A 118649-nucleotide genomic window follows, 5' to 3' on the forward strand; every position below is an offset into this window, starting at 1 on the left:
AGCGTCTGTTCAACCCAGGGCATTGCCCTGTAGCTGCACTCATTTAGTCACAAAACCTTGGAATAATTGACAAGGGAGGGATTAAAGAGGTGTGCCGAGTATGGTCTCGACCACGATCTTGAGACCTCGGTGTGGAGATCGGGGAAATACTGCAAAGCCCTGCGTGGAGGGAGCGACTTTGATCATAAAAAGCGCTCATCTAACTTGCTTTTAGTTGGTTCAGCCTGCTTCTTGGCGGGCCACTCAAGATTTAATTTGGCCCCAGCGCGAGTTATCACTTCCACAAGCTCCTCATACTGGGCAGACTGAGGGGGTTCATCGGTGCTCTCGCCATCGCCCTCCTCGAAGGACGACAGTCTGAGCATCGAGCCCTCTCCCAGGGGGGAAGAAACCGCTCCCTCGGAGCATGCTTCTGAACCCTGGGAGGTGGCGCTGGATCTGGTGCTAGAGGAATAAGAAAAGGACTCGCCCATCTCCATTCCCTCCACCAGATCCATCTGCGATCCCCACAACCACCGCCGCTCTGCCTCAGCAGCAGCGGGGCCTCAGTCGCAAGGAATGCTGGCGAGGGCTCCCTGCTCAAAAAGAGCCCTCTGGGAGCGAAACGTCCACAGCAAGAGGCGCTCGCAATGCGGACAGTCAGCTCCCTCCCTTGCTCCCCCAAGCAAACAACGAAAAGGCTGTGTGTGTCCTCACCCATGATGTAATGAGGGCAGCAAGGTTATTTTCGTAAATGAAAACTAAAACTAAGACGAAAATGATTGATGAAAAAACTATTTCGTAAACTGAAATAGAAGAAAACTGTCAAAATATTTGAAAAACTAAAACAAAATGAAACTAACAACAGTTATTGAAAAACTAACTGAAATAAAATAATAATTAACAAAAATAAATAATCGTTTTCGTAATCATTACGTTCTCACCCCTTGGCGGAAAAATTTATGAGCTGTGCAACAGTTTAGGGAAATACCTGTAAATGGCACATCACGCACATGGGGTTATCTGACGGAGAGATGTAAAGGAGTTTAAAACAGAGTCCTGCACGGTCCTGTCCTGTTTGGTAAACGTGCACCAGCAGTTCTTAACAGAACACCTGACCCATTATCTGACAGCAGCACTAATTTATTTCAGTACCTGACCAGAACTGTTTGACACAAAGACGGCGAGTCGTGACCCGAACTAAACCCACACTACTCTACAACATCAGGTAGGCAAAATTATTTATTTTCTCATGTAACACAAGCAATCAAACCAACATTAGGCAAGTTGGTGCTATGAAGAAAAACAGACACGCAGAACAACATGATAATTAACAGAAAAAAAGATGAGAACACACCTTTCTGTAAATACAAAACTTGGCCTAGCATCTTGTGATCACTCTACCAGGCTTGATCACTCAAATATGAGCCTTTAAATATGTAAAATATTATTGCCATTATTATTGAATTTCATTAGTACCAGATATGATTTAAGCACGGCTGTTCACAGAAAAGTGAGCAAGACATGACAGTTACAATATCATGATTATGGGTAAATAAGAAGAAAGACATATAACCATATTAGTCTACATTTATTTTCATATTAAAAATCTCAACACACCATTATATATGACATTAAGCGCAACTTGTGTTTGTTTAGTAAAAAGGCTTGACTGCTTCTTTTGGTGTATATTTGTATAGCCTACTTTTACCATCTAATCAATCTCAGCATGCGTTAATTTTGTGTCGCTAACCGTTTGCCTCACTAAAGTTAAATTATGGCCATGTCTTTCTTTGGCCTTTGCTTTAGAAGTGATCTGTTGATTCTGCTAAACTTTAATTAAAACTGAAACTAAAATTGAATCTAAACTATATAAAAACAAAAAAAAATGTGTTTACAAAATAAAAACTAACAAAAATATTAATGAAACTAAAAACTAAACTGAATTTTATAGCAAATTTGAAAACTATATTAAAATAAAACAAATATAAAAATTCACAACTATAAATACCTTGGAGGGCAGGGAGGAACACACAGCCTAAACTGATGTTTGCTTTTATCATTGCCCTTATTTAATTTTTGCTTGGACTTAGGCATGCTTAACTCATTGGAGATAGTGGCAGACAATGGTAAATAAGACATACACACACAGAGCGCTTCGCTGAATGACAGAAGCTGCCGCTGTTTCCACCGCACGTGCTTTTATAGCTTCCTGATCACTACGTCACCCTCTCCGTGACATCGTGCCCTTCCTTTGGACTGATTACACACATGATTCAGAGTGTGGATACGCTGAAGGTGTTCCCAAAGTGTTACGATGCAGCTCAATTTCCTGAAGGGAAATTTCCTGGTCGTGCCAGTTGAGGCTCGCGCAGCCTGTCTGTGTTTGAGAGCGAGACCGGTGGAGAAATCAAAACAAATAAACACAACTGCACCCAAAAGAAACATACTGCAGTAGAAAGGTAGTTTTTGTTGTTGTTGTAACTTATGATATAGCCTAGTTAAGCAACATGAGACAACCAAGAGAGTGCAGTTTTCCCAGTACGACTGTAAATTTGACATTGATTTCATGCAAAATTTCAAACGCGTAATTAATATTAAGTGATTTACATTTAAGATTAGTGCTGTCAAACGATCACTGTGTATTTTTATCATGAATATACAATGTATATATTTAAGAAAAATATGTCACGTTTATATATTAAATATATTTATATATGATATAAATTATATGAATATAAACAGAGCTGGGTAGTAACTGATTACATGTAATCTGGATTACGTAATCAGATTCCAAAAATTAAATACTTGTAATTAGAGTAAATTACATATTAAAATACTGGTAATCAGACTACAGTTACGTTTTTATTGATTACATATTATTCACACAGTAGCAATAAATTATTCATCATTTTTTGATTCTCTCCAACTCCTCTTTTTTATCTTTTAAATTTACCTTTGTAAAATAGTCTACCGCTTATATATACTTAGAAAGTCCAGTTTTGTAAACATTCACACATAGACTAATGATTAGTCAAGTGGCGACACAACATTTGACCAATGGATTTACAAAAATGATTTCAGGTTTAAGAAGTGTTTCAACATTGCATCAACTACTAATGAACACATTAATTTTTATTTTAATTATCACTCAGTAGGTGATTTAAACACGTATTATGTATTATTGAAAGGCTTTAATTATTGTTTTAAAGTTCACTGTATTATTGAAACTCATTAAAATGCACAAATTCGTGTAATTGCTTATTTGCAGACATTCTCAAACTTGTCATCTGAACCTCTTTCACCTGATATATTTCTATATACTTTAAAGGGGTGGTCAATCAGCAATTCTGTAAAAGACAATATCTCCCTTTGCATTAAACTTTGAGCATCATAACTTTGTACATTACACACTAACTAAAGTTAAAAAAGTGAAATCATAATCAATTACCCCTTTAAGTACCCCTGAAATTTTTAAATAAATATTTTAATAATTAAGTACCACATTTGCATGTTCACGGTTCTCTGACGTTAATGGTCATATGGTGTCATATGGTCATACAGCTACAACCACCAAATTCGTCCCAGACCTTCAGACTGGTCTGACTCGGGTTGCTATATCTTTTCCAACTGATCCGGCTTACGGTTTTCGTAAACCAGACTATCAAAACCACCTAAAATCCCACAGACTTTGATTGAGGGGGTCAAAACTTTTGTACGATGAATCGTATGGTATATTTAAGCTGTCTATTGCTACTGTATAGCAAAGCTTATAACAACTCCCTACTGAAAAACAAACAAACAAAAAAACCCCAGCTAAAACCAGCCTAAACTGATTGGCTGCTTTGGCTGGTCTCCCAAGCTGATTTTAAAGTGGTTTTGGCCTTTTTTTGTTGTTGTTTTTTCAGCTGTTTTTTTAGCAGTTTTTTACTGAATCAACTGGTTTTAGCTGGATTAGCATAGATACATGCTAACAACATGCTAGCAACATGCTAATCATGCTAGAAACATATTAGTAACTTGCTAATTATGTTAACAACATATGCTAGTAACATGCTAATCATGCTACCAACATGCTAGTAACTTGCTAATCATGCTAACAAAATGCTAACAACATACTAGTAACATGCTAATCATGCTAGAAACATGCTAACCATGCGAGCATCATGATACTAACTTGCTAATCATGTTAACAACATGCTAGCAACTTGCTAATAATGCTAACAACATGCTACTAACTTGCTAATCATGTTAACAACATGCTAGCAACTTGCTAATAATGCTAACAACATGCTAGTAACTTGCTAATCATGCTATAAAAATGCTAACAACATGCTAGCAACATGATAATAATATTAGAAACATGCTAGTAACTTGCTAATCATGTTAACAAAATGTTAACACCATGATAGTAACATGCTAATAGTGTTAAAACATGCTAGCAACATGCTAATCATGCTACAATCATGCTAGAAACATTAGTAGCTTGCTAATTTTGTTAACAACATATGCTAGTAACATGCTAATCATGCTACCAACATGCTAGTAACATGCTAATCATGCTAGAGACATGTTAACAACTAGTTAATCATGCTAACAACATGCTAGTAACACCCTAGCAACCACCCTGAGTACCCTAGCAAGCACATAGCAACAACCCAGCAACCACTCTGGGTACCCTGGCAACTGCGTAACAACACCTTAGCAACCAACCCAGGTACCCTAGCAACCGCATAGAAACATCCTAGCAACCACCCCAAGTATTCTAGCAACCACCTACAAACACCTTAGTCACTCCCCCCCCACCCCCACCGGGTACCATAGCAACCGCATAACAACACCCTAGCAACCACCCAGGAAGCCTAGCAACCACTCTGGGTGCCCTAGCAACCGCATAGCAACACTCTAGCAATGGCCTTGGGTACCAGCCCTGCAGCCATATCACCCTGTAGCCCAAGGCCTACTGAAGCTAAGCAGGGTTGAGCCTGGTCAGTACCTGGATGGGAGACCTCCTGGGAAAACTAGGTTGCTGCTGGAAGAGGTGTTAGGGAGGCCAGCAGGTGGTGCTCACCCTGTGGTCTGTGTGGGCCCTAACACCCCAGTATAGTGATGGGGACACTATACTGTAAAAAGTACTGTCCTTCGGATGAGACGTTAAACCGAGGTCCTGACTCTCTGTGGTCATGAAAAATCCCAGGATGTCCTTCGAAAAAGAGTAGAGGTGTTATCCCGGCATCCTAGCCATATTTGCCCATTGGCCTCTGCCTATCATGGCCTCCTAATCATCCCCATACACTGATTGGCTTCATCACTCTGTATCCTCTCCACCAATAACCTGGTGTGTGGTGGGTGTTCTGGTGCAATATGGCTGCCGTAGCATCATCCAGGTGGATGCTGCACACTGGTGGTGGTTGAGGAGATCCCCCTCACAATGAAAAGCACTTTGAGTACCCAGAAAAGCGCTATATAAATGTAACTAATTAATTAATTACCTTAGCAACTGCATAGCAACACCTTAGGAACAACCCCAGGTACCATAGCAACTGCATAGTACCACCCTAGCAACCACCCCAGGTAGCCTAGCAACTGCATAGTAAGACCCTAATAACCGCCCCAGGTAGCCTAGCAACCACTTTGGGTACCCTAGTAACCGCATAGCAACACATTAGCAACCAACCCAGGTAGCCTAACAACCACCTAGCATCACCTTAGCAACCACCCCAGCTACCCTAGCAACCACATAGCAACACCCTAGAAACCACCAAGAATACCCTAGAAACTGCATAGCAACAACCTAACAACCACAATGAACATCCTAGCAACCACATAGCAGCACCCTAGCAACCCTAACCCGGGTACCTTAGCAACTGCAGAAACCACATAGCAATACCTTAGCAACTACCCCAGGTAACTTAGAAACTTCCTAGCAACCACCCTAGAAGCCACCCCAGGTACCCTAGCGATATGTTTTTCTATGTATGTTCTTCTGATAGACTGTATTGCCTTCAAAACATTCAAACTTTAATCTTTAAAACTATTTTAAGTATTTTAAACCACTTCACACTGAAAACCTTCAAACTTCAAGCTTTTAAAACTTTTAAAAACTTTCTGGCTAGGCTTTTTCAAGCCAACTTAATGTTTGTCTATGAACTGTACTATCTAGTTATATCTATAATTACACTGTCAACCCTACACCTTCCCCTCAGGTCAGTGGTTTTCAATCCTGAACCTGGGAACAGCTCTGTATGCCTCTCATGTCTGACACACTGATTTGAGTTCATGGATCTCTCTGCTAACCAACTGATGATCAGAATCAGGTTTGTTAAATAAGTTAGACATACAAAATGTGCAGAGTCCCCATGACCAGGACTGAATAGCACGGCCTTAACCCACACATACAACGAGACCTGTCCCCAACCTCTCCCATATCTTACCTGCTGGTAAATCAATGGACCAAAGCTTATTTTTATCCATTTCATCCTAAAAGTTTGCTTAGTCATGCTTAGTTAGTATACAGTTGCAAACTTTGATGTTTCCTCATCTTGTAGTACCTACTACAAGACTGATAAACTTCCCTTACATGCATGAAGAACAGAATCCTTCTCAATCTTCTCATGAAGAAGTAAAATACATGATTTACATTTACTCATGTTATTGTAATTGAGTAGCTTTTTTTGTGTACCTCTACTTTTTAAAGTAATTTTTAAAATCTGTAATTTTACTTTTACGTAAGTATATTTTGTTTGAAGTATTCTCTACATTTTAAAACACATTAATTACGGAGTAAAAAAAAAAAATCGCTCCCTGGAAACTACTGCAGTAAATAATTGGCAGGAGAACAAACTGACGCTAAAATCACAAGAAAGATGCAGATGGACAAGACAGGTGTTAATGATGCAGACCCAGCTGAAAACCAAACCCCGTCGTATTAAGCTGAACTTGAACTTGAAAGAAATGAAGTGAACCCCTGGCCATGTTTATGCTCTATTATGCAGTGTAAGCTGTTTTTGCCTAGGGAGACCAAACTAGCTGCTAATAAAATCTCGACATCAACCCTTCACAAGCATGTAGAGGTAAAGTAAATACTTGCATCGTTGCATTGGTGGTTAAAATGAAGTTTTGACAGTTTAGCAAAAGGTTTTGCACAAATTAGACATAAAGACAGTGATGCAGGGTATGCGATATATATTGCCTGCGGTAATATCGTAATTGTTGTTTTAACAATGTGCGATTAGACATTATCAGTATTTTGCCAAAAACCAAACAAAGCACTCCTACAGAGTGCCGTGAAGTCTAGTAGATTATACTAGTGCACGCGTGCATTTAGAGTGTGTTCTGTTAAAATGCATTTAGAATGATCACAAAATTGAAGATATAAGGGCAGGAAATGTATATATTTATATAATTTCATATAGTAAATCAATATCACACGAAGAGTGCCGTTTTTTTCTCCAAAAATCAGCATGATTACATATAGATTATTATTTTTTTTTTTACAACAGTTAAATAAACAAGAAGTTAATTAAGATAATTGCGTTTTAGACACCATATTGCCTGTTTTTGCTCTATTTAGACAACAAAAATAATACCAAACACAGCCAAAGCTCTGTTTTGCGTCTCTGAGCAACATGACAGTGATTCGTTCCTAATCAACCGTTTAAATGATTTGGTTCAGTCACAATGACTCACTTATTAATAGTGACTTGCTGACACCTACTGGCAGTTTTAATTTCATATTTAAAGTATCTTTTTATTTTTTATTTTAAATTAGTATTCAACATTTTACGTCTTACATATCAAAAAAAAAATTGCATTTTTAACTGCAGGTTAAATGCATTCATTTCCTGCATTAAACAGTGTGTAAATACATCTAAATGCCACTTCAGATGAAGCTTCTGTGTTTCCTCTGCATTGCAAAGATGAATTTTGTTGATACTGATTTTATTTGCCTGGTAACAGCCCAAATGTCTTATTATTCTAAATAACTGATTACTTAAAAACAACTAGTTTGAGATTTATAGGCCTATCCCAGGGGTGTCAAATTCAGTTCCTGGAGGGCCACAGCCATGCAGAGTTTAGTTCCAGCCCTGCTCCAACACACATACCATGTAGTTTTCAAATAATCCTAAATGATTAGATTAGCTGGATCAGATGCGTTTAATTAGGGTTATATCTAAACTTTGCAAGGCTGTGGCCCTCCAGGAACTGAGTTTGACAACCTTGGCCTATCCCAGTTTTGCCTCCCTCCCACTGTTAAAATGTAACCAAGTAAGTTTTTTGTAACCGAGTAAATTTTAAATGAGCTACTTTTTACTTTTACTTGAGTAGATTATTAAACTGGTACTTTTAATTGTACTTAAAAGTAAAATTTCATTAATGTAATGGTATTTTTACTTGAGTAGAATATTGTCGTACTCTTTCCACCTCTGATGATTTGTATCACTTGTTTAACTACAAGTGTACAAGTGCCATGGTTAAACTAGGTTAGTGTGGTTAAATGGTTTAAATACACTCACCTAAAGGATTATTAGGAACACCATACTAATACTGTGTTTGACCCCCTTTCGCCTTCAGAACTGCCTTAATTCTACGTGGCATTGATTCAACAAGGTGCTGAAAGCATTCTTTAGAAATGTTAGCCCATATTGATAGGATAGCATCTTGCAGTTGATGGAGATTTGTGGGATGCACATCCAGGGCACGAAGCCCCCAATCCACCACATCCCAAAGATGCTCTATTGGGTTGCGATCTGGTGACTGTGGGGGCCATTTTAGTACAGTGAACTCATTGACATGTTCAAGAAACCAATTTGAAATGATTCGAGCTTTGTGACATGGTGCATTATCTTGCTGGAAGTAGCCATCAGAGGATGGGTACATGGTGGTCATAAAGGGATGGACATGGTCAGAAACAATGCTCAGGTAGGCCGTGGCATTTAAACGATGCCCAATTGGCACTAAGGGGCCTAAAGTGTGCCAAGAAAACATCCCCCACACCATTACACCATCACCAGCAGCCTGCACAGTGGTAACAAGGCATGATGGATCCATGTTCTCATTCTGTTTACGCCAAATTCTGACTCTACCATCTGAATGTCTCAACAGAAATCGAGACTCATCAGACCAGGCAACATTTTTCCAGTCTTCAACCGTCCAATTTTGGTGAGCTCGTGCAAATTGTAGCTTCTTTTTCCTATTTGTAGTGGAGATGAGTGGTACCCGGTGGGGTCTTCTGCTGTTCCTAATAATCCTTTAGGTGAGTGTATATTAACCATTTTTATTTGTCTATATTGTCACGGGACGTGGTTGTAGTAAATATTGCACGAAGAAGGAGCAGACGAAAGGAGTCTTTAATAAATATCAACACACAAATTTCCATTAGATAACATTAATCCAAGACAAAGACTAGACAGAAACTGAAGGCTTATAAAGACAGGGAACAAAGCAGCAAACAAGAAGCTTAATTAACACAGGTGATCAGAATGAACGATGATTAACTAATGAGAACAGGAACTAAACCAAATAAGGACAAACAGGAACTCAAACACGTAACATATATACAGGTCCTTTTCAAAAAATTAGCATATTGTGATAAAGTTCATTATTTTCTGTAATGTACTGATAAACATTAGACTTTCATATATTTTAGATTCATTACAACACAACTGAAGTAGTTCAAGCCTTTTATTGTTTTAATATTGATGATTTTGGCATACAGCTCATGAAAACCCAAAATTCCTATCTCAAAAAATTAGCATATCATGAAAAGGTTCTCTAAACGAGCTATTAACCTAATCATCTGAATCAACTAATTAACTCTAAACACCTGCAAAAGATTCCTGAGGCTTTTAAAAACTCCCAGCCTGGTTCATTACTCAAAACCGCAATCATGGGTAAGACTGCCGACCTGACTGCTGTCCAGAAGGCCATCATTGACACCCTCAAGCAAGAGGGTAAGACACAGAAAGAAATTTCTGAACGAATAGGCTGTTCCCAGAGTGCTGTATCAAGGCACCTCAGTGGGAAGTCTGTGGGAAGGAAAAAGTGTGGCAGAAAACGCAGCACAACGAGAAGAGGTGACCGGACCCTGAGGAAGATTGTGGAGAAGGACCGATTCCAGACCTTGGGGGACCTGCGGAAGCAGTGGACTGAGTCTGGAGTAGAAACATCCAGAGCCACCGTGTACAGGCGTGTGCAGGAAATGGGCTACAGGTGCCGCATTCCCCAGGTCAAGCCACTTTTGAACCAGAAACAGCGGCAGAAGCGCCTGACCTGGGCTACAGAGAAGCAGCACTGGACTGTTGCTCAGTGGTCCAAAGTACTTTTTTCGGATGAAAGCAAATTTTGCATGTCATTCGGAAATCAAGGTGCCAGAGTCTGGAGGAAGACTGGGGAGAGGGAAATGCCAAAATGCCTGAAGTCCAGTGTCAAGTACCCACAGTCAGTGATGCTGGTGTTGGTCCACTGTGTTTTATCAAGGGCAGGGTCAATGCAGCTAGCTATCAGGAGATTTTGGAGCACTTCATGCTTCCATCTGCTGAAAAGCTTTATGGAGATGAAGATTTCATTTTTCAGCACGACCTGGCACCTGCTCACAGTGCCAAAACCACTGGTAAATGGTTTACTGACCATGGTATTACTGTGCTCAATTGGCCTGCCAACTCTCCTGACCTGAACCCCATAGAGAATCTGTGGGATATTCTGAAGAGAAAGTTGAGAGACGCAAGACCCAACACTCTGGATGAGCTTAAGGCCGCTATCGAAGCATCCTGGGCCTCCATAACACCTCAGCAGTGCCACAGGCTGATTGCCTCCATGCCACGCCGCATTGAAGCAGTCATTTCTGCAAAAGGATTCCCGACCAAGTATTGAGTGCATAAATGAACATAATTATTTGAAGGTTGACTTTTTTTGTATTAAAAACACTTTTCTTTTATTGGTCGGATGAAATATGCTAATTTTTTTAGATAGGAATTTTGGGTTTTCATGAGCTGTATGCCAAAATCATCAATATTAAAACAATAAAAGGCTTGAACTACTTCAGTTGTGTTGTAATGAATCTAAAATATATGAAAGTCTAATGTTTATCAGTACATTACAGAAAATAATGAACTTTATCACAATATGCTAATTTTTTGAAAAGGACCTGTATATATATATATATATATATATATATATATATATATATATATATATATATATATATATATACAGTGGTGTGAAAAAGTGTTGGCCCCCTTCCTGATTTTTTATTTTTTTGCATGTTTGTCACACTTTAATGTTTCAGATCATCAAACAAATTTAAATATTAATCAAAGATAACACAAGTAAACACAACATGCAGTTTTTGAATGAAGTTGTTTTTATTATGAAGGGAAAACAAAATCCAAACCCACATGGCCCTGTGTGAAAAAGTGCTTGCCCTCTAAACCTAATAACTGGTTGGGCCACCCTTAGCAGCAACAACTGCAATCAAGCGTTTGCAATAACTTGCAATGAGTCTGTTACAGCGCTGTGGAGGAATTTTGTCCCACTCATCTTGGAATTGTTGTAATTCAGCCACATTGGAGGGTTTTCGAGCATGAACCGCCTTTCATACCACATACCACAGCATCTCAATAGGATTCAGGTCAGGACTTTGACTAGGCCACTCCAAAGTCTTCATTTTGTTTTTCTTCAGCCATTCAGAGGTGGGTTTGCTGGTGTTTTTTGGATCATTGTCCTGCTGCAGAACCCAAGTTCGCCTCAGCTTGAGGGCACGAACAGATGGCCGGACATTGTCCTTCAGGATTTTTTGGTAGACAGCTGAATTCATGGTTCCATTTATCACAGCAAGTCTTCCAGGTCCTGAAGCAGCAAAACAGCCCCAGACCATCACACTACCACCACCATATTTTACTGTTGGTATGATGTTATTTTTCTGAAATGCTGTGTTACTTTTACGCCAGATGTAATGGGACACACACCTTCCAAAAAGTTCAACTTTTGTCTCGTCAGTCCACAGAGTATTTTCCCAAAAGTCTTGGGGATCATCAAGATGTTTTCTGGCAAAACTGAGATGAGCCTATATGTTCTTTTTGCTCAGCAGTGGTTTTCGTCTTGGAACTCTGCCATGCAGGCCATTTTTGCCCAGTCTCTTTCTTATGGTGGAGTCATGAACACTGACCTTAACTGAGGCAAGTGAGGCCTGCAGTTCTTTAGATGTTGTTGTGGGGTCTTTTGTGAGGATGAGTTGTCGCTGCGCTCTTGGGGTAATTTTGGTCGGCCGGCCACTCCTGGGAAGGTTCACCACTGTTCCATGTTTTCGCCATTTGTGGATAATGGCTCTCACTGTGGTTCTCTGGAGTCCCAAAGCTTTAGAAATGGCTTTATAACCTTTTAAAGACTAATGGATCTCAATTACTTTCTTTCTCATTTGTTCCTGAATTTTTTTGGATCTCAACATGATGTGCATCTTTTGAAGTTCTTTTGGTCTACTTCACTTTGTCAGGCAGGTCCTACTTAAGTGATTTCTTGATTGCGAACATGTGTGGCAGTAATCAGGCCTGGGTGTGGCTAGAGAAACTGAACTCAGGTGTGTTAAACTGTAACAGGTCCCAGTAAAGCGTGGGACCTAAACATATGAAACAAGGGGAGAACGAACGAGTGTATCAAGGAAAAATCACAATATAAGTCCAATATCCAAAACCAGTGTATTATGCATATAATATAACAGTAAATACTTCCAAATAAAACTACAAAAATCTCTCAGTGAGTGTGTGCTTGTGTAATGTCTCTCAAAGTCCCAGCCGGATTTCATATACAAAAACGGAGAAAAAGAGTTCGGATCGGTCTCACCAGTAATGTCTATATTCCAGGAGCGCAAATCCACCCAGCGCTAGCGTTTCAAATGTCCTTCGAGGCAAGTATTCCATAAACGGCTCCAAAGAAGAGGAAAAAATTAAAACATCGCCAATGCGTTGGATAAAACTCTTAATCCATCCTTGGGAAACGTGAAAGAGAGTAGTGAGCGACGCCCCTCTCCACTTCCTATGAAGAACATCCCACACCTTCCTCACTTCCCGCTAGGATGACGACACATCACGTGCCGACCAAGCGCAAGCTGAATCTCGTGATAATGGTTTGGAGTCAAACACAGCAATACCAAGGGAAAATGATACACAGGAAGATAGATATAATAAACAGCCCCGTCCTTATTGGAACCTGCAACTACAAATAAACTTCCCTTTATGTGGCCGCGCTACAAAACCACAGTTATGTTTTAACAGGGGGGGAGGGGGCAAACACTTTTTCACACAGGGGCATGTGGGTTTGGATTTTGAAAAAACCCTTCATTTAAAAACTGCATGTTGTGTTTACTTGTGTTTTATTTGATTAATATTTAAATTAGTTTGATGATCTGAAACATTAAAGTGTGACAAACATGCAACAAAAAGAAAATCAGGAAGGGGGCCAACACTTTTTCACATCACTGTGTATATATATATATATATATATATATATATATATATATATATATATATATATATGTATATATATTGTATGTGTGTGTGTGTGTGTATATATGTATATATATTGCTCAACAAATGAGCAATGAAACGCAAGTGCTATAACAAGTCTCAGTTTAACATAGTACACGTTGCAGGGTTTTTTTTTAAATTATATAATAAATAAAAATAAAACAGATAGAATAGATAAAGAATAGAGCAAGCTAATAATATATATATACACTGAACAAAATTATAACTGCAACACTTTTGTTTTTGCCCCCATTTTTATTGAGCTAAACTCAAAGATCTAAGACTTTTTCTATGTACACAAAAGGCCTATTTCTCTCAAATATTGTTCACAAATCTCTCTAAATCTGTGTTAGTGAGCACTTCTCCTTTGCCGAGATAATCCATCCACCTCACAGATGTGGCATATCAAGATGCTGATTAGACAGCATGATTATTGCACAGGTGTGCCTTAGGCTGGCCACAATAAAAGGCCACTCTAAAAGTTTTATCACACAGCACAATGCCACAGATGTCGCAAGTTTTGAGGGAGCGTGCAATTGGCATGCTGACTGCAGGAATGTCCACCAGAGCTGTTGCCTGTGAACTGAATTTTCATTTCTCTACCATAAGCCATCTCCAAAGGCATTTCAGAGAATTTGGCAGTACATCCAACCGGCCACACAACCGAAGACCACATGTAACCACACCAGCCCAGGACCTCCACATCCAGCATCTTCACCTCCAAGATCGTCTGAGACCAGCCACCCAGACAGTTGCTGCAACAATCGGTTTGCATAACCAAAGAATTTCTGCACAAACTCTCAGAAACCATCTCAGGGAAGCTCATCTGCATGCTCGTCGTCCTCCTCAGGGTCTCGACCTGACTGCAGTTCGTCGTCGTAACCGACTTGAGTGGGCAAATGCTCACATTTGATGGCATCTGGCACTTTGGAGAGGTGTTCTCTTCACGGATGAGTCCTGCTTTTCACTGTACAGGGCAGATGGCAGACAGTGTGTATGGTGTTGTGTGGGTGAGCGGTTTGCCGATGTCAGCGTTGCGGATCGAGTGGCCCATGGTGGCGGTGGGGTTATGGTATGGGCAGGCGTATGTTATGGACAACGAACACAGGTACATTTTATTGATGGAATTTTGAATGCACAGAGATACCGTGACGAGATCCTGAGGCCCACTGCTGTGCCATTCATCCGCGACCATCACCACATGTTGTAGCATGATAATGCACGGCCCCATGTTGCAAGGATCTGTACACAATTAGTGGAAGCTGAAAACATCCCAGTTCTTGCATGGCCAGCATACTCACCAGACATGTCATCCATTGAGCAGGTTTGGGATGCTCTGGATCGGCGTATGCAACAGTGTGTTCCAGTTCCTGCCAATATCCAGCAACTTCACACAGCCATTGAAGAGGAGTGGACAACCTGATCAACTTGAAAGAGATGTGTTGCACTGCGTGAGGAAAATAGTGGTCACACCAGATACTGACTGGTTTTCGCCCCCCCCCCCAATACAGTAAAACTGTAAATTTTAGAGTGGCTTTTTATTGTGGCCAGCCTAAGGCACACCTGTGCAATAATCATGCTGTCTAATCAGCATGTTGATATGCCACACCTGTGAGGCGGATGGGTTATCTCGGCAAAGGAGAAGTGCTCACTAACACAGATTTAGACAGATTTGTGAACAATATTTGAGAGAAATAGGCCTTTTGTGTACATAGAAAAAGTCTTAGATCTTTGAGTTCAGCTCATGAAAAATGGGGGCAAAAACAAAAGTGTTGCGTTTATTTTTTTGTTCAGTGTATATATTTATATTCAGTATTCAGCTCTCTTGGCAGGTCTTCCAGCCAATTCCATCAAACCTCTATAATTAATCCAAAATGCCGCTTCAAGATTAATCTTTAATGAGAAGAAAAGAACGCACGTCTCGCCTCTGTTCGTCAATTTGCACTGGCTAACAATAGCTGCTTGCATTAAATTCAAGGCATTAATGTTTGCCTACAGAACCACCACTGTCTCTGCACCCCTTTACCTAGGATTTGATTGCTTCTAATGTACATATTTGTAAGTCGCTTTGGATAAAAGCGTCTGCTAAATGACTAAATAAATAAATTATATATATATATATATATATATATTCATTATTCAACTGACACCCGCAGGTAAAGTTACAGCGGAGGCTTGCCTCCCTTCGCTCCATAGACTTAAATCAGAGACCCTAAAGCGTGCCGTGACTTTTCTCGAGGCTCATTGAGATGAATGGGGGAAAGTCATGTGAGAGGAGGCAATAATTGTATATGATTGGTTATGATTGGATGTGATTGGATCCTGCGATCCCGCCTCTTGTTTTCATGTGAGCTCTTGGCCTAAATGAAGAAAATGATGGCGTTATTGACTAATTATAAAGTAAGTAAAGAACTCTCCTACTTAGACACCACTGCTTTGTGTCACGTCAAAATAAAACTTGAAATGGTCTGAAAACGTGATGACTGTGTCAGTTTTGAGTGAGCATTCAGTGTGATGAAATGAAAGATATACGTATCTTTGTGTCTGTGGCAGTGTTTACATTGCTTATATGACGATGACCTGAAAATAAGTTTACTATTAAAAAGAACAGCTGAACATCAGTTCACAAATAAAAACCCTCCACCCTCCACTCTCTCCAGCCCCCTCTTCCAACACATCCTCCAATTTATGGCCCTGAGCTCCCTCCATCAGCAGGGTACCGATGTCAGGAGGTTTGCCCTGGAGTTCAGTGGTGCTGCAGATGGGTTGGGGTTTAATGATCCGGCCCTCAAGGATCTCTTTAATAGTGCCTTGAATGAGCCCCTCAACTGGTGGAGGATGAGGGGGCTGGACCACCTGACATTTGGGGGATTTGTGGAGTTCCTGGCACTTTCCCCGGCTAAGGAGGCTGGTGTGCCTCAGGTGGCAGCTGACGAAGCATCGACCGACGGAGCTGCAGTGCCCCCAGCATCGACCGACGGAGCTGCAGCGCCCCCAGCGGCGGCTGACGAAGCTGCAGTGCCCCCAGCATCGACATACGGAGCTGCAGCGCCCCCAGTGGTGGCTGACGATGCTGCAGTGCCCCACTCTCGGAGGCGGAGGAGGAACAGGAGGAAGGCTTCTTCCACCCTTCAAGGCCTGGAGGCCGTTCCAGAGCCCTCTGCTGGCCAGGAGGCCGTCTCTGAGCCACCCAAGCTCCTTGCCCTGCAGGCTCCAACCAAGCTTCTCGCCCTGCCGGCTCCACCCAAGCTCCTTGCCCTGCCGGCTCCACCCAAGCTCCTGGCACTGCCGGCTCCACCCAAGCTCCTCGCCCTGCCGGCTCCACCCAAGCTCCTTGCCCTGCCGGCTCCACCCAAGCTCCTGGCCCTGCAGGCTCCGCCCAAGCTCCTTGCCCTGCCAGCTCCGCCCAAGCTCAAGCTCCTTGCCCTGCTAGTGCCGCCCAAGCTCCTTGCTCTGATGGCTCCACCTTTGCTTCCTGTCCTGCTGGGGCCACCTTTGTTGCCTGCCAAGCTGCTGGTCCCGCTCTGGCCTCCTGCCGGGGTTCCAGAGGCGTAAGAGCCCGCCTGGTCCATCCCTCCAGCTCCATCCTGGCCCTCAGCCAGGACACCTGAACTGCTGGAGCCCCAGAGGTCCATCCCTCCAGCTCCACCCTGGTCCTCAGCCAGGACTCCAGAACTGGCTCAACCCTCCCGTCCCTCCCTGGACCCTTCTAAGTCTTCTTGGGCTTATTTACTGGCACTGGCTTGGCTTGCCTCCCTCCCGCCCACCCTTCCTTGTCTCTGTGTTTGACCCCTGTCTGTCTTGTGTTCTCAGGTCTTGTTTTTGGTGTCCTCATTAGGGACACCAAGTGGCGTCCCTTTGGGGAGGGGGTAGTGTCAGGGTTCTGTCACTTTGGTCTAGATTATTCATAGTTTTGTGACGGGGCCCTGCCACTCCCTTCTTGTCTTGTTTTCTGGTGAGCAGCGCGCTCTCTTGTCTGCGTGCTCTGTTTCATGTTGGGGCGTGGTGTTCGGATCCCGGCACTCCTGTCTTGTTCAGGATCGGTTCTGGTTTCGTGTCGGGTTTCGGACACTCACGCTAAAGGTTTTTTCTCGCTGTGGGAGCGTGCGACTTCGAGTTTGCTCTAGTCGTGCGCTCCTGTGTGTGTGTGTTTTGTTCGGCACGTTGTTCGGTTTCTTTTTCTCCTGTATTGTCTTGGCTGTGTGCTTACGATGATTGTCATGCTGGAAGGTGAACTTTCAGCCCAGTCGGAAGTTCTGAGCGCTCTGAACCAGGTTTTCACTAAGGATACAGTATCTCTATATTTAGCTGCATTTAGCTTTTCGTCTTCTCTGATCACTTCCCCAGTCCCTGTCGCTGAAAAAACACCCCCACTGCATTATGCAGGTGATAAGCGGTGCTTGGTTTCCCTCAGACAAGAATAAGGGATTGAGGTTCATCAGACCAGAGAATCTTTTTTTTCATAGTCTGAGAGTTATTTGGGTAAATTCCAATAGGGGTTTCATGTATCTTTACTGAGGAGAAGCTTGAGTTTGGTAACTTTGCCATCAAGCCCAGATTGATGGAGTGTCACAGTGATGTTTGTCCTTCTGTAAGTTTCTCATATCTCCATATAAGATCATGGAGCTCAATCAGAGTGACCATCAAATGTCTTTATCACCTCTCTAATCAAGACCCTTTTGCTTCGATTGCTTAGTTTGACCAGGAGGCTAGATCTAAGAAGAGTCCTGATTGTTTCAAACTTCATCCATTAAGGATTATGGAGGCCAAATGCTCCTGTGAACTTTCAACAGAGAATAATTTTTTTTGAAGTCTTCCCCAGATCTGTCTCAAAACAATCCTGTCTCTCAGCTCTGCAGGCCATTCCTTTGACCACATGGCTTAGTCTTTATATAGACAGGTGTGTGTGCCTTTCCAAATCACATCCAATCAACTGAATTTGCCACAGGTTAACTCCAGGTTTTTTTTAAGTTGTAAAAGTATCCAGCTGTAACAGAAGTCCACTGAAAGTGAGAGTAGTGAGAACCCAAGTGCAGCTTTTATTACATCCAAAAAAGTGACCAAACAATAAACAAAGACTTGACTTGAAAAAGACTTGACTTGACTCGACTTGGCATGAACAAAAACAAGAACTCACCAACAGAGGTTACAGGTACAATACTCGACAAGAGACAAAGGCAACATGAGGGCTATAACAGCCATATCACCCTGTAGCCCAAGACTGGTTGCCCACTGAAGCTAAGCAGGGTTGAGCCTGGTCAGTACCTGGATGGGAGACCTCCTGGGAAAACTAGGTTGCTGTTGGAAGAGGTGTTAGTGAGGCCAGCAGGGGGTGCTCACCCTGCAGTCTGTGTGGGTCCTAACGCCCCAGTATAGTGACGGGGACACTATACTGTAAAAAAGCACCGTCTTTCGGATGAGATGTTAAACCGAGGTCCTGACTCTCTGTGGTCATTAAAAAAAATCCCAGGATGTCTTTCGAAAAGAGTAGAGGGGTGACCTCGGCATCCTGGCCAAATTTCCCCATTGGTCTCTGACCATCATGGCCTCCTAATCATCCCCTTACACTGATTGGCTTCAAAATAAAACATGAAAACATGAACGTAATCAAAACCCAAAACAGGCATGACACCAGCTTACATTTTAAAGTTACAGTAATTGTTTAGTATTTCGTCAGCTTATTTGGGCTAATAATATCCCAAAAAAACAACAAAAAAAGCTAAGGAATTATATGATCAGGATGTTAAAACAAAACAAAAATCTTACCTATCAGAGTAAACATATCCCAGCCAGATTTGTCACTTTTTGCAGTTCCCTTAAACATTTCCGATGTAGTCTGTGTATATTTGCAGCTCGTTCATATTTGTTTGTGTTGTGAGTATTTGCAGTGCATTTATGTTTTGGATATGTCGTGAGTATCTGCAGCACATGTACTGTCAAACAGATGCAGAAGTTTTCTTAATTTGCAGGTGTTTTTGTTTTTTCTATTTGCATGTGCTTTTTAATTTGCAGTGCGTTGAGCTCTCTCGGCCAGCGTAGATTTGTGTTTTAAGTCTGAACCAGAACATTTAGAGGGATTCTGTCCATGATATTCATTTTGTAACTGCCAAGAAATGACAGAGTGTCTGATTTCCCTATTATATCCTAACAATAGCACAGACTGCTTGTGTACAAGTTTTTTTTGCAAAATCTTTAAAGGTCTCTGCCAGGGTTGCAGTGTGTGACAGTCCTCTCTGGAATGTTGTGACCAACAAAAGCCTCTTTTACTGCTGTCACTGCGACTCCTCAATTCGAGAAATATCTGCACTGCGTGGGTAGGTTTTATTTTACCTCTCTCATGCCTACTACTGGCTTTGGAAGTCAGCAAAACAACTTTATTAACTGAGGCACTTTGGGTTACTGAGATGTGTCCTATCTTGGGATTACAAGTCTGGCCACCAAACTAAATGCTGAGGACTGTTGCGTCATTTATAACGGCTTGGTGGCCTTCATGAATGCTGCAAAGGATTACTTTCTGTAAATGGCTTCACTAGTCTGTATTCTTTTATTCTTCTAATGCTCATCTTACAAATGAGTTTCCCTTACTGATAGTACACAGTGCCTGAAGTAATGAGTCTCAAGCAGACCAGAGTAGGACCCTGGCCTGTCACAGTGTGTTGACTGTTGCATTACTGATGTTTAGTATCATACTGTGCAATTCTCTGGTTTGAAAAGGCTTTGTATTTTAAAATAGGGATCTAGTAGTCCCACTAATTGAAGCCATGCTGAAGAACTGTAACCGAACCTTTCTGAGTTAGTGTTGAGGTCAAAAGTTGCATGCTGTCATTTATGAGCACAGTGTTGCATTGAGCTGGTGGTAGTAGTAGTAGTATGGCCTCTTTATGTCTGGGCTGGATACAACAATTTTTATTACTACCTGTTTTTATCTACATTGAACAATGACTGACTTCTTTCGCTGGCAGAAAAGTGAACACCTACACACCCTGAGAGTACTGTGTATGAAATTACATGGCTTCTCCATAACACAGACTTTTTGAAATCCATAAATACAAGTTTGAGAACCAACACATCCCATGAATTTGGTGCCACATTTTCTCGATTATGTTATCTCTTGATTATAGTGTACTCATAATTGTTCAGAGGATAGAATATGGTGTTCATCATTGTCATTTGGCAGTGAAATTGTTAGCATTGTCTTCATACTTAGCTTGGAATGTGGGCTGCTGTTGGCTTATTTCCTTGCTCGAAGCCTGTTATGCAGTGGGATACGGTTGCCTTGTGTGAGAGGATTGTTTGTAGAACCTTAGAAAAACAGGGTGTGGGGAATAATAACAAGACTATATCCTCCTGTTTGAGAATGTGAACCTTTATTTCTATGACAGAATGAAAATAGTGAACACTTCTTTGCTGCTAGACAAGGCATGTGAAATTCTGGCCAATTAAAATTCAAGAAGCAAAAGGTAACCCAGGGCTCGCAAAATCTGTAGCCCGACGTCCCAAGGCTATTGCGTCTTCCAGTCGGGCTATCAAAATGTATCACTGCCTGGCCCGACGGGCTACTTTAAATACAGGGCTCCCACGCAGTGTACCCTCTAAGCTGAGCGCGCGCACGACCACGCAGAAGAAATAATGTGCCGTGCGCACACAAAAATTAGTTGGGAAGCCATTTGATTGAATGCTGCCAGTAAAAGGGAAAGAATAGCAATGCTCGGGCAAACCGCTATAGAGCTGATGTCACGACAGAGTTAGAACCGGTTTCATAGAAAGAGAACGATATGCACCAAATGAGTCACTGTAGAAACTGAATACTTCTATGGTTGTGGTGCGCTCAACACGAGAGACAACACAAACACAATGACATGTGAAATAAAACATCCTCATGTATTAAAGAAGAGTGGCTTGATTAAGTGCTGGAAATACCGGAGGATGGGCAAAGAACGGTAACAAAGACATCTACAGTCACACACAAGAGTATTGTACAAACTGTACTTCATAACCATGTTTAGACAGCTATAGAAGAATTCATATGTTCACGTTTTTTTATATTTAACTTACAGATCTCAGCTTAGGTTTTGCTTCAGTTTCTATTCTATTCTATTCTATTCTATTCTATTCTATTCTATCAGTTTAAATAGTTTGTTTTGATAATATATTATGTTAGGACTATATTATAGACGCAAAAACAAGGTCAACTATTCATCAAGGCTGTATTCATTTCAAAAATACAGAAAAACAGTGATATAGTGAAATATTATTGTAATTTCTAATATTGGTTTCCTATTTTAGAATCAGAATCAGAATCAGAATGAGCTTTATTGGCCAAGTATGTTTACACATACAAGGAATTTGTTGTAGTGACAGAAGCTCCACAGTGCAACAGAAGGACAGTAACAGGACAGGACACAGGTAATGAAACAAAATAACAGGAAATAGCCAATGACCAATGTACAAGCAGCAAAAAAAAATAAGAAATACACAATATATAATATATAATATAGGCGACTATGTATGTACAGGTCAAGTATGTGCAAATTAGAAATGAGAAAATAAAATAAGTGAGTGTGGTGAATGGATAATGTATTAGTTGTGTGTTTTACGTTTATTTATTGAGTGTTCATGAGATGTATTGACTGAGGGAAGAAACTGTTCCTGTGTCTGGTCGTTCTGGTGCTCAGAGCTCTACCTATACCTTAATACCTATACTTTAAAATAGTATTTATTTCTTTGATCAAAGCTGTATTTTCAGCATCATTACTCCAGTCTTCAGTGTCCCATGATCCTTCAGAAATCATTATAATATACTGATTTATTATCAGTGTTGAAACTGTTGTGCTGCTTAATATTTATCTGGAACCTGTGTTTCTTTTTTCTTTGATTCTTTGATTATATATATATATATATATAAGCAGTACAAGTGTTTCCAACATTGATTAAAAATCAGCGTATTAGAATGACTTCTAAAGGATCATGTGACTCTGAAAATACTGCTTTGCTTCACTTCTAAAGGATCATGTGACTCTGAAAATACTGCTTTGCTTCACAGGAATTAATTACATTTTAAAGTATATTAAAATAGAAAACATTTATTTTAAATTGCAATAATATTTCACAATATTATTTTGTGAAATAATATTCTGTATTTTTTATCAAATAGACACAGCCTTGATGAGAATAAGAAACTTCTTTAAAAAACTTTATTGATCCAATCTTTTGAACTGCAGTGTATTGTTCAGTAAAAATATATTCTCAGGTAACATAAACTGTACATCATTTAGTGACATCAAGGGTCAAATCAAATATAAATAGCACATTAAAGTTAAAAGTTACACACTTTTTTGTGTGCGTGCTGTACAGGTCTGGTATAAAGAATGCTTTTGCTCAGGTGACCGAAATGTCTGACCGATAGAGAAAAGTTTTGCTCAGCAAGAAAAACAATGAGAGGGAACATTGCTTCCACGGGTCCTTAAATTTGATACAACTAAACTGAAGAGTTTTTAAGGTCTTAGACAGTTTTAAATATGTTAAATGGTATAAGAAATTATTTTTCAAATTGCCTTAAATAGATGTTTAAGAATTCTGCAGATATCTTGTAAATAGTAAAATAAAACTCTTTCCTTGATATTCATTTGATATTTGTGTATTGAAAATGTTTTTGATTGACATTTATGGTCTTTATTTTATTTGGGCTAGTTAAATTTTCGGGCTACCAAAATCTGAAGAGTACCTGCCCGAAGGGATAGCAGGGATTTTGAAAGTTTGCGAGTCCTTTCATCTATACCTTAAATAAGTGCATTTTGTTGACATTGTTTTCCCTTTGGAAATGGAAGAGAGATGTGGGCGTGTAAATGTGAGAAAAAGAGTGAGAGAGAGCTAGACAGGCATGTAGGAAGCATTAACAGGTTACTCTATCAACATGACGGGACACGACCAGCCACACAAGGGCTGAATTGCATTGAAAGCCTGCACCTGAGTGTCCATGTACTCCAGTGGGACAAGATTCACTAGGAGAGACTTACAGAGAAATACAGCCCCATTGATATTGAGCTACATCAAGAAAAAACAAAAACAAAAAAAACATTACTCTGGTACAGACAACTCTGTTAACATTTTGAGTAATAGACATGAATACTTTGCTAAGTTGATATGTCCTGTGGTGTGACGTATTAAATGAGGTAATATTCATCAATCTTTTATCTTCAACAACTTAAACCTGCTTCTTTTATTGTTACTCTGTGTGCAGTTTTATGACCTTTTACTAATTCATTCGTCATTTTGTCATACACCAAGACCCTTAAAATGAACTAGTAAGGAAGTGAAAAACTGGCAACAGCTACAGGATCTATAAGACATACACTGTCCACTATACATGACCTGCTCATCATATACATTTGTACAAAGAGTGATGGCTTTATCACAAAAGGGGTAGGGATGAGTCCTAAAACACAAACAAAAAAACACTTAAATAGTAATATAGTAGCAACCATGAATGTAATAACCATGTCTGTCTGTTTGTTTGTTTGTTAGAGAAAACATGGTTTTGAAACCATAGTAATGTCATCACTATAGTAATACTGTAGTATCTGTGATTGCAGTGGTTTTAATACAAATAACATTTACTGCAGTAAAGCCATAGTTGTAAGTTATGTATATGGGATAGGGGTTCCATGTAGAATTTTCTTAAGAACACGCACGCAATAAATGTGTCACAGTGATGGCTGTGTACAGTATGTTAGTAATTCAATTGGGTGCAATATAATAGTGGGTTGCTGCAAATAGTTCTGCCACTATTTGCACCAGCATATACTATTAGAAATACTCCCATACAGGGGCGGACTGGCCATCTGGCAGACCGTACATTTTCCCGCTGGGCCGACGTACTTTTTGGGCTGGGCCTATACATCTTCTCATACCATATTTGTCTGATCGGCCCATAAAACTCATTTTTTGGTAAGATACCTGTACTTTTACTTGAGTATGGCTTTCAGGTACTTTATACGCCACTGCGCGCGCACACACACACACACACACACACACACAGGATGCCTTCTTATGCTTTTATAGGTTCATCCAAGGAGTTAACAAATTTGACTAAGTAAGTTTACAGTTTATTTAATGCTATACTATGGGAAACAGTGATCATCTGATCAACAATTTATCATGTCTCTTCCCTTTCTCCCTCAAACAAACAGGCACATACACAGGATGTCATAACTATATAGGCCTATAGTTTTAGGATTCATCAGTGTGGATTATAGATTATAGTTAAGGGGGGAAGTCGTGGCCTAATGGTTAGAGAGTCGGACTCGTAATCGAAAGGTTGCGAGTTCGAGCCCCCGGCCGGCAGGGATTGTAGGTGGGGGGAGGGAATGTCCAGCGCTCTCTCCACCCTCAATACCACGACTGAGGTGCCCTTGAGCAAGGCACCGAACCCCCAATTGCTCCCCGGGCGCTGCAGCATGGCTGCCCACTGCTCCGGGTGTGTGTTCACGGTGTGTGTGTGTGTGTGTGTGTGCATTTGTTCACTACTCACTGCTGTGTGTGTGCACTTGGATGGGTTAAATGCAGAGCACCAATTTCGAGTATGGGTCACCATACTTGACAATACGTCACGACTTGACTATTATTATATGGCTTTAGTGCTTTTATGGAATAGGAGCAGGTATACATATTCAAGAGCGTGCAAAGATGGGTAGTATTTTGATCGTATGTAGTGGGCCGGTCTGAGCCAAAATGCCAGGGCCGTTTTTTTGTCCCAGCCCTACTCCCATACATAGTGCAGGATGCTAATATATTTAATATTAATATATTAAAGAGGAAACCTCACAATATTTATTTTATGTTATTATTATTAAATGTGCAAAGATTATTTCAAGTTTTTTTTTTTTTTTTTTTTGGTACACTGTGTGAACTGAATAAAAAGAAAAAAGGCAAGAATCTTTTAAGACTAAAATAGCTCTTATCACAAATGTTTTATGATACATTTACTTAAAATGCCAAGCTTTATACAAACAATATTATTACTAATGCATACAAATAGTGCATTATGGAATATTTACAACCCTGTCGATGTACCATTTGTAGCACCACCTCTGCATTGCATTACTTATGCATTTGTATGCAGATGATGAGAAGAAAATCCATCCCTGAGCACCTATGAATGGGGTTTCAGTGACCAGATCACAATGCCACAACTGTACAATATGTAAGTAAAGTGTCTCTGGTGACATATGCTGATCTGTTCAACCAATTTGTCTGCTTAAACCTCACATTCAGATCTGCCTTCATGCAGACATCAACAGATGTTCAGATCCAAGTCCCTCAGATGTACATCTGAATACTGCAGAAAATATATTTTTGCTTATGTCTGATATTTCTGTTTCATTGTGACTTTAACTATGTGGTTCACATATTTTCACCACAAACTGTAATACATAACATTAACATATTGCCATATACGGCAATTGATATTATATATGCTAATGCAGAATGTTATATTTTGCTTGTTAAATAAGCTTTTATTTAGTTTTATTGTTTAAACCATATTTAGTGGTGCTTCATTTGGAAACCCCATATGACCCCTGAACTATATATTAATTTGTCTAAATACAGATATTAGGTACTGTCAACGCATTAATTAGAGACCATACAGTGAGTCACTTTTTTTTTTTTTTTTTTTACATTGTACATGGTAGTTAATTTGCATCTTTACAGTCACAGCAGTAATCAGCTTCACTAAGGCTGAATTTAGTTGAAGCTGTTATTTACCAGAGCCAAACTCTGACTGTGTTATTTGCAAACCTCACTGTAAATCCTGCAGTCATCAATTTAGCTGGCAAAGCATGAACACTAACCAAAACCCAAAAGAGGTATCTTTCAAATCTACACCAAATATCAAAACATCTGAGAGTTGATGTTGAGTCTTTGATTTGAAGTTGGTGAAGTGGTAAAGCAAGATAACTAATTGTTGATGGCTTATGATGGGCTAATTGTAGATGTTAGTTGGCAAACATGGAAACCAGATGTCCAAACATTAAACCTGACCCAGATTTCTATGTGATACATAATAGCTCTATAAATGAACATTCATGCCACAGATTTTGTTCTTGCTCAGCATCCTCCAATGAGAATTGAAGGTAATATATAATGGCCAGGCAGTCCTATACGTTTGACCATGTCTTCAACACAGCTTGTATACTCCAGGTTTTTATAGTCGTCTACACAGCACAATATTGCGGACTAGCCTCCATATGCTGCGGTGTCCATGTGGTCCGCCTGTGGTTTTCATATACCCACCATGGACATTTTTACTCGGCCCTCGGCCAGAACAGAGAGCCTGTTCAACTCCCTTATTTCTTTTAGCATGAGCTCCATATTTTGTAAAGGACTGACATCTGCTTTCAGTGTTTCAGACACTTCAGGGTGTGTGTACGTGTGTATGTAGATGAAAGATTTATTGTGCATTACATCAATGATTGAGCATTAGCTGACAAAGAAACATTCTCCTAATCATAAAATATATTATGCTACCAACTCTTGCCCAGATGTGGGCCAAATGCATGGCCACTGATTCAACACAGTTGGCTTTGTGTGATAAGACACACTTGGAGTCTATGGCGCTTCATCACGGCTGCCGTAAAGCTCTGTCACGATGACCCAACAGCTGTGTGACAGAACAGACGTCCCCTGTGCAATTTCCTGAACTTTGTCCACTGCTTGAAGTCTTAATTTTCTACAGCATATTGAGACATGTCGTATTACTACTGTACACATCATTATCATTACAGCAATGAAGCAGCAACTTCAGTTTGATGGGGTTTCTTGAGGACATGCATGTAGATACAGTATAGACAACTTCACTATGATTTATACGCCATGGAAACCCCTTCCTAATGTCTGTACACCTTTAAACAGGGGTGAAATATAAAAAATTATAATAGTGTCCGTTTGAGTTGGTCAGATTTGGATTTGTAATTTTTTTTCTGAGAGGAAAACATAAACATGAAAATTATATCATGACTGACCATTAAATGAACAAATGCATAAACAAACAAACAAAAATAATAAATACACATATTTGTGCATAAATAGTTCTATATATATATAAAAAATATTTGCAAGGGCAAATACAACTAATTAAATAAATACACCCATACATGCAATCATAGAAAACATTAATAAATGCCTGGAGAATGGTTTTGTAGTTCCAGATGAATTGTTAAAAAACAAAACAAAACAAAAAAACTACCTGCTTCTGTGTACTACTTCTTACTCTGGATACACACACACACTGTAGACCCACTTAGTGAGTCTACTGTATATACAGTAGAACTGAGCTGGACCACTGGTATTACAATGAATATGAGAAACGGAAGCACCTAACATGGCAGCTTTAGGAAAGTAAGTTAAAGTAAAAAAAAAAAAAAAGGCAAAATCATCGCCTGGTCTTTGGATCAGTTCTTGCTGTGTGATGACTGCTGCAGCTGCTGTTGTTAGCTCCAGATACCACAAGTTCTTGACATCATGAAATTTCTTACACAGTCTTTGTTCTAAACTGTATATTCGGCATTACTCTCCCTGAGGGTTAGCATGGTAAGCATGCTTCCTGATGCAAGTTGGGGAAAGATGGGATGTTACTGTAAACAACCTTATTTCCAGACAAAAACACAGAAGTGTCCTTTCTCCAGGATGTTGTATAAAGCCAGCCAATCACATTACAGGTTATGAGATGGACAAAACACTTTCCAGGTGAAAGAAACTGTAGGTTTGGAACGGGTGAAAATCAACTGCAGGTAATGCTGAACTCACAGCCAATTTGGAAGTTATTACAATTACCACTCTTTTAAGCCTGTTCTGACTCTTTAAGCATCTGATAAATCAAGATGTTTGTGCATAATTGAGTTCAGTAGTTGCCCTGCCTTAACTCATTTGCCATTAAGAATTAATTGTGAAGTGAGCTATATTTGGAGTTCACAATGAAATAAAAGCTGTTTTTGCCTTAGAAAATTTGCAACAGGTAAGATTCTGATTGTGTTACTCCTCTGTTTTTGTTGATAATTTGTATGATAGCCTATTCACAAACTTTGACTGTCATAAAACTGACAGTGTTCCAATAATTCAAAATCAGCTTTTATAATAAATAGATGTAAATCTATTCTCACTCTCTCTCTCTCTCTCTCTCTCTCTCTCTCTCTCTCTCTAAAGTTCTAAATGATCTGCAAATTGGATAGTGAGTGAAAAATATGTCATAATATGTGAGACATGTCGATGTTCTTCTGTCCAGCAAGACTGATATATAGATGGAGAGATTTGGTCGTGACCTTGATGACTGTCCACAGCTGTGCGTGTGTTTAGGGTGGGACTGAAGGAGGCAGTAACTTCCCCCCCCTCCAGCATCACACACACACACACACACACACACACACACATACACTGACAGGTCGAGCGAAAGGCGCGCGTGATTGGAGTTTCAAAGCGTCTCTGCGCGTCAGCCGAGCAGCTAGAGGTAAGATTTTCTCTCATTTCACTTACTTTTATGTGATTTCGCTTTCGCGGAGAGAGAAAAAGCTAAACTTTCAGATTGTTTTGAATTACCTGAGGCTTTGTGGTTCCGTTTTTTCTCCCCCTATTAAAACTTTTCCCTAAGTAATTAAAGAGACAGTGTCGCGTCACAGACAGATGTGCGCTTTCGGGAAAGCGCGGAGAGCCGGTGATCTGAGTTCACTCGCATCGAGACCAGCTTCACACCGCTGGGAAGAGGAATTCTGCGCCCAGCTCTCTGCTCTAGTTATTCTGTCACACTGGCGCATGTGTCTGCTGTTTATAGCAGCAGTATGTGAGGAATCGCTGTGAGCTTGATCAGGCTTGTATTGAGTGAATGATGCGTGTCTGTGTGTGGAGATGTGAAGGGAAGCTCTGTAGAGACATGTCTGAGGGAGTCTGCTGTGTTTCTCCTGCTGTTCTTTGTTCTTCGTCTCAGAAGCTGTCCTAGCCGCCTCTGGGCTATGTGTCAATATTCATTATTCCCGCATATGTACAGCGCTATACATTTAAACAGTGTCGGATATGGAAGCAGAATAATGACAATAGTTTTTTAAACATAAAGCATGCTGAATTCCACAAATCGAAAAAAAGTTGCATTGCAGTTAACAGTGCTTGCATTTTAATGCATTGTATTACCAGGGCTTGCATTTTTAGGTCCTGAAATTTAACATAGTTGTTTATTTAAGCTGTGAATATTTAAATTCAAAATATTTAACACACATTTTCATAATTAAAAATTCAATAATTCATATTAACCTTACAGAATTCACTTCCAAAATATTCAATCTGTTTAAAAATACGATGTATAATATTCGACAGGCAAATTTCTGTCATTTTATTTCACTTTCCAAATTCGCTGCCACAAATTCAGCGGTGCATATCTGGGACCCGAAGGAATAGCAGTAGAGCACCGATGCATGATCTCCAGCTGATGTCAGCTGCTCACCAGTAGGTGGCGCAAGCGGCTGTTGATGAAGGCCATATGTGGATCAAGTCATTCATTTACAAAAACTGATTTGCAGAAATGGAGCAAGCCCTAAGTAGAAGTTTTGATTATTTTGTATTCTCTATTTCGGTTGCTTAGTTTCTGTAACTTTGTATCATGGCTTGTGTGACGCTGTGCTGTAATACTGGGGTTCCCCGTCACACTCCAGGATTCCCCAACGACGCGCCTCAGTGATATAACTACTACAGTGATATAAGACCTCAGATCCCAGAACACACTTTACTGATGATTATACAACGATATCGACACTGAAGCAGATGTGGAATATGAACTAACGAGCAAGGTTTCACGCTGTTTCCCTCAGAAATCGGTTAAAGAAAACACATTACGCGGCTCAGTAGCAATGACAGCTTTTATTAGGCTTGTTTGAGATGCGCCTCGCCTGATGAAATAAGCCAAGCGCAGTCAAGACGGACAGTTCTGACCTCTAGAAGTAGAACAGATAGCTACGAGATCAAAGGCGGATATCACGTTATTCTCGCTCATGTGCTGTGCTGCTATAACGTGATATAATTTCAGTTCTGTTGCTTTTATATGTATATAAATATGATGAACAAGACACTCAAAGTGCTTGCTATTTAATCCCATATGAAAGAAAGGCGTATTTATCATCCATTTCTACTTTAATACAAATTTTTATAGAAATATGACAACAATAACATATCTCACACAGAGATCGCACTAGTCGTCATAGTGTTTGGGAATATTCAAGAATAATTTAAATACACAATCACATGAAATCAGATAAAAAAAATAAATAAAACATTTTAGCAGGAACGCAGCATCACAACCAATGAGCTGTCGTCAGTCAATCATTTCCCATCATGCTTTTGATCAGCACAGCAAGGTAATTATAGTTTTGAATGAATTAATTCGTTTTATTTTAATATAGTTTTCAAATTTGCTCAGAAATTCAGTTTAGTTTTTATTAGTTTCATTGAAAAAAAATTTTGTTTTAGTTTATTTTTTATTTTGTGAACACATTTTTATTTAGCTTTTATATAGTTTAGTTTCTGTTTTAGTTTCAGTTTTAATTAAAGTTTAGCAGAATCAACAGATTACTTTAACCTTAGTGAGGCAAACGTTTAGCGACAAAATTGATAGAGATTGATAGACGGTAAAAGTATACAAATATACACCAAAGGAAGTAAGCCTTTTTACTACATAAATCTACACAAGTTGCGCTTAATGTCATATCTAATGGTGTGTTGAGAGATTTAATATGAAAATAAACGTAGCCTAATTTGGTTATATGTCTTTTTTTTCTTATTTAACCATAATCATGATATTGTAACTGTCTTGTCTTGCTCACTTTTCCGTGAACATCCGCGCATAAATCATAACTGGGACTAATGAAATTCAATAATAACGGCAATCGTAGGCCTATTTAAAGGCTCACATTTGAATGTGTTATTTTCTTTATTTATGAAGAATTATAAGCGTGTATGATGTGATTAGCCTATGCATATTTATTTGTTCTAAAGTTTGGCAGTGATTACAAGATGCTAGGGCAAGTTTTGTATTGTTTACTGAAAGGTGCATTCTCATCTTTTTTTTTCTGTTAATTGTGTTGCGTGTCTGTTTTTCTTCAAAGCACCAACTTGCCTAATGTTGGTTTGACTGCTTGTGTTAGATGAGAAAATGAATAACTTTGCCTTCCTGATGTTGTACATTAATGCGGGTCCGGTTCGGGTCGCGACTCTCGGTCTTTTTGTCAAACAGTTCTGGTCTGGTAGGCTACAGAAATAAATGAGTGCTGCTGTCGGATAACGGGTCGGGTGTTCTGTTAAGTACTGCTGGTGCAGGTTTACCAAACAGGACCCGTGCTTTAAACCGCTTTGCGTCTCTCTGTCAGAGATGTGCCATTTACAGGTATTTCCCTAAACCGCCACACAGCTCATATATTTTTCCGCCAAGGAGTGAGAACGTAATGATTATTTATTTTGTTAATTATTATTTTATTTCAGTTAGTTTTTCAATAACTGTTGTTAGTTTCGTTTCGTTTTAGTTTTTCAAATATTTAGACATTTTTATTTTATTTCAGTTTACAAAATAGCTTTTTTCATCAATCGTTTTCGTCTTAGTTTTAGTTTTCGTTTACGAAAATAACCTTGGAGCACAGTCGGTGGAGAGCAATCCGGCACAGCCGCCTCGCCGTCGCGAGAGTTTTTTGGCACAGGTCAGCATGACATCAGAACAACGCGGACGTAACTCGGACACTTTTTATTTATTTATTTTAAAATATGTTTATGGTGACTATTATTTATTTGTTTTTCTCTTTATATTTCTTTTTTGTTATTACTATTATTTAGGTATTTACTGTTTTGTATTCTGGCTGTGTATGTATTTTATTGCTTTGACAATTTACCCTGTGAATGTTATATGTTTAATAATAAAAAATTTAAATAAAAAACTCGGACACTTTTCTAACCGGCATGCATCTCGCGGTGATCAACGGTGATGCAGATTTTGCTCATCTCAAACAAGCCTATTAAAAGACCAAACTCAGATCTTACTGATCATGCAAACAGATGGGGATATGAACGCAAGTTGCGCAAAACAGCACGTTAATTTCCCATAAAGAAAACACTTAACGTGGTTTGTTGCCTCAGTGATAATAAATTATGAAATTCAGCATCTAATTAATCAAATTTGTTACTGTATATTATGTACATTTAAAGGGAAAAGGAAGTGGTGTGTGGCCAAGTATGGTGACCCATACTCTGAATTAGTGCTCTGCATTTAACCCATCCAAGTGTTAACACAGTAGTGAACATACACCCGGAGCAGTGGGCAGCCAATGCTGCGGCACCTGGGGAGCAGTTGGGGGTTCGGTGCCTTGCTCAAGGGTCTCACCTCAGTCGTGGTATTGAGGGTGGAGAGAGTGCTGATTTATTTACTCACCCACCTACAATCCCTGCCGGACCTGAGACTCAAACCCACGACCTTCAGGTTACAAGTCCAACTCTCTATTCATTAGGCCACGACTGCCCTATTTAAGCACAACCAACAAGTTTCACCAAACCATTTTTTCTCCCATAGAAAACCAAGCGCGGTAGTTTTAGGTTTGATAGTCGCTGCATATTTGCCTAGGCTGCTTTAGGGACCGTCTGCACATTTATCTCACAGTACAAAACGGAGTAATAATTTATTTCATTATTTAAATTTAATTATTACATTTCAATAAATTATTCAAATTAATGTTTAGGGTAAATTAATAATTTACCCAAACTGACTAAATAAATATTGCAAATATCTCGACTTAGACAATACTTTCCCTAAGTATGTACACTACACAAATATTTTTAAGGAAAAAATTACAGTAATTCACCAAAATGGAATTTTCCTGCTCCAAATGTTGTATGTTACTAGTGACCAGACTGACTTACTACAGTTGAAGTTTTGCCAACATCTTCCTCACTGTACATGCAGTATATAATTATTATTAAGAAATTACTGGAATTCACAAAGGTTTTTTTTTCTTTTTTTTTTTTTTGCTCCAAAGTTTGTAGTACATTCCTAGTGACGAGACTGACTACTATAGGTGACATTTTGCTAATACCTCCCTTAATGTACATAAAGTACATCAATACATTATACTACAACCTTTGGAACATGAACAATTCCTTTTTGGGGTCTTACAGATTTTTTTTGTTTTTGTTTTGAATAATTGTAAATTGTACATACAATAAGGGAGATACTGGCAAAATGTCAATGTACTACAACCTGTGGAACATGAAAAACCCTTATGTAGTTTTTTCAAAAAATATATTTCTGTATTGTACATATCATAAGGGAGATATTGGCAAAATATAACCTGTAGTAAGTCAGTTTTGTACCTAGCAACATACTACAACCATTGGGACATGAGAAAAAAGGGATTTTTTTATATGTAAATAATTGTGTTCTGTACATATATAAAATGGCGGTATTGGCACAATCTCATCTGTAGTAAATCACTATGAGCGATACAAACTTTACAATTTGAAACTGTGTTATTTTAAATGTTAAAAGTCATTTTAATTTAAACACATTGGACGTTTTAACCCAGTCGGTGGAATTGTCAGACGGCCCCTTGGGTGCGATAGCGCGTCATTGCTTTCTCCGGTTTACATTTGTAGCAACAATACACCTAGGTGGTTTTGAACTCCTTTTTTATGTCGTTATAAAGTGGTTGCTTACTGTTAAAACTAATCGTGGTATTGATATATTTGTAGGACTGACTCTATAGATCAGTGGTAAGGGAAAGCAACGAAAATGCAGCGTGTTGCGTTCTTCTGACCTCATTTGCTTGCCTGTATATAGTTGGTATAATCATCAGTAAAGTGTGTTCTGAGATCTGAGGTCTTATATCACTGTAGTAGCTATATCACTGAGGCGCGTTATGCGTCGTTGGGGAATCCTGGAGTGTGACGGGGAACCCCAGTATTACAGCACAGCATCACACAAGCCACGATACACAGTTACAGAAACTAAGCAACTGAAATAAAGAATACAAAATAATCAAAACTTCTACGTAGGGCTTGCTCCAGTTCTGCAAATCAGTTTTTGTGAATGAATGACTTGATTCACATATGGCCTTCATTAACAGCCGCTTGCGCCACCTACTGGTGAGCAGCTGACATCAGCTGGAGATCATGCATCGGTGCTCTACTGCTATTCCTTCGGGTCCCAGATGTGCACCGCAGAATTGGTGGCAGCGAATTTGGAAAGTGAAATAAAATTACGGAAATTTGCCTGTTGCATATTATACATCGTATTTTTAAACAGATTGAATATTTTGGAAGTGAATTCTGTAAGGTTAATATGAATTATTGAATTTTTAATTATGAAAATATTTTTAATTGAAATATTCACAGTTTAAATAAACAACTATGTTAAGTTTCAGGACCTAAAAATGCAAGACCTGGAAATACGAGGCATTAAAATGCAAGCACTGTTAACTGCAATGCATCTTTTTTTCGATTTGTGGAATTCAGCATGCTTTATCTGTCACAGTGCACACAGCAGGGAGGATCAAGGACACGCAGACGAGGACGTAAACTCAAACAATAGACTTTACTGAAGACATCAGGACATGGCAGGACAAGGCAAGGCAGACAAAGACAGGAACACCGGGGAGTAACGAGTAGACCAGACCAAATCTAACAGAACAGACAGGACTAATATACTCAGGTAAATCAGACAATTAAACAAACATGGCTAGACAAGAATTAACCAATAATCACACTAGACGAGGACAGGAAACAAACCAAATAAGGACACAAGAGGCAGGAACACATGACACACACAACAGAGGACTGACATTATGTTTCAAAAACTATTGTCATTATTCTGCTTCCATAGTTGGAGCTGTGGCTTAAGAGCTGTGGTGCTAAGGTAGACAGGTATTGCAGGTTTAAATCCAGCCATTATTTCCTGCCCATTTATGTGGCAATTAAATAAATTAATTAATTAAAACTACAACCTTGTAACATTACATTCCTTCAATTTTTTATTATTTTTTTTTTTTTCAATTTGTTAGAGAATAAAATGTGTTTAGTTTAACATTAACTTTACATTGGAGCTTTTAAAACATAGACTATCAATGAAGAGGTCATACATTATATGGTAGTTAACTACTAAAAAGTTGATGTAATGTTTTTTTTTTTTTTTTTTTTGCTGATCTGTGGTCTTCCTCATCTTGGGGACAGATTGTTTGGAAATAAATTGTATATGACAACTTGCACCCAGGTACTAATTTTTGCCCAATCAAATGCTGTCAATAAGAATGGCCCTCCCCCGTTTTGACTTGATATCCTTAAGCAGTAGTAATGACTAAACAAGTATGTGCATCATCCTGCAGCGTTTGTGCGCCAGACATGAATGATTTTTCAGATCAGGTGTGTTGTTGAGGAGAGCATGCTGTTTACTAATTGACTTTAATAAGTGACCATGTGTACCATTTCCACCAGCTATAGGCAAGAAAATAATAATAATAATGAAACAGACACACACAGAGAAAGGTGAATTATGTGAAACTGCATAAAAAACATGTTACACCAACAGAATTTCTGCAAATATTATCCTAACTTGTTGTGCTACTATTTTAAATTCTTGTATTGCCTTGAATAATTGATTAGCTGAATGAGGATTTTTGCATTTAATGAATAAACAAATTCAAGTTAACAATACAAAGTTGAAAGAGCATCTGAATGCATCATTTTAAACTTTCCTCAACAGTTCTTTTTGCTTATAGTGCTCTCCAAATGCAGAAAGAACAATTTTTTGAAAGATGTTTGGTCACACTTTATATTTGGTTTCTTCAGCTGCGTAGTTGCCTCAAAAGAAAGTTAGGTACAATGTACTTTTCATGTTCATGTAGTATTGTAAAACACAGTAACACTTTATTTTAAGGTGTCATTGTTACACAAGTTACATGTACTTACTATTATAATAACACTTAATTATGCGTAATTACATGCAAGTAACCCTAAGGCAATGCCTAATCCTAACCCTAACCATATAGTAAGTACATGTAGTTAATGAATATTACTCAGTAAGTCAAGTCAAGTCAATATTATTTGTATAGCGCTTTTAACAATGCAAATTGTGTCAAAGCAGCTTTATATCGGCTTGATATAAAGCTGGGTGGCTTTACATCAGCTTTACAGTATTTAGACGGGGAAACAGTTTGTCGAGATAGTGTCATTCTCCTCTGGCCAGACAAAATCAGCAGTTTAAATCTAGGCTAAAGCAGAATCAGATTGTGCAAAGGACTCATCTGGTTCCTGTGGTCTTGTCCCGATGGCTGTCTTGGAGACAGGGTCTTCACTGGGGATCAGTCTCTAGGTGCTGATCCACCATCTGATCTGGATACAGTCTGGATCTGGGTGGCTACGGTTACCTCGGAATAAGAAAGTAACAGACTAATATTAGCATAGGTGCCATTCTTCTAACAATGTAACAAGTACATCAGGTGTTTTGGGAAGTGTTCCCGGTTCCGGTTGACCTAATTAATGCAGCCTAACAATACTTTAATGGATTTGAATTATAGAAATGTTATAGTGTATTATGTCAAATCAAATCAAATCACTTTTATTGTCACATCACCACAGCACGTGTGCCTTCGTGAGTGAAATTCTTGAGAGCGTGCTCCAGACACTGCAAAAACAATTTACATATAGACATTACCATACATACGTACAGACTTATACAGACGACAATGTGTAATATACACATACATATACTCAGTACACACAGTGTACTATTAGACAGACATACAGTTACCGATACACATTATACACAGTATGTAGTACACATTCTACGTTATATACACACAGTAATATGCGAAGATGCAGCAGATTATATATAAACCGGATGTGCAAATGTCATGGATGTGCATTGGATGGTATCCGGTGCTGGCAAAAAGATTGTTGTATTTGTGCAGTAGTGTACTGGTAGTCCAGTTTGAACTGTGTGGAATTAAAGTGCAGTGCGTATACTGTAAGGTGGGATTATGCTGTAGGTATATTAGTTTTGACTGTTCATTAGCCTGATAGCCTGAGGAAAAAAGCTATCCCTCAGTCGGCTAGTGCGGGATCGGATGCTGCGGAGACGTCTTCCTGAGGGCAGCAGAGAGAGCAGTCTGTGGGACGGGTGGCTGGAGTCACTGATGATCCTCCGGGCTTTCTTTATACACCGCCTGGTGTAGATGTCCTGGAGGGAGGGAAGCTCACCTCCAACAATGTGACGGGCAGTTCGCACGACCCTTTGCAGAGCTTTGCGGTTGCCAGCAGTGCTGTTTCCAAACCAGGCGGTGATGCAGCCTGTCAGGATGCTCTCCACAGTGCAGGTGTAGAATGATCTGAGGATGCTGGGGTTCATTCCAAACTTCCTCAGCCGTCTCAGGAAGAAGAGGCGTTGGTGTGTCTTCTTCAGCACTGCATCTGTGTGAGCGGACCATGTGAGATCCTCAGTGATGTGAACACCGAGGAATTTGAAGCTGTTTACTCGCTCCACAGGTGTCATGTCGATGGTGATGGGTGTGTGTTCTCTGCTCTGTCTCCTGAAGTCCACCACCAGCTCCTTGGTCTTGTCGATGTTGAGTGAGAGGTGGTTCTCTTGACACCATTTAGTCAGGGTTCTCACCTCCTCTCTGTAGGCCGTCTCATCGTTGTCAGTGATCAGGCCTATCACCGTTGTGTCGTCAGCAAATTTGACGATGACGTTGGAGCTGTGTGTTGCTGTACAGTCGTGTGTGTACAGGGAGTACAGGAGTGGGCTGAGGACGCAGCCCTGAGGAGCACCAGTGTTGAGGGTCAGCGGGGATGAAGTGTTGTTGCCCATTCTGACCACCTGACATCTGCCTGTCAGGAAGTCCAGGATCCAGCTGCACAGAGATCCGTTTAGTCCCAGAGTCTGGAGCTTCTCAACCAGTGTGGCAGGCACTATGGTATTGAATGCTGAGCTGTAGTCCACAAACAGCATTCTCACATAGGTGTTCTTATTTTCCAGGTGGGAGAGAGCAGTGTGCAGGGTGAAGGCAATAGCATCGTCTGTGGAACGGTTTCTGCGATATGCAAATTGTAGGGGATCCAGTGAGTCAGGCAGCACAGAGCAGATGTAGTCTCTGATGAGTTTCTCAAAGCACTTGCTGAAGATGGGTGTCAGAGCAATGGGCCTCCAGTCATTCAAGCATGTGATTTTATTTTTCTTTGGTATGGGCACAATGGTGGATTTTTTGAAGCATGCGGGAACCACAGACAGAGAGAGGGAAAGGTTAAAAATGTCTGTGAAAACCCCGGCCAGTTGGAATGCGCATGCTCGGAGCACACGGCCTGGGATGCCATCGGGACCCACAGCCTTGCGGATGTTCACCCGTCGGAAGGATCGGGTTACATCTGCGACAGAAAAGGAAAGTGCGCTCGCCTCTTCTGCTACAGCCGCGGGAGCGCGCTCTGTGTGGGCGGTGTTGTGAGCCTCGAAACGAGCATAAAAGTTATTAAGTTCGTCCGGTACAGAGGCGGCAATGTTCACAGTAGCTGGTTTATTCCCTCTGAAATCTGTGATGTTGTTGATACCCTGCCACATGCTTCTTGCGTTGTTGGTTTTGAATTGTTCTTCAACTTTGTTTTTATATTGTCGTTTGGCAGCTTTGATTGATTTCCTGAGATCGTAACTGGCTTGTTTGCGATCGTCAGAGTTTCCGGATTTAAAGGCAGATGTCCGCGCTGACAAGGCTGCTCGAACATCGCTGTTAATCCACGGTTTTTGGTTGGGGTAGATGCGGATTGTTTTTGTCGGTACTACATCCTCTACACACTTCCTGATGAAACACGTTACAGTATCTGAGTACGCCTCTATGTCGTCATCAGACGCTGCCCGGAACATGTCCCAGTCCACGTGATCAAAACAGTCCTGTAGTATAGCGTCTGATTGGTCCGACCAGCATTGAATTGTCCTGAGGGCGGGTGCTTCTCGTTTCAGTTTCTGCCTATAAGCAGGCAGGAGCAGAACGGAAGTGTGGTCCGATTTGCCGAAAGGTGGGCGGGGGAGCGATTTGTAGGCGTCCCGGAATGGAGAGTAGCAGTGATCAAGTACACGATCACCACGCGTGTTGATGGTGATGTGTTGAAAGTATTTTGGAGCTATTGTTCTGAAGTTATTTGTTATGTGTAAGCCAGGTTAAAGAGATGGGTCTTTAATCCAGATTTAAACTGACAGAGTGTGCCTGCTTCCCGAGTGTTAGGTAGATTGTTCCAGAGTTTGGGTGCTAAATAGGAAAACGATCTCCCGCCCACAGTTGATTTTGATATTCTAGGTATTTTAAAATGGCCAGAGTTTTGAGATTGCAGCAGACGTGAAGGACTATAATGCGATAAGAGCTCACTCAAATACTGAGGTGCCAAACCATTCAGGGCTTTATAGGCAATTAGCAAGATCTTAAAATGTATTCAATGTTTAATAGGGAGCCAGTGCAGTGTTGACAGAACCGGGCTAATGTGGTCATACTTCCTGGTTCTAGTAAGAACTCTAGCTGCTGCATTTTGAACCAGCTGGAGTTTGTTTATTAAACGTGCAGAGCAACCACCCAATAAAGCATTACAATAATCTAGCCTCGAGGTCATGAATGCATGAGTTAATGTTTCTGCATTTGACATTGAGATCATAGGTCGCAATTCAGATATATTTGATATTTAAGATGGATAAATGCAGTTTTACAAATGCTAGAAACATGTTTTTCGAAGGAAAGATTGGTATCAAAAAGTATGCCTAGGTTCCTAACTGATAACGAAGAATTTACAGAGCAGCCATCAAGTATTAGACAGTGATCTAGGTTATTACATGCAAAAGTTTTTGGTCCAATAATTAATACCTCTGTTTTTTTCAGAATTTAGCAGTAAGAAATTGCTAGTCATCCAGTTTTTGATATCAACTATACATTCTGTTAGTTTTGCAAATTGGTAAGTTTCATCAGGTCGCAAATAAATATAGAGCTGGCTATCATCAGCATAACAGTGAAAGCTAACACCATGTTTCCTAATATTATCTCCCAAGGGTAACATGTAAAGGGTGAAAAGTAAGGGGCCAAGTACTGAGCCTTGAGGTACTCCATTCTGCACTTGTGATTGGTATGATAACTTTTCATTTACTGCCACAAATTGATGGCGGTCAGATAAGTACGATTTGAACCATGCCAGTGCACTTCCTCTAATGCCAACATAATTTTCAAATCTATTTAAAAGAATGTTGTGGTCGATAGTGTGAAACGTGGCGCTAAGATCCAATAGCACTAATAGAGAGATACAACCACGATCAGATGATAGAAGCAGGTCGTTTGTAACTCTAATGAGAGCAGACTCAGTACTATGATATGGTCTAAAACCTGACTGGAAATCCTCACATATATAATTTTTCTCTAAGAAGGAACATAGTTGTGATGATACTACCTTTTTTAATATCTTTGACAGAAAAGGGAGATTCGAGATCGGTCTGTAATTAATTCATTCTTTGGGGTCAAGTTGTGTTTTTTTAATGAGAGGCTTAATAACAGCCAGTTTTAAGGTTTTTGGGACATATCCTAATGACAATGATGAGTTAATATTCAGAAGAGGATCTATTACTTCTGGAAGCACCTCTTTTAGGAGCTTAGATGGAACATGGTCTAAAATACAGGTTGTTGGTTTAGTACTTAAGTAGTACTTAAATGTATAATTACACTGTAACAAGGACACCTTAAAAAAAAGTGGGATACGGTTAAGATTGGGGCCAGGTTTGATGGTGAAGGTGTAGAGGTACAGTCAACAGTGTAATTACAAAAAATGTATTACATATTCAATTACATAGAGTTCTTTTTTTTAAATAAATAAAAAATAAAAAAACAGAAGTATGGACTATGTACAAAATAATTTCATTGTATCAAAATATTAATTTAAATTGTAATATCAATGTATTTATTCTTTGTGCTGTTCTGCATTTGCTGCAGTAGCACATAGCGGAATGAGTTTACTTGAAAGTAAATCAGTTAAATAAGGATTATGGGATATTAGACAGTTTCTTAGAACAACACATGATTGTTCAGGAGATTTTTTTTAGCTCAAGGTACCGGCTGCCCCTGATCTGAAAATTAGCTGTGTTCAGTCTTGTGATTCAGAAAACATTGTACCTTTTTTTTTTTTTTTCTTAATTGTGGTGGTGGAGTTCAGCTACACAAGCTTTCATGATGATGAGTTTATTCATATAATTTTGGATGCTTAGTAATAGATGTACTGGTCGTCTGTCCTTCGGCCTCAGATGCTGGGACAGATTCCAGCATCCCTGTGACCCTACAGAGGACAGCAGCTTTGGAGAACAGAGTGATGGATGGATGAATAATGTGTATAGTTTCCTTTGATGAAAAATTACTTATTTTATGTTGCTTGAATGTGTCTTAGCTTTTCTTTCATGTGTGGACTCCATGTGGTCATTGGTTTGGACTGTCTGCTCATTCTGGGCTTTAAGAAGAGTAGAAGCTCATTGATCTCAAAATTCCTCCCTAATCCTGGTGTTATTCTTACACTGAATGATTATAGCGGCAGAAAAAATACAATTATATGTGGGGAAGCCCCTAGGAGGGTAAAACACAACATGAAACGTGAGTAAAACATGAGTTCAGTTGTACTTCAGCAAGTTCCTAAATCACCTGTTACAGTGAGGTACAGTATGTCATTGTGGCGTTTAATGAGGCAGACTGCCTGTTTTGGGGCCCAGAAAGGCCTTTGGGTGTCAGAAAGTGGTGGGGACAGTGATGCTGTTAGTGGGAGTCTGAAGTTGTCATCGCAACCAGATTCATTCCATGATTTCCTACAAAGGTTGCCTCATGAAACAGAGAAATATACAGTGGAAGCCTCATTTATACTGGTGTACATATTAAGAGACCACCTCATCTATAAGCATCGGTTCTCAGCTGGTTGCGCTGGTTCAAGCAGGGTCTTTGAGCAGGGTAAACAGAAACAAGTTCTCTAAATGCTAGTTCATTTAACAGTCATTGCAGTCGGGATGGGATCTGCAATGGACAGTAATGGGCAGGCCTATAGCTCTGGCAGTGAGGCCTGCAGACGAGTTGAGTTCAGAGACGATGTGTTGGTACCAGCAATGTGGATGCTGCCTGTAATGATGAGATGAGAAATTACTGATCTGCTGTGCAAGCTTTCATTTTGCAGTGGTTAGTCTTTGTTACCCTGAAGTGGTTGGGAGTTTGTGTTGAGCAATTGTGAGCTGCAAAATATGCAGAGAGCATCATAAAACCAGGGTTTAGGCAGGGCTGCCATTAAGAAACCAGTTGTATCCATACAGGAACAGTGCACAAAAATACACAAAGAATGGAGCACAAAATCTGGATCCCTAAACTAAGGAATTTGAAATAACATGGTCCGATGAGCTATCTTTCATTATATTTCCTTTAACAAGACTGGTTTAGAGGTTTGTACAAAGTCAGTTGATATGGTCTTAACGTGCTAGTCTCATGTGTCTGTAAAGTTAGCAATGCTTTTTATTCTGTATGTTTACAGGAAGCAATACAGAGGCTTAAGAGAACCTTTGACCAGATTTACACTCCTGCTGTGGAGCTCAAGATGAGTAAAGCAACTCTCACTGCTGTCTTTATAGGTAGGTTTGTTTGTTTATTTATTTTTTCATTTAATAACTGTGTTTATTAAAACAGTTTTTCCCCCCTATATGCATTCAAATATTTTTTTTTCCTATATGCATTTGCTGATTCTTCACTAAATTAACTTTGATGGAGAGAACAAACTTCCCAAAATTATTATTATAATTTTTTTTGTTCTTTTTTTTGTTCTATTTTTGTCTGATTGTTAGTCATATTTCTTTGTATGATCAGTGCCTTTGCTGGTTTTGGTTAATTTGCTGTTGTATGGACTTGTATGGACTTGTTGTATGAAATAACTGAAATTCATTGATGATGATATGACTACCTCATAGCTGTGTATCTACTGTCAAATAATTGCACACCTTTGAACATTCATCAGTCAATCAGAATCAAGACTTCAGTAAACTGTAGACGGCAGCTTGCTCCATATATTCACTTTAGTAACAGTTCAATGGGTGTGCAAGAATCAAGCATTGAAAGCCACTCAAGACCCTACCCCCCACCCTCCCTCAGTTTTTTTTTTTTATAAATAGTCCACATGTCAAAATAATAGCTAAAATTACACAAATTACCCCATTAAACATCTGGGAGGGAGGAAAGAAAAGAGTGTTTAGGAGATAAGGCCCTTGCACATGTTTGCAGTTTTACTGCTACATTGAGTTCTTGCACTGCTCTAGGAATAGTTTTATTTGTCTTTAGGGACTGTAAAAAAAACCTGGATTATGTTGTCTCTTAATTTGCATGTGTATTATGTTCTGTATGACCTATGTTTCTAGCATTTCTACTGACTTCCAGTGGAGCAAAGCCAAATGGAAAGAACAAAAAGCCAAAACAAGGTAGCTGCTAATATTTTATTAGTAATATGCATGTTTGAGTCATTTGCCACTAAGGGTGCTTTCACACCTGCCTCATTTAATTCGGCTGAATCGCACTAGAGTTCGTTTTCTCTCTTGGTGCGGTTCGTTTGGGCAGGTGAGCAAGCAGCAATCGCACTTGGTTGCGCACCAAAAGCGGACCAAACAAGCGTACCGAGACCTTCTTGAAGAGGTGGTCTCGGCACGCATTCAAACGAACCCTGGAGCGGTTCGTTTGTGGTGAGAACGCGATCCGACCCAACGGACCAAGCGGTATCATAATGGGAAATATGTTATATAAAAAGCAGCAGTCAGTGTCTTTTGTGTCTAGCAGTCAAGCGTTTTGAGTACCCAGAAAAGTGATATATAAATGTAACAAATTATTATTTTGTGAATGCAAGTGAGAATTTGTGAGAAACTTTGATTTTGTTAGAGAGAATATTTGTTATTGCAGTTGAAAACCAAAGAGCACCTCTTCATATTAAAATGTGGTGTAATTAATTACTCTTCTCCGCGCATGACAAGAATGCTGTCCTGACGAAGTCCTGAATTCCCTCTGGCTGTAACTGCATTATATATATATATATTTACATTTACATTACATTTACATTTATTCATTTAGCTGACGCTTTTATCCAAAGTGACTTACAATTGCTATATATGTCAGAGGTCGCACGCCTCTGGAGCAACTAGGGGTTAAGTGTCTTGCTCAGGGACACATTGGTGTCTCACAGTGGATTCGAACCCGGGTCTCTCACACCAAAGGCATGTGTCTTATCCACTGCGCCATCACCACCCCATATATATAGTGAAAATATAATTATATATAGATAGATATATTAGAGAGGAATGACGCAGAGGAACGTTGTCATGGTCGTAAGAGAACTGGAGGATTCAAGCTGTGGGAACAATACGTATTTATTGAGAAACACTGGTCAGGATAACAATAATCAGAAAAGGCATGTGCAGCGTCCGTCTGGCTTGGCAACGCAGGGACGCAAGGGCAGCCAAGTGTCCGGTGGTGAGGTCCAGGAAACGACTGGAGTCTGTAGACGAAGGATCCAAAAACAGGAGCGTGGAGAAAACAGTGACCATGCCCGGCAAACACATCCAAGGATCTGACAAACACAAGAGAGCGTGAGAGCCTCTTAAGTGCTGCTGATAATGACTCGCAGCTGGAGCGAATCAGCCTCAATCAGCCACACCCGCACACACACACACTAACACACACAATGGCTGTGTCCAAATTCAGGGTCTGCATCTCCTTAGGATCCTTCCTACCCGGTTGAAGGAGGAGGGATCCTCCGACGTCCGCAAAACCCGGAAGTCGGTGTTTGTGAATTTGGACAGCCTACCCTTCTTTCAGTTCCCTCCCTTACCCGTTGCTCATATCCTGTCGCCTAGCAACCGTTACAGCGCCAAGCAAGAAGCGGGAAAATGGACAAACAAAGAGTTATTCTCCTCATTTTAATTCTTTTGGAAGAAATAAAGCAATTAAATAAATTAAATACTTTCTTTGCTCGTTGTCGGAGAGTTTTTTATATCAGACTACAAGACAGTCACATCCAGGTAAGCCATTATAGCCTATTTTTATTTGTTTTTAAGTATTCTACTAATTTCTCCTACAAATTCATTGAGCCGAAGCATAAACTTTAGCTTGTTTTGTCAGAGAAACTCCTCTCCCACTCCGCTACCGCTCGCTTCGTCCGCCATTACGCTCTGCCGAAAATAATTATGGGATAGGTAGGACGGGAAAGGATCCACCACACCCATCCTTCCAATTCGGGGAAAAGGAGGACATATTTGTGGGCCGCATTTGAAGGATCCTACGAATTTGGACAGCCTTCGTCGCGGCGCTGTGACGTAACATCCTTCAAATGAGTACTCCGAAGGATGCAGACCCTGAATTTGGACACAGCCAATGACAGAGCGAGGATGACACCGTGAGCCCACAACCGTGACAAACGTAAACAAGTGAACTCTGACCAATAAGAGGACAGCTTTACTCACATGTGACTTGCATAAACACAGTTTGGTACGCTTTGCAATGTTGCCGTGTGAAAGCGAACCAAACCAAGAAGAAAATGCAACTATGTAACAAATTAATCCCTGTTTCGGAACAAAGCAAATGATCTACAGGTCTGAAAGCACCCTAAATTATGTTCTTCTGACATTGCTTCTGCTTTTCCAGCTGTGCCAGCAATAGAATGTGAAGTGCGAGCTGGGAAGATCAATCTCTCAGAGTTTATTGTTAAGTGTCCAGCTAACTGCAGGGAGACCAAGGAGAAGGTGTATGGGACAGGTGTATTTGCCTCCATATCCAGTATCTGCAATGCTGCCATTCACAGGTGAGCTCAAACAGTTTGTAGTCTGTGAGTCCCGGTGTTCACCTGGTGTTAATGTATGATCAATAGGACAAATTAAAATATTATGCAAAAGCTTAAGCTCTCTTGATGAAATCACAAGTTGCTAATTTAATTGAAAATAAATCTGCAAAAATGTTCACTCAGCAAATATTGTTACCCCACATGACACCAGCTCTTGCAACTCCAGTTGACCTTTATAGTTACTGAGGTGCGACAAGCAGCTTCTTCAGAGATTTTTCATAACATTTTAGTAATCAAAAGTATGGGAAACCTGTATATGATGCTATGGATCTACCTCAGGAAGGGAGAAGATGGCTTTAGAGATATTTTACAGCCTTCCCTGCTTTGTGAACATCTGTCATCTGTAGTGTCTGATCGTCAGTCATCTGTTTCATGGTTGTTTAGTGTAACCACAACATCCTGAGAGGTTTAGAGAGTAGGAGGCCTCATGGGTCAAGTTCTAACCCTATAAAACTTGATAAATGATTAGAATAACATGGGTGGATCAAAGGGAAAACTGAACAAAATGTGTGTGCCTCTTCAACAAATAATGTCGGATGAGGAGGTTGTGTTAGTTTATCAGTTGCTATGGTGTATCAGTCAGTGCACATGTGGGAGATGTATGCAGCCAGTAAAAGGCAGATGGCATGCATTTTGTTTGGATTATAATTTATATTCTTATTCCATAGACCGCCCTCAGAAGTGATCAGGCTATCTTTGCCATTGGATCTCAGTCAAATTTAAGTTACATGATCTCAACTGAAATCATTCAGCCAATGCATAGCATGGCATGTTTATGCATTTCTAGCATTTTGTTTTTACTCAATATTCACTCTAAGCTATTAAAGCTAACCAAATCAGTACAGGTCCCTCAGATAAATGCATCTCACATACATGTTGTTTTTTTGCTGTTATGTTGTTGTCAGTGGGGTCATCACTAACTCTGGAGGAAAGGTAATTGTGATGAAGATGGCAGGACAGATGATCTACAAGGGTAGCTTTGCCAACGGTGTCCGCTCTTTGTCCTTACCCAACTGGAGAGAATCCTTTTCTGTCTCAGGTAGTATAGACCTTACTCTGAACAAACACTGTTGGAAAACACCTATATATATTGGAAAACAGGCTCTGTATAGCAATCAATTAGAAAAGATAGATATGCCAAAAGAATATGAACTCTTTTTCTGCCAGTGTTTTTGAAAAAAGTTGCCAGCCACTGCCAGCATTTTTGATCATTTTCACTAAAATTTCAAGGCCCCCAGAATATTTTGTTGTATGAATATCTGAACATGCAATACATCGAAATAAAGAACAGAGCCTCTACGTGACAAAATAAAAATCAGTTTTATTCTAGCTTCAATATTTATTTTTTTATCAACACTTGAATGTATGTAAGTCTCATAAAAAAATCAGTTTTGAGCAAAAAGCGGCGAAAATCACATTTTTTATCAAATACTACATCTGGATCATATTCAGTACGATGATCAAAGCAAAGATGCAGTAGATGGCTTCCATCATCACTCCCAAAGCTTGCACAGGCCTTTACCACTTTTTGTTTCTGCGTCTTCCTCAGCTGTGTTTTTGATCGGGAGATTCTGGACTGATTCAGAACATACGTAATCGTGCCCCTGAGTGTATAACAGTGAAAACCTAGAGAATTCTGTTTTTGGCGGGGAAGGAGTTAAGACACAATAATTTCATATCATGAGTACTTTCTCACATGCTTTTTTTTTTTTTTTTTTTTAATATTGCTTATTACTTTTGGTTCCTTGTGTCAGTGGGTAAGCCAAAGAAGGGGGTGACCTACCCATCCACTCTGGTCTTTGTACCCTCAAGACCCACCACAGTGAAAACAGGTAAGTGGTTTTAGCTGGCTGGTAATGCTCCAATATGTGTTGTTATGTCATTAAACCTTTCCTCTAACTTAAACAGTAATGCATGGTGCTAACAAAGCCAAGATCAAGGGTTTGATTTCTAGGGATTGTATAATAGCTGAGTAGACAAGGTGAGATCCAGCTAATGTGAGATTCTACCAGGGTCAACCTTCAATCTGAAATTAATAAAAATGGAAAGTATGCCAAAGGATCTCTGTCTGACAAACACTGTGATTAAAGCCACTCACAGCTCCCATCTGGCAGAGCCTAGCAGCATGTGGATCCATGTTCAGAATCATCCATCGCAGCTCATCATCTATTCACATGTCCTTGATCCCAAGGTGATCGCAAAGACCTACCGTACTCCACAGCGTCGCCTGTGACAGAGGCTGTAGAGACGGAGCCGAGCTCCACTGCAGCTCCGCCCACAACCACTCATGTGACCACACCCATCATCACAGCCCCACCTATCACCACATCAGCCAAGCCACGGGTCACCGTTCATAAAGTCCGCGAGGCAGGTGAGCAAGTCTTTTACAGATCCGATGCCTTAATTGAATAAATCATAGTTTATTACAGTAAATTCAATGCAATACTTTTATCCATTTGTTCTTGGGTCAGTTTTTCAGTAGCGTTTTGAAATGAGCATCCTGTCTGGACGATATGGATCAGGTTCCCTCTCTATTCATCCTCTTTCCTTTCTCTGTTTCTAAAGCAAACTCTTTCTTTCTGATCTAGGCAGCAGTCACCCGTATTTCAGCTCTGTTGCACGTAAGTCAAGCAGGCATGTTGAATCTCCCTCACGTGGCACTTCTTGTGGCTGCTGTCTGCTGTCATATAATTTTATTCAGGCCCTCTGGGTGTGTTTTTAGTGGTTTACAGAACTAATGGTCTCTTGCAGTTTTCCTTTGGTTCTTTGTTTTCGTAGCAACCATCTGTCTTTTGGGGTGTAGATGGTGTTAGCCTGTGAAAAGTCGGCATGAAACAGCATTTTACTTCAGAAATATGATGTTTTTCTGAGTAACAAAGATATTCAATGCAAATTCTTCTTTGGAGCACCAGTTGTTTCAAAGGCAGAACTTATTACTATATTTTGATGAAGGTTTAAGATATTTTTCTTTAGACTAACATGCACTGATGAGACCTGCTTTGTAAGACCAGGATTTTATGTTGACTTTAAGGTTGCTGTTACAGTAAAAAAAACAGAGAATATATCAGTGCTTCAGTATTTGTTTTCTCTTAACACTGCATGTAGGACCGTCACAGAGCGCCCAAGGAAAGGGTCCTGCGCAAGGTATGTTCTGCTTTGGCACTGTCTGTAGTCCTCACTTCCTCTGTCAGTAACACAAGCCCTAAACTCTAACCATAACATTTGTCTAAAGCATTTAGAGGCAGCTCCGTCTATGCCAATAGGTTTTCACCCCGCACAAACACAGGTAAACCACACTCCTTTTACTCTTACTGTGTGTCCTGTCTTGTGATGCTTGCCTGTAGTGTTTAAGTTTCTTTGTACTCTAGGAATAGATATATTGTTTGGAATTTAATATATTGCTGGTGATTGTTTGTGTCGTGAGCTAGATGAGTGTTGATTTCACTTGCTGTTTTCCTCCAAGATTCCTAGCTATCTCTCTCTTGTATACGTTTGTCTCTTTAATCCAAATATGTAACCGTTTCAAAATCTGTATATCCTCCTGAGACCCAGCTATGGAGCTTTTGCCTCTGTAGTGGACATTCTATTTTAGTGAATTTCTCTGAGACCTCACATGTCACAGTTGTAAGCCTGGATGTCCTGTACAGAGCACATTCAGGGCTTTATAGAGATACTAAATGATTGGAAGTTTCACCAGGACCACACACTCTCCTAGGTCTTTAAAAATGGCTAAATTTAATTTAGTGAAAAATGTTACATCCTTATGGAAATATGATTATATTTTGTAATTGTCATTTAAATCTGAATAATTTTTTAATTGTTTGTCATAAAGCAACATCTCAGGAAAATGTTATGGGTTTTCACATTCAAATATGACTTCCTGTTAAGAAACAGGACATCATTTCATACATGTCCACTGTAGAGGACACCAGGACTAAAAGCATGTTTATTATGAATTTTGGGAGACATAGCAATTGAATAGGAAAATAAATTATATATCTATTTTGTTATGAAATATTAGATATTATTATGAAAATCTGGCAAATTATTACTCACATTATGACAATTCTTTTTTCAACATTCTGTCCCAACAGCAACACATTAATATGCAAATTAGATACAGTTTAGATACACTGTGTTTAATGGGAAAACCAGTTTATGGAAATTTGTACAGACATATTGCATAAAACAAAATTGTATATCAAATCATTTTGTTATACATTTTATAACATAGTTGAGAATCATCCTCAAACAAAGTTTAGAATAAAAAAAATCCTGAAACCTAAAAATGTATTGGTGATTTTAAAAAAAAATCCATTGTTTTTGCCTTTTTGATGTCTATTCATGCCATTTTATTTTTAAAAACTTAGTCCTAGTGTCCTCTACAGAGGATATAGAATCAAATATAATTTTTCAATTTTTTTTTTTTTTCTTATGCTCTAAACAATGTAATGACGTGAAAAAATACTAAATTCACAAAGCTTTTTTTGGGGGGGGTCTCAGGAGGATATGTTATACTTCCTTCTGCCAGCTGGTGGCGCTATAACTGTGAACTACAATAGCCACAATCATCCAATTTGATCTAAATCAGACACTTTGTTTCCCATTTTTGTCATTAATTTAATTCCTCACCATGGCAGCACCGGTTGAGATCAAAGATTTCACAATTTAACACCTTCAGTGTCTTGGCATCATGTTTACCAAGTTTGGTGAGAATCACATGAATCTGTTTTGGAGTACTATTTTAAAAATTCAGAGCTAATGACCATAATTTAGAAAGTCTTTCTACTCCATGCCCTTTTGTACAAGCTTTGCCAATGTCTAAGGGTGCATGCAGAAGAAATGAGACTCTTCCTTAGATCAATCTATTTCCTCACCGCAATCAAACCATTTGAAATATCAAAAATCTGCTAGTAATTTAATTTCTTCACACAAATGGAGAAATTGATTTGTCTAGGGTAGACAGCACATTAACCTACCCCGTTATTACTTACCTGACTCCTTACCAGAGACTCTTAGCTGTGGATTGTCCTTGTCTTCCGTCTTCGTCTGTCTTCATGGTTACCTGTTGCACTGTTTTATATGCTGTGCCTGCAAAATAGAAAGCCTATTACCATCTGAGCTAAGCTTGATGAAATTCTCTGAACATGGCTTGACATGGTTCACATGGCTTGTTTCACACATTACGTGCAAATAAACCTCTGTTGTTGAAATTAGTGTATCCTCCTCTGTTGGTGACAATTTAATTCCTGTTTTCCATAATTAATAGTTGAAGACAAGGAGCACTTACAGCTTTCCCCAAAGACAGAACATGCTGTTTTGCACACAGTATATGAAAGACAAATTTTTTAGTATATCGCATTGATAGATCAGCTCAGACTTTCTGTTGTTAATTTAGATGTATTGTGTTCTTTCAGTGAGGTGCAGCTTTACATGTGGCTTGTCTTGAATGTGTTTGCATTTTGATGGCAGGTGTGCACAGGCCAGAGACGGGCACCATGATCCGAAGACAGCCGCATGTTTCCTCATCTTCAGGTTTGCATGACTCATTCATTCAATTCAGACATCACTCAGTAGCAGCTGCGATGCAGGCATGAACTCCTGCTTTCTTCTCTCTTGGATATTTTTACATCTGTTTCACATTGTTAAGCAGTTTTCAGTCGGGGGCAGCCGCAGTCTAGTCCAGAGAGGAAGCAGCACACAGCACAGTCTAATCCTGGTAAGTATCTGCAGATGCCGTCTATTAGCATGTGCGTGTCTTTGCATGTGTGCTGATATACATAACACAACACATTTGAAAGTCCAATGCTCCTTTTGCATCAGATGGATCAGGTAAAGCTTTGTCTGAAATTACTACCTTTAGAAATAGCAAGGCTTTAGCAAAGCAAGTAAACATGCTCAAATCATACTTGACTGTAAATAAATATTGAGTGCATCTTGGTTATATTTACTAACAGCTTTACCAGCTTACTGCAGTGACATCAGGTAAGTTAAATACTAGTAATAAATCGGATACTAAGTATAAGGCAACTCGGATGAGTGGCAACACCATGCATTTGCATACTGTCATTTGGGGTCATGAACTGAGAAATCACAATGTCCTTGATCTTTTGATATATAAGAGGTCATTGTGCTATAAAAACATTCTGTTTCTCGTTAGTCTACAAACAGCTTATATTAAAGCCGGTCTTCCAAAACGACAGCTTGTGGAATGTGCCACTTTATGATGTAATAGTGTGGCTAAACACTGCCTCTGCAGAAGAAGATCAACGCCTGCATCTACATAATTGCCTGTTTAGCCCCACCCACCGATTCTACATTGCTGCCTGTTTAGCCCCGCCCACTGATTCTACATTGCTGCCTGTTTAGCCCCGCCCACCGATTCTGCATCGCTGCCTGTTTAGCCCCGCCCACCGATTCTGCATCGCTGCCTTTTAGCCCCACCCACGTAGTAAGTAAAGGAGAAGAGCAGCAAACGCAGGTCTATGCAGAATCCAACTGATAAACTTTATCTGATGAACTTTATTTTTAATGAAATGCCAGACCATGTCAGTATTAACTTGGTCTTTTGTTCACTTCATTTACAAACAAGGCACAATTCAACGCAGAATTTTCAGAAAGACTGAAATTAAAAGACAATGCTGTGCCGATTATATTGGATCTGACAGTAATGTCGCAACACACAAGTGTGAGTGACTGTTTTCATTATGTGATCACTATAGCTTTGTCTGTTATTACAGATCGTATAATATGTACTGAGTATTTATGCATCCATCTGTGAAGGATGTACACTGTCACACATACACATCTATTAGCCAATCACAGCAGTGGGTGTTTACTTCCGAGTCTACAATCCACCACACCTATTCAAACAAAGTGATCTGATGAGGGGGTCAAAGCAGGGCAAAAAAATAAAAAAAAATAAAAAAATAGCCTATTGCTTCTACATTATGATTTTTTTTTATGTAAAAATCTTGATAACACTATTAGTGGACCTCAGAAAACAGTACGCATAGTTCATGATGTTCATGACCCCTTTAAGGCATGAATGAGGCTCTTGGGCTCCTAACAGATTCTTGAAACATATCTCAGACACAAAATATACAATGCTTTTATACAACAGTTCAATAAACAGGACATGGTTTAAATTGTTTCTAGACACAATATTGCTTAATTTCTCTTATTATGCTTCACTGCCAATTAAACCAATCTTTTCAAACAAAGTCAAAGCTGAATGGACAGTTGTGTCTCTAAGCAACAAATCACGTCAAGTCAAGTCACCTTTATTTATAAAGCTCTTTATACAATACAAGGAAAACAGGAAAATAGCGTGTTGATAATGCAAGAGGACACTACATACAGTTACGGTGTTTATTTCTGAATAATTCCATGTTTTTGAACAAATCGGTTAAGTGAATGATTCATTGACTCACTCACCTGCAGAAAGAATCATTGTAAAATCCCCTGACTAATGCACAGATTGACAGTGAAAAGTCCCAGTGCTGCTGGACTAAATATCAGTGTGTTTTGAGTTGTTAAACCAATCTAATTTGAGAACCAGAACTAACTGGTTGATTATCAAAGAAGAACATGAGAATGTTTTTAACACACATATACCAATTCCTTATTTATTACTCCTTATTTGACTGATCTCTCACATAAAATACCTGCTGTCTTCAGACCATACCTCAACATTTTTTTGTCACTTTTTATGTGTAAAAAACCTGCAGTAATATTAAAAAAGAAAAGAAAAACGTTTTGATCTAGATTTAAAACATTACCTTTATTCTAATTAGATGAAATTAGCAGATAGCAAAATACGAATATAAATAAAATGGCTAATGTCATTAATGCTTGTGTGATATAGAAAGTGATTATTTTATCAGAACTGTCTGACTGGAGTTGGCATCATAGTTGACATGACAGAACACATTGTTTTTCTTGAATCGGACAGTAAATGATCTCTAAACCTCTAAACTTGATTTACAGATTAATATAATATATTTCCTTGCTACATAAACATCTAAAATTCCATTTGATGTCTTGAAGTAATGTATTGTAAATAGTTTTTCAATCTCCCTATCTAGCATTTGCAAGAAGAGATTGGCCGCACCCTGCATACACACGACCTGATTGGTTCTCTGGCACCAGAAGACCAACAGGTATCATAATCATTATGCAGGTCTCATCATCCAGTTCAATAACATAACCCTCCATAAGTGAGCAATAAAAAAGACATAAACTTAGATTAAATATCCGTTTAAATTCCAACGGAATATTCATAAACATTTCATAATTCATGCTAATCAAAATCTGACATGAGGCCCTACCATCACTTTCTGTGTTCAGATAGTAGCCAGTCTGTGCCAAACACAGGCTCTAAATGGAGCAGGATGAGTACTGGTGACCCCGCAGGTAAGGATTTCATACACTGATGTTATACGTCTACGGTTGTGCCAGAGGAGAATATATGTAAAAAAAACACACACACACACACACACACACACATAAATCTGAATTATGCCTTCACGGTATGCATCTACAGCTCAGGTCTGTTTTTGATATCACCATAGCATCATATCAGTGTACACAGATTCCTACCATATCTGCTACTCGTTTTAACACTGCGTTGACTTCCTTCACGTGGTTTAAATAGGCCATGCCACTAGCTTTCAAGTTAGTTTTAAAAGTCCATGCCAATGTGCGACCCATATGCTATCAAAAACATTCAGAGCAGCATGCATTTCTGCTGGAGCTATATGACTTTAACTTCATCATTCATGTCACAGAATAGGTGGTAAACTACAGGTTTTGTACTCATTTTGATTGTTTGGCTTTTTTTTTTTATGGGCATTATGGGTATATTTTCCATAATGCACAATGCTGAACTAACTGTTCCTGCAAATGCTGCTTCTATTCTGCAGCTTTTGACCCAAGGCCTGATAACACAGAGTATGAGTACCAGCTGTATAACTTTGGACAGTATTGTAAGTATTCTCATTTTATTTTGGAATAACACATGTATACCAAAACGTCTATGCAATGAGTATGTTATACATGTGTTATAACACATGTTCCATATGAACATGGCTCTCTGCAAGGATTTCCAAATGAAATAACATTGTAAACTTGCCCAAGCTGCTTCGCTGGTCTTAGCTGGTTTAAGCTGGTCTCCCAACATGGTCAAGATGGTCTGGTCTAATGGGTCTTAATGGGACCAAACACTCCATATAACTACAACGTCTGTCCCCGTGTCTGGATTCAAAAGAGTCTTTGTTGGGAGCCTCAGTCATGCTGATAATGCTGCTGGACTCTGGTTTGTACCAAAGGGTCAGAAATCCAGGGTCAGTTAATATTTGAGTTATCTAGTAAAAAATGTCCCTGTCCCTGCCTAGTCCAAATTTCCTTTCATAAACATTTAGCTAGATAGCTTTTTTAAATAAGTTCGATTATGTATGTTACATCATTGCTAATAATACATGCATTGGTATAATGCAGCATGTACCAAAAGAGTATATGTACTCATAGTAAATGCTATAATACAAATCATGCCTGTATTAATGAGAAGAAACGTTGCCAGTCCCCAAGCTTTACTGCATATTTATTCAAAGCATCAGTCGTCATGGCTGTGAAATCGGAGTTGTGTGCACAGCTCTAGTGAGTATGTTACTGGTTGTGTAACTGTAGTGAGAAGGGGTCACCAACACTGTGAGCCACTGTGTCTTTGTGAAACTGGAGGCCTGATTCATGTGTGCGTGTTTTCTGTTTTCAGCTCCTGCGCCAGAAGAACACAAGCCTCCATCTGAGACCAGCCACACTAGAGGTATGTCAAAGGCACAACCACATTTGTATATTACAGCGCAAAGTTTTCTCAAAGTGCACAATATTGTTATATAGTCCTGCTTAAGGAACTATGACTGAATACAGGATTTTTAAATTATTTGATTTATTTTTTTTTTTTTTAATTATCGCGTGATGTATATTAATTAGTTTTTGATTACTGTCACAGAGTTGCTTGCTGGGTCAAACCCGTTCGAGTCAGGTGAGACATCTAAGTAGATTTTTTGTTTGTTTTTTTGCCTCATGGGTTCATTTGAAAAATTTATTTTTTGCATGTTCTCCAAAACATATCTATAAATATAATTCACCGCATTTTCCCGTCAAAATGAACACTAGTAGCAGTAAAATAACAAAACTTTTCTTCTGATTCTTCTTCACCCGTGTTTGGTCCAGATTTTTAGCACTCTTTTAGAAAATGTGTAATAGCGCCTCCTACCATAAAATGGTGAAAGCACAGAAAGCTGGAAATTATGTAAATGGCCAGGAAAGAGTTAATAAAGGCTTATTTTCATGTGGATCTTTGCACAATACTGTGTAATTTGCAGAGGTGGAAAGAATACGAAAATATTTTACTCAAGTAAACGTACGATTACCTTAAATAAATTGTACTTAAGTACAAGAAAAAGTACCACTCTAAAAATCTACTCAAGTAAAAAGTAGCTCAATTAAAATTTACTCAGAGTAAAAATTACTTTAACAGTGGGAGGGATGCAAAATGGGATAGACCTAGAGTGTCAAACTCAGTTCCTGGAGGACCACAGCCCTACACAGTATATATAACCCTAATTAAACACATCTAGCTGGATCAGATGTTTTAATTAGGGTTACATCTATACTAATCATTTAGGTCTAATCATTTAGGGTTATTTGAAAACTACATGGTATGTGTGTTGGAGCAGGGTTGGAACTAAACTCGGCAGGGCTGCAGCTCTCCAGGAACTGAGTTTGACATCACTGGGATAGGCCTATAAATCTCAAATTAGTTGTTTTTAATTAAAGGAATCAGTTATTTAGAATAATAAGACATTTGGGCTGTTACCAGGCAAATTAAATAAGTATCAACAAAATTCATCTTTGCAGTGCAGAGGAAACACAGAAGCTTCATCTGAAGTGGCATTTAGATGCATTTACACACTGTTTAATGCAGGACATGAATGTATTTAACCTGCAGTTACAAATGCAGAAATAATGTTTTGATATATAAGACATAAAATGTTGAATACTTATTTGAAATTATATTTAAAAAAATCAAAAGATACTTTAAATGCGAAATGAAAACCGCCAGTAGATGCCATCAAGTCACTGTTAATAAGTGAGTCATTGCGACTGAACGGAATCATTTAAACAGTTGATTCATTCAGGAACAAAACACCATCATGTTGCTCAGAGACGCAAAACAGTGCTGTGGCTGTGTTTGGGATTATTTTTGTTGTCGAAATAGAACAAAAACAGGCAATATGGTGTCTAAAACGCAAGTCTCTTAATTAATTTCTCGTTTATTGAACTGGTGTAAAAAAAAAAAAATCTATATGTAATCATGCTGATTTTTGGAGAAAAACAGCACTCTTCGTCTGATATTGATTTACTATATGAAATTATATAAATATACATTTTCTGCCCCTATATCTTCAATTTTGTGATCATTTTAAATGCATTTTAACAGACTGAATCACGCAGTGAAAGAATGCACTCTAAATGCGTGTGTGCACTAGTCTAATCTACTAGAATTTACACACGGTAGGAGTGTTTTTTTGGGGGGGTTTTGGCTAAATACTGATAATATCAAATCGCACATCGTTAAAACAACAATTACGATATTGTCGCATATGATATCGCACACCCTGCACCACTGTCTTTTTGGCTAATTTGTGCAAAACCTTTTGCTAAACTGCCAAAGCTTCATTTTAACCACCAATGCAATGATGCAAACATTTACTTTACCTCTACATGCTTGCGAAGGTGTGATGTCGAGATTTTATAAGCCCTAGTTTGGTCTCCCTAGGCAAAAACAGCTTACACTGCATAATAGAGCATAAACATGGCCAGGGGTTCACTTCATTTCGTTCGAGTTCAATTTCAGCTGAATACAACGGGGTTTGGTTTTCAGTTGGGTCTGCATCATTAACACTTGTCTTGTCCATCTGCATCTTTCTTGTGATTTTTAGCGCCAGTTTGTTCTCCTGTCCATTATATACTGCAGTAGTTTCCAGGGAGCAATTTATTATTATTTTTTACTAAGTAATTAATGTGTTTTAAAATGTAGAGAATACTTCAAACAAAATATACTTAAGTAAAAGTAAAATTACAGATTTTAAAAATTACTTTAAAAAGTAGAAGTACACAAAAAAGCTACTCAATTACAGTAACGCGAGTAACTGTAGTTCATTACTTTCAACCTCTGGTCATTTGTCATTTGTCTGTGTCAGATAAAACTGACATGTTTTTTTTGTTCCACTCACTGGATATTTCACTGAACATGCCAAACTTGTAAAAAGCAGCAAAATATAATTTTGCATAAAGGATTTTTCTAATGGGCCTGGGTTGCTTTATTACATATTTATTACATGTTTTGCAATCAAAAATTAAGCAACTTGATCAGCAAAATCCAGTACCAGGGCCTTGCAGCCTTTCTTCCATTTTATTCTTTTATTTTTTATTATATAGTAATACCAGAAGAAGTGCCTTGGATTCTTCTTTTTTATAATAGTTGTTTCAAACTCAACCAAAGAGCACCTTCTGGGATTACTTCGCAAGGTTCTTAATCAAAAAGCAGCGCTTCAAGATGTCTCCTATGATCTAAATAGGCAAATTATTTAATTTTAAATTTGGACTTGATAATATAGCCATACAAATAGTTAATTTAAGTACTATAGATAAGGTTCACGATTTTCCTAAAATGTAATTGTCCTCTCATCTCCCAGGTTTCAGGGCACGAGGACACGACTTAACAGCCAGAGTTCCTGAACTCATGTCTCAAGGAGATTCAAGTACAATTCCTTCATGCTCCTTCAAAACTGTCACTGATTGTGAGACTGTTATTCACTTCCTTTCATGACTCTCATTTTATTCTCATCTTGTCTTTGTAGACTGTAAAGTTGATATTGCATTCCTCATGGATGGCAGCTGGAGCATTGGGAAACGCCGTTTTATGATCCAGAAAGACTTCCTTGTGGAGGTTTCTCAGGTCATTAACGTGGGTGTAGCTGGACCCATGATGGGCATCATTCAATATGGGTAATAATGTGTCCCTGTCCCAGAAAACACTCAAATACTTGAAGTATTAATAAGAATAAGTGAGGGACTATCACATAAAACATAATATAATTAGTATTGGTAGATATTCACAAGTAAAATGAGGTTTTAGCATGCATAAATGTTCACTCACTTGGATAGCCACTGAAACATACAGTATCAATATACTGACAGTGTCTAAAATGAAAACACATTTACACAAGATTTTCACGTATGCATAAATGTGTATGAATCCTTCGAAGATTGTACACTATTGATTTTAAGGAACTTATTGCAAGGTTTAATTAACGTATAATATATTATTCAGTGAACCTAATGATCTAAGGGGCTGATTTGTACATCTCTAAGGTCAGTGCTGTAATTACATTGATAATGTGCAATTTAGTGTGTACCCAATGCACTAAAACATACGTATACACAGGTAGATCATGCTGATATAACGTATCAACATTTCATTTCTGATCCAGGGATGATCCAGCCACAGAATTCAGTCTAAAACAGTTCTCCAGCTCCAAGGACCTGAAGCCGGCCATCAGCAAAATAGTCCAGAAGGGCGGTCTGTCCAATGTAGGTGAGTGAATAACCCTGAAGGCCAAAGAGCAGAAGTCATCACATGGTTTCACTGAATTTCACCCTGTTTGCACACCCTGTTTCAAATAAGATCTAAATCTGAGCTGGGAACTGTGGCTAAATTACAGGGCTGGTGCCACTCTGTGGTGGTTTTGTGTAAGCTGACCAAATGCCTGAGGTTTATCCAACCTAGAGATTAGTTTTTCACAATGGTTGTATGGTTTGTGTTATAGATAGCGTTTCACTTTAATATAACAGTGGAATCCTGTAAAAAAGCAGCAGCCCTCTCTGGCAGAGCTGTAAAGTTAAAGATAGCCTGAGGACACAACATTATCTGCTTTGATGAATCTGGTTGGATGATGTTTAATCAGGACCATAGCCCTTCATTTTCTGTATATGATTTACGCTTGTTTGGACTCTGAAAAACTATTTGGGCACTAAAGTCATGCGCAATATATGAATTTTAGATAGCAAAATATCAAAGCAAGTGTCATGTATTGTATAGAAACATGATACACCTTTTTACACATTTTACTGCTTAATCTAGAATGTTAAAACAATTGATCTAGTGTTGAAAATATAAACATTTGGTTGTTGTAAATGTAGGGGAGATGCATGCATCCACTAAAAATCATTAAAATACTGGCTAATTAAAATACATTAAGCATAAATGATAGTGAAAATTGAAAGTTAGTAAAGAGAAACTCTCCTGCTGCATTTGAAACACAGAGATACAGACACTTGATCTAAAAGCAAGATACTACATGACTTTTTAAAACACTAGGCATCATACATCATACACAAACTTTATAAATGTTTAGAGAGGAAAGAACTAAAAATGACACTAAACAATCATTATCTATCATATACTACGTAATTTTACCTGAAATCAGTCAACTTCGACTGACCAAAATCTGCAGATTGGCTCCAAATATCAGCACTGACTCGTCCAGACGAGTGAAAATGTCCAGACAACAAGTGAAACTCGTCCAGACAATGGAGCAGAAATCTGGGCAAAAATTTTAACAACCTTCATGCACCAACATTCAGAAGCTTTTAGGTGTGCCTACATTCCCCAGTACTTTTTTAGGTCCATTTAATGTAGCATTTGTATAAGTATGAAAATTTGAGCAATCAATTACAAGTGGTGGAAACAAAGATAAAGAGAGGTTTGGCAGTTTTAGTAACTGCTGCAGTGATAGTTTTCAGCAGTAGCGTGCTGCACTCTTGCCTGTTCCTGAAGTCCTGGAAGCATTTAAGGAAAGCATTTCAGGGCAGAGACTGGACCCGAAACAGTGCTGCAATTGAAAAACGGCAGAGCGTGTTCACAGGGAGGAAGGCCGATGGAACTGTACTGATGTTTTGTACTGATTCTGGCTCTGTGGCCCTTTAAGGAAAGGCCCTCTCCTACATCAACAAGCATTTCTTCAGTGATGCTAATGGGAACCGAGGTGGGGCGCCTAATGTGGCTGTGGTCCTGGTGGACGGCTGGCCCACTGACAAAGTGGAGGAGGCCTCACGTCTGGCCAGAGAGTCAGGCATCAACATCTTCTTTGTCACCATCGAGGGCCCAGATGAGAATGAAAAACACAACGTGATGGAGACCAACTTTGTTGACAAGGTATTAATATTGATTAAAGGTACAGTTTGAGACATACCAGACACAGAGGGAACTTTATTTCTTGTTTTGGTGTGTAGGCTGTGTGCAGAACCAATGGCTTCTTCTCGTTCCCTATCACGAGCTGGTTTGCTTTGCGCAAAGCAGTACAGCCTCTGGTGAAGCGCGTGTGCGACACAGACCGCCTGGTGTGCAGTAAGACCTGCCTTAACGCCAACGACATTGCTTTTGTCATTGACGGCTCCAGCAGCGTGGGAACCGGAAACTTCCGCACCGTGCTCCAGTTTGTCGCAAACGTGACGCAGGAATTTGAGATTTCAGACACGGATACGCGTGTAGGAATCGTACAATACACGTATGAACAGAGGCTTGAGTTCGCCTTCGGGCAATACAACAACAAAGCTGATCTGCTGAATGCTATCAAGCGTATAAACTACTGGAGCGGAGGTACCAGCACGGGAGCTGCCATCACATTTGCTGCAGATCAACTGTTCAGCAAATCCAAACCCAACAAGCGCAAGATCATGATTGTCATCACAGACGGACGCTCCTACGATGACGTCCGGGCCCCGGCGCTGGCGGTACATCGTAAAGGTGAGTGCAGCGGAACGCAGTAGGTCCCTGGGTCTGCACCCGTGGTTGTTTCTGGAACAGTCAGTCAGTACTTTTACATGGATAACAAATCTGATTTTAACACGACTAAGAATCTACCAAACAGAGATTTTTGATTACCTTTTTTTTTATCCGGCTAAACACAAAAGTAAACACAAATCGAACATGTGGCGTATTCCTATTTTAGTTGCATTATCGAAGTGCAGTAAAGACATGTACACACCTTAATCACACTATTATCGTCGTGTAGGGCTTTTCGCTGCATTTTGCGACAGGGTGTACACACGGCAAATAAAAGAGCCTGCCTTCAACAATGCCGTCATCTGTTTGCACGTATAGCATGAGAGATAATTAACTGCACTTGAAACTTTCATAAAATTAAAAATGAAACACTCAAACCTGAATATTGCATCATTACGAAGATGAACTATATGTTGGAGCTTGAAATTCTGGAGGGAACGTCAGATGGCGTTGCATGGGACATAATGACGTGTGCCATTAATCGATCTATGTACTATAACATGTAAAATGGGAACATGAATGGAACATTCTAAAAGCAACTCATGTAAACACTTTAATCATAATATTGTCTTAATAAGAAATAAGTAAATAATCAGATTACTGATGTCCATGTAAATGTAGTCAGTGACTGCTTTATAGGAATGTTGTTCCAGGATCAGTCAGAGATGTAGATCCAGAAACATGTGTAAATCACATTAAACATCAGAATTCACAGTGAAGGCTGTAGCTAGAAAATTCTGGGCCTAGAAAAGTGTTGCTGAATTATAAAAGTATTTCAGAGGATGTATTTACAGTGTCTATGAATGTAAAGGAAGCTGACTTCCAGACCAGCACTGCCTGCATTTTTGAAGAATTGTACTCTCCTGTATCTCATGCACCAGGTGTGATCGCATACTCCATTGGTATAGCGTGGGCAGCACAGGACGAGCTGGAATACATCGCCACCGACCCCGACAGAGACCACTCTTTCTTCGTGGATGAGTTTGACAACCTCTACAAATATGTACCAAAGATTATTCACAACATCTGCAATGAGTTCAACTCCCAGCCACGTAACTGAACCAGGCCTACCGATGGAAATTGTGGAATATCACAAAAATCCAAGGAGTAAGTGCATTACCACACAGTTAGACATACAGTGTTATAAATTTAGCATACTGTAGTTAGAAGCCTTACTTTCTGGATGAAAAGCTTAGAGGATGGCAGCATGTTTCCAGATTAGATTTTTTGCAATTTAAACAAAATACAATGTGGAAAGGGTAAATATGACAGTGGATGTGTGTTCGGTGATTTTGGATTAACATGTGATGGACTTCACAGAGTTACAGATTTTCTGACGTGCACATCCACGGAGGTATAAGAGAAAATACTTGCTTACAGTTTTTGCATAAATGGTTTCAGTTATAGACTATTTATATTTTACATGCTGAACACAAGAGTATGAAAAAATTATAGAAATTAACAATAATATCTTCACATGGAAAGCTTATAGCTAACTGTCTGCACAAGAAAAATATGTTAATGAGTTACAGAGAATACAACTACATTTAAAGAAAAATGGCAATATTTCAGAAGCTCATGTTGTGTGGTTTCTCCTAACTATTCTAACAGACTGTTTTTTTTTTCTTGTCAGTTTAAATTCATATAATGTAATTTTTGTATTTGTATATATAAAAATGCTTGTATTTTTGTCAACTGATCATATATTTTAATGCAGTTTTTAATAAAATTATTATTAAAAACCAGCAAATTCACGGTTTTGGATTGAAATGTACAATGTCTGGGAGAGAATATCTTTTATCTATCTTATGCTAAAATGTTGATAATTATTTAGGGTAATTAATGTGTCATGCCATAGCACGCAAGTACATTTTTTGTTTGTTTTTTACATTTCAGGCACACATGACAAGTAGATTTATATGCTGAGATTTAAAAAAACAAAAAAACAGTAATGTAAATCATGGCCAAGAGTGTTAGTGTCATATTAAGTGCCTGAAATATGCCATGCTTTTGAGAGTAAAATAGAACACTGGTCAGAGAAATCTAAGGACGAGACAGTCTTCTTGTGGCTTTATGGTGAACTGCTCTTTCTTTTCTGGTCAGACCGTTAGGACTGGACATATGCATAGGTATTCTAGGCACATGCTTTATGCTTGTCTGTCCACAGTGGCCCTGTATCATTCATGTAGTAGCATTAGATATTTGCTACTGCTGAGAAACAACCTGCCTGACAGTCAACATCATCATGTAATGAAGCATTTTATACAAAGCAACAAACCTGCAATTAAATCAGTGGTGATATTAAATGAATCTGTCCAAACATTCGGAAGAGAACCATTATTGATACCACATAATTTGATTTGGTTACACTTTATTTCGATAGTCCACTTTAGACATTCTACTGACTAAAAGTAACTTTGTAACTACATGTCAACTAGATTTCAGCTAATTCTCATTCATTTTCAACTACATGTCTACTAACTCTAAGACATACTCGCAAAGTTTCTCATAGTCAGTATGTTGTATGTTGTGGATCCATCAAAATAAAGTATTAGAAGATATTAAGCAGACAGTCTACTAATACTCTAATGACTGCTAGTTGACATGTAGTTGCAAAGTTACTCACTGTTAGTAGAATGTCTAAAGTGGACTATTGAAATAAAGTGTTACCTTTGATTTCAGTATACATCTGTGCTGTCCTTCAAAGCCTCTTGTAAAAGAGTTTGTACAGCTTATCGACTCTTTTAACCTTAAAGGTGGGGTAAGTGATTTCTTTTAGCCAATGTTAATATTTGAAATCACCAAAGCAAACACACCCCTACCCCAAAAGGGTCTCGCTCCAATTTTGATAGCTCCGCCCCACACAGTACCTACACAACCCTGGCAACGATTAGTTCTGTGAAACAAAGCAAAACCAATGTTACTCACCTATCGAGAAGAAACAAAGCAACCTCGGTGTCTGATGACAGGCCTTCCCACTCCTTGAGTTCTCTCCAGCGCTGGAAAGCGGATCCGATATTTACACGGGTCTTTCTTCTTGTCTTATCGTAACACTGTGTCTACACCGGACGCGAGCGGCGCAACAAAATACTATAGAACTCATTATAATCAGTGATGCTGTCTACACTAGGTGCGGCATGGCATGACAAATCCCTGACAGTAAACTGATGCCGCGTTGTATTTATGACAAATTGACACAAATTTCAAATGATTTTCAACGGTTGCTTTGCCACGTCCAGTGTAGACAGACTTCAGCTGTTGCGGTGCAGCACGGCGCCCGGTGTACACACAGTGCATCTTCTTTTGTTCCGCAAATGTTTTCCTCTTTTGTTTTTTTATCTGCCTTCTCTATCTTTCTGTTGTCGCTCGGCAATGTCCGTCATGTGCCCTGAGTGCTCTCTCCGCCGGATCATGAGTAGGCACGCCCCTTACTGCTGATTGGCTACAAGTTTGTTTTGGTACTGGGCCTGATTCAGTTTTCTAAAGCGTTTTTGAAAACATACATACCCCACTTTTAAGCAATAATTATCCGGTCCCACACATAAGCTACACACACGCTTGATCTTGTTTTATCATCAGGCTTCCCCATCAAAGACATCAACATAAGAGATGCTGGTTTGTCTAATCATTGGCCAGTTGTGTTTGACGGTGAGATTTTTTTGTTGCAGCTCTGTTTACCAGACATCTACTTTCCTTGCTCGCCCATTAAATTAATCTACCGCTACGCATTTTAAAGATTTTATTTTACCTTCTGCAGCTGGAAGTATTATTTTGGCATAACAAGGCTTGGATGTTGAGGATATGGTTATTCATTTTAATTCTTCTTTTACAGAAGTATTAAATGTCCCTCTCAAAGTTAAGAAAACCAAACTAAATAAACAGCCCTGGCTCAATGAAGATGTTAGAGCTTTAAGGAAAGAATGTAGAAGGGCAGAAAGAAAATGGAAACGGGACAAACTGCAAATTTCTTATCAACTTTTGCAAACTAGTCTGGATCAATATCAGGAAGCTGTCTCTTTGCAAAGGGCCAACTATTTTTCCAGTTTGATTGCAAAAAATTCCCATTGCCCGAAGTCTCTATTTTCCACTTTAAACTCTGTGCTGAATCATCCAACTGCATCCAGTTTAGTTGCAAGTACACATCTGTGTGCAAAGTTTTGCAGCTTTTTCATAAAAAAATATTTTTGGTATTAGGTCCCAGATTCTATCATCCTTCTTTCCAAAATTGTTATAATTTACAGATTAGTTATTCTAGTCTGTCTGCTTTTCAGACTATACTGTATCTCACTCTGATTTGTCGGCTGTGATTTCCAATATGAAATTAACCATTTGTTCTCTCGATACTATACCTGCTACCCTATTTAAGCAGGTATTGGATGTTGTTTTACCTACTGTACTTTCCATTATAAATGCCTCCCTGCAGCACTGTCCCATTCTACTTTAAACTTGCCGTGCTTCACCCTTTGCGCAAAAAAACAAACCTAGATTCTTCTGAACTTCATAACTATATAAACCCATTTCTAAGTTACCCTTTTTGCTGAAAGTTCTGGAAAAAGTGGTTCTAAACTTACTCCATATTTAATCTGACGTTAATCACTTACAAATCATTGAAATGTCAACATTGGACTATTATCTCAATAAACATTATAAATAATTTACAAAGCTTTCTGCATCTCCTAATCTAAAGTGTAAACTACTAATCAGTTGTAAATGTGTTACACATCATTTGTAGATCTTTCTTAACTTTTATAAATGATCTGTAGGTATATACAAGACATTTACAAAGCTTTCTGCATCCCCTAATCTAAAGTATAAACTACTCATCACTTGTAAATTTTTTACAAACTTTATGGTTTCCAGTTGTGTGTGTGTAAATATATATAACTAGTAACTATTAACGATTAAGGATCTGTTTGTTTATTTCATGATGCTATTTTTTAGATAACTTATGACAGATTTTTAAATCGTTAGCATATTACTTAATCATTTGTGAATGTATAGTCATGTTTTGTAAATGATTAGTTCATCATCATCTAATCACTTGTGAATGATTTATAACAATCTACAAAATATAGTTTAAAATATTAACATAACACTTATTAATCATCTATGAACCCATAGTCATGTTTTGTAAATGATTAGTTCATCATTAGCTAATTACTTGTAAATGACTTGTAAATTAATTAACAACACATACACACATTTTTAGCATATCACTTATTAATCGCTTATGAATTTTTTGTAAATGATTAGTTCATCATTAACTAATCACTCATAAATGTCTTATAACTGAACATTATTATAAAGTGTTACCCATGAACTAAAATGTGCTTTTAAAATACTATCTCTGTATTAAAAAAATAAAAAATAGATACCACTTGAACCCACTAGTGTATGAAAGATGGGTTCAAGTGTACTACAATGGCAACTAAATAATTTAATAAATAAATAGAGAAATAGTAGGTTAAAAGCACATTTTAGTTCATATTTATGGTGTCCCAAAATAGCACAGTTCATAAGATTATTATTATGTTGGCAATATGTGTACACAAGCAGCCTATAATGACAAAAATCCACCAAGTGCTTTTTTTAATCCTCATAAATAAGCTCTTTCTCAGATCAAGCTGTTCACAGATTCTTGAAATGAGATGTAGTTTTGGCAGGCCCCTACCACCATTGTTGATTGACACTGGTGTTTTACCTTAGACCCGCCCTGAGTGAGCTGTCATCAGTCCATCATCTCAATGCTGGAGCAAGTGTAGACAAGAGTGTCTCCTGTTTTGCTGTTGGATGTAATAAGTAGGGCCTCTGCTGGCCAAATGGGTGCCCTAATCAGAACAGTATTGTTGTGGCCCCTCCCTCCCTCCCTCAAAAAAAAAAAACTACTATAAAGGGTCAAAATAGAACTTTAATAAAATATAAAAGTATATAAATTTATATTTATAAATATTTATAAATTACAATTGTAGCTCTAGTGTCACGAATCTGGTCCATGCTCTCCCGATTAACCACCACTAGAGGTCACCCGTTCACCACTATGACTTTTTCACTCACAACACATTGGACTCAATTTCCCATAATCCTTTGCACTGACGACATTCACAGCTGTTCACTATTTCGCCCACACCTGATCACCATTTTCCAATCACCACCACACCATATAAGCCTGGGACTTGCTCTTGCTCTGAGCCGAGTATTGTTAGCGTTTATCACTTATCTAGAGATAGCAACTTTACAACGCCATTGTTATAGTCTTGTCTTGCCTTGTTTATCTTGCCGTGTCTGACCCTGTCCGTGTTTCCTGGATTTACCCCTTTGCCTTGCCGTTTGGACTGTGTTCGCTCCCCATTTGGATTATTGCTCTCGTCTCTGGATTATCTCTCTGCCTTGCCCCTTTGGATACTGTTCGCCGATCATCGACCCACGCTTGCTCCACGGATTGCTCTGTCTTGCCCTTGCCATACCTGTTTGCCGATTTCTGACCCTGCCTGTTTTCTGACCATGTTTTTTAATAAAGCTTTGCACATGGATCCGCATGTCTCACGTCTCGTCAGCCCTGTAACATCTAGACAGTTAACCGATTTTATTAATACAGTTGTCTGATTGATTTTATGTTCTCGAGCATTCAGAAATCACACAAAATAAAATTAAGCAGTTTTACTACGATAACCATAGTTCATTTTGTAAGGGTTGTGATGTCCTCATGTTTTTGCTGAAGAATTTAAAGAGGCTGTAGTATTTCTATCACAAAAATGTGGCCAAAAATTCAAAATGAAGTGAATATTTCAATTAAATATTTGGTCTATATTAAACAAGGATTTGATCGTCCTGTAAGTATAAAAACTGCAATTACCAGGCCTTTGGTGCCCTTTGCAGCCATTTGTAATGTAAATTGTTTATTTTGTATTACATTATATGTATTACATGTATTTTAACAGTGTTATTTACGGTGGCCTAGTAGTGCACAACATAACGCAATTAAAAAAGGAAACATAAGCTCACAACACAATGGAAATGCTCCCAACCGCTAGAAGGCAGTTGGTCTGCAGAAATGGGTAATTGTGCGCATGTCATGAGCTCTGCCGTGTGGTCTGAACCTGTTTTGATAGTTTTAACACTGCTTCCTCCTTCACTTTATTTCAGTTCGCAATGTATTGTCCATTTTGTGGGGCTACGCTCCAAAGCCGCCCTTCTTTTTGCAGCACATGTGGGAAAAGCGTAAAATTTCTCTCAGACAAGGTTCCTGAAGGAAATGAGCCCAGCACCTGTGCAGGTAAGTTACATAGCGAGGCTGTTAACGTTACTGTATTGATTTGCTTGGTGAACTGTAGAGATAATGTGAGCGATTTCCATGACAATGTTTTTGAAGCAGGAACAACAGAGAAAAGTTCAGTGGATTGCTTCAAGAAGTACAGGGCATTAAAGGAGAAGGAGAGGAAATCCTTATTTACAAAGAAAAAACATGACTCTAAGAAGGATAAAAACTGTGAAGGCATCTTTTATACATCACAGTAGGGATGAAGACTATTGCAACTTCCATTTCATAATTACAGTACCCTTGTCTTGAATGTCTGTTTCCTATGGAATTTAGTGCAGTGCTGAATTGAGGAATTGTAGATACTAACTAGTTTCACAATCATGATTATCTTTTAATCAGTTTTTATAAATATTTTATAAATTAGTCACACACCCATAAGCCTCTTTTAATGTTCAATTTGTGACATTTTTATTTATTCTTTTCATGCATTACAGTGGGAAGTAGGGGTGCTGAGGGTGCTGCAGCACCCCCTGGCGTGTAACCCAAGAAAAAATGGGAAGGCTGGGGGTGCGGTGTTAATTTTCTAAGAAAAAAATAATAATTTTATTAATTTGTATATTCATTAAAATTAATAGAAAAAGGCAGGCTAAGCCTACAATGACAATAAGCAGCAGTAAAACGTGAATTAAGTTGAATCAAAATGATCTTAAAAGTTGTTTAAACTTAAACTGACTGAGGAAGTTGTTTTTGTCATGACTTTTTGATAATATATTATTACCTGTAACATGTCTCTGCCGTAGCCAAATCAAGAATTAATGACCATTTCTACAGCCATTGCAAAGATACAGCAGAGAAAGATGGAGAGCGTCTATTTACCTCAGCAGCAACCAATCTCGCATCTGCAGTGCTTATTTTGATCTTTAACGTTAGATCTTTCCTATTCTTGGAACAAAATTAATGCTTAAGGTTGATTCAGTATCACTCTTAATGGAAAAAAAAAAATCCCACACACAACATCAGCAATACTACAATGAAAAAGTAGCTTATATTAAACACAAACTTTTAATAACAGAACGAATAAGACATACCCACGTTGTAACAAATAAATAAAAGGTTTTTGGATTTCCCCTTACTTCAAACGAATGCTTAGTTTGTCTTATTATTATAATCCAGGTACACAAGCAATAATCCAAACGAGGAGCAAACAGAGTCCGAACGGCAAGGCAAAGGGTTAATCCAGGAAACACGGGCAGATATCAAAACACTAGAAAACACAAGACAAGGCAAGACAATGCAAGGCAAGGCAAGGCAAGATAGGCAAGGCTATAAGAACTACATGGGCTCCATAGAGTAGCTATCGCTAGGAGAGTGATAAACGCTACACGATACTCGGCAATGACAGAGAGCAAGTCCAAGGCTTATAAAGCGTGTGTGATTGTGTGATCAGCTGTGTAATCAGAGCAATGTGAGATTGGTGACAGCTGTATGTGTCGTCAGTGCAATGGATGATGGGAATTGTAGTCCAATGGTGAAGTGCAACAGCGGTGTAGTGCAAGAGTCCAAGTGGTGAGCGGGTGACCTCTGGTGGTGAGTGAACGGAAGTTCATGGACCGGATTCGTGACAGGTTCATTGTTTTTTTTTTTTTTTAATTGTTTTTTTTTTTATGAAAACACAGTCTATCAAACTCACTTATATTAAAGAAAGTAATGAAACTATTATTAACAAAACGATTTTGGATCTTAGTGTCTCGCATCACTCTCGTCACATGACCAGTTTTATTTCTCAGCACCCCCTGCTTACAATACGTTCCCGCAGCTATGTTTTCATGTGTAGTTTTACATTGTAATTATGAAAAGACATGCTGGTGTTCTAAAGCCCATGAGGGGGAGGGACGCATATTTAAGCGACCTCGCACTGAACGCTCTTTGTTTGCATGTGTCATTGTTTTCTAATAGAATAAATGAAACGGGACAAAGGTAATCTTGACAAACTATATATCATTCTGAGGGTCTAAGCCTCAAGCATCGACGACAGATCGCTGTTTTTCGATGGAAAGCTTATAAGGAATGAGCAATATTACACATTTGTGTAAGCAGTACACATCCAAACACGCAGAATAAAAAAGCAGTACGTACCTTTATCATTGTAATAACGAGCCACAAACGCGTCCACTGCTGAAATCCCAGTTTAGTTAGAGAGGTAAGGGTCCACAGAACAACATCCCAGCGAGCACTTTTAGTCCAGCGAAACAGTAACGTTGTAATAAGGATGAATATTCCTTTGTTTACATTTCATTTCTTACGTTTCATATGGAATAAATTACGCTCAAAAACAGCGTCTTGGTGGTAAAAAAACAAAACGATGTTGCAGCATACGGTTTTACAAATATAATGAGACCGTCTACGGAAAAAAAAAGTCTCAGAAAAGCGGAATATAGATTATTTGAATTTGGCGCTCCCTCCTGCCAGCTCTGACGCACACTGTGACACGCACGCTGTCATCTGAGCGGGGCGTAACTTAGCGATCTGCTTTATCCATAAAAAACTGTGGATACATTTTTTTTTCTTCTACATTTTTTATATGTGTGTGTGTGTATTGTGTGGGGAATGTGACCGTGTCTGCATGATTATAATATGTATGGACGCACATCAGCGTGTTTATTACCGACTCTATGACGGCTATCATTGTGATTCATTGATCAGCTATTATTGATTATATGGCCCATCTGTATGATCATCATCTGAATGGAAGCACATCAGCGTGTGTTTACTGACTCTATGACCATGTCTGGCAATATCACTTCACGTCTGGCAGTGATATTTATCATTGTAATAACGAATAACGAAGAATACTTCAGTATACATACTATAGACAAAGCATTTTTTTTCTATTTTTTTTCCTTTTTTATTACTCAAATAATTATTTTTGTATTTTTTAGTGCTCAAATAAATCTGTCTATTATTTTATAATTGAAAAACTATGCAGGAACATGTATAATGACTAAAATAGCTTGTATAATTCTGCAATCCATTTGGTGGTTATTTTTCCTCAAACAGGGGGGTGGGGGGACTATAAATAGTTTCTGAAAAAATATTGCAGGAATCTCATTTTTCATGGTATCTTCTTCAAATTTGAAATATGAACTTATGAGACACATGGCTTTCGATCCATTACTTTTCTGGATTGCTCCAGAACTTATTTCATGTATTTGTATATGAAATAAAAAAACATTCAGTGTGGAAAAATATTTTTCAAGGCACGTCAGTGCCTATAACTTTTTATCTTTTTGAGCATTATCAACCCTGGATGATAGATAGTAAAGCCCAGAGTCTCTTCTTTCCAAAGATACCTAATTTGTTTGTGTAAGCACACTTTGTCACAAACTGTTACCATTTTAATTTAGGTAGGTTATTTTCACCTGCGAGGCCACAAATGGGGGTGAAGGTTAACAGGTTAATTGTATGTCTCCAAATATAAATATAACATTTAATTGTAACTCATTTTAACTCCTGCTTTGTGTTCTCTATGCAGATATGGGATAGTCCAGATGAAGAAAGATCACTAAAGGCAGGAAGCACATTAGACAGCTATTGCTAACAAAGTTAACAGGACATTCTTTGGAGCTTAATAGTTGTCCAAATTAATGTATAATTGTTGTTTTTCAGACACCCTGATCACTCTCTGCCTAAGAACTTAATTTCATCATTTATGTTCATACCTTTTATGTTACAACCTTAGTTTGTTAAAACAAATAAAAAATGTATTATGTTTTATGTTATTTATATCAGTTATGGGGGGGGGGGGGGGTTACATTAAAAAACTCATACAGATCTTTAAATAATTTTAATATTTGTTATATTTCTGACAAATCTAGGAAGCAGGAAAAATCAGAACTAGTGCTGTCAATTGATTAAAATTTTTAATTGCATTAATCACAGTAATGGACTGTGTTACGGTACTGTGGTTGTAGTAGAAATAAGGCGTCCTACAAAAGTACAAACAAAAGAGTAATATTTAATAAACCGCTTCAACACACATATGGCACTATGTAAACTCAAGATCCGACAAACATAAAGGCAGAACTGAGGACTTATAAAGGGAGAGGAACAAACGAGGAAACAAGGTAATTAATTAAACACAGGTGATGGGGATCATTAATTAACAAAACTAGCACACAAACTAAAACAGGAAGAACCAAATAAGGACTAAAAGGAAACTAAACAAACAGTTCTGTTACAGATATCGCCCCCCTCCCGGAAGGTGCGTCCCGCACCGTAACAGTAACATCGGGGAGGGGGGGCGGGCGTCCTGGAGGCTGGAGCAGGACCAGGATAGGATAGGGAAGCCTCCAGGACGGATCAGGAGCCTTGGGAGGCCATGGCAGGACTGGAGATTCGGGAGGCCATGGCGGATCTGGAGACTCGGGAGTCCATGGTGGATCCGGAGCCTTAGGAGGCCATGGCAGGACTGGAGATTCGGGAGGCCATGGCAGATCTGGAGACTCGGGAGTCCATGGTGGATCGGGGGCCTTGGGCGGCCTTGGCGGATCGGGGTCCTTGGGCGACCTTGGCGGATCGGGGTCCTTTGTGGCATTGGCCTTTGGCCTGGCCACACAAACTGAGGCTATATGGCCCCCCCCCAAAATTTCTTTGGGAACGTTCCCCTCAGGCGGCCATATTGGAGGAGAGGGCTCTTGGGGGCGCTCTGGAGGAGCGGGCACTTGAGGGCGCTCTGGAGGCGCGGAGCTGGGCGGAACCAGCGGAGACGAAGGAGGGCTGGACGGGACCAGCTTAGACGCAGGAGGGCGCTCTTGTAGCGCAGACACTTGAGGGCACTCTTGCAGCGCGGACACTTGAGGGCGCCTGGGAGGCGCGAAGCTGGATAGAACCAGCGGAGACGAAGGAGAGCTGGACGGGACCAGCAGAGACGCAGGAGGGCGCTCTTGCAGCACGGACACTTGGGGGCGCTCTTGCAGCGCGGATTCAAAGGGGCGCTCTTGTAGCGCAGACATTAGAGGGCGCACGGGAGGCGCGGGGCTGGACGGGACCAGCGGGAACTCAGGTGGGCTGGACGGGACCAGCGGGAACTCAGGTGGGCTGGACGGGACCAGCGGGAACTCAGGTGGGCTCTTGCAAGGTGCAGGAATTGGTGGGCGCAGACGAGGAGCAGGCAATGGAAGGCACTGGCGAGGAGCTGGCACTAGAGTGCGCTTGCGAGGAGCAGGCACTGGAGGGCACTGATGAGAAGACATTGGAGAAAGAACGGGAGCCGAGAACTCCGGGGGAAGAGCCTCATCCATTAGCCCCCTGTCCTGAATCTGAGGCGTGGGCGGCGGAACCCTTTTCACCGCTGCTGGCGTAACATTCATCGCCCTTTTCGGCGGCATCCTCCTCGCCGCGGGTGGCGAAACTATAGGGTTGGGCAGGCGGGAGGAGCCGTTGGCGAGGTATGTGGAGGATCCCGGCGAGGAATGAGCTGGGGAGACGCTGTGCGTTCCTGCTGGAGCGGAATGACGAGTTTGGGGAATCTCCTCGACTTCTTCGTCGAGTCCATTGAGGAAGAAGACTAGGTTAATAAGTTCGACCAAGGAAAAATCACCTGTGGGAAGCTCACAGCGGATAACCTCGTCATTCAACCCCAGCAGGAAACGCGCACCCAGAGCTGCGTCGTGCCAGCTCACCCGGTTGGCAAGCTTGAGGAAAACCTCCACATATCGCGCCAACCTCAGGCCGCCCTGCCGCAGCCCGTACAGCGCGACTTCCGCTGGATACATGATGTTAGTGGTCTCCGGCGTTCGTCTGGCTTTCTGTCGCGGTCGGATCTTCTGTTACGGTACTGTGGTTGTAGTAGAAATAAGGCGTCCAACAAAAGTACAAACAAAAGAGTAATATTTAATAAACCGCTTCAACACACATATGGCACTATGTAAACTCAAGATCCGACAAACATAAAGGCAGAACTGAGGACTTATAAAGGGAGAGGAACAAACGAGGAAACAAGGTAATTAATTAAACACAGGTGATGGGGATCATTAATTAACAAAACTAGCACACGAACTAAAACAGGAAGAACCAAATAAGGACTAAAAGGAAACTAAACAAACAGTTCTGTTACAGACTGTGATTAATCATGATTAATTGCAAATTTAAAATACTAGGATTTACCTGTAAATCTGTTGAAATAAAGAAATGCATGACAAACTAGTTAAAGGAAACAAAACCTTTCACACCTCCACTAGGTATGAGACATAATCCTTATTATTCTTTTTTTTTTTTCCAGCCATTATTAGCCTTTATACTGGCAATAAAACGTTTATCAAGCCACGATCGCTTCAATCCCAGTATACATCTACCCAACTATTATCAAAAGTATTTCTAAATAAATACAACAAAACATTTTCTTGCGACCTAACACGAAGTAATATGATAGAATGCATTATGAAGAAGAATTGGACCTGTTCTGCAGGTGCATTAGAGCTAACATTAGCATCATGCTACATAAAACAATTTATGAGATTAACAGTACACTTTTACTCAGAACTCACTTTAAACCACCATCGAGTGTTTGTAATAACTTCCTTTTGCGATCACATGTTTGGATTATAAAAGTAGCCCCCAAAAAATTGCAACCCACGGCTCTGTAATTTTTCCCGCGACTGTATTTTCAAAATAGCCCAGCTGTGGGGGAAACCGCGACCCTGGCAACACTGGTTTGCTGTACCCTTATCACATATGAGTATACGTATCTCTCGCGCACTGTCTCTCTCTTTCTCTCTCTCTCTCTTTCTCTCTCTCTCTGCATTTGCGTCACTTTTGTCTAGCCCGGCACCTTATAATAATCACACAATCGCTGCATCTCAATGTGCATATTATCCACCCTATCTGCCTAAATAGTATTGAAAATTACTAATATCACATAGAATTTAGGATGGATAGTGTGCATATTGGGACGCAAGCAATGATACATTACCAATGAATAATAGATACCTTCTGCGCTGCGATGACGGCAAGAAGTTGGGGTCAAACCTTATCAAATGATGATTAAGATTTTTAGATTAATCGCATGCGTTAACGTTGACAGCCCTAATCAGAACAAACATCCAAGAACATGTGCGTGACCAACAAAAGTGCTACAAGTAAGCTTGTTGAGTTACCTCAAAAGATAAATTTAATATTAAATTAACTGCTTTAAATTACTTTTAATGGTCTACGATTACTTTTGTATGTAAATGGATGTAAATGACTGTTTTTTTCTCTTTACAGCAATTGAACTGAAGATGCAGTTGACACTGGTGGTCCAAAACGCAAGTTTCTTACCCTCCTAATGGACTGTTTAAGACAGGGGTCTGCAACTTTCAACGTCAAAAGAGCCATTTCGGCCCCTTTCCCACCGAATAAAATTCACGTGGAGCCACAAAATATTTGATGCACAAAAAAAGGTAACAGAGTATATAGCTACAGTTTTATATTCAGTTATGTTACTGTAACAGAAGTGGCGTGACACCAGGGCCGGCCCAAGCCTTTATGGGGCCCTAAGCAGAATTTTATTTGGGGGCCCCTCGGTGCCGCCAATATGACTGTTTATTGTCAAAGCTTGATTATTCACACACTATAAATCTAACACACCCATTATCAGTTTTGTTTGTTGTAGCTGTGTTGCTTACATCATACCATTGTCTGCCTGCATGTTTTAAGATCAGTCAGTGCAAGTTTCTTTCAGCTGAAATAGCTCAGATTTACATTTTAGTCTAGGACTAGGCTTAAGCCTTGTCTGTGAAACAAGAAACCGGGGGTTAAAGTATTAAGTGGCATACTTAATGTGCTGAAAAGTAGCTAAATAAACCAGCAGACAATGCATTTACAGAACAGAATGTTATTTTAATAATAAGTAAGTCATACTTTTTTTTAATAATAAATATTAAACACAACAGTGAGCATCTATATAAAACAACAACTCTTAATTTATATCTAGCTAATTGAGGCATAATGATATTGGAATATAATAGCAAAGACGCAAAATGTAGGCTGAGGAGAAGCTTATTTTTATTACAAAAATATATACCCAGGAAAGTTATGGCAATTTTTACTGATCTGACCAGGGGTGCATTTCCAAAAAGCAACTATGGTCGCAAGTTCTGTCGTTACACATAGAGTTCAGTGGAAATAACGACCATAGTTAGCTAACAATGGATTTGAGAAACGCACCTCTGATTTGTGGCACAAAACCCCCACGTTTAATATGCAAAATGGCAATGCAATATGTAAAATGGCAATGTATTTCTGTATTTAAATGTACATTTTCATATTTACATGTGCAACATTTAGTGCAAAATGAAAATGAAAATTATATAATTTAAATTTGCCATTTTCTACACTAGTTTTAATATGCAAATAAAAACATATTTAAAGCTTTATAAGTTGCAAAATTAAAATTAAAATGTATTACCCAAATTTATTAGATATATTTAACATTTCCAAGCAAAAACTGTAGCAAAATTATAATTTAAATGCTATTTTTCCTAAATGCATTTAGACTCAGGGACAGGACATTTGGGATTGCATTTTTTTCATCGTGAGACCGCAGGATAATTGTAGCAAAATTCAATGAGAGTTTCAAAATGCATTCTGAGCCAAAGGTGCAGCAAAAGGGTAGCAAAATGTGATTTAAATGTCTTTTATTTTTCTTAAATTCATTGACACTTACAGATACAGTCAGGTCCATAAATATTGGGACATCGACACAATTCTAACATTTTTGGCTCTATACACCACCACAATGGATTTCAAATGAAACGAACAAGATGTGCTTTAACTGCAGACTGTCAGCTTTAATTTGATGATATTTACATCCAAATCAGGTGAACGGTGTAGGAATTACAGCAGTTTGCATATGTGCCTCCCACTTGTTAAGGGACCAAAAGTAATGGGACAATTGGCTTCTCAGCTGTTCCATGGCCAGGTGTGTGTTATTCCCTCATTATCCCAATTACAATGAGCAGATAAAAGGTCCAGAGTTCATTTCAAGTGTGCTATTTGCATTTGGAATCTGTTGCTGTCAACTGTCAAGATGAGATCCAAAGAGCTGTCACTATCAGTGAAGCAAGCCATCATTAGGCTGAAAAAACAAAACAAACCCATCAGAGAGATAGCAAAAACATTAGGCGTGGCCAAAACAACTGTTTGGAACATTCTTAAAAAGAAGGAACGCACCGGTGAGCTCAGCAACACCAAAAGACCCGGAAGACCACGGAAAACAACTGTGGTGGATGACCGAAGAATTCTTTCCCTGGGGAAGAAAACACCCTTCACAACAGTTGGCCAGATCAAGAACACTCTCCAGGAGGTAGGTGTATGTGTGTCAAAGTCAACAATCAAGAGAAGACTTCACCAGAGTGAATACAGAGGGTTCACCACAAGATGTAAACCATTGGTGAGCCTCAAAAACAGGAAGGCCAGATTAGAGTTTGCCAAACGACATCTAAAAAAGCATTCACAGTTCTGGAACAACATCCTATGGACAGATGAGACCAAGATCAACTTGTACCAGAGTGATGGGAAGAGAAGAGTATGGAGAAGGAAAGGAACTGCTCCTGATCCTAAGCATACCACCTCATCAGTGAAGCATGGTGGTGGTAGTGTCATGGCGTGGGCATGTATGGCTGCCAATGGAACTGGTTCTCTTGTATTTATTGATGATGTGACTGCTGACAAAAGCAGCAGGATGAATTCTGAAGTGTTTCGGGCAATATTATCTGCTCATATTCAGCCAAATGCTTCAGAACTCACTGGACGGCGCTTCACAGTGCAGATGGACAATTACCCAAAGCATACTGCAAAAGCAACCAAAGAGTTTTTGAAGGCAAAGAAGTGGACTGTTATGCAATGGCTAAGTCAACCTGAATCAGATTGAGCATGCATTTCACTTGCTGAAGACAAAACTGAAGGGAAAATGCCCCAAGAGCAAGCAGGAACTGAAGACGGTTGCAGTAGAGGCCTGGCAGAGCATCACCAGGGATGAAACCCAGCGTCTGGTGATGTCTATGCGTTCCAGACTTCAGGCTGTAATTGACTGCAAAGGATTTGCAACCAAGTATTAAAAAGTAAAAGTTTGATTTATTATTATTAATCTGTCCCATTACTTTTGGTCCCTTAACAAGTGGGAGGCACATATGCAAACTGTTGTAATTCCTACACCGTTCACCTGATTTGGATGTAAATACCCTCAAATTAAAGCTGACAGTCTGCAGTTAAAGCACATCTTGTTTTGTTTCATTTGAAATCCAATGTGGTGGTGTATAGAGCCAAAAATGTTAGAATTGTGTCGATGTCCCAATATTTATGGACCTGACTATGTGACGTTTCAATTGCATTTTCATTTAATACCCCGCGATGAATATAGTTTAAGTCATTGTGGATTTGAAAATGCATTCCAAGCCGAGCACGCCCTCTAGTTGGCAATCATTACATCAAGGCGGGGCTTGGCAACAGGACACACAATAGGTCAATATTCACCATTAACCAAACGCTTTTCACCTGCCTGAACTTCTCTCACGGTTTACACTCGGATTGATGCACATAAGCAAATAGACAATGCTATTCTACAATGCTATTACTACCTTACCTTATATTTCATTACTCTTTTATTTTTAATCCATAAACATTACTATTACATTACTATTTAAAATTTTTGCAATAAGTCACAAAATGTTAATATACTTTAAAACACATTTTATGCAATGCTGATTTATTAGCAATGTTGGAAACCAGTCATACTTTTTTCAGGATTCTTTGATGAAAAAAAAGTTAAATAAGAACAGCTTTTATTTAAAATATAACTTTTGTAACAATATACAATACCGTTCAAGCTTGCGGTCAGTTTTTTTTTTTTAAAGAAATTAGTTTTTATTCATTTTATTAAATCGATAGAAAGTGAAACACGGCCAAGTATGGTGACCCATACTCAGAATGGTGACCCATACTAAGAATTTGTATAAATTTGAAATGCTCTGCATTTAACCCATCCAAAGTGCACACACACAGCAGTGAACACACCCCCGGAGCAGTGGGCATTTATGCTGCGGCGCCCGGGGAGCAGTTGGGGGTTCGGTGTCTTGCTCAAGGGCAAGGGTGGAGGGTTATTAAGGGTGGAGAGAGCGCTAGACATTCACTCCCCCCATCTACAATCCCTGCCGGCCCGAGACTCAAACCCGCAACCTTTGGATTACAAGTCCGACTCTCTAACCATTAGGCCACAACTTCCCCAGTCATGAAACAGTGATAGTAAAGATCGATATTGTTAGAAAACATCTCTATTTTGAATAAATGCTGTTCTTTTTTAATTTTATTTATCAATGAACCCCAGAAAGTATCACAGGTTCCAAAATAAATAAATAAAATAAAAATAAAAAGCAAAAAATTAAGCAGCACAACTGTTGATACTAAATCAGCATATTAATGATTTCTGAAGGACCGTCCATTGAAGAATGGAGTAATGTTGCTGAAAATTCAGCTTTGAATCACAGAAATAAATGATATTTTAAAGTATATTATAATAGAAAAACATTTTTTATTTTAATATTTCATAATATTACAGTTTTCTGTATTTTTATCAAATAAATGCAGGCTTGATTAGCATAAGACACTTTCATAATGCTGCATAATTATCAAAAATGGTAATATAATAAAGTCATTTCACGTCACCATTTCGCCAGCCTACACTTCACATAACAGGCCTGTAGGTGGCACTTGGGCTTCATTAACTATGAGAGTTTCATCAAATGGTAAACGGTGTAGGATATCATACATAAATATAAGTGAATTGAATAGCCTACTAATTACCATTATTTTGCGACTTTCGTTTTGTGCAGTGCTTTTGTAGGCATTCAGCATCTATTTTCTCAGCGATGTAATTTGATTTATAAAATGAGACAAACCGCAGACACAGATCACACCACAAATAAGCTTGTCTGGTCCCATGTCAATTTCTACCGATTTATGAATAAGAGCGGAAAATGAAACGACTGGAATATCAGTCAGTGAAGCAAAACGCACGCAACCCATAGCAATGCTTCAGATTGGACAGATATGTAAAAATAAACAGGAATTTTCTGAATTTTGAGTGATTAGCGTTTTGTACACATTGTCATGTTAATTAGAATTCAAATGCATTTTGTTTTATTGATCACAATATCATTGATATTTGTCTGAGCGGGGCACTTATGAATAATTTTGAAAAAAGGGCAGGGGCTCCAGCCCCCAAAGCCCCTGCATTGAGGAACTTTCTGTACATCCCTGTTGAGGTGCCACGGAACACGCACTATTTTACGTATTAAAAATAAAAGAGTAATGAAATATAAGGTCAGGTAGTAATAGCATTGTAGAATAGCATTGTCTGTTTGCTAATGTGCATCAATCCGAGTGTAAATGGTGAGAGAAGTTCAAGCAGGTGAAAAGCGTTTGGTTAATGGTGAATATTGACCTATTGTGTGTCCTGTTGCCGAGCCCCACCTTGATGTAATGATTGACAGCTAGGGGGCATGCTCAGCTCGGAATGCATTTTCAAATCCACAATGATTCATCGCGGGGTATTTAATGAAAATGCAATTGAAACGTCATATATGTTAGTGTCAATGCATTTAAGAAAAATAAAAGACATTTAAATCACCATTTTGCTACCCTTTTGCTGCACCTTTGGCTCAGAATGCATTTTGAAACTCTCATTGCATTTTGCTACAATTATCCCGCGGTCTCACGATGAAAATGCAATCCCAAGTGCAATCCCCTAAGTCTAAATGCATTTAGGAAAAACAGCATTTAAATTATAATTTTGCTACAGTTTTTGCTTGGACATGTTAAACATATCTAATAAATTTGGGTAATACATTTTAATTTTGCATTCAGACTTCCTCTAATGCCAACACAATTTTCTAGTCTATTCAAAAGAATGTCGTGGTCGATAGTGTCAAATGTGGCGCTAAGATCCAGTAGCACTAATAGAGAGATACAACCACGATCGGATGATAAGAGCGGGTCATTTGTAACTCTAAAGAGTGCAGTCTCAGTACTATTATCCGGTCTAAAACCTGACTGGAAATCCTCACAGATACCATTTTTCTCTAAGGAACATATTTGTGATGATACTACCTTTCCTAGTTTCTTTGGCAGAAAAGGGAGATTCGAGATTGGTCTGTAATTAATTAATTAATTTGGCATGTTTGTTTTGGTATTCCCTATGTTACAGGGACCAAATGTCCCCACAAGGATAGTATTACCAGTCATTTTTGACCTTGTAAGGACATTTTTGGTCCCCATAAGAAAGCAAGCTTATAAATCATACAGAATGAAGTTTTTGGAAAATGTAAAATTGCAGAAACTTTTGTGTGAAGGGTAGGTTTATGGGTAGGGTTAGGGTAAGGGGATAGAAGAGACAGTTTGTATAGAATGACCCCATAAATCATGGAAACCGTGTGTGTGTGTGTGTGTGTGCGCGCAACTCTACAGAAGGAGGAATGAGGAACCTGCTTTTCATACTCACAGACACACCTGTTTTACGCACGTCACTGAAACAAAGAACCAGGAAACAGGAATCACCTGAGTTCAGGCAAAGAGAAACTGAAGTGTAGTTGAGCTGTTGTGTGCAGTAAAATGGCAGAAGCCAGATTTTCTCAGGATGAGCTCATGTGTTCAGTGTGTCTGGATCTCCTGAAGGATCCAGTGACCATCCAGTGTGGACACAGTTACTGTAAGAGCTGTATTACAGGCTTCTGGGATCAGGAGGATCAGATGAGAGTCTACAGCTGTCCTCAGTGCAGACAGGCCTACAGTCCAAGACCTGCTTTAGCTAGAAACACCATTCTGGCTGACTTGGTGGAGAAACTGAAGAAGAGGAAACGTCCTGCTGACTGTTACGCTGGACCTGGAGATGTGCAGTGTGACGTCTGTGTTGGAAGAAAATACAAAGCTGCCAAGTCATGTCTGTTGTGTCTGAACTCTTACTGTCAGAATCACCTTGAACAACATGAGAGTTGGTTTAAAGGAAAGAGACACAGTTTGACCGATGCCACTGGACGACTGCAGGAGATGATCTGCCAGAAACATGAGAAGCATCTGGAAATGTACTGTATTACTGACAAACAATGCATTTGTGTGCTGTGTACAAAATATGAACATAAAAACCACAACATTGTATCAGCTGCAGAACAGAGGACAGAGAAACAGGTATTTAAAACTAGCTATCAAGTTATTGCAGTGATCCAATAGTCTATTTTCAGTGTACAGTCACAGCTTAATTACACAGCAGAAACACTGTCAGTGTGAAGCTCTACATCTGTGTTAGTTTCACTTTTACTATATGTACGCATGGGGTGTGAAACGAGCCTTAATCTTCACGATAATTCACATATGATGATTGTAAATGAAAATCATTTCTGGAGTTTGAACCTACAGCCATTAGTTATTAGCTCAACTTTTACTGGATCAATCTGTTCACATGATGATTTAGTGCCAATAGTTTTCTGTGACATTCACTATCATCTGTTTATCGTGCAGAAGCAGCTGAAGAAGATGCATAAGACATTCCAGCAGAGAATCCAACAGAGAGAGAAAGATCTCCAGCAGCTGAGAGAGGCTGTGGAGTCTCATAAGGTGAGTCTGGAGAAGAAGAGAAGTTTGTCTCCGTCTCAGTTCAGACTCACTGAAGCCTGAATCACTGTGTGCCCTAACAGCGCTCTGTACAGACAGCAGTGGAGGACAGTGAGAGGATCTTTACTGAGCTCATCCGCTCCATTGAGAGAAGCCGCTCTGAGCTGATACGGCTGATCAGAGATCAGGAAAAGCAAGCAGTGAGTCGAGCTGAAGGACGACTGGAGCGACTGGAGCAGGAGATCAATGATCTGAGGAGGAGAGACGCTGAGCTGGAGCAGCTTTCACACACACAGGATCACATCCAGTTCCTGCAGGTAACACAGATCTAGAAGAACAGGATCATAGTGGACTTGAGCAGATCCTGCTGTGACAGGAGACTCATAGAGAAACATTTCATGAGTGTCTTATTATATAATCATCACTCAGACTCTCATCTTATCATCTTCTTCTGAAAGAGACGCCGCTTACGATTGGCTTTCAGCTCTGGAAATGTCTTAGGAATCATTTCTCTTTCCTCTGGAAGATATACAAGTGCATCTCAATAAATTAGAATGTCGTTAAAAAGTTAATTTATTCTTGTAAGTTATTTCAAAAAGTGAAACTTTCATATATGTTTGATTCATTGCATGTAAAGTAAGACATTTCAAAAGTTTTTTTTTTTGTTTTAATTTTGATGATTAGAGCTTACAGCTCATGAAAGTCAAAAATCAGTATCTCAAAATATTAGAATATTTACATTTGAGTTTCAATTAATGACCATCCCTACAGTATAAATTCAGCGTATCTCTTGTTCTTTGAAACCACAATAATGGAGAAGACTGCTGACTTGACAATGATCCAGAAGATGAATGTTGACGCCCTCCACAAAGAGAGTAAGTCACAGAGGGTCATTACTGAAAGGTGTGGCTGTTTACAGAGTGCTGTATCAAAGCATATTAAATGCAAAGTTGACTGGAAGGAAGAATGTGGGTAGGAAAAGGAGCACAAGCAACAGGGATGACTGCAAGCTTGAGAATACTGTCAAGCAAAGCTGATTCAAACACAGTCAGTGCATCAAGAGTCACCATGCTCAGACGTCTTCAGGAAAAGGGCTACCAAGCCACTTCTGAACCAGAGACAACGTCAGAAGCGTCTTACCTGGGCTGTGGAGAAAAAGAACTGGACTGTTGCTCAGTGCTCCAAAGTCCTCTTTTCAGATGAAAGTAAATTTTGCATTTCATTTGGAAATCAAGGTCCCAGACTCTGGAGGAAGAGTGGAGAGGCACAGAATCCATGTTTCTTGAAGTCCAGTGTGAAGTTTCCACAGTCAGTGATGATTTGTGCTGCCATGTCATCTGCTGGTGTTGGTCCACTGTGTTTTCTGAAGTCCACAGTCAACGCAGCCATCTACCAGGAAGTTTTAGAGCACTTCATGCTTCCTTCTGCTGACAAGCTTTATGGAGATGCTGATTTCATTTTCCAGCAGGACTTGGCACCTGCCCACACTGCCAAAGGTACCAAAAGCTGGTTCAGTGACCATGGTGTTACTGTGCTTGATTGGCCAGCAAACTCACCTGACCTGAACCCAATAGAGAATATTGTCAAGAGGAAGATGAGAGACACCAGACCCAACAATGCAGATGACCTGAAGGCCGCTATCAAAGCAACCTGGGCTTCCATACTACCTCAGCAGTGCCACAACCTGATCAACTCTATGCAATGCCGAATTGAGGCAGTAATTAAAGCAAAAGGAGCCCCTACCAAGTATTGAGTACATATACAGTAAATTAACATACTTTCCAGAAGGCCAACAATTCACTAAAAATGATTTTTTTTTTTATTGGTCTTATGAAGTATTCTAATTTGTTGAGATAGTGAATTGGTGGGTTTTTGTTAAATGTGAGCCTAAATCATCACAATTAAAAGAACCAAAGACTGAACTACTTCAGTCTGTGTGCATTTAATTTATTTAATACACAAGTTTCACAATTTGAGTTGAATTACTGAAATAAATGAACTTTTCCACAACATTCTAATTTATTGAGATGCACCTGTATTTAGCTGGCAAACACCACTAGCACCACCAACAGTTCAAAACTTCAACATTTCAACTTTTACCTCAGTTTTTCCTTCTAATTTATGAGGTCATGGTGAAATCAGTGAACTCAATAGTACTGATTCTGAGAAACGCTCCTCTAAATTGGATCAAATGATCCTCAAACCTAATAAAACTGATTTTTATTTGCCTGTAACACATTGACTAATTTGATCATGAAGTTCCCAAACATGAAGTGAGACTATACATTAGCAATCAGCCCATGATTTAAGGGACTTATATTTGGCTTAAAATGACTGAATTTGTTGCAGCTTTTTTCAAAAATTGTGGCAATACTTACAGGATTTTCTGTGTTGTTTTGCAGTGAAAAACTACCAAAAAAAATGTTTTATGTAATTAGAGGCAGTGACAGTAAGAATACGATTACATTTAAATACTTTTGTTTATAAGTACTGAAATTGTGTTTGTCATTGGTCACACTAGCATAGAAATATTCATAATTCTGCTTTGCTGAAAATACAGAACTGAGTTAGACATAACAGTTTGCACACAGTCACTGAATCAGTATGTAATCAAATTATTTTATGTTTTTGTAATGTAACAATTCTATTGTTTATTATGTAACAGTGTTTTTGCTTTTTATAGTAGTTATAAGTGACTGCATTCAATAGAAACATTTAAAAAGTGCATTTCCAGAAAAATAATGTACTTTTTATATATGAAACAAGATGGCTCCGCGCATGGCAGCCATTGTGCTTGGCTCTCCAGTTGTTTTAGTGTTTTTGTTAGTTTTTCCTGTTTTTTGTTTGTCTAACACGATCAGTTTCACTAAGGAAGAACTGCTGAACATTCGGCAGAACACACCACAAAATCTCCAACCGGTTTTCGATTATTCGGATGTTTTGCTGAACATAGTATCGGCGGAGCTGCAATGCTGTTTAGACGCTTTAGGACGCGCAGACGGAGGAAGAGAGCCGGCGCGCTCATGAAGATCAGACAGCGTGGATTTCAAATGCCGTTGCCTAGCATCCATCTGGCGAATCTCCGCTCTCTACCCAACAAAACGGACGAACTCCTTCTGCTTTCCCGGTTTAACAAGGACTTTTCAAACTCTGCTGCTCTGTGTTTCACGGAAACCTGGCTGAACGTCACCATTCCAGACAGCGCCTTACATCTACCTAATTTCCAGCTGATCAGAGTAGATTGCGATGCGGAATCAACGGGGAAATCGCGTGGCGGCGGGACATGCTTTTACATCAATGAGAGGTGGTGTACAGATGTAATATTGTTAAAGAAGATGTGCTGTTCAGATCTAGAAACGCTCTTCATTAACTGCAAGCCATTCTATTCGCTGCGGGAGTTCTGCTCGTTCATTCTCGTGAGTGTCTACATTCCACCGCAAGCGCACGTGAGCACAGCTTTACAGAAACTCGCTGATATGATCACAGAGAGTGAGCAACGACACCCAAACTCTGTTTTAATCATTCTCGGGGACTTTAATAAAGCAAATCTCTCCCGTGAACTGCCAAATTACAGACAGCATGTTACATGTCCCACCAGAGACAGTAATATATTGGACCACTGTTACACAGTGATAAAGGACGCATATCACTCTGTTCCACAAGCAGCTTTAGGACTGATCACTGTTTGGTTCATCTTATTCCAAACTACAGGCAGAAACTTAAATCTGTTAAGCCTGTATTAAGGACTGTAAAGAGATGGATTAATGAGACGGAGCGGGTTTTACAAGCCTGTCTCGACCTTACTGATTTGAGTGTTTTTGAAGCTGCTGATGATCTGGACGAGCTCACAGAGACTGTAACATCATATATCAGTTTCTGTGAGGATATGTGCATTCCTACCAGGACTCATCTAACTTATAACAACGACAAACCGTGGTTCACTGCAAAACTCAGACATCTCCGTCAGGCCAAAGAAGATGCTTACAGGGATGGGGACAGAGTCTTGTATAAACAGACCAAATACACACTGGAAAAGGAGATCAGAGTGGCAAAGAGGAATTATTCCGATAAGTTAAGGATCCAATTATCTTCCAGTGACACGGCTTCAGTGTGGAAAGGTCTGAAAGACATCACCAATTACAAGACACCATCCCCCAGCACTGTGGAGAATCAACAACTGGCAGACGATCTTAATGAGTTCTATTGTAGGTTTGAAAAACACCATTCACACCTCCTGCAACCCCCCTCTCCCGCACACATGAACTGCAGATAAGTGAAGATGATGTGCGCCAGGTCTTCAAAAAGAACAAGAGAAGGAAGGCACCAGGCCCAGATGGTGTGACACCAGCCTGTCTGAAATCCTGTGCTGACCAGCTGGCCCGCATCTTCACACAAATCTTCAACAGATCACTGGAGCTGTGCGAAGTCCCCTCATGCTTCAAACGCTCCACCATCATCCCCGTCCCAAAGAAACTCAAGATAACAGGACTTAACGACTACAGACCTGTGGCTCTCACATCTGTAGTCATGAAGTCATTTGAAAAACTGGTTTTGGCTTTTCTGAAGAATATCACTGGACCCTTACTGGACCCCTGCAGTTTACCTACAGAGCAAACAGGTCTGTGGATGATGCAGTCAACATGGGACTGCATTATACACTGCAACACCTGGACAGACCAGGGACTTATTTGAGGATCCTGTTTGTGGACTTCAGCTCGGCCTTTAACACTATCATTCCAGACCTCCTCCTGCCCAAACTAACTCAGCTTTCCGTGCCCACCTCCGTCTGTCATTGGATCAACAGCTTCCTGACAGACAGGCAGCAGCTAGTGAGGCTGGGAAAATACACATCCAGCACCCACACCATCAGCACTGGAGCTCCTCTGGGCTGCGTTCTCTCCCCACTGCTCTTCTCCCTCTGCACGAACGACTGCACCTCTAAAGACCCCTCTGTCAAGCTCCTGAAATTTGCAGACGACACCACACTGATCGGCCTCATTCAGGACGGTGACGAGTCTGCTTACAGACAGGAGGTTAAGGAGCTGGCTGTCTGGTGCAGTCTTAACAACCTGGAGCTCAACACGCTCAAAACTGTGGAGATGATTATGGACTTCAGGAGAAACCCCCCTGAACTCCCCCCACTCACCATCATGAACAGCACTGTGACTGCGGTGGAGTCATTCAGGTTCCTGGGCACCACTAGTTCTCAGGACCTGAAGTGGGACATTCACACTGACTCTATTGTGAAAAAGGCCCAGCAGAGGTTGTACCTCCTTCGTCAGAGGAAGTTAAACCTGCCACAGGACTTGCTGAAACAGTTCTACTCTGCCATCATTGAATCGATCCTCTGCACTTCAATAAATGTCTGGTTCAGCTCAGCTACCAAATCTGACCTCAGAAGACTACGGAGGGTACTCCCGACTGCTGAGAGAATCATTGGTACAACCCTTCCCACTCTCCAAGAACTGTACTTATCCAGAGTGAGCAAAAGGCTGGTAAAATCACTCTGGAACCTTCACATCCAGCACAATCCCTCTTTAAACTATTGCCGTCTGGTCGACGCTACAGAGCTCTGTGCACCAGAACGACCAGAAACAGTTTCTTCCCTCAGGCAATCCGTCTCATGAACACTTGAACTCTTAGCAATAAACATGAAACACACAACACTATCATACCTTTTTATTTTTATTTTACACACATACTTATTACATTTCAAATTTGCACCTAACATACCTGTACATACAGAATTGCCCATTTTGTATATTGTGTTTGTACTATTTGGCACATTGTCCATTTTTGTATATTTGTACATTATTTTTATTTTTTATTATCTGTTTCCTGTCCTGTTGCTGTCATTCTGTCGCACTGTGGAGCTACTGTCACTAAAACAAATGCCTCGTATGTGCAAACATATCTGGCAATAAAGCTCATTCTCATTCTGATTTTTAAATTCTATTCTAGGTTACTAGTGAAATCAGGTATTATAACATTGCTAGTAGAGATGAACCGCTCAACCGGCCCAAATTTCTGCATGATCAGCCCAGACTGGTGACCGGCCAGTCAATTAAGCCTGTATTATAATTTGCAATAATTCATGGTGTGCAAGGGTCTGCTAGGATCCGCTTGATGTAAAATTCGTCATTGGAGGGTGTACAGGAAGGCTCTTTGCAGACATCCGTATGCCTCACATGTTTTGTCAGTAGGCTGCAAAAGCACCAACTGTGCATGCTCTGGAAAAAACAATATGAACGTCAAATTTGAAGAGAAGTTGTGTGAAGAATAAACCATAGACAGCCAGATGTGCAATAATTCATGGAGGGAAATTGCCTAGTTGTTTGGGCAATTGTTTGTTTACATGTTCATTTATTTTTTAAGCCGATCTACTGCAAATGTGTGGATGAAAACCATACACTTTCAGTAGTATAAATACAAGTAGTCTGCATCTGTGCTGTCTGCAGCTGTCCGTGTACACATCCGGACTGGACTATAACCGAGGCTATAGTCTGCAGATTTGGAGTCAGTCCTTTTTGAGATCACATTTATATCCGCATGTAAACAAGTCGTCAGTGTGGAAGTTCTTCACTGTGAGTGATGTAAGCCCTTGAACACAAGATTTGGTGAGATCAGCTCAAGTTATCCACATAGACAATGCACCAGGCAGGTATTTGGTGGAACAGAACTCAATTATCTTTATTTCACAATAAGGTGAGGGAGAAGGGGTGGGGGAAAACCCTAACTAAAGTCTTTCTTCCTTCTGGGGTTGGCTCTGGGGCAGCAGATCAATCTCTCTGAAGGGAAGACAGAAGAGATGGAGGGCTAGTCAAAGATGTTCAGGCTACTCCCGATCCCTCGGAGCCTCTGCCCTCAAGAACTTGTTCTGTCTCAGTTTAGGGTGGTCTAGCATTCAGCATCTGCTCATCTCCACGACTGAGAGAGTACTGCGGCCTCTCTGTTCCCTTTTATGTGGTGGTTGATGATTGTCCCTAACAGCCTGCAGCTGAGGCTCGCTGTTAGAGGAGAAAAGGTGAACACCTGTGTTGGAGCTATCCCTGGTCCTGAACTCTCTTACTGGGTGGTCCATCCCTTGTTGCTTCCTCTGATGGGGCTCTCCATGGTGCTGAAGGTGTTCAGGCTGCTTTGTGGGGAACCATACCTCTTTCTGGCCACCACAGTGAACAAGAGAAAAAGTTTGCAATTTGTAATGCGTGTAGGGCCAAAGTAAACCATTGGGGAACCACAGGGCTCAATTAACGTTTGTCTGGGACAAAGTAGATTTTTTAAGGGGCTAGTGAGAGAGAATTTTATTTCAATAACAAAAAATAACTAGGGAAGCACTAAAACTTGGCCACCAAAACTTGGCCATTTTCACGTGAGAATAATTGTGATTTTATTGCATTCAGTGTAAATGGTGACTGTATTGAATGTATTATGCTGTGCCAGATGAGGCTCGTGCAGCCTAAATGAGTGTGTGAGAGAGACTCATGCAGAAATCCAAACAAATGACACACAGAAAGTTATAGACGCATACTGTTGTAAAATAAATAAATAAATAGTACTTCAATAAAAGTTAAATTAAGTGAGTGGTTTTGCTCAATTTCACACTCTAAAAAATGCTGGATTATATACAATCCAGTGCTGGGTAAAATATGGACAAACCCAGCGACTGGGTTGTTTTCAACCAACGGTTGGATTAAATGTTTAACCCAACCGCTGGGTCAAAACAACCCAATCTTTGGGTTTGTCCATATTTTACCCAGCACTGGGTTGTACAAATTCCGGAAATGTTGGGACGTTTTTTAAAATTTGAATAAAATGAAAACTAAAAAAGAATTTCAAATGACATGAGCCGATATTTTATTCACAATAGGACATAGATAACAAAAGTTTAAACTGAGAAATTGTACAATTTTATGCACAAAATGAGCTCATTTCAAATTTGATGCCTGCTACAGGTCTCAAAATAATTGGGACGGGGGCATGTTTACCATGATGTAGCATCTCCTCTTCTTTTCAAAACAGTTTGAAGACATCTGGGTATCGAGGTTATGAGTTTCTGGAGTTTTGGTGTTGGAATATGGTCCCATTCTTGATATAGGTTTCCAGCTGCTGAAGAATTTGTGGTCATCTTTGACTTATTTTTCATTTAATGATGCACCAAATGTTCTCTATAGTTGAAAGATCTGGACTGCAGGCAGGCCAATTCAGCACCCGGACTCTTCTACTACGAAGCCATGCTGTTGTAATATCTGCAGTATGTGGTTTTGCATTTCCTGCTGAAATACACGTCATCTGGAGGGGAGTATATGTTGCTCTAAAACCTTTATATACCTTTCAGCATTCATAGTGCCTTCCATAACATGCAACCTGCCCATACCATTGCACTTATGCACCCCCATACCATCAGAGATGCTGGCTTCTGAACTGAACGCTAATAACATGCTGGAAGGTCTCCCTCCTGGCGTCCGTGATTTCCAACAAGAATGTCAAATTTGGACTCGTCTGACCATAGAACACTTTCACTTTGAAACAGTCCATTTTAAATGAGCCTTGGCCCACAGGACATGACGGCACTTCTTGACCATGTTCACATATGGCTTCCATTTTGCATGATAGAGCTTTAGTTGGCATCTGCAGATGGCACGGCGGATTGTGTTTACCAACAGTGTTTTCTGGAAATATTCCTGGGCCCATTTAGTAATGTCAATGACAGAATCATGTCGATGAGTGATGCAGTGTCTTCTTAGGGCCCGAAGACCACGGGCATCCAACAAAGGTCCTCGGCCTTGTCCCTTTCACACAGAGATTTCTCTAGTTTCTCTGAATCTTTGGATGATGTTACGCAGTGTAGATAATAAGATTTGCAAAGCCTTTGCAATTTAACATCGAGGAACGTTTTTTTTTTAAGTTTTCCACACTCTTTCACAGATTGGAGAGCCTCTGCCCATCTTTACTTCTGAGAGAGTCTGCCTCTTGTCATGTTACAGACCTGATGTCAATTAACTTAATTAGTTGCTAAATGTTCTCCCAGCTGAATTTTTTCAAAATGTCCTTTGTTGCCCCCGTGCCAACTTTTTTGAGACCTGTAGCGGGCATCAAATTTCAAATGAGCTCATTTAGTGGATAAATGTGTAAAAATTTTTCGTTTAAACTTTTTTTATGTTCTCTATGTTCTATTGAGAATAAAATCTTGGTTCATGTGATTTGAAAGTTTTTTAGTTTTCATTTTATTCAAATTTAAAAACATCCTTACATTTCCAGAATTCGGGTTGTATTTACACCCCATTTTTTTAGAGTGCACCAAATAAAATAGTTCCAATCAAAGCCACACAGGAGGTATGCAGGTCACACTTACAAAAAAAGCAGAATCGGCCAAGAAAATTGCAATTGGTGCATCTCTAATTACTAGAAAATATTTGCCCCAATATACATTACGTTCAGTATTCCATACTGTAGTTTAATAGAAGCCTTCATTAAAACTCTGGTCTAGAATAATTTATTTTATCCCATGTGCTTGTGTTTGTTCAGTTGCGCAGCCACATCTCTCTCACTCATTTGAAAAAAGAAATGGCTGAAGAGACAATAAAAGTGCGGAGCTGATGAGTTTTGATTTCTGTTATCTGTAGAGTTTCCAGTCTCTCTCAGCACCTCCTGAATCTACAGACGTAAATGAGGGTCATTTCAGTTTTCTCTTTTCTTCTGATGGCCTGAGAGAATCTGTTCATCAGCTGAGAGATAAACTGGAGGATTTCTGCAAAGAGGATCTCAAGAAGATCTCAGCCAGAGGTAAAGTCCTGGAGATTCGTCTTCTCTCAGAAACGAGTCCATCATCATCTCATATCATGGAGAACATCATATTAGAAATGCCTTAGGAATGGATGCAGAATCATGAGAATCACACTGTTCATGTCTGTTGATTTCCACAGTCACATTAATCAACATTGTTCCCAGGACCAGGATTGACTTCCAACAATGTAAGTCAGTAAGAAAACCAGCAGAAAAACTCACTGAGTGTGTTCACGTTCTTCCTGTAGAAGGTGAAAGAAGAGTTTAATAATTGATGATGTAAATGATGATTTGAACAGGATATCTGGTCATCTGTGCTGAGACACTGATGACATACTGAACAAGAAGAGTTCAGCTACATGAAAAGTTCAAACAGATTCATAATTCCTGATTCTGATGTGATTCATAATTCCTGATTCTGATGTGTTTTTATCTCCATCAGATTCCCATCAGCTCACTCTGGATCTGAACACAGCACATAAACGCCTCCTTCTGTCTGAGAGCAACAGAGTGATTACCAACACTGATATAGAACAGTCGTATCCTGATCATCCAGACAGATTTGAGTATTCTGCTCAGGTGTTGTGTAGAGAGAGTGTGTGGGGACGCTGTTACTGGGAGATTGAGTGGAGTGGAGATAAAGGTGTGTTTATATCAGTGTCATATAAGAGCATCAGCAGGAAGGGAGGAGGTAGTGAATGTTGGTTTGGATCTAATGATCAGTCCTGGAGTTTTATCTGCTCTTCCTCCAGTTACTCATTCAAACACAATAACATAGAGACTCGTCTCCCTGTAGAGTCCATCAGCAGTAGAATAGGAGTGTTTGTGGATCACAGTGCAGGAACTCTGTCCTTCTACAGCGTCTCTGACACAATGATCCTCATCCACACAGTCCAGACCACATTCACTCAGCTGCTCTGTCCGGGGTTTTGGGTTTCTATTGGATCATCAGTGAAACTATGTTGATTAATCAGAATAAACTGACAAGAGATTCTACCCATTGCTTTGAGCTGCATTATAAATCAGTAACCGTGAGATGTTATAGAGTCTCTTCTTTTCTCTTCATGACATTAATACTTCAGCTCAACTTCTGTTTGTGAAATAACATGAATTAGAATAAATGTGTGTAATAAATCCTCATATAGACAGTAAGATCAGTGTGTGTGTGTGTCCTGCTGAGTGACCATGTGTTTCTGTGCTTTTCTCTGTTTGTGTTATTAGAATTCAGTCATTTAGTTTATGTAGCGTCACAGCAATTATTTTTATTATTACAATCAAAATGACCTTCCAATTTAAATGATCACACACAATAAATAATTTTCATTATTTAAATTATGTAGGCCCTTTTCAGCTTTTTGTGTTCTTTAGTTTTTTCAGTGTCATGAGCTGCTGTTTTTATTGTCATGCATTTAATTGCTAAACACACATGTATTGTTAACCATGGAATTTGTTTTTATTTTCAGGTAACAGTTTGTTAATAATTTGTGTTAAATGTGTAAATGACATTACATTTCAAGCTGGAAAATACTTTTTGAAAGTCAATTGTAACCCCACATGCTTAATGTAAGAAGAAATGTTTAGCGTGCCATTTAAAAAAATGAACTAATAGTTTTACGTGTGTGTGTGTGTGTCTTTGTGAAACAGACAGAGGTGTAAAGAATTGGAATAAATGTAACTAATTACTGTACTTGAGTATCTTTTCGGATAATTTGTAGTTGTACTGAGTATCAAAGATATTAACAGCTTTTACTGTCTACTTCACTACATTTTTGAATGAGTATCTGTTCTGTTTACTCCACTACATTTGAAATGAGTGTTGCAGTTACACATTACATTTTGCATGATACCTAGCTTTTCTGCAGCAGTTTATTTCTGCTACAAAAGATGTGATATCGCCAACTACAGGACACTGAAAGTACTATATCTTGTGCGTTTTGCCCTTACTCACTCAAACTTGTCAACAAGGCTACTTTACATGAATGCGAACGCCTTAGTAAGTATTTGTGAATCATAGGTGTTTTATATCACCGCAGTTGGAAATGAGGCTGAAACCAGCACATCCAGTGCAAGAAGACTTTAAATTAAAAAATTAAATTAAAAAGTCAATGTAATTTATTTATTTAACTTTTTATTTACTTATTTTATATTTGTATTGTTCAGTTTTATTTTAGTTTTAGAAAATAAACGTGATTGCTCTCCTCACAAATCAGCTCTTTCTTGTTTTTGTTACATGTGCTCTGTGCCTTTTCTTGGACTTTTGTGTCACTTGCTGTCTCCCGTGGTGTTTGTAGTCAGTTTGTATCTTATCTTGGTAGCCTCCTGTACACACACACACACACAAACACACACATATATATACTCTCACCTAAAGGATTATTAGGAACACCATACTAATACTGTGTTTGACCCCCTTGAATCAGTCGGCCCATTCTGTGTTTGACCCCCTTTCTCCTTCAGAACTGCCTTAATTCTACGTGGCTTTGATTCAACAAGGTGCTGAAAGCATTCTTTAGAAATGTTGGCCCATATTGATAGGATAGCATCTTGCAGTTGATGGAGATTTGTGGGATGCACATCCAGGGCACGAAGCTCCCATTCCACCACATCCCAAAGATGCTCTATTGGGTTGAGATCTGGTGACTGTGGGGGCCATTTTAGTACAGTGAACTCATTGTCATGTTCAAGAAACCAATTTGAAATGATTCGAGCTTTGTAACATGGTGCATTATCCTGCTGGAAGTAGCCATCAGAGGATGGGTACATGGTGGTCATAAAGGGATGGACATGGTCAGAAACAATGCTCAGGTAGGCCGTGGCATTTAAACGATGCCCAATTGGCACTAAGGGGCCTAAAGTGTGCCAAGAAAACATCCCCCACACCATTACACCACCACCACCAGCCTGCACAGTGGTAACAAGGCATGATGGATCCATGTTCTCATTCTGTTTACGCCAAATTCTGACTCTACCATCTGAATGTCTCAACAGAAATCGAGACTCATCAGACCAGGCAACATTTTTCCAGTCTTCAACCGTCCAATTTTGGTGAGCTCGTGCAAATTGTAGCCTCTTTTTCCTATTTGTAGTGGAGATGAGTGGTACCCGGTGGGGTCTTCTGCTGTTGTAGCCCATCCGCCTCAAGGTTGTGCGTGTTGTGTGTTCACAAATGCTTTGCTGCATACCTCGGTTGTAACGAGTGGTTATTTCAGTCAAAGTTGCTCTTCTATCAGCTTGAATCAGTCGGCCCATTCTCCTCTGACCTCTAGCATCAACAAGGCATTTTCGCCCACAGGACTGCCGCATACTGGATGTTTTTCCCTTTTCACACCATTCTTTGTAAACCCTAGAAATGGTTGTGCGTGAAAATCCCAGTAACTGAGCAGATTGTGAAATACTCAGACCGGCCCGTCTGGCACCAACAACCATGCCACGCTCAAAATTGCTTAAATCACCTTTCTTTCCCATTCTGACATTCAGTTTGGAGTTCAGGAGATTCTCTTGACCAGGACCACACCCCTAAATACATTGAAGCAACTGCCATGTGATTGGTTGATTAGATAATTGCATTAATGAGAAATTGAACAGGTGTTCCTAATAATCCTTTAGGTGAGTGTATATATATCACTCTAGTGTTTCTTTACTTCTTTGTGAGTTGATGAATGTAATGGTTGTCTCTTTGCCTGCCATTCTGTTCTTTGTTTATTCTAGTTTTTCCATAAAATACCTACTCATAGATCCTTGCCTCTGCTTGTTTTCCCCAGCTTCTCCACAACATTACAATTTTTGACTGGCACGTCTCTTTGACTAGTGCATCTCTGAGCCTATATTTAATAAGTACAATACTTAAGTACTGTTAAAATCAGATACTCTAAGACTTTTACTCAAGTTGTTTTGTAATTGGTGACTTGTAACTTGCATCTGTACTTTTACTCAAGTAAGGTTTTTCGGGTACTCTTTACACCTCTGGAAACAGACACACACAAGACATGAGCTATGGTGTCAAACAACTGGGCATCTTTATCTTATTGTAACAGACTTTATTTGATTCTGTTATGTTGCACTAATTCTTGATGTATTGGCGCTCGTTGTGTGTGTGTAATGCATTTATCCCCACGGCGCTTGCCGAAGATAGGCAATGGGCATGCGCACTTTCCGCTCTAGAGTGTCATGGGTTTTTGAGTTCTTTCTCTGTAGTGTGAAGGAGAATAAAAGTTAAGAAGAGTTCAGACGTTCTCATTTATTGTGTTCTTATCTATAAGTGTTTAGGCAAGGTAAGGCAAGTTTATTTATATAGCACATTTCATACACAATGGTAATTCAAAGTGCTTTACGTAAAAATAAATAAAATAATCATTAAAAATACAACAATAAAACCAGAAATTTAAAAACATTTAAAGTGATTTAAAATTTATTTAAGATGAATTTAACAGTTAGAAATAAAAATAATTATACATAAAATATAGTGCAGTCAGTTCGGACTTAGCACAGTGCTACGGATTTAAATGTGGCTAATGTTTTAGCACATCTGATCTCTTCAGGAAACTGGTTCCAACTGCGGGCGGCAAAATAGCTCAAAGCAGACTCCCCTTGTTTTGTGTGAACCCTTGGTATTTCTAACTGACTCGATCCTAATGATCTGAGTGGTCTGTTAGATTTATATTCAGTGAGTGTATCTGCAATGTACAGTATTTGTGTCCTGGGACATTGAGTGATTTATAAATGAATAAAAGTCAAAAAGAATTAAAATCAATCCTAAATGTAACTGGAAGCCAGTGTAAGGACCTGAGGACTGATATGCTCAGATGTTCTGGTTTAAATCAGAATCCTGGCAGCAGCGTTCTGGATGAGCTGCAACTCTCTAATGGTCTTCTTGGGAAGGCCGGTGAGGAAACCATTACAATAATCCACCCTGCTTGTGATAAAGGCATGAACAAGTTTCTCCAAGTCTTGACTGGAAACAAAACATCAAGTCAAGTCAAGTCAAGTGTGCTTTATTGTCAATTCTTCCACATGTATGGCACATACATACAGAGAACTGAAATTGCGTTACTCTCAGACCCTTGGTGCATACAGTTAACATTTAAGACACTGACAGTAGACGTTCAAATACAGATAAATACAGTTTAAACATATGAACATACAACTATACAGATATACAAATGAGGACATTGTAGAAAAATAAAGAAAGAGATAGATAAAGTGCCATAAGGCACATGGCAGATAGAGTGCAAACCAGTTAAATAAAACAAAACTGTGCAGATATATGTGTATATGTATAGAGTGTATATATATATAGTGCAAGAGGAGCTTATCAGTCTGAGGACATTGTAGAAAAATAAAAAAAGAGATAAATAAAGTGGCATAAGGCACATGGCAGAATAGATAAGAGTGCAACCCAGTTAAATAAAACAAAACTGTGCAGATATATGTGTAGTGCAAGAAGAGGTTATCAGTCTGTTAAAGTGACAAAAGAATAGTCTTTTTTATCAGACTATCCGAAGAGGTAGTTTGCAGTCAATGCTGGATGAGGTAGTGATCAGTCCAATGCTGCACAAGTGACAGGTGCTGGTTACAGTTTTTAAGTGCGTGGGGGGGTGGGGGGTGGAAAGTCCTGGGTATGTGGGGAGCTGGGGCGGGGGGGGTGTTGTTTTAGTATCAAAGTTCAATGTTGCATGGGGTATAAGAGGTAAAAGAGGGGGGGGGGGGCAAGGACGGCAGGGAGTTCAGCTTCCTGACAGCCTGATGTATGAAGCTGTCCTTCAGTCTGCTGGTCCTCGCCTGGAGACTCCGCAGTCTCCTCCCTGATGGCAGCAGACTAAAGAAGCTGTGTGTCGGATGGGTGGGATCACCTGCAATGCGGAGGGCTTTGCGGGTGAGACGGGTGCTGTAGATATCCTGGAGGGAGGGTAGAGAGACACCAACGATCTTCTCAGCTGCTCTCACTATGCGTTGAAGTGACTTGCGGCAGGATGCGTTGCAAGCGCCATACCACACAGTGATGCAGCTAGTTAGGATGCTCTCGATGGTGCCTCTGTAGAAGGTGCACATGATGGGGGCCGGGGCTCTGGCTCTTCTAAGTTTGCGGAGGAAGTTGAGACGCTGCTGTGCTTTCTTGGCCAGTGCTACAGTGTTGTTAGTCCAGGAGAGGGCAGTGGCGATGGCATCTTCGGTTGAGCGGTTGGACCTATATGCAAATTGGAAGGGGTCCAGGGAGGGGGGGGGGGGCAGACTTGATGTGGTGCATGACTAGCCGTTCAAAGCACTTCATGAGAATTGGAGTAAGTGCGACTGGACGGTAGTCGTTGAAGCAGGATGGAGATGACTTCTTCGGGACTGGAATGATGGTGGTAGCTTTGAAGCATGTGGGGACGACGGCCTGATTTAACGAGATGTTGAAAATGTCTGTGAAGACATCAGTGAGTTCCACTGCACAGTCTCTCAGTACACGCCCAGGAATGTTGTCAGGACCCGGAGCTTTGCGTGCATTGATCCTGCTGTGGGATCTCCTCACACTGTCCGGGGACAGCGTCATCACCTGGTCGCCGGGAGGAGGTGGAGTCTTCTGTGCAGTGGTGCTGTTTTGTGCCTCAAAGCGAGCAAAGAAGGCATTCAGCTCATTCAGCAGGGGGATGGTGCTGTCACAGGTCTGTGGTGGGGGTAATAGTCTGTATCCCCTGCCACAGACTCCGAGTGTCTCTGCTGTCGCTGAAACGATGGGCTATCCTCCCGGAGTACTGTCTCTTGGCCTCTCTGATGCCGCGGGAAAGGTTGGCCCTAGCTGTCTTCAGGCCCTCCTCATCTCCAGCTCTAAAGGCAGCGTTCCGAGCCTTCAGAAGTCTGTACACCTCCCCTGTCATCCACGGCTTCTGGTTGGCCCTGACAGTGATGGGCTTTGTGACCGTTACATCATCAATGCCATTTTTAAATCACAGACCTGTCAAAACAAAATGACTAGCACATACTTTTTAAGTCTAGCTAAAACGGAACAGTTAAGATATTTTCAAAAACTAAGAATAGACGATAAAATTGAATTACCGGATCCCTTAAATCAGACACTGAGGCGACAACTTTTCACTCAGAACGTTAAACTTTTACCTGAAATAACGTACCCAGACGTGTATCATTATCTGGTTGAGACCGAGTGCATCTACACAAGAGAAGCGGTAAAGGCATATCGTAGTCTGCATGCCCACAATTACTTCGTTAGCTGAAAAGTTGGAAGCATTTGCTCATACAATGTGGACGACGTTTATCTTGTGTTTGGTGAGGTTGGAGCAAGTCAAACGTTGTCAAAAACATACTCGGCTTGGTTCGTTGCTAAGGTGACTGGGGAGGTTATTAGTGGGCATTGCACTTGCATGGCTGGGTAAGTGTATATGTCTATGTTAATAATAAATTAATTTACGCTGCTAACTGAATTCTAATAAATTTATTATTTTGTTCCGTCATAACTTACTGCATACATACTTATTCCATACATTTTTACATGTTTGTGGTTAGATTAGGTGAAGTGTGTAGCCATGTTGCTGCGATCCTTGTTGCGGTGGAACAGTGTGTGAGAGAGGGTTTGACCACTCCATCTGTAACATCTGAGCCTTGTGTGTGGTCACGAATAAACAAGAAGGTGCATGCAATTCAATGCTGGCTAACGTGTCTTTTTTATCTAATTAAAATTCAATTCTAATTCATTACGTGTTGTTGGTTTTATAAAAAAGTAGATACTTGCAGATTAGTCAGTGTATAATCCCACTGTGTTTTAGGTTGTTCCAAAACCAGTGGCAGACATTGACTTTTCCAAACCTGCCAGACAAAGAGCAATTCAGAGTAGGGATCCCATCACATCCACTCAGTCTAAAACATCCACTGTAGTCACACCAGTCTCACCAAGCAAGCTTTTTAAGTCCTTGAAGGTTAGGAAAGTATTTTCAGAAACAAGATAAATGAAAAAATGTTTGCAAAACACATTAAATATTATCATATACGTTTTTTATGGACATAGCCACAAACATCGATATGCACATGGATATAGTGGCACTTTCGTTTCAATATTTCAGTGTATGTGACTATAACCTTGAAAATAATACAGGAACATATTTCCATATTTCATGTTTTGCATACATTGTCAAACACACAAGTTGTTCAAATAGGAACTTTGTGGGGGCAAAGTAGGTCATAGAGAAGTAGTTATGATTTTGACATTGTACAGATCTGTATTAACTATAAAAAAAGTGTTACTAAGTTTTTGGAAATGATATGTGCTTCACAAATAAATGTGATTATGACTTCAATGTGATTCCCATTTAAGAATGAGATCCCAGACTGTGCACTGTTTACCACTATGACTTCTGGCAGTGTCACAGACACTGCATCTGAGGGAGAGCAGGAGAGCACAGACAGGGTTGATATCACTGCAGCTGAGGCAGAATCTCTCAAGGAATCACGAGTAGTGGTTCAGAGTGAAACACCTTGTACTGACACCACTGTAAACGCAACAAACCTGCCAAAGCCCCTTACACATTTGTTTGATGAGAAGCACAGTTTACCGTCACAAAATAAACTACAAAATGAGCTGGATAAAATCATGCAAACCATCCCTGCACACTTCAGTGCACTAAATTGTAAGCACCTCCAAGAGAGTATATGGGGTCAGTCCTCTTCTGAACAGTGGTTCGAGCAGAGACAGGGATGAATCACTGCAAGTCACTTTAAGTGATGTTTTATTAACAAATTTCGGGAGGAGCACGCGCAGATAATTAACACGGCCAATTCACCATCAGCAATCACACAGTCTATCCTATCAGCCGAGAGAGAACTTCTATAAATAGACCAAGCCATCTTACCTGTACTCTCTACAGTTTTAGCATTGGTACTCCCAATCGCCACGATGTCAGAGATCGAACTGTTCACGAACGATAACTCCCTCGACAACCAGGGTCCTCTGGAGTCTCCCAGCGCTGCCCAGCGCGCTAGCACCTGCCAAGACACCGCAATCAAGCCCGCGGCTACACCGCGGGGCCGTCGGCCTTCCCGAGCCGCCTCTCGCTCCTCGAGACGCCGAGTCTCGCCTTCGACTCCCCCTTCCAGGCGTCCTCCACCTTCTCCCACATCCTCATATGCCTCAGCCAGCTCCTTCGTCCCCGCTATCGAGAAGTGGACAGTCTTAAGCCTAAGACAAGCGCTGAACAACGCCGACGTCTACTTCTCACGGCGGATGAACAAGGCGGAGCTCTACAACCTCTACTCATCTCTCCAGCCAAGAAACCCAGCGCCGACTTTCACTCCTCCATCAAAAACGGCCGACAAACCGAGTCCGGCCCGCAGCGGCCCGTACTCACGGCCTGGAAACAATACCACGCCCGCGAGGATGGGTCTCCGGTCTCTAAGTCGCCGTAGCAGGCCCTCGGCAAGCCCGGGCCACGCCCCGGATTCCGTCGCTACTAGCCCTAGCCCGCTTCTACGCCCTGCTGCCCCCGGCGCCGTGCCGTCCCCCTCAGCCACAAGCTGCGTGAGCATGGCTCCTCCGGCAGCTCCAGCTCACCCGCAGTCTTTCCTTTCTCCTTCCTGCTATGTGCTATGATTTCTCCGTCACACTAAAAAATTCAGCGCATAATCCGTCACGCATAATCTGTCATTTTCCGAATTCACGATCGCCTTCACCCGTTACTCCGAGGTAATTTGCACAGCTTTCCCACGCAGGAGACGCGAGCTCAGCGACTACCTCTCAATAGTCGCCGAGCTCGCTTTATTATACGGAGGCACTCACTTCTACACCTACCACAAGCTGTTTTCAGCAAAATGTGCCATCAGGGTGGCTCAGTGGAACCAGTGCCCTTACTGGGGGGCTCTGGACACCGAGCTTCACAACAGAGTCTTCTTGGGCTGCCGCAACGTCACATGCTCAGTCTGCCGTTCTGTCGCCCATTACACCACAGCATGCCCTCTCATCACCCCGCCCACCCCTCCTTGCGCCGAACCGCCTCAGTGCAAATCAAAATTCTCGTTTGGCTCTGTTCGAAGGCGGTCGCATTTTTCTTCCCTCCCTCCCTCCTGAACTTCCCTGCTTGCTCTCTTGTATTGTCCTGTCCTTCTTAAGAGACTCTCGCTGCACTATTTACAAAACCGAAATTATGGATCTGATCAACTGGTCTCTAAATGCAATTGACACCATCTTCTCGAGTAGGAAAGCGGGATCTGGAGAACCGAAATGTCCCGCTGGGACGTTTGCTGCTGGCTACATGATGGACGCATGGGAGAGATGGCGGGTCGTGTGTCTGGCGGCTCTCTCCGTGGAGGACATTGAAGACATCTTCTTATTCGGAACAATGATAACTGGGTTTCTGCTATTTGGATTAGGCGTTGCCCTAAATTATCAGAAAATTAAGGAGACGGGACTGGCTATCCAAAACCTCTCACGGCTGCCCGTCATGAAAAATTGATGGACATGGAGATCAGAATGGACAATGAGAATAGCTGTGAAACTGGAAGACAGCTGTTCGCACTAAGACAAAACAATCTTATCTCTTTCCGGCTTCCCACAACAGAACGGCTTGGCAAGGCCGCTCTGGTATCAACTCTCCGGTGAATACTGCAGGGAGACGCTCTTTCTTCCATTCCCTCCTCCCAAAAACACCTTGTTATTGTCGGGCGCTTGTGCTCTGTCCAAGGACGTTTCCATGGCAATTGCTATGTCGCATCACAACCTGCGAACTGAGTCGACTGGTTTGGAGTGCTGGCGAAACGGATTTCAAGGCATACGAACTCACACGAACTTACACATACACACACTCATACACCTCCCTAACCCCATCCCACGCCTTCGTCGCTTCATCCTGTCAGGTGTTAACGGGTCCGTGGGTTTGCGCTGTAATGGCGGCTGGCCGGATGGCTGTTTCGTCTGAACTAGGATTACTATGCAAGTTATGTTCCTGTGTTGACTGTGCTTTATGCTGAGGTTTTTTGTCTGTTCTCACACTGCACTCTCTTCCAAGAACGCAGTGCGAGGACACTTTTTTTTCTCCTCTCTTTCCTCATGTTATGCTGTATTTCTTCTTCTCTATTGCATTTCGTTGCCTTGTACCTACATGTGCAATGACAATAAATTGAATCCAATCCAATCCAATCAACCAGCTATGTCCCGCGCCAGCTAACCACTCCAACCGACTCACTTTGATGCCTAAAAATTCGATGGATGTGGTTGGACCCGTGGTTTTGTCCTGGGCGAGCGGAATCCCGAGTTTGGAAAAGACTTCCTGGACTGTTGAGAGGTGTGCGGCTGGGATGGAGCCGGGAGGCGAGATGAACAAAAAATCGTCTAAAAGCTGGATGAGGTATGGGATTTCATAATTATTGGAGAGGATCCAGCAGATAGCCTCTGACAGCATGTCAAAAAATTTTGGGCTGCTTCTGCAGCCAAAGGTTAGGCAGACGGAAAAGTAAACTTTTTCGTGCCAGCGTATGCCGAATAAATGCCACCCTCTAAGAACCCTCCTAGATGCCTCCCTCAGTTCCATCCTCCATGCCGTCTCCCCCAGGACCCTCCAATCATACTTAACTGCTTGGAATAGTTTTAAAAATTTCCACCACACCTACGACCTGCCTTTACCCCGATTTTTCCCTACTCACCATCACCTCGTTCACCTCCAATCTCAACGTCACCAAAAACCTCCAGGCTAGCTCCATCAAAGGCTACCTCAGCGGAATCCAATTTTTCCACAAACTCACGCTCGGCTCACCCTCCCCAGGAATAACCAGCTCGCAGACATGCTCATCAAAGGCATCCAAAGAGCCCAACCCACCCGCCCAGACGCTAGACAGCCAATAACTCTAGAGATCTTAACCAAATGCATTTCCACCCTCCGCAGAGGCTACTATTCCACGCACACCGCCCGCACGCTCGACGCCATGTTCATTTTGGCCTTCTTCGGTTTCCTCAGATGCTCGGAACTCACCATCACATCCAACTTCAATCCAAAAATCCACCCAACCCTTTCAGACCTATCAGCACTAGACACCGAAGCAATCTCTTATCTCATTAAGCAAAGCAAGACAGACCAAGCGAGAAGAGGCCACATCATTTATATCTTCAATCTCCAGTCGCCAATCCAACCATACCAAACCCTCTTAGCTTACCTACAGTACAGGAGCCCGCAGGCCAAACTCCCATCGACCCGCTTTTCGTCGACGACTCTAATCGCCCTGCCACACGCTTCTGTTCCAAAAACACCTCAAGTCCGTTCTACTACTGTCCGGCATCCCAGCGGATCACTACTCCAGCCACTCCTTCCGCATAGGCGCAGCTACCACAGCCGCCCAAAAAGGCCTCTCCCAGCCTCAGATCCAGGCACTCGGCCGCTGGACATCAGAGGCATTCAAGACCTACATTCGGTCAGAACGCTTCCTTATCAGAGAAGCTCAACGAACCCTCATCAGCTGACCCCCTTTCAACGCCAGTCCATCCCTGTTCACCCAACCTCAGACCCGCCATAGCCATCCCCTTATCCACCCATAGCGGCTCACCTCCACTCCAACCGTCCCAGCAGCACCCCGCTCCCACAGGAGCCTTCGTGTATTTCCGCTCTGCCGCAGTAACCGCTCCCGCAGGAGCCTCCTTCTCTTTTCAGATACCGCAGCAGTGGCCGCTTCCGCAGAAGCCACTTTCTCTTCCAAAATGCCGCAGCAGTGCCCCGCTCATTCGATACCGCCGCAGCAGTGCCCGCTTCCGCAGAAGCCACATTCTCTGTTCAGATGCTGCAGCAGTGCCCGGCTCATTCGATACCGCCGCAGCAGTGCCTGCTTCCGCAGAAGCCACATTCCTTTTCAGACGCCGCAGCAGTGCCTGCTTCCGCAGAAGCCACATTCCTTTTCAGACGCCGCAGCAGTGCCCGTTTCCGCAGAAGCCACATTCTCTTTTCAGATGCCGCATCAGCGCCTGCTTCCACAGAAGCCACACTCTTTTTCAGACGCCGCAGCAGTGCCCGCTTCCGCAGAAGCCACATTCTCTTTCAAAATGCTGCAGCAGTGCCCCGCTCGTTCGATACCGCCGCAGCAGTGCCTGCTTCCGCAGAAGCCACATTCCTTTTCAGACGCCGCAGCAGTGCCCGTTTCCGCAGAAGCCACATCCCCTTTTCAGATGCCGCAGCAGTGCCTGCTTCCGCAGAAGCCACATTCTCTTTCAAAATGCCGCAAGCAGTGCCCTATTCATTCGATACCGCCGCAGCAGTGCCTGTTTCAGCAGAAGCCACATTCTCTTTCAGATTAGTGATCGGCCGATATTGATTTTTTATAACCGATACGATACCAATTATTTGCCTGTCTATGTGCCCGATAACCGATATGCAGAACCGATATTTATTTACTGTTATAAAGTAAATAAATGACTGCGTGAAGTAAGTCCATACTTCACTTTGGTTTTTCCTCCTTTCAGTCATCTTAACAAAAAATGTTTTGAGAATTAGCAGTCTTTCACGCAGGGCTCTAGACTCATTCTTCCCACTGATCTCACTTTTGCGCACGAGCACATAATTTGGTTGCAATTTGTTTTTTGTTTTTGCTACAACATTTGATTAATCAATGCATGCTGATGAACTTTTATCATAGTTTATAGTTATATGGTAACGAAAGTTTTCAACATTCAACTCGTTCTTTTTCATCTGTATTATTTGTGATTTAAATTTTGTGAACAGGAATTCCTTTTTTCGTGCGCTTTTTACTTTCAAATTTGCGATCTTGGTGTCACATTTTACAAGAAAAGATCATTGTCTGTTTTGCTTATATCTATACACCTTTAACTTTTTAAGACTAAAACAAAAGATGGATTCATTGTTATTCTTAATTAAAAAGCGCAACAACAATAAAACAGTACGTTGACAATAACAAACTCTTACATAACATTTATCAACAAAAACGATTAAGACGAGGCATGGCATAGGACACACCACATGCTGTACTATATACCTAGTATATTACAGAATGTTTAGCAAACTCTGAGGAAGCAAATAAATATTAATATATATTTTTTTTTAATTAAGGAAAGCCTCCATAGCATAACCTGAGGTAAACAGCAAAGATAACAAGCTTCTCAAAACGAAAACAAAAAGAAAAGTAAAACTAAACTGGCTGTAGCTGACAGGAGTTTTTTCTACAAGAATACCACCACGTTCACCTTCTCTGGTTTAAGAAGCGGTCTTTTACTTTAGTTTGAAAACAAATCCATCCGTTGCGCTCCATCCGCGACGCACACCTTCACGCTCGTGCTGACGCGGCGAGTATAAACCAGGCTCTACCCACTAAGCGCTCGTGCTGAAAGCACCTCTCTTCACGTGATCAGTGAAATCTGACTCCTGCTATAATGTGCTGCGGCTGGCAGCGCGCGCTGTATGAAGCAGACGCTTTGGAGCAGCACAGACCTGGCACTCGTACAAATGCGACCACATCAAATTTTAACTCGCAAACAATTACCATTTTGGTCGCAGTCTAGAGCCCTGTCATGTTCAATTTAATCTTCGTATTACAACAATAAAAAACATTTTATTTATAAAAAGCTTTAGCAGCAACACTAATATTAGCAGTAAGCAAAATGAACATAGAAAGTCTAATGTTTTCAAATGGAGAAAATAAAGGAAAGGAGTCATATCAACTTCATTTTTAACTACAGTTTTAGTAGGTTTATAAGTTGTTTAATAGGATAAAGAGTGAAGAATAATTCACTGGATAATGTTAATTCACGGAATAATATTCTCTGGAATATTGGAATATAACAAGCATTGTATTTTATTGCATTTCTCAACTGGCATGCTCTAAATTATGCTGCTGACAGCGCGGTTTATATGCCTTTACACAGAACTATAGGCTACTCAAACTGCGATCGATCGCGGAGATAATAAATAATTAATTTCCATAGAGTTGTATTAATTTAGATGTTTATAAACGAAATAATGGTTATATAGTAAGTGCAGAGGTGGGTAGAGTACCCAAAAACTGTACTCAAGTAAAAGTAAAAGTACTTCTAGAAATATTTACTCAAGTAAAAGTAAAAGTAATCGTCTGAATAGTTACTTGAGTAAGAGTAAAAAAGTATCGGATAAAAAAACTACTCAAGTAGTTAGTTACTAGTTACTTTGGATCATATAGGTACTGAATATAGTCTATTTTTATTTAAATATATAGATTAATTTATGTAATGTGTATGTGTATACACACACACACACACACACACAGCTGTTCAAAAAATATATATATATATTTTTTTTTTTTTTTTCTTTTTTTTTTTTATGTAATTTATTTCAGTGATGCAAATCAGAATTTTCATCAGCCTTTACCCCAGTCTTCAGAGTCACATAATCCTTCAGAAATCATGTTGATTTATTATCAGTGCTGCTCTTTTTAGCTTTCTATTCATCAAAGAATACTGAACAAAATATCACAGGTTCCAAAAAATATTAAGCAGCAAAACTGTTTCCAACACTGGTAATAAATCGATATATTATAATGATTTCTGAAGGATCATATGACTCCGAAAACTGGAGTAACAGCAGATGAAAATTCTGATTTGCATCACTGAATTAAATTATATTTTAAATTAAATTAATTATGTATTATCCTATAACCTCTGAAAACGCCTCACATGACTGCTCTGAACATAACGAAACAAATGCATATTGACGGATCTTCTGTTCTGCAAAATGTAAACACATGTAGCCTATATTTTTGCAAGCGTAAATATTGTAAAAATATGAATATTAATTGTGTCTAGAACAGGCAGCGCGCCGCTGCACAGAGCTAACGCGGCTTCCGCGGATTTTCATTTCATACTCTGTGACAGCTTATTTAATGTATAAATGATACATTGTATTTAATGTAAGGTACATGTACAACAAACTGGTCATGTCTTAGTGGTATTGTGGCCTATACCTGTGGAACAGTAGACAGCACACACGGTGTTCATCTAATAAAAGATCTTCATATAGCTCTAGCAAAACAAGCCTTTGCAGATTTGCTTTCAACTAATTCAACTTTTCGACTGTAGATCCAAAGCCACGTCTTCAGCGCTCTTGATGTTCTTAAACTCTCTGTTATCTGAGAACCTCTTCAGAGACTCAGTGCATGCGGCAGGGAACTGAACGAATCATTCAAACTGATTCGCGAACCGATTCACTGGTTTGCCAACTGGTTTGATAAAGCCTTTAAACAGAATCGACTCAAAAGAATGAATCATTCGCAGAGAAAAGTAGACGGCGCGTTTGGAATAAACTTAAGCATTTTTAACTTGTATTGCATTAAGATACAGTAACGAGAGGAGAGTCGCCCACAGTAACGAAGTAAAAGTACCGTTTTTTCTCTAAAAATATACTTGAGTAAGAGTAAAAGTACCCATTTTAAAATATACTCTAAAAGTATTAGTTACCCAAAAAATGTACTCAAGTAAATGTAACGAAGTAAATGTAACTCGTTACTACCCACCTCTGAGTAAGTGTTAATACAATTTAGGGTGCTTCAAAAAAGTGAATCTTGTTAAAAGTTACATGCGGTGGCCGTGCTGAGCATTTCTTGAGCATCAACCCGCTGAGTGAACTGCAATATGAAAGCGGCTTCACGAGACTAATGATGAGCATATAGACAACAGAGAGAGAATTACATTCAATGCTTTTCTTTCCAACATGCAATCATTCATGGCTGTATTATTTAATTCATGCAAAGTTACGTCTTTATTGGGAGAGGACTTGACGGATTATCTATGTGACTCCGACTTCACGAGACTAATAGACCACAGAGAGAATTAAATTCAGTGCTTTTATTTCCACCATGTGCTAATTCATGGCTGTGTTATTTCAGGCAAAGTTATAGCCTATCTTTATAGGGACAGGGCTTGACAGAGTATCTTATTTATCATATTTCTTAGAGCCAAGTTGCATTTAAACTATATATCAGGCATTTATGTAATACATCTAATTTGTGCATTAATGCCTGTAATATTAAATAGTTTACTAACTACAGCAAATCAAGTACCTGCACGCAGTTGCTGTCTGGTCTCCCCTCAGATGCGCTGCAATTGCGATCCTGCGCGCAATTCTGAAAACGTCCACAAGATGGCGGTGTTTATCGGGGAATCCGATATTACAAAACCGATGTTCGATTATGGAAAAATGCTTAAATATCGGGAAAAATATCGGTAAATCGATATATCGGTCGATCTCTATTTCAGATGCCACAGCAGTGCCCGCTTCCGCGGAAGCCACATTCTCTTTTAGATGCCACAGCAGTGCCCGCTTCCGCAGAAGCCACATTCTCTTTCAGATGCATTCTCTTTCCAGATGCTGCAGCAGAGCCGCTTCCAAAGAAGCCTCACTCTCTTTCCAGATACCACCGCAACAATTCCACTCCAAGCGATGTCCAGCGCCCCTCCATCCTTAAGCCTTGCAAATTTCGGGGGGTTATCAACGCCCCACTCCGGCTGCTGTCCCGCGCTAATCGCATCTTTGGGGGGAGCGCTCTGGGTCCGGGCTAAATGCCGAGCTCGGACCCCTCTCCCTGGACAGGGGGAGTGCCCCGGGTTCGGGAGTAATTTACCGAGCTCGGAGCCCTCTCCCCGGACAGCACGCCAAATATGCATAAACCTTGACTCTGTTCATTATACGCAAGGGCGAACTCGTGAATGAAATATTAAGATGCAAGACAAGTCAAGCTAACCTGACATCTAAAATCATGGGTTACATATCCAGCAGAAATGCACCAGCCTTAGCTTGGGGAAATAACCATGAAAAACTAGCTAGAGAAGCCTTTACTTTAAACCAGATGACCTGTCATGACAGCTTGAGGGTGGAAGAAGTTGGGTTACTAATAAATCCAAAGTTTCCACATTTAGGAGCCAGCCCAGTGTTACGGTGCTGTGCGGAACAACGAACGCACGACAAGCATAGACAATTAACTTCTCTTTTAATCAGAGATCCAGGAGCAGATACGGACACAGGAGTGCACACACATCATAAAAGAAACAATAACCGACAATCAGACATACTAACACAGGAACTTATAAAGGGACAGATAACGAGGATGGACAGGTGCACACAATGACTAATTAAACTGAACTAGGACACAGGGGAAAACAGAAAACCCGACATGGAACAGTCACAAAAAAACCCAACATGTAACACCCAGATGGAATAGTCCATTGCAAGTGCTGCCCACCTGCTACAGTTGAAATAAAATGCCCCTTGAAGTATGCAAATAGATCCATACCTGATGCCATCAAAAGCAAGGGTTTCTGTCTGGGGAAACATTTTGAGCTTAAAAAGGACCATGCATACTATGCACAAGTTCAGGGGCAAATGGCAGTGTGTGAACTAAAAACATCATACTTTGTAATTTGGACAACACAGGAGTGCCACACTCAAAAGGTAAAGTTCTCTGAAGAATACTGGACTCAGATCAGGCCCAAACTAGATCTCTTCTACAGACAGCACATTCTCACAGAAATCTGCACACACAAACTGAAGAAACTATTTCTGATCGCAGAGGCTTCCTGTTTGTGTTAAAGAATGTCTAAAACATCTGTCACACAGTGCTCTGTCTGTCACAAGGCATCCTGGTGACCAATGGTTTTGTTCAGCGTGTTTGTCATAAGCCACATAAACGTGAGATCATACACAGCCTTCTAAATAATCTGTTAAAAGTTCATTTAATTTTGAATACATTTAATCAATTGCAAGACAGCAAATATTTGAGTTAATAAATGTTTAATTTTAGATAGTTAGAAAATCAAAGATCAAACACAAGTCAAAGAAAAATTTATATACAAATGGCATATATACAGTGCACCTTTTCATGTGCTAAATCTGCTACTAATATTAATGCTGTACACAGTTACAATAAATTAAATCTATATAAAAAATGAAGGTTTTCTAACCACTTGTCAGTGTATATGATATATTTTTCTCTACTGAATTAATGACTTGTCCAAATTAGACAATGCAGAACATACTAGTAATATTTTATCAACTGTTGCCACCGTGTCTTTGGGTCTTCGCTTGACCAAGTTTATGGGGAGTGTTTGTCGCAAAATAGAGTAGTTTTTTATGCGGCCAATAGCTCTTTACACGTGAATCCTCATCCTTGACATGTGACGTGACACGGACACTTCCTGTCCTGAAAGCTGTGTCTTTCCATGAGTTGAAGCTGGTATGAGTAGCTGGACCCCTTTTGCAGCAAAATACTCAGGGAAACTAAACCCTCTGTCAGGCATGACAATGTCTCCTTCTTCCAAAAGATCAATTAAACCAGATGATTTGGTGATTGTTTTGTCACTGGCTCTTCCACCCCAAGACTTTGAAAGGAATGTGATTGACCCTGTTGGACTGATGCCAACCATGAATTTGATGGTGTTGTGGGATTTATAGTTGGAGTAGGTCATTGCTCTTGCACTGAGTGATGTTGGTCGATAAATGAATATCTCGCTGCAGTCTATGATACACCTCACGGAGTTGAAAGGGGGACTTCTGAACAGGGCAGGAGGATTCTTTTTAATTTCTTCCCTTGAAGGCCAATGAATTAGAGAGGTGAAACGCTGTGCCATTATGTTCAACCATTCATGAAATATGGCAGAGATCGTTGCACAACTGCAATGAAACCTGAAGGCAAGATCTTTATGAGTGAGGCCAAGTCTCAGTTTCGTTAAGACCAAGTAAAACTGGAGAGCTGTTCTCGGACTCAGTGTTCTCGGACTCCAAGCAGTGGTTATATATGTCAGAAGTGCAAAGAAGACTTTGGATGAGTGAAGGCCAGTGTAGAAGTGAATGATCTGATCATCCTTTAAATCCACATCGGACTTCAGTTGTTTCCTCTCACGGGTGAGCGTTTGAACCTTTGACTCAAGGCTTCTGACTTGCTCTTCGTAAGATGTGTTCAGTTTCTCTATGTCTTCAATATCCCTCATAGTGAGATCTGTTCCAACACACATATCACTGTAGGACTTAACTTCTGTTACATCTGTGTCCATGTCCTCGACTTCCTCCGTAGGCTGAACTGTAATGCTCATCTCATTTACCTCGGATGCTTGTCTCAGAGACCTCTGATATCGGTCCATTTTTTCTGGAGGGGTCAGGTCTGTGTGGAAGCTTTGATGGAATGTAGTCTGGACTTAGAGGGTCATCTGATGGCTTGCCTAAAGACAAAAGTAGAAAAACATTATTGGGGTAAGCGAAGATACACTGCAAAAAAAAAGAAAAGAAAAAGTGTTTTTGTCTTGATTCCAGTCCAAATATCTAACAATTCTTGTATCAAGAAGCATTTACTAAAGTAAAAACTATTGTCTTGTTTTTGGAGGAAAAAAAGTCCAAATTTAATCAAAGACAAGCAAACAATCTGCCAATAGGGTAAGCAAGATACTTTTTTTCAAATCAAAGACAAGGTTATTTTTTTTGCACGATTAGTAGATCATTTTGCTTGTTTTAAGCAAAAACTAAATTTTGACTCTTTTTCAGACAAGACAACAGTTTTTACTTGTCTAGTAAATGCTTCTTTGTTTAAGAATTTTAGTTTCACTTTATTTTGATGGTCCCTTTAACACATTCTGCTGACTATAAGTAACATTGCACCTACATTTCTACTAACTCTCATTAGAGTGTTAGTAGTGTATTAGTAGACTGGTAGGGTTAGGGTTAGAATAAGTTGACATGCACTTGCAAAGTTACTTACAGTCAGTAGAGTGTCTGTTGGGAGACCATCACAATAAAGAGTTAGAAAATATGAAGCCGACAGTCTACTAATACTCTAATGAGAGATGTTGACATGTAGTTTCAACATTACTTAGAGTCAACAGAATGTTCAAAAGGGACCATCAAAATAAAGTGTGACCAGAAATGTTAGATGTGTGGACTGGAAACAAGGCAAAAAAAATTTTTTTCTTTTTTTCCAGTGTAGATTATGAACGTTGAACAAAAGCCAAGAGCAATTTGGTGAATGATGAACACGATGAAGAAAAACAAAACAAAACAAACAAACAAAAAATTTAATTGTATTAACAGTTAATTTCATATATAATTATTTAATATAATTGTGTGGTCTCAATTTGTAGATATTCTGTTGATATCTACAAATAAACTAACTAGTTACCAGTGTGACCACTGCATGCCACCCTTTAACACTTTTAAAAGGGTCTTAAATTAGTAAATATTTTAGGTATCATGAAAAAACAATTAACAATTTACAGCATTTATTTATTTAAATTTACAAAATTATTGCTTGTTTGTGAATTAACAAAAATCCATCATATGGTAAAATCGTATTAAAACGCGCAGTAATTAAAACCTTTTTTTAAATTAAAGATTTCTAAAGTGTTATATTCTAAACACATTGCATCTGTCAGCTGAAGTGATAGCTAGACAACTAATGTAAATCGCTACTTTCCTCATTACAGCAGAATATTTAGAAATGAAAACGGAAATAAAAGCTTTTTACTAACCATATCAAAATGCTAACGCTAGCAATTTAATGAAAATAATGACGGAGCCACAAGGCTAGCTCAAATTTAGATGAACATATGGGAATACAAATTAATATAGTGATAATAATTCACTTACAAAAATGTTGTTTACTTACCAATACAAAATGTGTGCTACATATCCTCGAGTTGCTAGCCCTCTCTCTTCACTGCTGCAATCCAAGTATCACGCTGTGTTTTGTTTTTCGGAAATCTAAACATTTTAATTTCCGACAGCAAGTTAGCTCCTGGTCTGAGAGAGCATCCAACCACCGAACAACATGGTACTAGTTTTAATTTCGCCATTTGTTTAATCGCAAGAATAACTAAACTGTCGCAATATCACCGTGTATAAGACATCTCCTGCCAATGAATGTTATCCAATGTCAGATATTTACCATCAGGAATGTGCGCGTCAACTAACCGGAAGCTTCAAAGGACCAAAGACATCACTTCCTTACATGAACGAATAGCCGTTGAAATGGTCTATAGGAAAATAGTGCCAGTAATGTAAAATGACAAGATTAAACACTCAATTATCAGTTAAAGGCAATTGATTATTGAATTCAATGATGTCATCGTCCAGCTCAGTTCAGTTTAAATAGTATCTGTGCATTCAAGTCGACGATATCACTGGAAATTAAGTGTCCCCAACTAAGCAAGCCAGAGGCGACAGCGGCAAGGAATCAAAACTCCATCGGTGACAGAATGGAGAAAAATACTCACATACTCCTATACTCACATAATAACCTCTCCCTTCTAAATATGACCTGAACCATTTGAGTACCATCCCAGAAAGCCCGACCCAGTTTTCCAGTCTCTCTAGAAGTATGTTATGATTGACGGTGTCAAACGCAGCACTGAGATCTTTGAAAACATATGTGGGAAGTGTGTCAAGAAAGCAGGTTGACTTTTTAAGGTGCTGTACTATTTGTTCCAAAATTTAGCTATCAATTGCTTGGAAAACAGACATAGTCACTTCTTTTTGAAATTGCGATCGAATCTGTGTGACCTCTGCATAACTTGAAGATGTACCAATCGCCTTTCTGATATTATTGATCTTCTCAGAAAAGAAGGAAGCAAACTCATTGCATTTGCTGTCGGAAAGCATTTCACTGGGAATCTGACTTGGGGGGTTTGTTTGTTGAGGGGTTTGCTCAACAGTAGCAAAAAGAGTGCGAGTGTTGCTTAAGTTACAGTTTATAAAGTTTGAGAAGAAGATCTGTCTAGCTGTGGCTAGTTCCACATTGAAAGCATGTCTTTATAGATGCTATAGTGAATTTCAAGTTTCGTCTTCCGCCACATCCGCTCAGCTTTTCTGCATTGTCTTTTCATACTCTGAACTGCTGTTGATTTTTCCCAAGGTGATTTCTGTCTGCCAGTCTTCTTACTGACTTTTTCAGGAGCAATATCATCAATAACATTCTTAAATTTTGAGTTAACATTCTTAACTTTTGAGTTAAAGGAATCAAGGAGAAAATCAACAAAGTCTGCAGAAATGTTTGGTGTTAAAGAAAGCCTCCATAAATAGGGCACTAGTGTTCTCGTTAACGCATCTCTTTCTGACAGAGACAGATCTAGATTCAGTGGTACAGTCATGGCCAAAAATATCGGCACCCTTGGTAAATATGATCAAAGAAAGCTGTGAAAATTAATCTGCATTGTTAATCCTTTTAATCTTTTTTTTTTTAATTCATAAAAATCTAACCTTTCATTGGATAATAAGAATTTAAAATGGGGGGAAGTATCATTATGAAATAAATGTTTTTCTCTAATACACATTGGCCACAATTAACAGCACCCTTTTATTCAAAACTTTTTGAAACCTCCATTTGCCAGTTTAACAGCTCTAAATTTTCTCCTATAATACCTGATGAGGTTAAAAAACACCTGACAAGAGATCAGAGACCATTCCTTCATCCAGAATCACTCCAGACCCTTTAGATTCCCAACTTCTCTTCAGTTCACCCCACTCATTTTCTATAGGGTTCAGGTCAGAGGACTGGAATGGCCAGCAGAAGCTTGGTTTTGTGCTCAGTGACCCATTTTTGTGTCGTTTTGAGGATTTTGTTTGGATTATTGTACGGTTGGAAGATCTATATTATAGGATTTCTAACAGAGTCAGTCACTTGTAAATGTTTTATCTGTTGGTATTTAATAGAAACCATGATGCCATGTGTCTAAACAAGATGTCCAGGACCTCCAGCAGAAATATAGGCCCACAACATAAAAAATACAGCAATATATTTCATTGTACACATGGGGTACTTTTGATCTCTGTGTTCACCAAATCCATCTTGAGTGTTTGCTGCTAAAAAGCTAATTTTTTATTTTATCTGACCATAGAAGCCAGTCCCATAACTGAATATGCTGCATGGAATAGTGGCATTTTGGCAGTGGTCCTCAAACAGGCCACTGCGCAGCCACATTTTAGCAACTAATTAGGGATGTAACGATTACCGGTTTGACGATAAATCATGATAAAATTCCCCACGGTTAGTATTACCGTTTCATATTTTAACTATCATTAAAACCGTATTCGATTACCGCGATCTGAACAACTCAGGATAAATAAATACTGTCCAGCATAAAGCAGAGTGTAACAGTGTCACGAGCGCACGGCAGCAGAGTATAGTTTCATTCTGAGTGAAAACAGGGCGGAAAAGCTGGGAGGTTTTAAAAGAGTGCTGAGGGAATTATACAAATTAATATATCAGTGAATTAATTATATGAATGTACCTTTGAAGGATCTGACTGACTTCAGAAACGATTCGATGGCATTTTGTTTTCATCTTAACTCCATGTAATACCTAAAGGAAGTGTTCTTAAACACAATACTGCTTTGTTAGAGGAAGTTCACGGGAATCAGCTGTAATTCAGCTTTTCCATATAAAGCGCCACCAGCTGTCAGAGAGTGGATTTACAGCCACTTATTTACATTCAGCCTGTGTGCAGTTTCTGTCTGGCCAAAAAACGGACCAAATTTGCATGACCTGCTGTAAATTTGAACCGGTTAAATTTACATAAACAAAACTGCCATTTTAAAACAAAGCATGTTTTAAAAATATTATTTCTGCTTATGTAGCCTTCTAAAGATTCATATCCAGATCACCCTGCATCACTTAACTGTGTTGCATCCTACAAAAAGTAGCCTAATTCTATTAGGCC

At 39.9% G+C, this 118649-nt stretch overlaps 2 protein-coding genes across 7 annotated transcripts; both read left to right on the forward strand.

Annotated features, from left to right (window-relative positions):
• The first annotated feature begins 28901 nt into the window (after nt 1-28901).
• LOC306882750 (vitrin-like) lies at nt 28902-64101 on the forward strand. 6 transcript variants are annotated; one of them, XM_079437608.1, is made up of 24 exons: nt 28910-29001; nt 35053-35220; nt 43077-43173; nt 43951-44010; nt 46220-46376; nt 47321-47454; nt 48170-48247; nt 48607-48786; nt 49004-49036; nt 49521-49559; nt 49648-49701; nt 51888-51950; nt 52069-52134; nt 54503-54577; nt 54765-54830; nt 55340-55402; nt 56188-56238; nt 56425-56457; nt 59177-59242; nt 59342-59489; nt 59975-60078; nt 61472-61698; nt 61776-62289; nt 63210-64081. In XM_079437608.1, exons 3-24 carry the CDS (start codon nt 43140-43142, stop codon nt 63386-63388), a joined length of 2424 nt encoding a protein of 807 aa, XP_079293734.1. In that variant the 5' UTR covers nt 28910-29001; nt 35053-35220; nt 43077-43139; the 3' UTR covers nt 63389-64081. The 6 variants fall into 6 exon arrangements, with proteins under 6 accessions (XP_079293737.1, XP_079293733.1, XP_079293735.1 ...); XM_079437607.1 differs by lacking the exon at nt 35053-35220 and having other exon boundaries at nt 28906-29001; XM_079437609.1 differs by lacking the exons at nt 35053-35220; nt 49521-49559; nt 49648-49701 and having other exon boundaries at nt 28906-29001.
• A 19073-nt stretch (nt 64102-83174) lies between these two features.
• LOC306882454 (E3 ubiquitin/ISG15 ligase TRIM25-like) lies at nt 83175-96212 on the forward strand. Its single transcript, XM_079437076.1, has 6 exons — nt 83175-83803; nt 84134-84229; nt 84310-84543; nt 93850-94009; nt 94150-94197; nt 94452-96212. Exons 1-6 carry the CDS (start codon nt 83231-83233, stop codon nt 94973-94975), a joined length of 1635 nt encoding a protein of 544 aa, XP_079293202.1. The 5' UTR covers nt 83175-83230; the 3' UTR covers nt 94976-96212.
• The last annotated feature ends 22437 nt before the right edge of the window (nt 96213-118649 follow it).

Source organism: Barbus barbus (genome assembly GCF_936440315.1).
Source record: "Barbus barbus genome assembly, chromosome: 16".
In the NCBI taxonomy this organism is placed as follows: Eukaryota; Metazoa; Chordata; class Actinopteri; order Cypriniformes; family Cyprinidae; genus Barbus; species Barbus barbus.

Excerpts from the sequence above, each read along its gene's own strand:
- LOC306882750 (XM_079437607.1), top strand. The coding sequence starts at position 43,140 with ATGAGTAAAGCAACTCTCACTGCTGTCTTTATAG. Across the intron at positions 43,174-43,950 it reads TCTCACTGCTGTCTTTATAG|CATTTCTACTGACTTCCAGT; the intron begins GTAGGTTTGTTT and ends CTATGTTTCTAG. Across the intron at positions 51,951-52,068 it reads GCATGTTTCCTCATCTTCAG|TTTTCAGTCGGGGGCAGCCG; the intron begins GTTTGCATGACT and ends ATTGTTAAGCAG.
- LOC306882454 (XM_079437076.1), top strand. The coding sequence starts at position 83,231 with ATGGCAGAAGCCAGATTTTCTCAGGATGAGCTCATGTGTTCAGTGTGT. Across the intron at positions 84,544-93,849 it reads ATCACATCCAGTTCCTGCAG|AGTTTCCAGTCTCTCTCAGC; the intron begins GTAACACAGATC and ends TGTTATCTGTAG. Across the intron at positions 94,198-94,451 it reads CAGGATTGACTTCCAACAAT|ATTCCCATCAGCTCACTCTG; the intron begins GTAAGTCAGTAA and ends TATCTCCATCAG.